The 142,190-nt window shown below is 48.2% G+C and overlaps 7 protein-coding genes, 1 long non-coding RNA gene, 1 other non-coding gene and 4 pseudogenes across 9 annotated transcripts; 5 read left to right on the top strand and 8 right to left on the bottom strand.

The window, feature by feature from the left end:
* Positions 1 to 5,190: 5,190 nt before the first annotated feature.
* On the bottom strand, positions 5,191 to 13,211 carry LOC136521192 (carboxypeptidase SOL1-like). The gene is made up of 15 exons (XM_066514897.1): positions 12,990 to 13,211; positions 12,255 to 12,315; positions 12,044 to 12,139; positions 11,441 to 11,471; positions 11,296 to 11,352; positions 10,671 to 10,766; positions 10,196 to 10,318; positions 9,986 to 10,090; positions 9,854 to 9,900; positions 7,364 to 7,489; positions 7,159 to 7,261; positions 6,995 to 7,057; positions 6,078 to 6,161; positions 5,901 to 5,964; positions 5,191 to 5,667 (listed from the first exon to the last, which is right to left on the bottom strand). Exons 1-15 carry the CDS (start codon positions 13,090 to 13,092, stop codon positions 5,354 to 5,356), a joined length of 1,473 nt encoding a protein of 490 aa, XP_066370994.1. The 5' UTR covers positions 13,093 to 13,211; the 3' UTR covers positions 5,191 to 5,353.
* A 122-nt stretch (positions 13,212 to 13,333) lies between these two features.
* Positions 13,334 to 13,404, top strand: TRNAG-GCC (transfer RNA glycine (anticodon GCC)). Its single transcript has one exon. It is a non-coding gene; the product is annotated as a tRNA-Gly (tRNA).
* Positions 13,405 to 13,594: 190 nt separating this feature from the next.
* On the bottom strand, positions 13,595 to 15,474 carry LOC136523410 (translation factor GUF1 homolog, mitochondrial-like). Its single transcript, XM_066517099.1, has 5 exons — positions 15,455 to 15,474; positions 15,188 to 15,328; positions 14,861 to 14,920; positions 14,121 to 14,389; positions 13,595 to 14,028 (listed from the first exon to the last, which is right to left on the bottom strand). The coding sequence occupies exons 1-4, from the start codon at positions 15,472 to 15,474 to the stop codon at positions 14,215 to 14,217; spliced, it is 396 nt and encodes a 131-aa protein (XP_066373196.1). The 3' UTR covers positions 13,595 to 14,028; positions 14,121 to 14,214.
* A 353-nt stretch (positions 15,475 to 15,827) lies between these two features.
* On the bottom strand, positions 15,828 to 16,410 carry LOC136522496 (uncharacterized). The gene is made up of 4 exons (XR_010775914.1): positions 16,343 to 16,410; positions 16,165 to 16,269; positions 15,994 to 16,065; positions 15,828 to 15,902 (listed from the first exon to the last, which is right to left on the bottom strand). It is a non-coding gene; the product is annotated as an uncharacterized lncRNA (long non-coding RNA).
* A 5,590-nt stretch (positions 16,411 to 22,000) lies between these two features.
* LOC136522494 (pectate lyase-like) lies at positions 22,001 to 23,874 on the top strand. The gene has a single exon (XM_066516308.1). It carries the CDS (start codon positions 22,211 to 22,213, stop codon positions 23,582 to 23,584), a length of 1,374 nt encoding a protein of 457 aa, XP_066372405.1. The 5' UTR covers positions 22,001 to 22,210; the 3' UTR covers positions 23,585 to 23,874.
* A 1,773-nt stretch (positions 23,875 to 25,647) lies between these two features.
* On the bottom strand, positions 25,648 to 40,282 carry LOC136523067 (nucleolar complex protein 2 homolog; annotated as a pseudogene).
* Positions 40,283 to 63,375: 23,093 nt separating this feature from the next.
* On the bottom strand, positions 63,376 to 65,051 carry LOC136521311 (pectate lyase-like). The gene has a single exon (XM_066515026.1). The coding sequence runs from the start codon at positions 64,923 to 64,925 to the stop codon at positions 63,606 to 63,608; it is 1,320 nt and encodes a 439-aa protein (XP_066371123.1). The 5' UTR covers positions 64,926 to 65,051; the 3' UTR covers positions 63,376 to 63,605.
* A 1,302-nt stretch (positions 65,052 to 66,353) lies between these two features.
* LOC136521312 (BTB/POZ and MATH domain-containing protein 2-like) lies at positions 66,354 to 67,739 on the top strand (annotated as a pseudogene).
* Positions 67,740 to 67,884: 145 nt separating this feature from the next.
* LOC136523408 (DExH-box ATP-dependent RNA helicase DExH4, chloroplastic-like) lies at positions 67,885 to 73,303 on the bottom strand. Its single transcript, XM_066517098.1, has 7 exons — positions 73,250 to 73,303; positions 72,873 to 72,915; positions 72,521 to 72,720; positions 71,480 to 71,570; positions 70,884 to 71,324; positions 70,456 to 70,535; positions 67,885 to 70,345 (listed from the first exon to the last, which is right to left on the bottom strand). Exons 1-5 carry the CDS (start codon positions 73,301 to 73,303, stop codon positions 71,167 to 71,169), a joined length of 546 nt encoding a protein of 181 aa, XP_066373195.1. The 3' UTR covers positions 67,885 to 70,345; positions 70,456 to 70,535; positions 70,884 to 71,166.
* Positions 73,304 to 73,748: 445 nt separating this feature from the next.
* Positions 73,749 to 74,502, bottom strand: LOC136521177 (eukaryotic translation initiation factor 1A). The gene has a single exon (XM_066514879.1). The coding sequence runs from the start codon at positions 74,396 to 74,398 to the stop codon at positions 73,964 to 73,966; it is 435 nt and encodes a 144-aa protein (XP_066370976.1). The 5' UTR covers positions 74,399 to 74,502; the 3' UTR covers positions 73,749 to 73,963.
* Positions 74,503 to 94,328: 19,826 nt separating this feature from the next.
* LOC136523407 (anthocyanin 5-aromatic acyltransferase-like) lies at positions 94,329 to 100,004 on the top strand (annotated as a pseudogene).
* Positions 100,005 to 102,491: 2,487 nt separating this feature from the next.
* Positions 102,492 to 104,008, top strand: LOC136523406 (anthocyanidin 3-O-glucoside 6''-O-acyltransferase-like; annotated as a pseudogene).
* Positions 104,009 to 104,928: 920 nt separating this feature from the next.
* Positions 104,929 to 107,132, bottom strand: LOC136522068 (anthocyanidin 3-O-glucoside 6''-O-acyltransferase-like). The gene is made up of 2 exons (XM_066515857.1): positions 106,197 to 107,132; positions 104,929 to 106,091 (listed from the first exon to the last, which is right to left on the bottom strand). The coding sequence occupies exons 1-2, from the start codon at positions 106,944 to 106,946 to the stop codon at positions 105,357 to 105,359; spliced, it is 1,485 nt and encodes a 494-aa protein (XP_066371954.1). The 5' UTR covers positions 106,947 to 107,132; the 3' UTR covers positions 104,929 to 105,356.
* Between the last annotated feature and the right edge of the window lie 35,058 nt (positions 107,133 to 142,190).

Raw genomic sequence — 142,190 nt, 5'->3', positions numbered from 1 at the left:
ATATGTCTACACGAGTTGAATGACAGTGCTTTGTTCTTTGCAAAAGCTAGGACAAACGTTGGATCGATAAATTTCGAGATTAGCATGCATGTCGTCTACCACTGAAAGAATGACGATAAATTCTAAAATAAATTAAAAAATACAAGCACTCATATCAAATCGAGGACTTAAAAATCATGTGGGCAAATTCCACAAGGATATCAACTAACTGAGCTATACTCAATCCGCATATCTGTTTCCGAACTGAATATGTACTAAATGGATGTATGCAATCTTGGTTGTCATCATTTTCATGATTTGAATTCAGTTCTCTATCAAAAGTAAATGTTTATTGACAGGTAATCCTATATTTAGATATATTCAATTTTATGTAGAGTAAAGCATCTCATAATTGATTTAGTTTGAAAGTTATATATTTGTCGATGTAGATCATTGTAAATTAGTCTAGTTTTATGTATTTATTGTTCTAATTATTTATGTATATGTTACTTATTTATTGAAATGTATAGTAAAGTATTTATTGTTATTTTCGATGAGCTAGCCACAATGTTATGTATATACTCATACTTTGATCTTTGTTACTTGTATAATGATTTCGGTCTTCCAAAACTGCCAATAAATGGATGCTTGCTATGGCGTATCAACTAAATTGAGTTATATATATCTGGTTACGGGTTCAAATTTGAATTGAACTATTTGAAAGTATTCACATTTGAAATTATCATAACTCATATCTGTATCAAAAGATTTGTTTCCGTCTCAAGGATACAAATGTAGTATCCAATGGGTGGTAGTCCTTGAATTACTTTGCTTAGTTTATTTTAATTGGATTTCAATTTTATTTCTTTTCCAAGTACAGATTAGTTCAAGGTGATGAACCGTCATGCCAATTGATAATTTGATAGAGGTGCCCATTGATAGAGATATGCCCGGTGGGTATGTATTTATATAGGGACGAGTATGAGTGTATATACGTGAGCTAACATTTGTTTGAGTGTTGTGCTAAGAAAATAACACAAAGCTCAATCCTAAATGCACACAGCTAGTCAGTTCAGTTATTTCATTTTTGTGTTTGTTTCTCCACTACTACAAAAACTAACTAAAGAGGTGGACGTTTTCCGTTTACAGAGACGGCAAGTCGCCATCTCTGGTAAATGGATCATTTGTACGGACAACTCTTAATAAAGCATGTTCGGCTGACTGGGCTGGATCGTGGATTATTTATTGCTGGCTGGTTTAGCTGATTTGGTGTGAGAGAAAAATAATGTTCCAGCTTATAATCCACGAGCGTATACGATCGTTTAGGGTCTGCCGAACATGCTGGTTGGTGACCACAGCTAGCTGGGGGGTTATCTTTAGAAATGTCATTTTTAGCAGGTCTCTACGAAGCCTGGATGGTTGAGGGTTAAGACAGACGGAGTACTAACGAGCTAGTCTCGGTACATTTCCACGGGCGACACTAGCGCCCGCGGACGTTCGGACGGCGGCGGCCGGGAGTGAAGACTGAGATGGAGTACTAACAAGCTAGTCTCGGTACATTTTCACGGGCGACACTAGCGTCCGGACGGTGCCATCCCTCTCGACGTGGCTCCAGCGCCTGCACCCAACACAGCGCTCGTGCCCGACGCAGTGCCCGCGCCCACGCCCGCACCCATCCTTGCTCCGGACGTGGCCTCCGCCCACGCCCACACCCAACTAATAAGCTCCCTCGCCCGCGCCGGTCTGAGCCCAAAGTAGTCCACAAACCTGGCGATGGCGTAGGCGAGCAGGCCGTTGAATCAGGAGTAGCGCGATGAGGACCCACTCCAGGCTGCGTACGACAGCACGGAAGTGACCCTGCGCGTCCTCCGGTGGAGCGCTGCCGCCAGCTTAACCGTCGACGCTGCCACGGCTCCTGTGCTGCTCTTTCTTCTTGGCTCGACCACCCTACGTCCAGATCTACTGTTGCAACACTCAGTTAAAACAATTGCAACATACGTCTAAAAACAAATAAAGTATTTGGAACATACGCTTACAACATATGCAACATTTAGTTATAGCAGTTACAACATATGTCTGAAACAAATAAAACATTTAAACAAACTCTTGCAACATATTTATTTAGCCACTACAACTTGTGCAGCATCCGAATCTATCTTTACCACATCCATATAAAATATTTAAAACATTCGTTTAGAACCAGCGTTTTCAACGCAAGCGACACGGCAAACGAATCCCCGCGGATGGGCAGGGCGCTGGGCACGCGAGACGTTCGGAGCGAGCGGCGCGGGAGCGTTTTCCCGATCATATCGATGATGGTGCGGTGCAGACTGCAGGGTGCGGCAGCAGTGCAGAAAGCGAGCAGCGGTGTGGCCCCCGCGCGATGCTTACCTCCAGGTCTCAGGCAAGCAGACGCCGTGTTTGTTGCACTTATAAGTCGTACTTTTTCAATCGATGAATATTATTTTTCTCTCACAACAAATCAGCTATGATTTATTAGCCAAACGAACCAGACAAGAGCACGTACGTCCATCCGTCCACCATGCACAGCGCAAGCACGGCGTACCGTACGTAGCGAGGGCCGAGGGCACCGGCCGGCAGCGCGGCCTAAATCCACATGATCGAGGAGGATCTCGACATGTCATCTCGCATCGATCGGAACCTGGCGGCCTGCCTGCCTACATCGGCCATGAGAGCGCACTTGCGTCGTCAGTGTCTGTGCTCGCCTTCCACTACCTAGGCCTTTTCGGCGGCCGGATAGAAGAGTCAAAGGCAGGCAGGTTGCCGGGCGCTAGGTACCCCGCGTCGTATGACACCAGCAAGGAAGGAAGGCAGGAACCCGTGGGTTAATTACATGCGGAAATACATACATAATGCTACGATTAGTGGGAGGACGAAGCGGCGGCATCTATAGCGCGCGCACGTACATACGTGAGCATGGCATGCACCAAGCTAGGCGTGGCAGCAGCAGGGTCGCGTCGCCGCTCCTGTGCCCTTCCTTTCCTTCCCCGGCCGGCCAGGGCCAGCGTGCTGATCCGTCAAGTCCAAGTACGCGTGAGCGTGTGCAACCCAAGCCGGCCGCCGATCGAGGGGAGCGGATATTCGCGGCATAATCCGCGCACTTGCTCCGACATTGCATCATGCACACAATCGTCGACCCCTCCTCTTTCTTTCCCGTCCGTTTCGTCCTCACCGGCCCCTTTTAATCTCCGATCCCGCTGCGCCTTTGCCTTTTCTTTTGCCGCTCAGTCACTCCGATCCACCACGAGCGATCCACCCACTCGATCGATGACGATGACCTGCTAGGCTGCTACGTACTACATACAAAACTAGATTATTGCAATGCTAAACTAGCTTCTCCATCGCCTCCATGTTTTGACTGCCATTATATATATATATATATAGATCCATTTTGCCTTTTGACCTCTGTTAAGCAGTAATATATATGATGAAGTGGTGGTAAAAAGATGGTAATTAACTCTGCTAATGGGATCGACTGTTAGTGCTCGATTACGATTAGCGCCTGATTGACTGATCATCCTAGTTGTTACGCGTGTGTTAAGTTCCAGGCGATAACAATGTGGTGTACTGTGGCAAGCTAGGCCCAGCAGGGGCTACACACTTTTGTGACGTGTCGCTGCCTCCTCATCCTCAGGCTCAGTGGGTAAAGCACTTGCCTAGCACATAGCTGCACAACTCTCTCGAGCTAGCTTCTTCTCACTGCGAAAGAGATCGGTCGATATGATCCGCCCTGCCCTGATAATGCAGGTCGTTTTTGGATGTGCTGTTGCTAATGGCTGCCTCTGCAGTCGATCTGCATGCCCTAGCTGGATGGCTGGACGACCCCATACAGCTAGCCGTTCTAGCTATTTGGAGGCACTGTCCACGTACATATATACCCTTTGTTGCAGGGTGCAGACTAGCCAATGCATGACCGTGGTGCGTGCATATACGTGCCTACATCGACAGTAACAGTGCATGCCATGCACGGCCAGCTCAGAGATCAGCTGTTGCTCTACTTCATCATCTAGAACTGCAGATTTTTTCCCCCTCTCTGCAGGGTCGATATCGTCGTTGCAAACGTACTTTTATTTATCTGTGCTGCTTTTTTCCTTGTTATCGATGATCAGGGCGAACAAATTGATGCTGTGGGCTGACTTGTAGTTGTAGTGGTAGTAGTAGTGTCGTGACTTGTTGAAGGCCCGATCTAGTTCTTCTATTGCCGGGGAGAACTGGCCGGGCTCGTTCGTGTCCGGCTGGAGCTACCTGGGGAATATGAGAATGAAAAGGACATGGCGTTGCTTCGCGTGGTACCACCCAATCAAATTAGATTCCAAGCAAAATATCTCTTCAAGCCATGAAGATTTCAGATTTGAGGTATTGGCATATTGTAGACAAATTTCTCTTTGTATATTCCAAGCAAAATATCTCTTCAAGCCATGAAGATTTTAGACTTGAGGTATTGGCACACTGTAGATAGATTTCTCTTTGTATATTGCCAGTCGGGTATTTATGTAACTGATAAATATCTACCTCTTCAGGCCATGAAAATGAAAATTTCATGTCTCCTGTTTCAATTATAGATAGATTTATCTTTGTGTATTGTAATTTGTTAGAGGCTGCATTTTCTTGGATTAAAGAATGAATGTGGCTCCATCCATGGTATGCTACAAGCTTTGCAGATCCTACTAAGGACCGAACGCGATGTTATGCAGATCCTCGAGGACCAAATCGGAGACCAGCATGGTTTTTTTCATGTTAGCAGCCCAATAAAGTCAGTACTATGTGGTACAATAATGTAAAGGCAGAGACTGCTTACACCAACCCAATCACATATAGCTTCTGTAGTTGCCATCATGTTACGCATAAGCATGTTTGACTTAGTAACTCCTATAGATGCTTTGCAAAGTGGGAACTGACGTGTACTTCTTGTTGCTCATGATACCGCATTTTGTTGTCAACAGAAAGGGAAGAGTGCTAGCTGTACTTTCGCTGAATATCAACAATGGCCAATGAAATAGCAGCTTCCTCGTATACGATCGTGGATTATAAGCTGAAACAGTATTTCTCTCACACCAAATCAGCCAGCAGTAAATAATCCACGATTATTTACGACAAAACGAACAGGCTGCTGGAAGGTAGAGCATCGTCACATAACAACGCCCCCTCCCCGCCCCCACCCCCAAAAGAAAAACTATACAACATCCTCCCTCATCTGCACCACACAATATACCTTGAGATTGTGATAGTTTCCATCGATGCAAAACTTCCATTTCCATGGTACATTGCTCATCCTTCAACTTATACAACAACTGGGCCGTTTTAGTAAGAGCCTATGCGAGTTACAAAACTGTCCTAGGGAACAAAATTCCTCTTATACAGCAACAGGCCGTCTGAGTGATGAGTATCTATATGTCAGCAACCTTGATGCCAACCTTGACGCCGTTTTTCTCTTGAAGACCAAATAGAGGGTCAGGAGAACGGATACGATAAGAAGATACAACCAGAGGTGAGCTTCTTGAACATGGAACAGCTTGGCATTGTCACAGTGGCAGCCCCCGTCATTAGGGGGCAGCTTCATCTGCCCATCAGTTCCATCCGGGTCCAAAATGAAATCCAGGTTGACAGCTTCCTGCTCCAGCATGATGCGTGTAGATTTTTGCTGGAAGCCTTCCATTGATGCCACGACTGCCACGAATGACGGGCAGAAATGTCACTGATTTTATAGAGGGACAGTAATGGTATGCATTTCAGGCTATTGATTTCATCTGTCTATCTAATGGGTGGTCAACTTTGTCTTACTACCAAAAAAAAAGGATTTACCTTCACTCTGTGTTGCATATGGGATGATAAACTAATGAAAAGAATTTACATAAATGCTGTGTTGCATATGGGATGATAAACTAATGATAATAATTTACCTTCATATGTCTCACCAGGCACAACAATTCGATGGTAATCTCCGAAAGTACTGCTCGCGCTTACCTATAGCCAAAAAAAGTTATGTAAGTCTGAAAACCCATATCAACAATCTATATTCATTTCTCAAGTTCATCCATTCTAACATGACATAATTAGTGCAGCCAAAATGAACTAACCTTGGAATCAATGCCCTTTATCATCACTGAGCCAGGTATAGGCCTGCCAGTATCTGCTGCAAATATCCTTCCATGAACTCCTGACTAAAACTAGAGTCAATATGATGGAACAGCCAGATACACTCTGGTAACTCTTGCAGATAGAACAAAAAAGGGTAAACTCCCAGAAGCAGATAGAGGAACCACAAGGTTTCTCCAATTAATACAGGGCATAAAGTAAATCTGTGGGACTAAGAATGGATGGTGGCACCAGGGGGCACACTCAACAGAATTCCTCCAGTCCAAATAGAATTCCCTTTTTTTCGTTTAAAGACAATGATAAGGATATCTTGTAATGCAATTGGAATAACTGCAATATTACTTGATAAACTCTGTTCTTACCAAATAAGAAGAAACCCATCCCACAAAATCCTGGCTAAACAGACATGGTGAGAAGCTCTTTGGGGTATAGAACCCAAAAAACATACTGGTCAGAACTAGAGACAGTAGTGGCAAAAACATCATCCCAATGACCCAATTAGAAGAACAGCTATCCATCACGAACAGTGAAAGATTTGTTGAAAAAGGAAAGCAGGATAAGCTTCCTAGTGCTCATGCCATTGCAGTGACAGTGAATGCAATGAGAAACTCTAAGAAAAATTGGTTGGGCTTGTTCAGAACTCAGAGCAGCTTAGCCAAAATGGGGTACCCTGAACCAGCTGCTTTCCAAAAATTTGGTTGCCCTGCATTTTTAGTTATAGAAAATAAATGGATAGCTACAAACATTACTATGAACCAGTTACCAGTACATGATCCAGACCATGGTCTAAACATGAGCAACCATGTGCCTCAATTCACTAACCAACACCATTTCATTTCAATTAGTGCAAAAATCACCCTTTGCAGCGCATAAAGAGACTACTGTGGAAACATATTACCTTTATTAGGGTTGCAAGAAGATTGAGCATACTCATCCTGTTGTGTTCCCAGATGACAGGAAGCTGTGGCAAAATGATAGGATAAACAACAGAACAGAAAAATAATTATCAAATGCTCTGCGTCTGCAACAGTAGAAGTGGAACCTAACTAGATGCAAAGGTACCTCATCTGCTTTTGGCCACTTTGTGTCACTAATCTCCAGAGTTAACTCAAAGCAGCCTCCATGTATATAGTTCCAGTCCTGCATACCACCATATATTGGATACCTGAACCACAAGCAATGATGTTGTTTGATTCAAAGCCCATACATACACAACCTAGATAAAGAAAATCTCATATGCAGTATGAACTTGCTATTGTTTGTTTACCACAATGCTCCATTTGTTATCCCTCCTTCAAATTCTTTGCTCAAAGACATGTTGTAGTGGGACCGACTATACACAGATGCCATGTGCCGGAACGTCTTATCATCAGGACATCCGTAGTAGTGTTTGCTGTAAGAAGTCAAATCTTTGTTGAGAATGTTACAATGTGAAACCAAGCCACATTGGGCCCTAAAAACCAGTGGTGACAATCAGCAAATCAAAGAAAGCAACCACAGATAGAATTCAGAAAATAGGCTTATCATCACATCGTTGGATATTTTGAGAGAGGGAGACTTGATGGAGGATTAGGCGAGATACCCTGTGTGTGTGTGTAAATCCGGTTGTTTGTGGCAACACAGAATCACTCATAAACTCTACATTAATGGTTCACTTCACAGTACTTTATTAATCAGCTGCTCCAGATGGTCAGGCATGAAGTTGATGGTAATATGTCCCGACACTTGACAGTCCTTGCCTTGAACACCTCCCAACCCCCCCTGCCGCAAAATTTTGACTGCTCACCCAAACTCTTTAAATAAGTCAAACAGCCCCCACCTAATGAAACTTGAACATTGTAATTTTGTTGCTGTCGTAATGAAATTCAGTGTTACCGTGGTGGCAAAAAAATCACCACCTAATGATTTTTCTTCGCCATGTACACATTGTGTTGCTGGTGTAAATTTGCAAATTGATAGATGCCAACATACCTTATGATACAAAAGTAAATCAGTATTTGAACCAAAGTTTTAAATAGTGGGCTAAGCCCCTTAGCGGTTGCCTCTCCCAAAGGCTAAGAAAGGCTATAGCGGGCTAAGCCATTTAGCGGCTGAGCAAAAAATATGTCAAACATCAGGTAATTTTACACATAACAAACATAGAAGATGAAGACATTACAAATACCAATTACCAAGTAACTAGGGACAGATAGTTCAAAGTCTTACTAACACATTAGATCACAGCTTCATATTTCATACATGATACATCATATATCACATAGACACATACACACATGAGTTCAAAGTTCATACAAAGTTGACAGACATTACACTGCAGATCAACTAAACAGTGACAGATAGACAAACAAACATAAGGCATGGAGCCATAGGCCATAGTCTGATATATATCAGTACATCACACATGCATTTCAGCATCTGAATAGTTTGTTGTACTCACCTAATCATCTTCAGTATCAGTAAATATCATAGCATCTTGATTTTCCTCTGATTCAGAAGTAGAGGCTGCAGGCCGAGGCTTCATCAGAGATGCCACGGTCCTGAATTTATTCCTAGGGCGCACAGGCCTTTTCCTAAGCCAATCAGTTATTCAATTCACCATGAGAATGAGATGCAGCACTACGTCACTCACTACTCACTACCATTCACATCCAGCAGCCCAATACGTAAAGAACAGAGGAAAAATGAAAAGAGTTCGAAGAATCTTGCCCTTCTGGATGGGACTGGGACATGGCCGTCGCAGCAACAGCAGCAGGCGCTGCCACTTGCACTCCCGCGAGCTCGCCGCTTGCCGCTGCCCTTTGCAGTCGCTGCCACAGCAGCAGCCGGTGCCGTAGCTCGCCGCCGCCGCACTTACGACTCCCCTCGGCCGGTGCCGTAGCTCGCCGCCGCCGCACTTCCTACTCCCCTCGCCGGTATTACACCCTCGCCGCTCGCCGGTCACAGCAGCAACAGCATCCGGCAGCACCGCCGCCAGCACTCACGCGAGCTCGGGAGGAACGGTGTCGAATGGCTAGGGTTATGCGTGCGACAGCTTCCCATCGGTAGATGATGTCCCAGGGATTTGGGCCTGCGCGTGATTTGGGCCGACAAAAATGAAAGCCCGCGCAGAATAGCGGCGCTAAATGAACCTTGATTTAGCGGAGATAGCGCGCTATTAGCCGCTAATAGCGGAAAAATTAATCTAGCGCTAAAACTGCCATAGCTTAGCCTCGGACCTCCTGAACCGCTAAATAGCGCTATAGCGCCGGGGGGATTTTTCCCCACAGTTTTTGCTCAAAACAAAAAATAGCGCTATAGCGGCCGCTAAATCCCGCTATTTTGAACTTTGATTTGAACAGGGAGAAGCAAATAGAATATTTTCCTTAGTGGGTGAACTGTCCCAGTTTAAATAGTTTGGCAGAGCAAAATGAGTCAAAATTTTGTTTAGGTGTCAAGAGGACAAAGTGATAGTAAAACAGACCATTTTCATACAAAGAATGAAAATGCAACCAACAGCAGCAACATCTTATTAGAATAGATTAAGGCACCTACTTGCGATCCAAACTTCAAATAACCGTTAGCACCATGGGAAGATAGTGAAAGAAATAAAAGAAGGCAAACACAACAATCTATTGTGCATAAGCTACCACAATTTTTGGGCAATACTTCATGAAAAGCTTGTCAGACTTTCTACATATTTAAAAGTTTTAGAGAGAACACTATTAATTGAGATACTTGAAAAAATGAATGTAAGTAATTAAGTAGAAGAAGAAAACACCTTGTGTCTCTAGTTCCATCCCATGGATAGTTGGCAACAAGAGCCCCCTGAAAAACCAAATCAAATAAGAGAAAACCATAGGACCTCATTTCAACAAGTGATATTATAACCACAGTAGGTGAGAATAGTTACCCCATGCAAGCTAGCAGAAGCCGTGAAGTGTTCTTGCTTTACCCAATTCATAATGGCTCTAGTTTCAGGCTGTCTGTAGTCAATATCGTTGTTAACGGAGAAGAACTGTCAATTTCGGCTAGTGTCAATTGAATGGCTACAAGGAAAAAGGAAGTACAAAAAGGGAAGTAGATGCTTCCATAAGGAAGAGGTGCAACATAAAGTACTCACTTGGTCAGGAAAATCCCTGTTGAGATCAATATTGTTTGCATTACCACGCCATCTAAGAGCAAATCCATCAGGGTTCATTGTCGGAAGTATATGAAGGTGCATGTTCTCGACAATGAGAGTTGCCTACAGAAATTAGTTCAACTGCTGACATTTCCATATACAGTTAACCATTTTCACAGATTAGTGAAAATATGTTCTGCTATACATCATAGTTACATGGAACACTGGATCTTAATGTTGAACAATATATTGTAAACTAAGTAAAAACAGCATCCTTTAGAATTTCATCTCATACTTCATATTTTGAATAACTTTCATGTGTTATTGTATTTGTACCAAAATTATGATATCATCAGAACACCAACTCAAAAAATACTGGAAGTAGTTATCACAAAGCTAAAAATTGCAAGAGGTTCGCTATTGGTAAACTGCAGGGTGACCAAAGAGCAAGTAACAACAGAGGAACGTTGCTTACCAGTGAATCCTTCAGATAGTTATCACACAGCCAATTTGCAAGATGCATAAGAACCTCTCTTCCAACAGGCTCGTCACCATGAACATTTCCAATGAACTGCATGTGTAGCACAAATTAAATCACATATAAATTCTTGCTATCTTCAATAATCAATACTGAGATTAGGATAAACAACCTAGAGAATTCATCATCGGTTTCATTTGAATAAGAACATAAGAGGTTATTAGCTCCAGCAACAGAGCAAGTCAGCAGAATAATTGTCAATACACTTTGTTGCAGGAAAACCATGTGTTTAAGCATGGATCTAGTATAGGAATTCAGCTTAGTAATTGTCAATATGGCATTACTTGATTGCATGTTTGCCACTCAGAAAAATGTGTTAAGTGTGAGCCTACATAGGTAACATTTCTGTTCTCGAGATGTGGGGAAAAGAGTTAGTCCCCAATGAATTAACAAGAGTGAAAAAAGAAAGAAAGGGTATGGCATCATGGAAGTCGAATTCAAGAAATTGATGTAATGAGATGATCATCACAGGAAATCTCCAACCAGGAGTTTATTTCCATTCTCCAAATTACGTAAAAGGAAAGCCCCACTCAATAGCGTTAAATAAAATGGTACCACAAACCTTGAATGCTGGTTCAGCTTCTCTTTGCCTGGGCTTGTCCGATATTTCAATCACCCACTACAAGAAAAATCGGAAGTGTTCCCCAGTATGTAAACTTGACACTAAGAGAAACATACAAAAATGTACATCCATTTAAGTTACATACCAATTGAAAATGATTCACACTCTTTCCAATGCTGATAACAGGTTTGTGTTATCCCTCAAAGAGAGAAGAAACAAAAGGTAAGTGAAGTGTGAACATATGAGAATACTGGAGGGCAGGAAATAAAGGAAGAAATAAGTAATACACTTAAAAACTGTGATAATCAAGGAAAATATCGAAGTTGCATAACAAACGAACAGAATAAAGAGATTGAAACCACATTATTCTGTTATTTATGAAATGCTTAAAAAGGGCTAATCATGGACAATGAACATGGAACAATTCAACAATCTGAAGTAAAACAGAACTATACATGTATCCTATGGATATAATTATGTTTCTAAGTTGGCATTTCATGATTGATTTTCTTTTGAAAGCGACATTTTTTTATTTTAGCCTTTTGCTTTTACCTATCAAGATAACTGCATATGCATCGTTGATTCTCTCATGATTGATAATGATTTTGAATTCTACAATATACCATATATGACTACCCACCAATGATGCAGGCATTTAGATGTCTTTAAAAACTGATGGTCTTAAAAGTTTGTTTAGAAGCTCCAAATGTAATGATCACAAAGAAGTAAAACATTATACATCATGTACCTGTACACCCTGGAGATATTAGAACAACGACTTCCAAAGGCATGTACAGCAGCCTCAAGCTCTGCATTGCTCATGTATCCACGGACCATCTCTTCTCTAAATGCATTTCAAAACCATACACAGCAGAGTCAACCAATAACATCATGAGACTGAGACACACATTTTTTCTTTTTATATATAAAAAACTTAAAAGATCTAATTCTAAACATACGTGATCTGAGGCGGCTTATCTTCAAGAAGTTTACGTGAAAATGGCTCATGAGCCCCATCATCTGCACACGGTGGACAAACAAAATAATAGATTCGTCAGTAACTGCATAGTGAAAATAGGTATGTATAGGTAGAAACATACATCAGTTTATTGTGGAATATGTCTAATCAAACAGATAGACGCTGAGGTTAGTCAAGAACTCAAGATAAGAATAACTTGATCAGATCAGAGAAGGGCATGGGTATGAATCTGTTTTGGATGGAGCGTGGACAAAACAAGCTACTACAAAACTCCAGCTTGTTGATTAATCAAGCCATTACAAAAATGTATACCATTGTTTTAATAATAAGCTAAATACATAATAGGCCGTAGTCTTCATTTTTCAACAGTCAACACACACATCACGTATTGAAGAGCATGGAATTTTTATAATTCTAGCTCATCCCCGGCATCACTGTGCGTGCACCGACTCCGTTCATCCCCAATCAGCGATGGTACTACCAAAATGACTTGTATTGAATCCGAGGCACTAGAAATCCATCAAAAAAAATTCCTATAAACCCCCACCAAAACGAAACGAGCTGCCGGATCCGTAGTGCCCGAAGCTCCTAAGTGGGACACGGAACCCACCGCTTCACACGATGGGGAACGGTTATAAGTTCCAACCGGCATCATCGCCCCCATTGCAATGCATATCCAACCCCGACATCACAGAGGGGAAGAGCAGGGAGAGACCTAACGGATCGTGGCCGCCTCTCGCGGCGGCCTGCGTGGGAAGCGACGCGAAGGCGCTGAGCACGAGGAGGATGACGACGGGCTGGAGGTGCGAGATCGCCATGGGCGCGGGAGGACGCCGCCCACGGGAACAGGAGAGGTGGGGGCTGGCCGGCTGGGGAGCGACTGAGCGAGGCCGCTGGACGCCTGCGTTTGACTAGTCCGTTCGGGCCAAGCGCAGCAGTTGAGCGGCGACCCGGACACGGCCAGTAACTAACTGGTGGCCGAGAGCCCAAGGGGAAGCAGGATCCGCTTCCGACGAAGATTCAGATTTCAAAATCGTCACGCCAATCGCTAGCAAAACAGCACCAGTGGTCTAGTGGTAGAATAGTACCCTGCCACGGTACAGACCCGGGTTCGATTCCCGGCTGGTGCAAATTTTTTATTTTGTTTTTCTTAACTTGTGTGTTTGGAGCTAAACGATGCTCTCAGCCACAAGGAGCGTTCATTTCAGGATGGAAAGGGCAACCAGCCTACAAGGGGTTCATTTCAGGATGAAAAGGACAACCAAGGCAGGCACGAGCACGATCGCCCGAAACTCCAAAACCATGAGATATCTTTATTCAATTCAACTCCTTTTATTTTATTACATGTACCACATTGTTTCAGTGACCAATTGATGTGTATGATCTATTGTGTTTGCTCAAAACCATTATCTAAGACAAAATGGAGTGTAACGTGACACGGCAGATTATCAAGTCAGCAGCAGAACTGGGTTCAGCAAGGTGCTCAAGGATGCTTCTCCTCCATCAATCAATCAACAAATACAAAATGGCGGCTCTACTGGGTTGCTATGGGAAATTCGTCGGCACCAGCTGACTGAGAATCCTTGTGCATATCACCACAGTCCACAGGAGGAACAACTTCCAGCACAAGGCTCAGCACTCAGCTCATAGGCCAGCAGGACAAGGCTGCAGTGCTTCGGCCTTTTCGGTCCCTGGTAAACTTTTTAACAGGCGCAGGCACCATTATGTACTCAATGGAATAATTGTGTTAGGACCTGTGACAGGAGATAACTCATGAGATTCAACTCTAGAAACTACTGACGGTTTATAACATAATGATATGCACAACAGATAAATAACAACTCACCTGTCAGAAGACTAGAAGAGGTTGCTAGTCATCACCACACAGCTACTTTCAAAATTAGGACAGCTACAAAAACTACAATTGCAGTGGATCCCATCTATTTTGAATTGGAGACCTTCAGTAGCTCATGGAATGCTTCCTGAGGAATGTCGACAGATCCCACACGTTTCATGCGCTTTTTGCCTTCCTTTTGCTTCTCTAACAACTTCTTCTTCCGAGTAATATCACCACCATAGCACTTTGCCAGAACATTCTTCCTCATTGCTGACAGGCTGAAAATGGTTAAAGAGAGCAGATAAGCAAAACCTGTGTGACAGCAACATATTATTCAACTCTTTTACCTCCCATCTACATGGCTTTTCAGATACAGTAAGTTAACCTGATAATGAATGATGTATTTAGTTATTCATACTGTGCCTAAGAACAATGCCACTAAAACTAGGACAGCTTCCTACAGGTTGAAACCTAAACCTTTCAGATATGCTTCAACCAGATAGGGCAAGACTGGAGGTGATTTCCCAAGGCTTTCTTTTTCTCAAACGCGTGATTTCCCAAGGATGATTGGTAGTAATTTTATATTAACTGAACAGGTACATCTTTTAGGCCAACAGAATGGTTTAGTTGGAAAGTTTTTTAAACCCTTTCCACCTGTTGTAGAAATTTTGCTAGTTTATTACAGAAAATGCTCAAGACTACTGTCTTGAATGTTCTGGATGAATGGATAGCAGCTTCAAAGATCTTACGTTTCCCTTGCAATAACCTTTGAACCAATTGCTGCTTGTATGGTGATCTCAAACATTTGCCTGCATGAAAAGAATGAAATAAATTATGCTAGGCGGCACAAATATAAATCATGTCGCAATTCAACATGAGACCATAGCAAAATTCTGCAAAATTCACCAAAGAAACTGCTCTAATATTTATTCTCATTTGCAAGTCCATTCCCTTTGCAGCTAATTGCACTTTTGTAGTGTAATTAATATTGACCCAAAAGTAATGTATTCAAACAGATGCTCATATCTCAAGCACAGTACACATGTTCAAGAAAAGCAGGTTGATGTGATGAATACCTTTCTATAAATTTCTTGAGCTTCTCCAGTAATTCTTTTCCAACCCGCTGAGCCTTCTGGTTATGCACTATAGTTGTCATAGCATCAACAGGTTGACCATTAAGAAGGATGTCCAACTTAACTAGATCAGATTGTTGGTATCTGTCAAAGAGAAAAGGGGAATAAATTAATGATAAACTACATAAATTTCTGGTATATTTTTCTTCTCGTATCATCTATTATACTTTGGAACAGATTTTTGTAAGCCACTTAAAGAGTAATTTTCACAAAAATGATGATGGATGCATTACTTAATATAAGTCAAAAAATCCCAGATCTGATCAAAAGAATGTTTCCAAAACCTAGTATACACAAGACAAGTGCTCTCTGTGTATGTAATCACTAGTCATAGGCTAGATTCAAAAAAGGAAACTCAATTCAGAAAGGTGTACTAACACCTTCAGAATATAAAGGACGGCAAATAAAAAATAATGATGATGATGAAAGCATACGAGGAAGTGAAATAAAAAAACATGATATTTTTCTCATCTATAAATTCCAGAAATAAAAAAAAAAGGTGTAGCCAGACCATGCCTTGTTATTCATTCACAACAGGACTTACTCAGAATCTTCATAGTCAAAAGTAGCATAGCCAGATGTAATGCCCTTCAACTCATTGTAGAAGTCCACAATTATCTCCTTCAATGGTAACCGGTACTTCAACAGTGCCCTTTGGCTGCATAAAAAATAGCCATATGAATAAAAAGCAAAAAGAATAGACGAGCACTTAAGCAAAACTGAGAGATTTGGAAGCAAAAAAGGTTTACGCATCGATAAATGTATATTCTAGCTGTTCGCCCCTTCTTTCTGAACAAAGCATAATGACAGGCCCAACATACCTGAAAAGGTGATTGAGCATGATAACAATTTTCTACTTGTAATGCTCAAATATTGAAATAAAAATGTAGAAAACAGGTGAGAAAGGAAGCAGGTCTTACTCACTAGGGATAATGATTGTTGCAATAACTGTGGGCTCCCAACAGGCTGCTACACGCTTTCCAGGATTCGAAGCCAAAGCAGCAGGGTTCTTAACTTGCACCTTGCTGATAAAATAACCTAATAGTTTTAGTATCCTACCAGAAAACCGAGCTAGCAAATACAATTGTGAGTGCACACCTTCCATCACCATATTCAAAAATATAAGGTACGGTTGGTATGGTCGATATGACTTGAGCTCCATATTCCTAAATAAACACAGTGACAATCAGAACCTCAAGGCAATTTAAAGGTCACACAAATTATTTAGACTATATCAAATCTTATAATTTCCTCTTTTTTGCCATCATATTCCAATTTTCCCCCCTTATATGTTCAAATGAATGGAAGAGTTTCTAGGCTGACACAGGCATGGAGTACTAAATGTAGACGAAAAAAAAACTAATTGCACAGTTAGCCGAGAAATCGTGAGACGAATCTTTTAAGCCTAATTAGTCCATAATTGGATAATTTTTGCCAAATAAAAACGAAAGTGCTACAGTAGCCAAAAGCCAAAAATTTTTGGAACTAAACGGGGCCTTAGTCAAACCTGAGATTGTTTGACTTCTCAGAAAAGGAGATTTTATATGTTTTATGGAGGGAGTATTTTTTCTCTTTTTTTTAAATCACACAGTACAACGTAGACGTCCACAACACGCACGCACACTCACCCTTATGAACACACGTACATAAACCCTACCCCTATGAGCACCTCCGAAGGACTAAACCGGTAGATCTTGAAATTCACGAAGTCACCACAAGCGTCTTGCTGTCGAGGGGACGTCGCCTACCACTGAATGCATAGCGCTGTTAAATCTTAAAATAAATCCAGAAAAATACGAGCACCCGTGCCAAGTCGAGGACTTAAACCCGGGTGGACAGGTTCCAGCACAAGAAAGTTATAACCAACTAATTTATGATTAATTCGCATGGATGGAGTATTTGCTAGCATCATTTAGAAAGTAAAAACTTTTAGAGTATTGGCAGTGGCGGAGGTTGAGCGAAATCTCTTTTAAAGGCCCAAGGGTAAATTGGAGGGACCACTAACGATGCACAAATGATATTAGCCATGGTATGGTACACGATATGGTGATTAAGAATTTTGAGAAGCTAGGGGCTGTGGCCCAGTTTAGTCTATTGGGCAGAGCTCTGCTGCTGCAATTTCGTAACTACCAACCATTGTCGCATCAACAGTTAATAGTGTAGCTACGGAAAAAGTCTATTTAACCCCCACCTTTCATATATGGTCTACTTCACCCCTTAACTATAAAATCATCTGTTTTACCCCCTGAATTTTCCAAAACCGTCTATTTTACCCCTCCGGACGGTTTTTGACAGCGGTTTTGCTACAGTAACATCTGGTTTGCTACAGTGATGGTGGGTTTGAATTTCTTTTTTTATTTTCGGTGAATCTTTGAAAAATCACAGTAAATCATAGAAAAATCATAAAATAAAAAATCTAATTTTGTTGGACTCCACATGAGTAGATCTACATAGTGAATATATAATACGGTATGCTTTAGTACAAAATTTTTACTGTAGCCTTAGATTAATTGGAAAATCTAATTTTATCTGTAATTAATTCGAATAATTCATAGCTACAGCTTGTATGGTCCAATTGTAGTGAAATTTTTATGGTACGCTAATTATTGTATGCTTGAACTATAGTAAAAATTTCGTACTCATGTGGACTATGTATAACTTAGTTATAGATAAATTCTAATTAATTACAGACAAAATTGATTTTCCAATTAATCTAAAGCTATAAAAAAAATTTGTACTAAAGCATACCATATTATATATTTACTGTGTAGATCTACTCATGTGGAGTCCAATAAAATTAGATTTTTTATTTTATGATTTTTCTATGATTTACTATGATTTTTCAAAAATTCACCGAAAATAAAAAAAAAAGAAAATTCAAAACCACCGGCACTGTAGCAACACACCGTTGCTGTAGCAGACCCGCTGTTACTGTAGCAAACCGCCGCTGAAAACCGCCCAGGGGGTAAAATAGACGGTTTTAGAAAGTTCAAGGGGTAAAACAGACGGTTTCATAGTTAGGGGTGAAGTAGACCAAGTATGAAAGATGGGGAGTTAAGTAGACTTTTTCCGTGTAGCTACCTAGAAAGTATCCCCATTTCAAATTATAAGATTTAGATATACACAATGTAGATACATAGTAAAAGTATTGGATGTAGAAAAGACAAAACATCTTACAATTTGGAGTGGATGACAAAGCCTTGGTAGCCATCTTAGTGTCTCGTTGTCAGTCAGTTTGGTGTAGTTTCAACTACTAACACATTAGAAATACATATAAACCCTTTTGTATGTTTATGTGATGTCAACTGCTAGCACAACTAGAAAAAAAACATATAAACCCTTTTGTATGTTCATGTCATGACCCTCTCACCCTTTTAGGCCCAAGGTTCTCTCCAAAACTATGATATGGAGTCTTGACCAACAGAGCATGGTAGTGGCTTGTTTGAAAATTAGTTCTTTTAATCTCAACTAGGTAGCGTGACCATGTGTTGCTACGGGATAACTAATAATTTATACTAAAAACACACGGATCGCACGATAAAATAACAATACTATTAAATTAAATACCAACGTTAAAGTGACATTTAATCCAAAAAGCAAAGTTTATGAATTTAACACAGTCACGAAGTGCGCGGCGTCGTAGGCTCACAAACTCTAGAGCTTCCAGAGATTGGGTCGAATCCAACCTAGAGCCTCGGAACCCTGCATCTTTTTCTGGACGGGCTTCACTTCGGACGCGCCGGTAGCAATATCAACGATCTCCAGTCGATGATCCAAGTCGTATGGATCTCCATACAATAGCTCAGACATGTAGATTTTGTTCTCCTTGTACTTAGATACACTTGTTCCACTGAATATTTCATTGAAATGTTTAGACACGAATAGTGTCTGATCACCGATGTCCCTCACCCTGGACCACTCCGACGTACGGTCGTGGAGGTTGCACTTGTAGATCACGCTGCTATAGGTGAAGCTCTGTGTCTCGTGGAATGTGCTCACCATGGCACCCACAATGTGCAGCTCACCGTTTGATTTCAGGTAGCTGCGGTGGCAGAGCCCCGTAGGTGGCGACAGCGATGGCAGCAGCGTCGCGGTTGGAGTAGTGCCGACGACGTTGCTGCTGCAGACGGAGATTTCTCTAGTGCAGTCGATCGCCAAGAACTTGTCTTGATAGTGGACGATGGACCCCACGGAGAACTTCAGTTTGGTGTCGAGCAGCGTCCATGCGCTGTCGACTCCAACCCGGTAGAACGCGACCTTCGTGGAGCACCCAAGCATGGCCATGGCCACGCACTCGCGGCCGACGGCGTCAGGCGGCGCCGAGAGCACGATCTCACGGAAGAACACGTCCCTCATGTCTTCTAGCTTGATGGCTCTACCTGCGGCATCCGCGTCCCCGTAGCCGTTGGTGGGATGGAGGACCCACCGGTCGTGGACCCTAGACACGCATTTCGATGAGGACGCCGCCACGACGTGTTCGCCTGCTGGCGGGAGCTCAACGCGGGGGGGGGGGCACGGGCACCGACGAATGGATTCAGCAGCGTCACGGACGCCGCCTCGTCCATGAGCGCCAGCCACCCATACGAGGAGCCGCACGCCACCTTGCCGCGCACGTCGGGCAGCGTCTTGGACAAGACCTTCTTCTCCGGGACGCAGTAGAAGCCGATGCGGTCCGAGTCGGGGTCAAACGGGAGCAGCAGGAGCGGCCCGAAGGTCACGAACGGGACGGCGGCGCGCCATGGGGAGCAAGCGGATCGGAAGGACAGCGCGTCGTGGCCTGACGCGAGACGCTGCCCGATGGACTCGAGGAGATCCTCTGGCAGGCCGGATCTCCAGTCAGGGAGAGGTAGGGACCTTCTCTTGGGATTGGGAGGCTGAGCCATGAAAGACAGATGACATCAACTATGGTTCACGCAAGAAACAGCAAGCGAGGGCGATGGAACACGTGAGCGTGAAACCAAATGAAAGGAGGAAAAAGCTGTCCCTTTTGCAACTGCAAAGAGGGGAAGTAATTAAATGTAGGCAGATTTGGCAAGGTTCTCAGAAATGTAAAGAGGTTCATTTTGTCTTAATTCTCTTTCCTTCTGTGTTAATTATCTTTCCTTTTGCTCGTTGCCATGTATGCTGGTGCATACAAACATGCAATGTGTATATGAATAGCACAATAATTTTCTACTTCCTATTTTGCCGTGATTCCTCTATCACATGACAGACAATATTCAATCAAGGAGAATGTCACGATCAATCAGTAATTAAGATGTCGTGGGATCGCAGGCGTGGGCAGATGGACGAACTAAAACAAATGTCGCACCAAAAAATATTCACACTTTATTCTTTTTAGTTCTAGGAGATTGCAAAAGAAAGATGCCTTTGCAGGCCGTAACATGGACATAATTGCAAAAAGGCCACAAGATCCACATGGTTAATACTTAATAGAGTGTTTGGATTTCTTTTGAACCAAGGACATCGAACATGGTAATACATTCACACTATACTAAGGCTCTTTTTGTATATCTTTGTATTTTTTTCAAATTCTAGTTCTTTCTTTATATAAATGTTTTTAAACACTGCTCCTGTATCTCAATGTCTGATTTATTATTGTTTTTCATGCAACATACAATTTTTTCCATTGACTGGCTATAGAAAAATATGAATTGTTTCTTTTAAATGTACTAGTTGATTATGTAAGGTTGTTGTCTAAAAATTCCTAATATATCTACTCCTTTTTCTAATGGATAAAATTATACAATCGTTTCACTAGTTTGTTGTATTCGGTCTAGTGGAAGAGCCTAATTAGAGAGGAGAGATAACTCTTATACAGTACTAAGAAGCCAAACTGAAGTTATCATGTACACATGGTATTAGCAAAAACGAAAAAGATATATGTGCACCTACTGATTTCTTGCACGGATTAGAAGTCAAACTACTCCCTCACATAAAAAATATACTCTCTCCGCGTCAAAAAGTATGCAACTATGGGATTTAAACAAGTCAAACTAACATAACTTAACTTTATATTAAATAGTATTAACATTTATGTCTCTAACTAGATTTGCTACGAATATATATTTCATGATTAATTCAATAATATTTATTTTGAATCATGAATATTGATATATTTTTTTTATTATTTTGGTCAAACTTTAAATCGTTACATTTTTTATGGACGGAGGAAGCGTTATATTTCTGGCTATATGATCATGTACAACTTGGGCTATAATTGTTTATAAGAAGATAAAGTTATGATGTCTAATGAATGTATATATACGGTTGCGCAAATGTTACTCCTGACAAACAAATTATTGTCAAAGTTTTAATTTTTCTATCCTTATACCAAAAAAAGTTTTAAATTTTCTACCATGTTTCTGCCAAAGGGTTAGCGCCACATCCCCTTTCTCAGTGTCATGGGAAGGACCCAATCACCAATCAAACATTCACGCTGTCAACACCATCGTTCATCCCCAACCACTTACCAGCTCACAAGCCATTCCAAATGCTCGGCATGTGTGTCAACTGCCAGAAGCCACGCATGCGTCCATGTCCATCCATGCACGCGCAAAGGGCAACTCTCCTGTCCCACCAAGCCCGTACGTCCAGCAGCTCTCGCCTGCCAGGGTGCCAGGGACGCGGACGCTCGCCGCCAAACCCGGCGAGCGGCTGCGCGCAGCAGCCGCGCGCGGATCACGGCGAGACGCACTTCCGCCTCCCCACCGCGCGCTATAAGAGGACCGACCACAAGCGCTCCACCGCGCCGGCTCCCTCCCTCTCCTCCACCTCGCCTATGTCCGCTCACCCGGGAGGGCTCAGCATCCTTTGGAAGAAGTAACACTTCTCCCTGAGGCCTGAGCCACTCACCGCGGTGAGCCAATAAGCCGGCGCACGTCGCCCCCGGGGCTCACGCTCACCATCGATCGAGCCCCAACCCATTTAATAATTATATAGAGCAGCTAGAATCGATCATTAGAAATGGCGGGCTCCGCCGTCGTGAGGAGCCCCCTGTCCATCCTCCTCTACCTCCTCGCCGCCGTGGCTGCCACCGCCGCCGCGGAGACGCCGACGACCGACGCCGCCATCGACAAGGCGTACGCGCAGCTCGTCAACGTCACCGCCAACCAGGAGTACTGGGCGGAGCGCGCCGAGGTGGCGCACGCGTACAACCGCGCGGCGTACGTGAGCGACCCAGTCGCCGTCATGGAGCGCTTCAACGACGGCGTGCGCAGGGCGACGGCGACGTCGACGCGGTCACGGTCCCTGGCGCACAAGGCGCGGGGCCCCTGCACGGTGACCAACCCGATCGACCAGTGCTGGCGGTGCCGCGGCGACTGGGCGCGCAACCGCAAGCGCCTCGCCAGGTGCGCCATGGGCTTCGGCCACAGGGCCACGGGCGGGCTCGCCGGCAGGATCTACGTGGTGACCGACCCCCGCGACGACCCCGCCAACCTCGTCGTCCCCAGGAAGGGCACGCTCCGGTACGCCGTGATCCAGGACCGCCCGCTGTGGATCACGTTCGCGCGCGGCATGGTGATCAACCTCTGCAAGGAGCTGATCGTCAGCAGCGACAAGACCATCGACGGTCGCGGCGCGCAGGTGCACATCATGGGCGCGCAGATCACGCTGCAGAACGTGCACAACGTGATCCTCCACAACCTGCACATCCACGACGCCGTCCCGCGCGGCGGCGGCGTGATCAGGGACTCGAAGCACCACTCGGGCGTCCGCGGGGAGAGCGACGGCGACGGCATCTCCGTGATGGGGTCCAGCGACATCTGGATCGACCACGTGTCGATGCGCAGCTGCGCCGACGGGCTGGTGGACGTGGTGGACGGCTCCACCGCCGTGACCATCTCCAACGGCCACTTCACCAAGCACGACCACGTGATGCTGTTCGGGGCCAGCGACAACGCCGTCAAGGACAAGATGATGCAGGTCACCGTGGCGTTCAACCACTTCGGCAAGGGGCTGGTGCAGCGGATGCCCCGCTGCCGCTACGGCTTCTTCCACGTGGTGAACAACGACTACACGCACTGGCTCATGTACGCCATCGGCGGCAGCCAGAACCCCACCATCATCAGCCAGGGGAACCGCTTCCGCGCCGTCGACGGCGGGAACTTCAAGGAGGTGACCAAGCGGGAGTACACGCCGTACAGCCAGTACAAGGACTGGGTGTGGAAGTCGCAGGACGACCTGTTCCTCAACGGGGCCTTCTTCAACCAGTCCGGCGGCCAGAACGAGCGCCGGTTCGACAGGCTCGACCTCATCCAAGCCAAGGGCGGCCAGTACGCCGAGTCGCTCACCAGGTACGCCGGCGCGCTCAACTGCCGCGTCGGCAAGAAGTGCTAGGGCGGCCCTGTGCATGCTAGATTATTGCTTTGATTGGGGATCGACCGGGCGATCGATGCTTCGATGCAGGCACAGGGAGGCGTAACTCGAATGCAAGGTTGTGTTGTGTATAACTCTTGTATTTTGGAAATGCCATCTGTAATGGTGAACGACTTTGTGAGACCCAGTCCATTGGGCCAAGTTGGGCCGGACTGAATCCGGGTACTGTAGCACCGAGGCTGCAACTGCAGAGAACACTGTACCGTCGAAGTTAATTTATAAGTTCACCCAACCGTGAACCACCTTAAAAAGTTACGCAAAGGACGCGTAATAATCTTCGGTTAACCATTTTGCGCGAAGTGAGAACGAAAGCGTAAGTGAGTTGCTACGTAGGTGAAGCCCACCCCTTGGTAGAGTGGGGCTTGTGCCGTGCGCCTGGTCTAGGGTATTACAAATGGTATTCAGAGCACTCTCGCAGTTTCACGGACGTATGGCTCAGAAGCTCGGACAGGCTGCGCATGGCTCTGCAAGAGTATGTCACTTGGGTGGGGAGCTGGGAATACGGATGTGGGTCAAAAGAGTCGATCCTGAGCATTTGTTCCGTATGGGTAAGCTGGTTCGATAGTTCAACGAGGATCTCGAATCCATTGAGGGTGGGTGGATATGAGACCCAGCCTATTATTAGGTCAAGTTGGCCGGGCCGAATCCGGCACTGTAGTATTAAGTACTGTAGCTACGAAAACACTGTAGCACCGAAGTCTAGTACCCTGTGGATTCTTTGAATTCTGAGTCCGTCGAACCAGCTTAAATAAGTGGCCAAGAAAGCGTAATAATCTTTGGTTAACTGTTTTGCATGAAGCGAGAATAAAAACATAAACAAGTTGCTACGTAGGTGAAGCCCACCTCTCAATAGAGTGGGGTCTGTGTTGTGTGCGGGCCTGGGGAGTTACAGATATGTCAGTCACGATTCGGTCTTTCGCTTCCTGACTGGTGGCGACTTCTGAGGAGCAACCGGATGGATTTGACTATTTGAGGCAAGGACTTGCACAAACTTGAGAGGCCAGGCACCAAACCATATCCCGTCCAAACATTTCAGTGTCTTCGTTATGCTTGAGGCGTCGAAATTTTATATTATTTTTTTGAGCATCTTAACGTCCTTAAATAAAAAAACTCAAAACTACAAAGTTGTAGATCTCATTGAGAGCTACAACTTTGGTTTAAAAAGTATTTTTATTTAACTCCATACAAATAATATATTAGTGTTCTAATGCGACAAGCGCTAGTAGGCGATTATTATGGTGCTGAAATTTTATATTATTTTTTGGAGCATCTTACTGTCCTCCAATGAAAAACATTAAAGCTATAAAGTTGTAGATCTCATCGAGGTCTATAATTTACATATAAAAATTATCTTCATCCGACATCGTATTGAAGGGTTTTCTATTTTTTGAAATTTGAGTCTCGTCACGCGACAAAATAATACTGTGGCGTGACGAAACTCAAATTTTAAAAAATAGAAACCCCTTCAATACGATGTCGGATGAAGATAATTTTTATATGTAAATTGTAGACCTCGATAAGATCTACAACTTTATAGTTTTTTTTTTCATCTGAGGACAGTAAGATGCTCGAAAAAATAATATAAAATTTCAGTACTATAATAATCGTCTACTAGCGCTTGCCGCATTAGATGCCGCATTAGAGCACTAATATATTATTTGTATGGAGTTAAATGAAAATATTTTTTATACCAAAGTTGTAGCTCTCAATGACATCTACAACTTTATAGTTTTGAGTTTTTTTATTTGAGGACGTTAAGATGCTCAAAAAATAATATAAAATTTTGGCGCCTCCCGAAAATAGAAAACCGCTTTTGAAACCAGCCGATGACCAAATTTGTCCGGTTTTGATAGTTGGAGGGTGTTTCTTAACCGGTTTCATAGTTGAAGGTTGAAAATCGAACTTCGGCGCGAGTTGAGGGTTGGAAAGTGTACTTTACCAAAAAAAAAAAAAGAGAGGACTTGAAAGTTTTCTTGAAAATATAACATTTTTTTCACTCGAGACAATGTTTTTATCAGCCGGAAGCACACATCACAAAAAAAAGCAGCATCTTTGCCAAGTCTTATTAAGCATAACTAATGCCTGGTCTTCTTCTTGGGATGTGAATTCCTTTTTGTTCTCGAGGACGCCTTGCGCGACAATGGCTGGCGCTTGTTCCTCTTCTTCAGCTTCGCCTTCTTTTGTTTCTTATATTCACTGTCAGGGTCTACAAAGTCTTCATCACTATCAGCTTCAACCGGAACGAAACCATCCTCTGGTTCCTGATTGTTGCCATCCTCTTCATCTGAGCTCAAGACCAAATCCTCAACCCAATCCTCCTCAGCAGCAACATCATCATCCTCTCGGGGTCGCTTTTTATTCTCCTTTGGGGTTCTGCGCACCGAACAATGTTATGATAATGTGTTTTCCACAGCAAGTAAAAATGGGAAAAAGAGGGAAGGAAGAACATACTTGGGTTTCTTATTTTCAGCCAACCAGTTCTTACTGAAAGCAATAGTGCCTTCGTCATTGTCCTGCTTATCCTGTTGCTTCTGCGCTTCTGATAACTGTTATAACTTTAGGATCGTCTAGCAGTGATCTAGCGGGTACAACTTTGGGATCGGTAGACAGTGACAGAGAGAAGTAGAGGAAGAGTGGGAGGAGTTTACCAGAGGGTTTGACAGGGGCGGAGGAAGAGGATCCGGCGGCGGAGGAGCTGCCCTCGGCCATCGCGTCGGGGCAGAGGGGAGGTGCGTCAGTCGGTGAAGTAGTAGACGATGGTGCAGTGCAATGGCGGCGGGCGGAGGTGCTTCCCGTCACTGGCTGCGCCCCTAGGATCGGGTTAGGGTTTGTAGGTGGGTGTGGCGGCTCACGGTGAACCTCGTGTCTTGAGCCGCCGGCCCCCACCTTCTTTTTATAGCGCAGGGTGACAGGGGCCCTCCAGCCATAGTGGGCTGGGCGCCCCCGATCAGGGCGCGTGGGTCAAGGGGCCCGAGTTGGGCCGTTGGGCCCAACTCAGGATTGAGATCATTCTAACATTCTCTCCCTTGATCTCATCTTTAACTTTATCTTAAACTTTACTCTTTCACTTTAACCTTTTCATTTTACTTATTCCATCTCAGATTTGTGCATAGAACATGTTTCATCGTCACAGTCTATTGCCGTTGGATTTCACAGCTACAATACACATCTCTGGTTTGAAATAAATAAATACTTTATCTTTGGGCCCTTATTATTATCCAGGAATCATAGGCTTCTCCTTAAACCCATGCCGGCTACGTGTTCAACGAACACTTTGGGTGGTAAGCCTTTTGTAAGCGGATCCGCGAGCATCTTTTCAGTGCTTATGTGCTCAAGATTTATAACACGATCCTGGATTTTCTCTTTCACAACATAGTACTTTATGTCAATGTGTTTGGCAGCACCACTTGACCTATTGTTGTGAGCATACTCTATAGCTGGATTATTATCACAGTATAGAGTCATTGGTCCATTGATGTCATCGACCACTTTTAAACCGGGTATGAATTTCTTTAGCCAATTCACCTGCCCTGATGCCTCATAACATGCCACAAACTCGGCATACATAGTAGAGTTTGTAGTAACTGTTTGTTTTGAGCTTTTCCATGATATAGCTCCTTTTGCGAGAGTGAACACATATCCAGATGTGGACTTTCTGTCATCTCCCGCATAATCAGAATCTGAGTATCCCAAGATCTTTAGGGATTCAGATCTTCTGTATGTTAGCATCAGGTCTTTTGTACCTTGTAAATATCGCAAAACTTTCTTTACCAATTTCCAGTGTTCAACACCTGGATTACTTTGGAATCTGCCAAGCAACCCGGTTACATAAGCCAAGTCAGGGCGTGTGCATACTTGAGCATACTGTAAATGTCCAACAGCTGAAGCATATGGAACACTTTTCATTTGGTTGAGCTCATACTCATTCTTGGGACACTGAAAATCCCCATACTTATCGCCCTTGACTATAGGTGCAGGTGAAGGACTACATTTATGCATCTGGAATTTCTCCAAGACCTTTTCAATGTATGCCTTTTGAGACAGTCCTAATACCCCCTTTCTTCTATCTCGGTGAATTTCTATGCCCAAAACATAGGAAGCTTCACCAACATCTTTCATCTCAAACTTTGAGGACAAAAATCTTTTTGTCTCCTGTAGTAGACTCATATCATTACTTGCAAGTAAAATATCGTCTACGTACAGGACTAGGAAAATGTATTTCCCATTCTTAAACTTTGTATAAACATAATTGTCCTCGACATTTGCTTTAAACCCAAAATTCTTTATAGTTTTATCAAACTTCAAGTTCCACTGCCTTGAAGCTTGCTTTAACCCATAAATCGATTTCTTTAGGCGACATCCCATCTTTTCTTTGCCTTCCACGACAAAACCTTTCGGTTGTGCCATGTATACATTTTCCTCCAAATCCCCATTTAGGAATGCCGTCTTCACATCCATCTGATGCAACTCTAAATCATAGTATGCCACCAATGCCATTATTATTCTGAGAGAATCTTTACATGAGACTGGAGAAAAGGTCTCAGTGTAATCAATTCCCTCCCTTTGTGTGAAACCTTTAGCCACAAGTCGCGCTTTAAATCTCTCTATCTTCCCTTGGGAGTCATATTTTATTTTGTAGACCCATTTACAGCCTACTGTTTTGGCTCCTTTGGGAATTTCTTCCAAGTCCCAAACATCGTTGGCACTCATCGATCTCATTTCATCTTCCATGGCTTCAAACCACTTGGATGAATGATCGCTTCTCATGGCTTGTTCAAATGAGGTGGGATCACCCTCCATTTGATACTCTTCAGTGATATTATTTAACTCATATATATCACTGGAGATAGCTGGCCTTCTTTCTCTTTGAGATCTTCTAGGGGCCTCTACATTTGGCACATCTACTATTGGAGGCTGAGATTGCTCCCCTTCATTTGTGGCAACATTTTCAATGGGTTCCTGCTGAACAGGTTCCTCATTTTCCTCTGTTGTTACCACAGGAGGAACAACAATAGGTTCTTGCTCCACAGTGTCTTGCACTATTGGTGCAGGAACAATAGGTAGCTCGAAAAATGGCTCCTGAATCATAGGATTGGGTGCACACACCCGCTTCTCTTCAAGATCAATTTTCCGAGCAGCCATACTCCCCCTCAGCATTTCATCCTCTAAAAATATAGCGTGTCTCGTTTCCACAAACTTTGTGAGTCTATCGGGACAGTAGAAACGATAACCTTTTGACCTTTCAGGATAGCCAATAAAATGGCAACTCACTGTTTTGGGATCAAGTTTCCCAATATTTGGGTTAAACACTTTAGCCTCAGCAGGACACCCCCACACACGCAAGTGATCTAGTGAAGGTACCCTTCCTGTCCATAATTCATATGGTGTTTTGGGCACCGATTTACTTGGCACTCTATTGAGAATATGAATGGAGGTTTTTAATGCCTCTATCCATAAACTCAATGGTAAATCAGAGTAACTCATCATACTGCGCACCATATCCATCAGGGTACGGTTACGCCTTTCAGCTACTCCATTTTGCTGAGGTTCACCCGGCATGGAATACTGGGCAACTATACCATTTTCCTGTAAGAACCTTGCGAAAGGTCCAGGAACTTGACCATAAGGGGTATGCCGACCATAGTACTCCCCCCACGGTCGGACCGGACTAGCTTAATCTTTAAACTATGCTGATTTTCCACTTCAGCCTTAAATATTTTAAACTTATCCAATGCTTCATCTCTTCCTTTAATTGGATAAATATAGCCAAACCGGGAGTAGTCATCTGTGAATGTAATGAACGAGTCATAGCCATCCACACTCTTTATAGGAAAGGGACCACAAATGTCAGTGTGAATGATCTCTAATATTCCTGTGCTTCGTTTGGCATTCTTTTTAATTTGCTTTACATATTTTCCTTTTATGCAATCGATGCATTGCTCTAATTCAGCGAACTCCAAAGGAGGAAGAATTTCATTCTTTACTAGTCTTTCTATTCTCCCCCTCGAAATATGGCCTAAACGACAGTGCCATAATTTCGCCGTTGCGTTTGTAGTTCGCTTTCTTTTTCTTTTCTCATTTGTAGACGAGGAAACGCTATCATTCACATTACATATGGAATTCACACTTTCACATAGCGATAACATATATAATTCGTCTTGTCGGAAGGCAAGACCAACACAAATATCATTAAACCAAATGACACATTTGCCATGTCCAAAATTACAGGTAAAACCTGAATCATCCAACTTTATTACACTTATCAAATTGCGCTGCAGTGTAGGAACATAAAAAACATCTCTCAAAGTAAGACTATAGCCATTAGGTAAATCTAATGCTACATCTCCAATTGCCTCTACTGCAGCCTGTACGCCATTCGCAACGCTAATGGCCTCTTCTCTTTTTAGCGTAGTTCTCGTCGAAATGAATCCCTGTAAAGAGTTTGCAACATGAATAGTTGCACCAGAGTCAATAAACCATGTTGACTTTGAAAACTTTGCATACAGAGATTCATTTACAAATGAAATAATATTCTCACCCTTTTTCTTCATGAGCTCTCTTAACCAATCAGGGCAGTCAGTCTTCTTGTGCCCCTCCTTTCCACAGTGCCAGCACAAGTTTTCACCTGCCTGTGGCTTGCCCTGTTGCTGAAAGTGTGGTTTCTGTTGCATAGGACCTTTCTTTGCTGGGGAGCCAGGATTGAAGGGCCTTTTGCCCTTCCCTTTGACCAGGTTCGCTTGGCCACCAGGTTGGCCATTGATCCTGAGCTCCTCATCAACACACTGAGCAATGAGCTTGTCTAAGTCCCATTTCTCAGGCTGCATGTTGTAGCTTATGACAAAATTCTCATACTCTCTAGGCAAGGAAGCTAAAACAAAATGGATAAGGAGCTGTGGTTGTATCTCCAGTTCCATTCCTTTCAGCTTATTTGCCAAGTGACTCATTTTCAGGATATGGTCACGTATGCTACCTCCTTTGAACTTTTCATTTGTCAATTGCCTGAACAAATGGGTAGCATACACTTTGGAGGAACCAGTGAACTGGTTCTTGATCCTCTCAAAGTAAGCAACAGCAGTGTCACACTTTTCAATTGACCCTGTAAGAGCTAGGTCAATTGTATTCTCAATGACAGCACAACATTTCTTGTTGTCACTGACCCATCGAGTATGCTTTATGTCATAAGCCATCTTTATGGGTCCAAAATCTTTCACCCTTTTGTTCCATGCTTCATCACTTTCACTGGCCTCCCGCACCGGTTCCACAGGCACTGTGGGACACGGTTCAGTGAGCACCCAGTCAACCTCAGCTATAGTGAAAGTGAAGTCAATCTTCCTCTTCCACTCAAGGTAGTTGTCTCCCCTCAGTGGTGGAATCTCTCTCAGGGCAGACATCAGGGAGGAACTACCTGAAATTACAATTCATATGAGGTGAGAACATAATATAAAATTTACTTTGCAATAATTCTAAATCACCGTTGGGCAGAAATAGAATTAATGTAGGCAACAACTATTAATCCACATCATAATATTGCTATTAATCAACGTTGGTCAGAATAATAACAACATTATAATCACAGTAAAATTATCCATTTTCAAATATTAAACTCTCCCGTTGGTTCGAATTTAATAATGAAAACGATAACAATTTAAATACGCAGCGGAAACTTTAACTTTTGTATAATCAATTTTCTAGAAACATTTGAGAAATAACTTTACTGTTGTCTGAACAAATTATCATTGGACAAATTTGTGCAGAAAAAGTATCATCTTTCAATTCAAAATGCATTCAAATATGCATCAAATGATTCTGGAAAATAGAAAAACCATAACTGTAATTTCCAAAAGGCAAAAAACCATTTCGGCCCACAACGCGGAGCCTCGGCCCACGGCCTCCCGCACGCGCGCGCGCGCTGCTGCCTGCTGGCGGCCCAGCCCAGCTCGGCGGCCCAAGACACCGAATTCGGCCCGGCCCAGCCGGCCTTTCCCGCCAGCGCCACATGCCGATCCGGTCCCAGGCCCTAACGTGGGCCTGGGCCGGCTAATCGGCCTGCCGCCTCTGCCCGCCTGGGCCAAAAGTTGGCCCGAGCGATCTCGGCCGCCCAAACTCATCCGACGGACGAGCGCCGATTTCGGCCGGATCAAAACCAGCGAGCCGGCGCCCCGGAACCCTAACTCCTCATTTCCATCCTCTCCCTTCTTTCTCAGCCGCAGCCGCCGAGCAGCAGAGCGAGGCGAGCACCCATGGCAGCCGCCTGCGGGTCGCCGCCGCCGGCTCACCGGCGGCTCCCTGTGCTCTCCTTCCTTCTTTCTCAAGCGCCACGCGCTCTCTCTTCTTCTCTCTCTGCGCGGAGCAGCAGCAGCAGCCGGCCATGGCGGCCCGAGAGATGAAGACCGGCGCCACCGCGTGGCTCATCGCCGGCGCGCGCGTTCGCCCTAGGCGGAGCGCGCCGCCGTCGATCCGCCTCGCGACGGTGCCCAGTAGCAGGCGCATGCGCACACCGCACACAGGCGGCGGCGCTGCCCTCTGACCCGCGCGCCGGCGAACGGCGGTGGTCAGCCGCCGGACCAAGGGAGTGGTGCCGGTGGCGGTGAGCACAGGTAGGCCTAGGTAGGACCTCCCGTCTCCTTTCTTTTCCTTTCCCATTCCCAGATCCGTTAGGGTTAGGGTTCAACTTTCTTGATCCGATTGAAATCGGGTCAACAACTTTGATTTGATTCTTGTATACCCAAACTCGAGATCCACTGACTAGGTAGGCCACTGATACCATTGTTATAACTTTAGGATCGTCTAGCAGTGATCTAGCGGGTACAACTTTGGGATCGGTAGACAGTGACAGAGAGAAGTAGAGGAAGAGTGGGAGGAGTTTACCAGAGGGTTTGACAGGGGCGGAGGAAGAGGATCCGGCGGCGGAGGAGCTGCCCTCGGCCATCGCGTCGGGGCAGAGGGGAGGTGCGTCAGTCGGTGAAGTAGTAGACGATGGTGCAGTGCAGTGGCGGCGGGCGGAGGTGCTTCCCGTCACTGGCTGCGCCCCTAGGATCGGGTTAGGGTTTGTAGGTGGGTGTGGCGGCTCACGGTGAACCTCGTGTCTTGAGCCGCCGGCCCCCACCTTCTTTTTATAGCGCAGGGTGACAGGGGCCCTCCAGCCATAGTGGGCTGGGCGCCCCCGATCAGGGCGCGTGGGTCAAGGGGCCCGAGTTGGGCCGTTGGGCCCAACTCAGGATTGAGATCAGTCTAACAATAACCTCCGTGAGAAGGTTGAGGACTCAGCCCCCCCCCCCACACACACACTGGTTGGCAACAAGGAATTAGTGAACCCAATGCCATTGATCAGTATGCACTTCTGTCCTTACAAGATAATCATGATACATATGTTGTTGTGGTTTGTACAGACTACAAAAATGTATAGCGTGCGGCTAGATAATATAACACAAGTCGCACCTAACTAAATCGCAGAGGATGCTTGTTTGTGATATGAACTTAGCTGATAGATGGAACTAACCTGTGGCATGTTCGCTTGTTGGTTTCAGCCAGCCCAAACCAGCCAGCCAACAGTATTTTTCTCTCACAAAAAACCAGCACCAGCCAGCTCAAATCAGCACCAGCATCAATCAGCGAACAGGCCACTGGTCTCGTCCAGAGCATCCATTCTATCCTGCGCTCTCTGGTGTAGAGTAGCAACATATTTTGAGAGAGGACTGCAACGTTCTTCCTTTTCGGTCTGTTGGGGAATGATTGCTAAAGTTCATTAAATGACACAAGTAAGGGTGTTTAGTTGGGTGAATTTTGGACTACTATAGCACTTTCGTTTTTATTTGGCAATTAGTGTTCAATCATGGTCTAATTAGGCTTAAAACGTTTGTCTCGTGATTTCCAACCAAACTGTGCAATTAGTTTTTTTTCGCCTACATTTAACGCTCCATGCACGTATCGCAAGATTCGATGTGATGGATACTGTAGCACTTTTTTTTGGAATTTGACCTGGCAACTAAACAAGATTCGATGTGCATGGAGCTACAGTGTATTTGGCGGCGCCTATTCGGCCGAACTAAGGCCCCGTTTAGATGCGATTTTTTTTTTGGCTTTTGGCTACTGTAGCACTTTCGTTTATATTTGGCAAAAATTGTCCAATTATGAACTGTTTAGGCTTAAAAGATTCGTCTCGCCAATTACAGGCAAACTATGTAATTAGTTATTCTTTTTACCTACATTTAATGCTCCATGCATGTGCCGCAAGATTTGATATGACGGGAAATCTTAAAAAATTTTGGATTTTGGGTGGGATCTAAACAGGGCCTAAACGTGGCCCAAATACTGTAATTCAAACTACACGTGCTTGGCAAACCTGATTGATAAGATCCTTCATCTCTTTCCCAAATCTGTCAGCTTTAATGGTTTTGCAAAAGTTTCGGAGCCGAACAAGTGGAATAAAGGACATCTCAAAGAAGGCAATGGAGTAGCTCTATTGGGCCAAATGTTTAGCCAGCTCATCGACCACAGAATAAATGCAAGCTTCCTGAAAGGCACGTGTCTTTACTGATTTCTTGTCGATCTGCCAAGAAAAGAGAACTGCCGTCCAAACTAGCAGTTTCTATAACATAACCGCACTAAAAAAAAGTACTATTTTTCAATCCATGGTCCCATGGTTTCTATGAGTAATAATTATTTTCTCTTTCTCTCTCCTAACTCTATCTTCTTTCTTCAATGGGAGTACGGCATGAGCCCCCTAGAAACTGGTGGTTTCTCCCCGATGGCGATTTCATGGTTTCTTGGTGCATTGGGTCAAGAGAAGACCTGATTTCTTCATGAGAAAATTATTTCTAAGATTTTTGCTCTCTTTCTTCATTAATTATGTTGCCATGTCAGCGTTTTGCCTACATGACAAGTCATTTAATGAGGATAAAAACCATCATCAATACACCATTGGGACTGCCCTTATAAGCTTCTCCAGAAGGCGTGTTCCATAGCAAAATGATCTATTGAAAGAAAACAAACATGTTTAACACTGAACAAATTCACGGCTTTGCCTACACCTCCGTCTGGACGTCCTCTAAGTGCGTGTTTAGTTCGCGAATTTTGGGAATTCGGCTACTGTAGCACTTTTGTTTTTATTTGGCAATTAGTGTTCAATCATGGACTAATTAGGCTTAAAACGTTCATCTCGTAATTTTCAACCAAACTGTGCAATTAGTTTTTTTTCGTCTATATTTAATGCTCCATGCATATATCGCAAGATTCGATGTAATAGTTACTGTAACACTTTTTGAGAAACTTTTTGGAAACTAAACAAGCACTGAGTTCTTTCATTTCAAGCATATCAAGCAGCAGGGAGGACACAGGAATGAAGGTACTAGTGGCTTCAGCAATACGATTAAGCATTCTGACACACCTAAGGCGCACAGGGAAGTAACGTGCGCTAGATACAAGGCATGCCACACCATGTATTATTTGGGTCAACGGATAAGCTAGAGGTCGGAATTCTTCCTCAGAACTACATCCGCACACAACACTGGTCCAAGGCTGTTTGGTTGGCAAATTTTTTGGCGAAATGCTATTGTAGCATTTTTGTTGTTATTTGGCAATTAGTGTCTAATTATAGTCTAATTAGGCTTAAAAGATTCGTCTCGTGGATTTCGTCTAAACTGTATAATTAGTTTTATTTTTTATTTATATTTAATGCTTCGTGCATGCGTCCAAAGATTCGATGTGATGGGGAATCTTGAAAAATTTGGCAAAACGAAGTGGAACTAAACTGGCTCCAAAGCTCAAAGCAGAATATGTATTGCCAATCATAAATTTTCTGGTAAGATTTCTGCAGAAGAAAAATGCCAACTCTTTAGCAGCCAGCAACAGAAAACTGCAAGTGTTGGACAACAAAAGGTATACTATTAACACTGGGGGGGGGGGGGGGGGGAGAGCATTTTGTAAAGGTGAGATTTTCTCAACAAAAGAGGTGCAAGAATAAGGGGATTTACTGTATTGGAGAAGAATAAGGGAGTTACTTAAGGTCTGAATGTATTTCAAAGCTTATACAGTACCAGTGTAGGTATTTGAGTGGCAGTGTGAATAATACCTCCACTTGTTTTTTCGACGATTTGCTACTTTCTTTCTGCCTTTTGTCCTTTGCTGACTTTCAAAACAAAACAAGGCCTCGTTCACTTTGCAAAAAAAGTGAACCCGATGAATAGTATCACTTTCGTCTTATTTGGCAAATATTGTCCAATCGTGGACCAACTAGGCTTAAAAGATTCATCTCGTGATTTCCAACTAAACTGTGTAATTAGTTATTTTTTTACCTACATTTAATACTCCATACAAACAGCTAAAAATTGATGTGATAGAGAGAGTGAAAAAACTTAGAATTTAGATGGCATCTAAACAAGGCCCAAGAGGCAAATATCTCACTGTCAGGTCATAGGTAGACAACAAAGTTCCAGTACATGGCAATGAGTTCAATGGATACCTTTGGCCCCCTTTCAGTAAGAACTCCTCTTAGGATAACCCCCGGCCTTGTTTAGATTGCCTCAAAATTCCAAGTTTTTTCACTCTTTTTCCATCACATCAATTTTTGGACGCATGCATGGAGCATTGAATGTAGGTAAAAAAAATAACTAATTGTACAGTTTGGTTGTAAATCACGAGACGAATCTTTTGAGCCTAGTTAGTCCATAATCAAACAAAGGTTGTCAAATACAAACGAAACGTGCTACAATGTCCAGATTACAAAAATTTACCATCTAAACAAGGCCCCAGTTGACGGATGAAAACAAAAGCATGCTGATACGCACTTTGTGGATCCAGACTATACAATTCTCTGACACAATTTCCAAGGAATTGAATGTGTCGCAGTTTTGATCCACTGATAGATTTGGACAGTTTGCAGTTCACCAAATAAGGGTGTGTTTAGTTGTGGAGGTGAAATTTTTTGAATGTTACATCAGATGTGTCGGAAAGATGTCGGGAGGGGTTTTTGATATTAATAAAAAAATAAATTACAGAACCCATCAGGAAACTGCGAGACGAATCTAATGATACTAATTAATCGGGCATTAGCACATGTGGGTTACTGTAGCACCTAGGCTTTTCATGGACTAATTAGGCTTAAAAGATTCGTCTCGCGATTTTGTCGAGAACTGTGCAATTAGTTTTTTTTTCGTCTATATTTAGTACTTTATGCATGTGTCCAAACATGCTCTTTTACTATAGGAGACAAAATTTTTTGAAAACTAAACAGAACCTGAGCCTTATAGATACCCTTGAGGCACGTATCAAGGCAATCTGAACCTACTTGAATGCACAAGTCTCGAAGGAACGTAAAAGAAACAAGAGGCATTGCACCTCGTCCTCTAGCCCAGATATGGAGCAGAGCCTACAATTGAAGCATGCAAACAGAAGTAAATAACAGTACGTGTTTAGTTTTAGGAATTTGGCTACTGTAGCACTTTCGTTTTTATTTGGTAATTAGTGTTCAATCATGGACTAATTAGGCTCAAAACGTTCGTCTCGTAATTTCCAATCAAACTGTACAATTAGTTTTTTTCGTCTACATTTAATGCTCCATGCACGTATCGCAAGATTCGATGTGATGGTTACTGTAGCACTTTTTAGAAAACTTTTTGGGAACTAAACAAGCACCTCAAAGGTGGAGCAGAAATTGTAACCTACGCACCCTAACATACTCCATCCGTCCAATAATATTTGCACGTCTAGCCCTGGACACACAAACCAATATGTATGCGAAATTACAGAAATGCCCTTCGAATATCAGCCCCAATACACCCTCCCGTGACCCGTCCCACACTCCCACCACACCACTCCCTCGCGCTCTCGCACAGCTCTCTGTTTCTCTGGCTGCCGCCGCCGCGTCGGCTCCGCCCCCTGGCCACCGTGGGCGTCCAGGCCGCGTGCCACCATCAACGTCAGGCGTTGCCTCCGTCTTCCGTGCCGACGAGGACGAGCTCTTTCCGCCCGCGCGCGCCCGCGTTGCCGTGGCTCTCGCCGGCCGGAGCCGAGCCCCTGCATCAAACGCCAGTCGCATTGCCGTGGCAGTCGGGCCGGGGCTCCATAGGCCGGAGCTGAGCCCATGTGGTGGTGTTGCGAGGTCCAGCCACTGTGCGACGACGGCGCGGAACCCGTGCACAGTGGCGGCCTGGCGAGGTCCAGCCGCTGCGCCTACGCGATGGCGGCGTGAAACTCCTGCGTGGTGACGCCGTGGCGATGCCCAGCCTCTGCGCGACAGCGTAGCAGAGCCCGTCCGTGGCGGTGGCGTCGGGAAGCCCCTGCACAGCGGTGGCGTCGCGCCGACGGGGCCCAGCCCCTACGCAGCGGCACGGAACTGATCGAATGGGAGGGAAAGGGGGACGAGTGGACGATGCGGCGGAGGAAGAGATGCGCATGCGAACGAGTGGATGGTGGAAGGAGCGCTCTCACACCAGTGCTGTAGACGGGGAAGGGATGAGCAAGAAGCCACGGAGTGGGTTCTGGAGGCCTGGTGAACGAGTGGACGAGAGAGTTTTCCTATTTTTTATGTCGATTTTTTATTTCATCAGTTTGGTCCACAGGCAGTTGCAGCTGCCAGCTACTGCTCTCTGCCAGTTCTGAGACCCTATAGTGACCGTTTATTTTGGGAAAAAAATTTGAACGGTAAAGGTGCGTTTAATGTGGGACGGAGGGAGTACTTCCTCAGGAGCGATGGGAAAGCTGCCAGAAAAACAGCTGATGCTCTGACACGGTGTATAGTAAATGCTATCATTTGCTCATCGGTCATCTCTGTTATCATATGAAGCGCATTGGCAAGATAGATCCTCATAAGATTACCATGTCTCTTCCATGGCTTACTCAGCATCAGCTCACTGATTGCCTCTTTCTTCCCTCCAAAGCTTGGGGCACCAAGTAACTGACGGAGGACACTATCCATGTGTTTGAAAACAAAGTGCATAACTTTATCAAGTACGCTACCAGACATGACACTGAACTTCGGAGTTGAATTGTCCCCATGATCTTCACCATAATGGCAGGCTCTGCGAAAAGCTTGAAGAATAAAACGGATAGAACCTATCTTCTCATTCTCTACTCCATCGCACCAGGAATCAACCATTTCCATTGTAATAGGTTTCACATGCTTCAGTTCCTCTTTAGATACAGATTCCTCCTCGCCATCAACCCCAGTTTCCTGGTCATCCTAAATGTAATATTGAACAATGACTCCACTCTCATCATTGTAGTATAGAAAACTCACAAAAAGGGACCAACTTACCTCGATTTCATCATCATCATCATCAAATCCCAACAAATCTTTATCAAACTGTTCTAAATATTTATAGAACTCAGGATCCTACATCAAATCAAAGAAGTACATAAGCCTAAAAACAACCAACATTGATATGGTGGCATGCAGCACAGGAGCAGACAGACAGAAACTAGAAAGGGGAGGAATACTTATTTCTAAGAACAAAGTATAGCACCTTGTGGGCCTTAGGCTAAACTGTGCAACCATAGTTCACATAGTTCAGGAATTAAGCAACAAATATCATAAGCGGAACACCATTACTAGACAAAAAAAAAATCTACCAGCGAATATGTTTCTAACCAATGAATGTAAATTGAGCAAGTAAGAGCAAGGAAAGTTATACCAGGGAATAAGAGTAACCAAATGTTATGAGCCTATGATGCTATGACAATGCCATTTCCACAATCTTTGAGTGGTGCAGGCGAAAATTCAAGCCATAAAGTAGAGTGTAAGTTCAAGGGATCACTTATTGGAGGATGCATGAGGTTAAATCTAATGCAACAGCAGTATAGGTCAAAACAGTTATTATGTGGCATTCCTTACTCAAATTTGCAGCATAACTACCATTACAGTATGGTTAAATTGGGAATGAAACAAACATAGAAAAACATCATTGCTCTACACAACTGTCCACCTCTCAACTTATCTCAACTTATCTCTATAACACAGTAGGCGAAAAACATCATTACACTAATACTCTTTTGCAACCAGTCACTTTATAGCCTACTCTGAAATACCTACTAGCTGCAGTTTCAAATACTACATTAACTCAGCAGATTGCAGCCAATTTCGGAATCTGAATCAATTAAACTAGTTACTGTCCACAATGGCAACCGCACAATTTACGCTCAATAACAACGGATTACAAAACTTATATTCCACTCAATTGACAGCGAAGAGAAACCGGAGGCGACAGGGACGAACCTTTTTTGCTGCAGCCGCTTGAGCTGCTCCACGTGCTGCTTGGCCTTTTTCTTCGAGCTTCCACCACCACCCTCCTCCTCACTATCATCCATGAACTCCTCGTCATCCTCGTCCGAGACGGGCAAGTCCACTGATCCCCCGCCAAAACCACAGCGGGAGGAGAAGAGAACCAATCAAAATCCATCCCGAGTAAAACAAGCGCAAGAGAATAGAGTAGTAGCCCATAGAAATGCGGCTGGATGAGGAGCCCACCGTATTCGTCGGACATGGCGACAACCGCCGCCGGCGCTCTAGTTCAAGGGGAGACGGCGGCGGCAGAGGGCGGAATCGCGGAGAGGACGGTCGTTCGGTGGCGTTTCGCGTTGGGGGTTCGCCGCCAGTTCGGGAGTCGCTCGCCAGGAAGCGGCCTGCGGGCACTGACTGGGCTGGACGACGCTGGGCATCGGGGAGGCTACCTGGGCTGCTCCCAAAGAATTCTTTTTTTGTTTTTATCATTGCTCCAAGAATTCTGGGCGGCGCCACGGGCTGCGCTGCATGCAAGACCGGGTGCGGTGGACGGGAACTACGAGGTACCAAACACGTACGGGCTTGAGAATGAGAGGGCAGACGGAGCGAAACGTGTCGACCATGGGGCGATCGAGCATGCATGCACGCGGCAGCGAGTCACTCGTGATTCGTGAAGGTTAGTTTTGAAAATAAAACAGTGTTAAATTTAAAATTAGTTTTTAAGAAATGTTAAAATTAAAAAAAACACAGCACACCTGTAATTTCATTGGCTACAGAGGAGCCAGAGCAGCGCGCTAGCGCTACGCATCTAGCTAGTCTCGCACGGACCTCAAGAAAGCTCCCTGGCTCTCAGCTCTGATGATCTGCCTGCACTCGCTGTTTTTTATTGCTTTTAAGGGCCCGTTTGGAATGGAGTATTTTCATAGAAAAAGTAGAGGAAACAAAAATAGAGAAAAGTTTTATGAGAATAGCGTTTGGATTAAAGGATTCTCTGGTTCCTTTCCTATAGAACACTGTTGTAGGCTTCTTATTTCAAAGGAAAACAAAAATCCAATCAGAACTTAGGTTTTCTCTTCCTTCACGAAGTACGAGACAACCACGCTGCTTAGACGTTGGGCTAGCTTGTGCACGTCACTGTCCAATCTCTGCTACTTTGAAGCTTGCACTGATAAGTACCCATATTTGCCTAATATGTTACAATTCCTGTGTTCCAAACAGCCTAAAGTTTATGTTCCTGTGTTTTGAAATCCCGTAGTTTTTTACTTTTCATCATACCTTATTCCTACGTTTTTTCCTATTCCTGTATTTTGGATTCCTTCGTTCCAAACATGCCCTAACTTCCACCTCAGCTAGCGATTTAGAATTCTCGTTGAGGACGCCCTAAGGGCAGTCCTAATGGTGTATTGATGATGGTTTCTATCCTCATTAAATGACTTGCTACGTAGGCAAAACGCTGACATGGCAACGTAATTAATGAAGAAAGAGAGCAAAAATCCTAGAAATGGTTTCCTCATGAAGAAATCAGGTCTTCTCTTGACCCAATGCACCAAGAAACCATGAAATCACCATTGGGGAGAAACCACCAGTTTCTAGCGGGCTCGTGTCGCACTCCCATTGGAGAAAGAAGATAGAGTTGGGAGAGAGAAAGAGAAAATAATTATTACTCATAGAAACCATGGGTTGGAAAGCAGTACTTTTTTAGTGCGGTATCCTATTTTATACAAACTACTAGTTTCTTTCATTGGGACTGCCCTAAGGTAATTTCTGTCCAGTGTAACGGATAGTGGCGGAGACGCCACCCCCAATAAAACACCCCATTAATTAGCTACTTAATGTTCCAATTAACTAGTTAATGGTGTTATTTGTATTCAAAATTTCTTCTCCAATAGCATCTTATATAATTAAAATTTGCCTTTTTATTATTTTCTTCATCTCTTTTGTTCCTTTTATTTATTATTTTTCTATCAAACATCTAATTCGTCCTGACAGTGCACTCTCTAATTAGTTTGTTAAATGTAATTAGTGCTTTCTTGTTTGCTCTCCAATCAAACTCTAATAGCATTTTGGCCCCTTCGCTTCGCTGAAAAAACAAGCCGAAACATTGATCCGGTTGATTTGTTATGAGAGAAAAACACTGTTCCGACTGAAAAAAAACAAGCTGAAAAGTACGAATTATAAGACAAGCGAACATGGCCTTTATATTATTTAGAATTAGTCTTCCTGATATCTTTCTTATCTTCTTTGTTCATGTTATTACTATGATTCTTTTTTCTAGTCTAAAAATTAGATTGATCGAGTGAACGTTAAAGAAATAGGGCTAATTTATTTTATTCGTTTTTTCTCTGAAATATTTAGTGTTCGTTTTTATTTTTAGATTTCTTTTGTTACCGTGACACAACCATTTATTTGGTTGTCATGTATACTCAGTACGGGCTAAACCACCGCTTAGCGGCCCCGAGTAGGCGTCAGGCTCATTAGTGAAGTGCAAAGTTTTTTAATTTGTATAAAAGAGAAACACTAAAAAAATTTAGACAAATATTTCTACATAATCAGATTCGTCTAGGCATGTAAAAATTTCTAGCTCCACTACTATATATATATTTTTGGTCGTGTATGTATCTTCTCACACATGATCGTTGGTCGTCGGTTTGATCCCCCCCCCCCCCACCCCACCCCCCCACACACACACACCACACACACATAGGTAACATACGTGATCAAGATTTTCAAAGAATTCAGACATGCATGCATGTAGTGCTAACTTTTATTGTCAACGTAATCCCTTCCCTTTGACATGTATGTGAATCAAGGTTATATTTAGCAATCCCAAAACAAATCGCTCTCTGTGGCCAATGCGGATCCTTTGCTAATAACTTGGCCAGCGCACAGACTCATTATGATGTATCAAATGAAATCATGTGCGACATCTCTACCAAAATTAGTCTACACACCTCCACCACCCTCCTGGAAAATTCGTCTATATATAAAGTTGTAGGCGCACTACATAGAAGCACAAGGATTAAAGGAAAAAAGCTACTAAGACCAGCAACAATGGCTACTAGGCAAAAGAGCATTACTTCTTTGGCTTTCGTGTCATTTCTCCTTACCTTATTGCTTACAGGGTCGTCACTCCTGCTACAAGCAGCAGCGGTGGCACATCCAAAGCGTGGAGGTTGGGAAAATCCCGTTCCTCCGGGATATGCTCGTCCACCTAGGACACCTAAGCCTCCACCGAGCAACACATACACCTCTTTTGGCTCTCAAGCTGTTGGTTCCTCTGTTGACCAAGCAACCAAGGATTAGGACTAGGCATAGTCCACCGGCATTAGAGTACCATTTGCAGCCACACAACTTTGGACCAAATGAGGATGTAAAATGGCATGGGTACGGTATTACATATTTGTTGGAATAAGATTAGCAATTTCTACAGTCCTGAGTTTTCAGTCGCATGTTTCATATGCACCCATTGTATGTTGGTTATGCATTCGAATAAGAATACATCAAGTGAAAACTGGACCCTTTACCATGTCTTCATATATTTTTATTTTTATTTGTTCACATTCAGGAGCTCCGTCATTCATCAAATTTGAAAATAATCCCTTAAGTTCGTAATAACCATCACTACCGCCAAGGAAATACCTAAAACCGCCAAGGAATCCTTGACCACCGACTGTCAATCAGCTACCAATGTAAGAATATCCATGGCCCTACACTTTCCTTGGCGGTTTCATTTTAGCACGCTCAAGATAGTCCATGGCCCTCAAGGTAATTCCAGATTCTGTTAGTGCAAGATTTTCAAAAAAACACAGACACGTATGTAACGCTAACTTTTATTGTCAACATTACCAATGAAAGAATAAGTCTACGTAATCCCTCAAGTATTGAGGTTCGCCTTCTTAACCCGCAATATTAAAACCCGGTATTGAGCACCATGATGAACTATCCCAAGTTGTCTAAATAACTCGTCCCTAGGCGTGGTTTTGCTAATGTGTGCCAAAATGACCCATGTGGCATTGCCATGTCGTCACTGTATACTTGCACATGCATATCAATGTATTTCTACCTATCTCTCTACTCCCCTGAGTGCCCATCACTATCTCTCTCCATCACCCCCATAATCATCGCAACGAAGTAGATGTAGTCATAAGGGATGCATGGCCCATATGTGATTCATTTATTTAAGTTATTGACACTTCATGGCCATCTATATAATGTGCCACATCAACAAAATTAAAGCACCCTCCACAACACGACTCACTGGTGGATGCGAAAGGAAAAGCTTCGTGCTGGACCCCGACCCGTGCTCCTGTGTCAGCTCCTACGAGTAGGGAGAAATGGGAGCCTCCGCCAGAGGGCTAGATGAGTTGAATGTGAATGGATCATTTGTCGCGCAGATTGCGGAGGCACGGTGGCAGAGTGGTGATTAGGAACATCGCAGGGGAGGTCGTGTTGATGGCTTGGCGATCCTTGTTTCGGTGTGCATCAGCGAACAAAGTAGAACCTCAGGCTTGCGCTGAAGGGCTTAGGTTGGCTTCCCAGTGGTGCCCGGGCCCAATTATGGTGGAGTCGGACCCTCTAGAGTAATGACTGCACTGGAATCCGTCCGCATGGACCGATCAGAGCTCTAATATATCATCCTGGAGGGCAAAGAATATCTATAGACGCTGGTGGAATGGAAATTCCAAAAGGTAAAGAGAGAGTGCAACAAGATGGCTCACAAGCTAGGTCATTTAGCTAGGCGTAATATTCATAGTTGTCGGTGTTTTGTAAACCGGACTAGTAAATTTATATGATTGTCGTGCTGCTCTAGGAAGACGATGGTAGCATTCAAAAGATACGAGGATTTATACTAGTTCAGGCCAGAGCCCTACGTCCAGTCTTAGAGATGATCGGGTACGTGTTCCTCGCTTGAATGCTCTGAAATTCTTATAATGGGGGGTGCAAGAATGGTGGAAGAGGTTGGAGAACTAGAGTTAGGAGATGGACTGCCTGAAGGGGAGCTCTAGGAGCCCTACTACGATGGAGAATGAGCAAAATGGTAGAGGATGTCTGAAGATGGTGCCCTGGCTGCCCTTATATAGAGTTTGGGGCTAGGGCAAATACAAAGAAGGAGGTTCTCTCGACCGAAGGGCCGTGAGCCTGAGGGAGGTACTAACTAACTTAGCTTGCAAGCTACACCATCCTATGGAGCACGTCTGGATGTGGTTGTCATCATGGTCTTGTGGCCACATCGCGGCATGGTGTGACGTGGTGCTACTGTGCCGGCCGTGGCGGCACTGTAGGCACGGTGGTGGTTCGCCAACCATCCTGTGTGATGTGGTCTCCGCCATGATCTTTGTCATCGCCTCTTGGTTTTTGGAGACATCGTACAGGAGTTGGTAGTCGCCCCAGGCCGTTGATCGCCCTATGGGCTTGAGGAGCTAAGGGCCACGATTCTGACTATTGGGGTCGTGGCTCCCACCGGGTTGGATGGCTTCTAAGACAAGGTCCTCATCGTGGATCCCATCCCGTAGTGGGTAGAATCGTACAGGCATCTTGTTGGGCTGTATCTGGATGGTGGGCTCTGTACCAGCCATCATCGCCTTGGGCGGTGTTGTCTTGTCCGCGCTACGTGGCGCAAGGGTGGCGTCTGACCGAACCGAGGTGACCGCTGTCCCCTCGGTCCTTGCAGGATCAGTGCGGCGTGCCTACTCTTATCAGAGCGGGCAGGTTTGGCTAGGTGTGACCTCTCCCCGTTCCTCCCAGGGGTCATGACGGTGAGGAGGTCATGAGTCTTCTGTTGGTTATGTGGCTGAGACAGAAGGAAGGGGTCATGGTTGACCCTGGCCTTAGCGTCTGGCCTAGTTCGCTTGGCTCAGTTGGGCCTCGGTTGTTCGGGCTTTTGCTAACTGATTTGTTATGGGCCACGTGGCCCGCCAACTAGTCGGTGCCTTGAGACACCCTAGGGTTACAACCCCGACAGTAACCCCTAAGCGTTTTTGTGATCACGAAGTGATAGTAAAAACGTTGAGTAGCATGTGCGCTTGAGCGCGGGTTCGTAGTCGTGGCTTATTCGAGCTTCGTCGCTCGACCCCTTGCAGGTTGGTGTGTTCAATGCAGTGGGTGGCCATTACATTCGGCCCTATCAGGATGCCCTGATGACGTGGTACATGATTGCTAAGCCTTGCCAAGCCAGTGTGCCGTGTTTTGGGGTTCATGACCCAGGCGGGGCCGAGTGGTCTCGTCGATGCTGTACTGGTCCTGCCTTTGGGAGGGTCTCAGTTTCTTGACCTCACACCAGCATCTGACTTTGGCTATGGCCTCCCATGGTTCGCCACATGGCATGGGGGTTTTAGGTTGCTCAGTCCGACCCGGGCCTATAAATGAAGGCCTTTCTACTGTTTGAGGCACCCATGGCTATAACTACAAATTGCTCATCTACTTTCCTACTGAGAGAGTGAAGGAATGGGAGAGAAAAGTTCAAGGAGAACCGTGTGGTCTCCATCATGTGTTTCTTTGGTGGTCAATAGTGGTGGCAGGAGCCAGTGTCGCCTCTTCAACAGCTGGTGCTAGAAGGGATCTTGTGAGCAGAGGAGGAAGGGATGGCTTGGCTGCCGTGTAGGGGGTAGTGTAGCCTTTGTGACATGGCTACACTTTGGCCTCCCTTTTGCTCCATCTTGGCACCGGAGTGGTTGCTAAGGTGCTTGTTGGAGCTAGGCAGTCTTGCCGCTCTCTTCTTCCCCGTGCTCTGTTCCCTAGGGGTTGCGACACTGCAGGAGGGCTTGCGAGCTCGTTTTTTGTTTTGTCTCACCTCTCCCTGCGGTGTTGCTCCCTAAGGTTTTTTTCAGTGTGGTGGTATCAGTTTTGCATTCCTTATGTGCGGATCGACCGCACATCACTTTGTAATCATGAGATATGAATAAAAGCTCAAAGAATCCTCCTTCTGGAGTTGTTGTGGCTCTTTGCGAGGCCATGGTGAGCCCCTAGGCCATTTGGCCGGATTTGGGCTTGTTGGTAACGAACCAAGGTTTTCTGAGTGGGTCGTAGACCTTTCACCATGTAGGGTGGCGAGGTTGTGAGGCAACCTTGGGCCTTTCCACTCGAGTCCCTTGGTTGAGGCTGGTTGGGTACTTGGTCCTATTTTGTGTTCATGAGCTCAAGGATGCAGGTTTTGGGTGACTCATTGGCCTCTCGCCGCACGGGGCGGCGAGGTCATCAAGCGACCTTGGACCTCTCCTCCTGAGTGTTGGTGAGCTCGAGGACGTAGGCTTTGAGTGAGTCATTGGCCTCTCGCTGCGTAGGGCGGCGAGGTCATCGAGCGACCTTGGACATCTCCTCCCGAGTGTCTGCGAGCTTAAGAATGTAGGTTTCAGGTGAGTCATTGGCCTCTCACCGCATAGGGCGGTGAGGTCATCAAGTGCCCTTGGACCTCTTCTCCTAAGGTTGGTGAGCTCGAGGACGCAGGCTTTGAGTGAGTCATTGGCCTCTCACCACACAGGGCGGCGAGGTCATCGAGCGACCTTGGACCTATCCTCCTGAATGTTTGCGAGCTCGAGAGTGTAGGTTTTGGGTGAGTCATTGGCCTCTCACTGCATAGGGTGGCAAGGTCATCAAGCGCCCTTGGACCTCTCCTCCCGAGTGTTAGTGAGCTAAAGGACGCAGGCTTCGAGTGAGTCATTAGCCTCTCGCTGCGTAGGGTGGCAAGGTCGTTGAGCGACCTTGGACCTCTCCTCTTGAGTGTCTATGAGCTCGAGAGTGTAGGTTTTGGGTGAGTCAATGGCCTCTCACCGCACAGGGCGGTGAGGTCATCATGCGACCTTGGACCTCTTCTCCCGAGTGTTGGTGACCTCAAGGGTTGCTTCATGAGGAAGGTGCTGTTGTGCTACTTTTAGCCACCCGTGGCGATGATCCCTCCTGAGCGGGTTGCCCGTCCTCATGGGTGTACGAGGTTGGTTTCAAGTCATGGTTTTTGAGACGTGGGAAGGAGCTAGCCGCAGCTTGGTCCTAGCTATCAAGATTGCTTGGGCTCGGCTTTGGCTTCCTTCCGCTATCCTTCCTGACCCTGAGGGGTCGAACTACCATGTCACAAGTAGGTTTTAGTTTTTTCCCACATGGGGAGAGGCTTGTCCACCATAACCACTTGGTCGGAGTGGTGCGCCTTGTCGGGGTCGATGGGTAATTCAAGTGGGACCCGATATCCTCCCCAATCAACGTGGAGTTCGGTTGTGCATCGTTGAGAGACGTCCCATAGATCATTGGCCGTCAAGCCCGTTGGTCCTCATCCGCCTTCGTAGCGGTTAGAGGGCAAGATGCCTCCCCCCCAAAGAGGGTCAACATGGGTGACTTTGAAGCAGACGACTCAAACATAGGGTGAGATGATCATGTGGCTCCACACCACCGATAAGAGCTACAGGGGTCCATCTCATCCTGCCCCTATCCCTTTGTGGCCTTGAGCCCATCTAAGGACCAGCCCAAGAGCAAATTTCCTAAGTGCGACTCGGGGTTGCGTCCATGGCGGGTCGCTCTTATGCGCAGATTTAGGGGCGTGAGGCCTCCTCGATCGTGTTGCACTAATGGCGCCATTCGCGAGCAGTGAAGCATCTTCTGAACAAATGCGCATAAACCGAAATGATATGAAAAAAATGAAAACATGCATGGCCTACCTAGCCTGGATTATCGCGTGGGAGGTCGCCGCTCTGCCTTTCGCTCGGTCACTGCCCCTGATCTGTGGCATTATTAAGGTGGTTAGTAATGGTCATGGGCCTAGTTTGCTTTTCGAGGTTATCTTTGCGGCTATAAATATGCTAAGGTGATGCGTAGTGGGAGGTATCGTTCTCCTATCCTCCACATCGCCTACTTTTCCTTCATGCTCACGCGCTTGTAGTTGTTCCTTCTGATGATGGATCATGGGAAGTGCCTTTGTAAGGATTCACCTGTGGTCGACGGGTCGCCATTGCTCCTTCTGTCTTCCCTGTGAGAACAAGGGTAGGTGATTTTCGCGTTGCTATTCAGATTTGAATGTGCTCGTTGTTAATTGTGGATGTGCTCAGGATCATTTCTTTGGTAATGGCGTTGAAGACCGGAGGTCCTTCTGGCACCACCTGTCCCTTACCATTAGGCGGCAATGGATATGGAGCTTTGTGCTCAAAAGGGACGAGGCTCGTCGGTTGCACTCAAGCTCTGTCTGTGAGGTGGCCCAACTGAAGGCCCGCGTGGACTATCTCTAGGTAGCTCTCTAGGTGGCGGAGGTAGAGGTCGCCATGGCATGGGCGCTGGCTACCGCCACGTGGGTGCGAGCATATGGTGAGCTCTTATTATCACTAGTTCCTATTCGCTAGGTTTTTGTTCTTAGGTTTTGATGAGACTCTTCGGATTGCAGTGCTGGAGGAGCAGCTCGTGACGTATCACCGTGAGGTGGAGGGGCCCATGAAATGATCCTGATTTCCATGAAGGGAAATCCATAGATTTGAAGCATAACGTGATAGGCTCAGGTGATCATTCCATCATATTATCGAATTAACAGTCCATATCACAAGTCATACATTAAATATCTGTTCTACAGGGAGTACAAATAGCAAGGTTTACTCATTATTACATCACCACTTGGTGGAATCACTCAGAGCTTACAGCATCTAGAACAACATCAGGTAGAACAGCAGCGAATGTCAACTCTATCTTCACGAACCAAACTTGAGCGCAGGAATGAGACCGACTAATCCTTCAATCCTCCGTTGTCGTTGACATACAAACCTACCAAATATCTTTTAGTATGATTTGTATTGGCCACTAGCTCCCACCCTATGCTTTGCGTTTGCTTTGTGGTAGTGGAATGCAAGGGTAGAGCAAAAGACCTAATTGTGGATGTAGTTTTCCTATGCGAGTATGTCAAGTTTTAATAATAATTCATCATGTTTTAACCCATATCATCAACACGTTCACCCATCCCATCACACACATCTCACCACACTATCACTCTCTAGGCGGCAAGGACGACTCCCTCTCGTACCTTGCCTTATCGGCTAACAGCCAAAGTCCAACAAACCCAGGGGGGAGAGAAGAAATGACTCCACTCACTAATCAAGGGAAGCGTAGGTCATAGGAATGTCCATATCCCAGGACTCGGCTATACGTATAGATCGATAACTCTGTAGAGCTTGTACACCTGGAACCACAAGATCACCATCATCGGCGGTGCCCTGCCTAGGCTGATACCAGGCTACCTTCCAACCGGTGTGATGCCACCCTACCACTTAGCCCTGGGCCACCCTGGAGTCCACCAAAATGCTGAGACTATGAGACATAGTACCAGGCCCAAGAGGTAACTACGTTGTCTTAGGAGGGTGTGGGCCATACGCCCGTACCTCCCTACACTATCCACTTCCAACCTAGCAGTAGTGGCACCGTCCTAGCTGGTCAGCATCCATCCCCCACCCATTCAGGAACGAGTGGTGTGCACGTAGGGTCCTATGATTCGATTCTCTCAACATACCAGTCCTTAGGGGGACTGGACATGATATCTTCTCAAAGGGGATAACCAACACCCTATGCCTCGACGACACCTCCATCCTAGGGCTTCATCCCACAAAGACACTCCACCCCAGGATCTCCTCATCTCACATGTACCCACCATAGGTACCTCTCGTAGGGGATGCCTAGGTCGCACCCCCTGGCAAGACTCATTCAACGACCCATCGTAAGATCCTGCCCAATCGACTCAACCCTCACCACACACCCAAGACGCACGCCAAGATCTCCCCGGTTGTTACCACATTATCAGCACCAAGTGCCTTAACCACTCACAAACAATCCTCCACCAAGCATCGCATCACAGATATAATGCGTAGTAGAAGCAGTAGCAAGTAAGTAAGCGAGCATCTAGCCTAACAGCGGGTGTGCAGGGGTATAGGTTGCGACATGGTAATGTCTCACAAGCAATTCTACCATGCAACCTATCATAGATCATTTGCATAAAAGTAAAGCACTAGCATCTACGTTATAGCATTTCTAATAGGATTCTACAAGGTTGGATGGGACGTGGCACCTAGCAGGTCATCTCCAAGCTCCTCAGTGTAGTCGGGGTCATGCTCCTCAGTCTGTGGCTCCTCCAAAAATGTCAAACGAGACACATAGCCATGATAAGCGACTCATATAGATGATCACAAAGAAGCAACATAAATTTGAAAGATCCAAATGCACTCAAACATAAGCCTATGACGTAGAGCTCATTTTTTTTAAAAAATTGGACTCTGGTTTCATATTTTTCTAAAGTCCAATGAATTTTCTTTGAATTTCCTAAGTTTAAATCATATTTTGAAGAAGAAAAAGAAATGAAAAAAACATAGGCTGACACATGGCAGGCGGTGATTGGCTAAGGCAAATGAGTCACTGACAGGTGGGGTCGGTCAACGGTCAGCGTTGATCGGTCAATGGTCAACGTTAACTAGGCTCAGACTGGGCCTAGCAGGTCGGGTCTTGGGCCGAGTTGGGCTGGTCCGGCCTGGACACATGTCACCCAGGCAGGCGGCCACGTGGCGCAGCTAGGCTCCTATTAGTCTTGGTCTACATGCGCGTCTCACGGTGGTCCAGGCGGCACGGGTCTATGGACCTTAGGCACGGTCCATGGTGGACCATGTCCACTCCTCTCCTTCCTTCTCTTGGCTCACGGTGCGCCGGGTGTAGGGAAGGACGTCGGGAAGGGGCTCGTCTTCCCGCTCACGCTCACCGGCGATGAAGTCGCCCGGTGGGGCTCGGTGGTGACTCGATGGGGTCGCTACGGCCTCATAGGGCCTCTATGGGCTAGTGCGGGCACGATGGGGTGATAAAGGCAGCACCTTGGCCACCGATGAGGTCCAACAGTGGCGCACGACAGCGGCACGAGCTCGGTGGTGCAGTAATGGTGCGGCGAGCACGCGAGACGCGCTCGGCATAGCCGTTGGGGTTTCTATGGGCTCCGCAGGGTCAAAAAGGGCTCAGGCGGCGGCCACGGTCTCCTCGACACTGGCCGTGATGGCGGCGGGGGCGGTGCACAGGGTCCAGCAAAATTGGCCGCTCGAGGTTAAAAAGGGGCGGGTTTTTACCTAATTGGGGTCACCGGGGTGCTATAGGAGGCGGCACCGGTGACCAGAGTCCACAGTGGAGTCCGCAGCGAGGTGGCGAACACGACGGAGCTCCAGCAAGTTCTCAGCTCTGAGGAATCTAGGGTTAGGGTAGGTCCTAGGCTCATCCACCTACATGGCTACGTTTGTGGGGTGATGGCAAACATCATCGGCCCCTCCTCGTGTCATGAGGCGATTGGGATATGTGAGAACACGACGGCGGTATGGGAGGCGTGCAGCTCTGGTGAGGCAGAACATGGCCAGCAGCTCCCGGAGGTCTCCTTCCCCTTCTACCTAGCGCACGTTGTGTCCCTTGGCAAGGCGAATCCCACCGAGGTGGTTGTTTTACCTCTACCGGCTCGAGGTGGCCGGAATGGGGTGGCGACGCGGCAGACGCCAGCCATGGTGACCATGGCGGGTGTGACATGTAGGCGCTGGCATTAGCAAGCACTAGTGGCTCAATAGGGCCAGCCCTTGGCTCATGTGCGCGTGTGCGGTGCATCACGGCGGCAAAAAGGCTGGCCTTTGGCCCTCCCAAGGGGGAGAACACGACAGCGCAGCCATGGCGTGTCCATGGCGGTGAGCAAGGGGGCTTCGGGTGCTCACCGGTGGTGGCAGGGTAGATAGGCTGGTTGTACGGTGGTGAGGCGAGGCCGTGGCGAGAGGTAGTAGTGTAGTGCCGAACCACTACTGTGAGGAAGACGATAGGGGTGCCGTCTTCTTCTCTGGCAAGCTCAGGCAACTCCGACGGGCTTGGCTCCTTCCTTCCCTCCATCTCCTTCCTCATTCTCCTCCTCTAGGGCGTTTGTGGTGGTCGTGGGTTGCCACCAGGTGGCGGTGGGGCGAGGCGCTAGGGCACGGGGGGTGCCCTCTTATAGGGAGGTTGTGGTCATGGTGGAGCAGCAGGCGGTGGGGAAGGGTAGAGGGGGTACGTGTAGGGCTGATACAGCCTCTAGGCTAGGGGTTTGGGAGCATGGGGTGGTCGCGCGGGCGCTGGCGCTCCCAATTCGGGCGACGTCCGGTCAAAAAGGCGAACAGGGTGGCGTCAACCATCGGGGCCACGACGACAACGTTAGCTCGGCGCGGCCGTTGCTGGGGGAGGGGTCTGGGGTGCCATAGATCATCGATGTGGTGTCCATCCATGGGAGCGCGTCCAACGGCTCGACGGTGAACGACGGGGATGTGAGGACACGGCCTCGGATGCTCTCGCTGGTGAGGTACTCTCCTCATTGGGGGGAAAAGCAGAGGAGGGGGAGAGCGAGGGGGATGACAAGGGGGTCCCAAAGGGCCTGCCTGTCGGTCACCCGACGAGAGGGGAAGTAGGGGCACAGGCGAGCGGGAGCGGGCGTGGAGCTGGGCCGCGTCAGCTAGGCTGCTTTGGCCTTTCTATTTCTTTCCCCTTTTCTAATTCCTTTTCTATTTCCTATTTCCATTCTATGCTATAGCTTGGGCTCCTATGCATGTATACATGTGTTGCCAAGCATGTACACATCCTTATGGGGTCAACTAGGGGTCAACTAGGGTATTAGGGTCAAAGCCAAGGGTTGGCAACACACACACAACAAGTTATTTAAAGTTAAGTTGATTTTATTTTGGCACATAAAATCATGAAGAAGCAACTCACAAGTTGTTTAATATGCAAATGCTCATCCATGCTAACTTTGGATCTACTTGTGCAACTACAAGGTTGGTTTCCTAGTATGCACACTCACCATGCATGGGTTGTGTTAGAAAAAATTTTAAGTTCAGATTTTTAGTTATTGGAAAAAACTCGGGTTGTTACAGCCTGTCCCTGGGAACGTCCCTCGGACAAGAACCGCCGCCAGGGTGCAACCCCCGAAGCCCGACAGGGGGTAGGTTTTGAAGGGTGACTCGATCGCCGCTGCGTAAGCCGCTGCGACGATCGTGAAGACGAGGGGTAGTCTTCGTGAATGTAGCTAGGTTTCCTAAGTGGCGTCGGGTGTTCCCGGTTCGCCCATGTGCTTCGCCGACGGGCAACGTTGTAACACCCAAACTATTTGTGCATGTGATTTATCGATGGTTTTTACTTCTTGATCACTTTTGCTATCGCCCTGCCCTTGTTGTTTTTACATTATTTTTGTCTTAGCTCGGCGTAAGCGGGTCCACATTCTCTATCTATGGATGATTACTCGCAGCATGCAGACTTTGGTTAGGGGTTGTGTGGCGTAGGCGATGAGAGTGTGCACTGGCGGCGGGGGGGGGGGGGGGCTCACGTAAGCTCCCCACATGGGCCGTGATATTTGACCACTCATGAGAAGCCGGTCGGGACGTCTTGAAGGTGGAATGCCTTCGAGATGAAACGCGTGGGTTCCGTGTCCTTAAGTTTATTCTACGCTTCAGTTTAACTAGTCGGGTTTGTTATTGCATCTATGCGCTTATGTGAATGTGATCAAATAACAAAGAAAGGGACATGATTGATATCACCGATGCTTGTTCAGGGAGTGGGTGCTTGCCCTATCGCTGCTGCTCGTGCTTAGGCAAACTTTCATACGCTCGCTTGTGGCAGGGTTGTCGTGGTTCCTGGGCTTCGGGCTAGTGATGATGCTTCTTTGCCGCTCAAAGGGGTTGTAGCTAGTGCGGATTATCCTCCCGGTCTTCCAGGGGTCGGTCCTTGCCGGTTCGACACCCTCGGTGGGTTCGTAAGCCCCCGAGGATGGCTTCTTCGAGTTTAGACCGCTGTAGCTTCTGGCCGGGAGGGCTCGTGTGTTCTGGCGCTCGAGCCTTCATGGCGTAACAATGTCGCGGTCTTCGTGTCCCCGCCTCTAGGTGCAGTTGTTGCTCTTGACGAAGAGCTAGCATGTCCTATCGCTGTGGAAGTGGGTTCTGAGTGCAACGTGGTTTGGTCCGCTCGGCGCGGTGCATGGTGTGCTTAGGGAGCCCGCTTCCTCGGTTGCACATGCCTCCGAGTGATAGCTGACAGCATGATGGGCGGTTTGCCCTCCATATAGGATTGGATCCTAGTTCCGAGCTTGGCCTTACGAGGCACGGTGACGGGTAGCCACCTAACCATTAATGATGTCGCCGCACGGCGGCAGGTAGTTTTGTCATCCGTGTGTGCCCTGACACGCGGTGTCCCGCTGGTTGCGGAGGCGCTATTCCGGGTGTGGTTCTACCGCTGGATCTAGGCTCCCCCTGCAGTTGAACTGGATGGGGGTAGAAGCTGGTGATGGGTGCTGACCCATTAGTATGGATAACCTTGTGGTTCCCCAAAGGGATGTGGTTGGTTGAGGCCATTCTCTGGGCGGGTTCGTAATGAGCCATGGACCTCCGGCTTCCTAGGTGAAAGACTTGGCCGCGGCCAGTGACGAGAAAGGGTACTGACCCCCTACATAGGTGAACTTAGGGATGCTGCCGTCGGGGGCAGTTCCGAGAGTGTGTCCACCACGGGCCATGGGACCCAGATCTCCATGGCGGAGGTTTGGGTCGTGGCTATAGGCGGATGCGGGTGCTAGCCCTTTGACGTCGGTGAACTAGTAGTTTTCATGGTGGATGTGGCCACCATGGGCCATTCCGCCAGCGAGTCACCAATGGTGCGAGGAGCCATCACTTCCTGCTCAACAATCGAGAGTGCGCGACAGTCCCCTACCTAGCGCGCCAACTGTTGGTGTTTTATAAACCGGATTAGTAAATTTATAAGATTGTCGTGCTGCTCTAGGAAGACGATGGTAGCATCCAAAAGATACGAAGATTTATACTGGTTCAGGCCAGAGCCCTATGTCTAATCTCAAATATGATCGAGTATGTGTTCCTCGCTTGAATGCTTTGAAGTTCTTACATTGGGGGGGTGCAAGAATGGTGGAAGAGGTTGGAGAACTAGAGCTAGGAGATGGACTACTTGAAGGGAAGCTCTAGGAGCCCTACTACGATGGAGAATGAGTAAAATTGTAGAGTGAAGGGACCGTGACGCCTAAGAGTGGGGGGGGGTGAATTAGGCAACTTAAAAATTCTACTTCAAAACTATGGCCTCTTTTCCTAACTCTAGCAAAACATATGCAATAGATGAACTATCTAAATATGTAACTATGGTTTTGCTAGTGAGTTGCTATCTCTACCACAAAACAAGTAATGTAAACAATGTAAATGCGGAAGCTAAAGAGCAAGGTAGAGATATGCAAACTCCCATCGACGACTCCGGTATTTTTACCGACGTATCGAGAAGCGCGCAAGCTTCCCCCTAGTCCTTGTTGGAGCCCCTCGCAAGGAATCCCTCGCAAGGGCCAAGCTCCTAGTCAGATAACTCCGTGGATAGCCTCGGGCCTTCCCCATGCGTAAGTGGGTCTCCGATGTGCCTTCCGGCAAGCCTCTCCCAGATGCTCCCCGCTGTCTTCACTATCAAGCTTTTGGCTGAAACGCCGCGGGCCTTGTTCCCTCCGGTACACGGTGGCAGCCACACCACAAATGCGGTTGGTGTGATCTCACAAGACTTCAAGCCCCTCCGATGTACAACAATGGTGCTCGCAAGCACCGAGTGGTAAGAGGTATACAAACCTCACTAAACACTAGGCCTAAACCTAGAGCAAGCGCATAATCAGTGGTCTAATCAACCTAAGCACTTCGCAAAGCACCTACGCTAATCACCTAATGAATCACTAAGCTCTATGCAAGTGGAGATCACTAAAATGGTGTATCAACACCCTTGGTATGTTTCCTCAGCTCCACACTACTCAAATGGCCGGTTGGGGGTTATATTTATAAGCCCCACTGAGAAAGTAGCCGTTGGGGTCGAACTCCCGCAATTCTGCTACTGACCGGACGCTGAATCGTCCTGACCGAACGCGTCCGGTCGTCCCAACCATTGAACCGCGAACCACTGATCGGACGTTGCCAGCGTCCGGTCACCTGCCACCGGACGCGTCCGGTCGTAGTTTCGCCGTTCTAGAACCTCTCTGTACTCGATCGGACGTTGCTTCCCTGTGTCCGGTCGGTTTCGCCGCCCACGTCTAGTCGTCCCGACTGCAGAGCCACCGGTCCAGCGTCTGGTTGTCCCGACTGTAGAGCCACCGGTCCAGCATCCGGTTGTCCCGACTGCTGAGCCACCGGTCCAGCGTTCGGTCGTCCCGACTACCGAGCCACCAGCGTCCGGTCCAGTGTACGGCTTGGTTCCAATCTTCATGCTTGGACTTTGATTGATCTCTTGGGTCTTTTCTTGTGCTCCTAAGGTCTTGCTTAAGGTGTTGATCATCAGATCATCACGTCGCCTTTGTCCAAGTTACGTCTTACACCCTATTGAACTACAAAACAAACACTTGCAAATTCATTAGTCCAATTTGGTTGTGTTAGTCATCAAACACCAAAATCCAAAGTAAATGGGCCAAGGGTCCATTTTCCTTACAATCTCCCCCTTTTTGGTGATTGATGCTAACACGACCAAAGCAAGCAAATAATAAGAATTTGGAAGTTAAAAACTACCTACTTGCTAGGATGCAATGCAAAGGGCAAGTTTATTTGATACTTAAAGATACCAATTGAAATCATATATGATATTAAGGGATACCAATTGAAATCAATTGTAAGATACCAATTAAAACTAAATGAAAGGTTATCTTGCCCTTGCAAAAATCCCCATGTGGCATTATGGATTCCTACAAATTTTACCATTACTTAGACTAATCCATAATCCACTTTCCTCCCTGTCTCAGACCATTACCACTTGTAGACATCAACTTGATGCTTGCCTTTGGTCCTTCAAATTCTCCCCCTTTGGCATCAAACACCGAAAATGAAGACATTAGTAGCACAAGGAAGGGTCAAATTTCGTGATCCTTTGTGTATAGAGTGAAATGAATCATAAAATTTGACTCTCACATTATATAGACTAAGCTCCCCCTAAATGTATGCATACATATGGTAGAAAGCAAAGCATATGCATAATTAGCAATTTATTGCACAAGAGAGTTTAATCTATATAATGCATGGAGAAAGCATATAAATATGAAATGAAATCAACATGATGATGCCAATTGAAGAATGATGCTTAACTCCGGGGACTCCAATTTCCTTACAATGAGACTACTACACATGTGATAGGTTTGAAAAATTGATACCATTTGAAAAAGTATTAGTCTCAAAGCATCCAAGTTGTAGAATTACTCCCCTAAATATGTGCACACAAATGTAGAATACTTTGTAGAAATCATGCACATTGATTTTAGGATCAAAAATACCACTTGAAAGATGACATCTCATGAATGTGAGAATCATTTTCAAAATAGATATTTGGGAGAGATTATCTACAATTTGGACTTTGGCACATATTAGATGAACAATGGTAAGACAAGCTATGTGCCATGCTCCTAAACAATTTTGAACCATGTAGGTTTGCTCCAAGGGTTAAAAAAGAGACCGAGCAAGCCTACCATAAGATATACCTAGTGTATGCATGACAAAAGATATAAGCATGCAAATGCAAACCTAGGCATAAAGAGTAACTAGATGCTTAAGATATCAATTTGTAAGAAATACCAATTGAAAGATATACCAATTAAAAAATAATAACATCTAGTTACCTAACATGGGAAGGGGAATTTGGGTCCATAGTATTCACTAACCCACTTGGTAATGATTTTGTCCATCATGATGCACCCCATGAAATGCACCCAAACTTTGCCAAGTCTCCAAATTCCCCGAAGTCCGATGGACTTCTCACTTCCCTTTTGGGATCCAAACCTTCTTGGTGCTCTTCATGTTTAAAATGATTTCCTTTGGCACCCAAAAGCGTTTGACCCCATTGTTGGCTTGCTTGTTCACCTTGATGGCCACCACCTTGTCATTTTTCTTCTTCGAGAGAGATAAGGTGTGGAGGCCTTCTTGTCCACCTTGTTGGTGTAGGTGTTGGAGAGCTTGTTTGTTTACTTTTTCTCCTTCTTCTTTGCTCCTCCCCCATTCTTCACCTTGCACTCATAGGACTTGTGACCTTCCTTGTGGCACACGTAACAAACCACGGTTTGTCCTTCATCAAGCTTCTTCACTCCCTTGACGGTGTTATCTTGATGAAGTTGGGTTTGCTTCGACTTGCCTTTCACTTGAGTCAAGTCCTTGGTGAGGTGAGCTACTTCTTGCTTGAGTTGCTCATTCTCCTTTGCAACCTCTTGTGTGCATGTATCTACAACAACTTTCTCAACACAAACTTGGTTGCACAAAGGTGAGTCTAAACATAAACCATTACAAGAAGTAGAGGCATCCTTTTTAGACATGTTAATGATAGAACTTTTCTTTTTAGATACCTTGGTGGGGGTTGTGCTAACGGCTTCAAGATTAGCAACTTTATTAGTTAGCTCATCACAATGTTTGCACATGGTTTCTATTTTAGCAAGCAAACTATTATATGCTTCTTGTGAGCTAGCTAACTTTTCTTTTAATTTTTCATTTTTCTTTAAGAGTTGCTCATCATTGATTGTGCATGCATTTGTTGTTGCACTAGTATCAAGTTTCTCAATTTTAGTAGATAGTTCAACATTGAGATTAGCAAAGTTCTCATATTGTTCAAGCAAGGTTTTGTATGCTTTTCGTGAACTATCTAGCTTTTCTTTTAAACTTTTGAGCTTCTTTTGTTGACTAGTGCAAGCTTTAGCATAATTAAGATTTTCTTGCACAAGTTCATGATAAGAAGGCATATCATCATCACTATCACTCTCACTAGAGGAAGAGCTTTCGTTACCTCGTGCCATAAGGCACACATGAGAAGAGCTTGATGATGAGTGCTTGCGGCCTCGCCTCTTGTGATGGGGTTCTTCTTCACTTGAAGAATCATCCCATGATCTTATTAATGTGAGGGCTTGGTTCTTGCATGCCTTCTTCTTTGTCTTGGGTGTGGGCTTGTTTGGACAAACTTCCACAAAGTGCCCCAACTCGCCGCATCCATAGCATCCTCTCTTTCTTTGCTCATTTCTTTGATTTGTGAAAATAAAATCTTGAATTTGGATGGGCACACCCTTGACATTGAGCCTTTGGATCATCTTCTCCACCTTGTTGATCACTTTGATTGATTCTTCATTAAGATCGGAGGTGGAGGAGAAAGATTGATCATCACTTGAATCTTCATCATCATCATCATCATCGTCCTCATCTTCTTCTTTAACTTCACTTGAGGAACTTGAGCTTGAGCTTGTCTCAACTTGCTTGCCCTTCATCTTCTTTTTCTCGCTACAAGCGAGAGCTTTGCCTTTGCTTGATGAAGAAGCTTCTTCTTGACCCATCTTATGTGACATTTCAAATGCCACTAACTTACCAATGGCTATGCCTAGGGTCATGTTGCTCAAGTCCTCCATGTTGCGAAGGATGGTGATGATGCTTGCATATTTCTTTTGTGGTAGCACGGAGATGATCTTGCTCATGATGTCCGCATCATCTAGCTTTAATAATCCTATAGAATGGAGCTCATTGATAATTAGATTCAAACGAGAATACATATCACGAACAAGCTCATCATCATTCATAGTAAAGGAATCATAGTTTTGCTTTGCTAGACAATGTTTTTGCTCATGGACATTGCTTGTGCCATCATGGAGCTCTTGGAGTTTTAACCAAATTTCATGTGCCGTATTTAAAGTGAATACTTGGTTAAAAACATCCATACTAAGTGATTCAAATAAGCAATTTTTAGCTCTAGCGTTGAAGTGCATTTCTTTTTCATCACTCTTTGTGGGTTTTTTGGAATTCTTGATGGGTTTCATCCCGTCACGAGTGACTCTCCATACACCCAAATCAACCGCCTCAAGGTGGCAAGCCATTCTAGCTTTATAGTATGGGAAGTTAGTGCCGTCAAAGTGCGGAGGCCTAGCGGTATCCATCCCAACCATTCTAAATAGCGTCGGCTCAACGGCGGTTAAGCCAAAGGTCCAAAATGAGTCAACCGGCTCTGATACCAATTGAAGGAACCGTGACGCCTAAGAGGGGGGGGGGTGAATTAGGCAACTTAAAAATTCTACTTCAAAACTATGGCCTCTTTTCCTAACTCTAGCAAAACCTATGCAATAGATGAACTATCTAAATGTGCAACTACGGTTTTGCTAGTGAGTTGCTATCTCTACCGCAAAACAAGTAATGTAAACAATGTAAATGCGGAAGCTAAAGAGCAAGGTAGAGATATGCAAACTCCAGTCGATGACTCCGGTATTTTTACTGAGGTATCGAGAAGCGCGCAAGCTTCCCCCTAGTCCTTGTTGGAGCCCCTCGCAAGGAATCCCTCGCAAGGGCCAAGCTCCCGACTGGGTAACTCCGTGGATAGCCTCGGGCCTTCCCCACACGCAAGTGGGTCTCCGACGTGCCTTCCGGCAAGCCTCTCCCGGATGCTCCCCGCCATCTTCACTATTAAGCTTTCAGCCGAAACACCGCGGGCCTTGTTCCCTCCGGTATACGGTGGCGGCCACACCACAAATGCGGTTGGTGTGATCTCGCAAGACTTCAAGCCCCTTCGATGTACAACAATGGTGCTCACAAGCACTGAGTGGTAAGAGGTATGCAAACATCACTAAACACTAGGCCTAAACCTAGAGCAAGCGCATGAGCGGTGGTCTAATCAACCTAAGCACTTCGCAAAGCACCTACGCTAATCACCTAATGAATCACTAAGCTCTATGCAAGTGGAGATCACTAAAATGGTGTATCAACACCCTTGGTATGTTTTCTCAGCTCCACACTACTCAAATGGCCGGTTGGGGGTTGTATTTATAAGCCCCACTGAGAAAGTAGCCGTTGGGGTCAAACTTCCGCAATTCTGCTACTGACTGGACGCTGAATCGTCCTGACCGGACGCGTCCGGTCGTCCCGACCGTTGAACCGCGAACCACTGATCGGACGCTGCCAGCGTCCGGTCACCTGCCACCGGACATGTCCGGTCGTAGTTTCGTGGTTCTGGAACCTCTCTGTACTCGATCGGACGCTGCTTCCCTGCGTTCGGTCGGTTTCGCCACCCGCGTCCGATCGTCCCGACTGCAGAGCCACCGGTCCAGCGTCCGGTTGTCCCGACTGCAGAGCCACCGGTCTAGCGTCCGGTTGTCCCGACTACCGAGCCACCAGTCCAGCGTTCGGTCGTCCCGACTACCGAGCCACCAGCGTCCGGTCTAGTGTCCGGTCGCCTCTGCGAGCTCGTTTCTTCGCGATCTTGCGTACGGCTTGGTTCTAATCTTTATGCTTGGACTTTGCTTGATCTCTTGGGTCTTTTCTTGTGCTCCTAAGGTCTTGCTTAAGGTGTTGATCATCGGATCATCACGTCGCCTTCGTCCAAGTTACGTCTTGCACCCTATTGAACTACAAAACAAACACTTGCAAAATCATTAGTCCAATTTGGTTGTGTTAGTCATCAAACACCAAAATCCAAAGTAAATGAGCCAAGGGTTCATTTTCCTTGCATAGAGGATGTCTGAAGATGGTGCCATGGCTGCCCTTATATAGAGTTTGGGGTCAGGGCGTATACAAAGAAGGATGTTCTCCTGACCGAAGGGTCGTGAGCCTGAGGGAGGTCCTAACTAACTTGGCTTGCAAGCTACGCCGTCCTGTGAAGCACGTTTGGACGTGGTTGTCGTCATGGTCTTGTGGCCACGTCGCGGCATGGTGTGGCGTGGTGCTATTGTGCCGGCCGTGGCGGCACTGTAGGCACGGTGGTGGTTCGCCAGCCATCATGTGTGACGCGGTCTCCGCCGTGATCTTCGTCATCGCCTCTTGGTTTCCGAGGACATCGTACAGGAGTTGGTAGCCGCCCCCGGGTCGTCGATCGCCCTGTTGGCTTGAGGAGCTGAGGGCCACGATCCCGACCGTTGGGGTCGTGGCTCCCACCGGGTTGGATGGCTTCTAAGTCAAGGCCCTCGTCGTAGATCCCATCCCGTAGTGGGTAGAATCGTACAGGCGTCTTGTCGGGCCGTATCTGGACGGTGGGCTCTGTACCGGCCATCATCGCCTTGGGCGGTGTTGTCTTGTCCGTGCTGCGTGGTGCAAGGGTGGCGTCTGATCGGACCGAGGTGACCGATGTCCCCTCGGTCCTTGCGGGATCAGTGCGGCGTGCCTACTCTTGTTAGAGCGGGCAGGTTTGTCTGGGTGTGACCTCTCCCCGTTCCTCCCAGGGGCCGTGACGGTGAGGAGGTCGTGAGTCTTCTGTTCGTTATGCGGCTGAGACAGAAGGAAGGGGTCGTGGCTAACCCTGACCTTGGCGTCTGGCCTGGTTCGCTTGGCTCAGCTGGGCCTCAGTCGTTCGGGCCTTTTGCTAGCTGATTTGTTGTGGGCCACGTGGCCCGCCAACTAGTCGGGTGCATTGAGACACCCCGGGGTTACAACCCCGACAATACTGCTACTTGGTTGAGGTAGGCACCTGCGTGTGTCATAAACCTCTTAAACGATTATTGTACTTAGGGATGATTCGATCAAGCAATACAAATGTAATTACACATACATGCACGAGATTAATTATAACACCAAAATGTACCAATGGATGTACCAAAATGTACACACACATGTTCGTGCTGCACAACTTTGCATTGCCCTGTCTGAGTTGATATATAGCAGTAGTGGTATTAACTTGTTGCACGCATTACATCCTTGCATGCATAATTGCTTGCCAGAAACAGCAAATATACACACACACATGCCCATCCTATACAGGAAGGAGTATGATGGTTTGGTTTCTCTTCTGTGCCGCCCTCGATCCCACAGCACAAAAAAATGGCAGCCCGATCGACCGCTAGCACGGCTGGCCGACGATGCACTTGAGTGGTCCGGCGAAGCGAGTGAGCTGGCCGACGTAGCGGCCGTGCTTGGCCGGGATGAAGTCGAACTTGTCGTACTTGCGCTCGTTCTGGCCGCCGGACTCGTTGAAGAAGGCGCCGTTCATCATGACGTCGCCCTGCGACTTCCACACCCACTCCTTGTAGTCCTTGTACGGCGTGTACTCCCGCTTGGTCACCTCCTTGGCGTTGGGGTCGTCGGGGGCGATGAAGCGGTTCCCCTGGCTGATGATGGTGGGGTTCTTGTTCCCGCCGATGGCGTACATGATCCAGTGCGTGTAGTCGTTGTTCACCACGTGGAAGAAGCCGTAGCGGCACCTCGGCATCCGCTGCACCAGCCCCCTGCCGAAGTGGTTGAACGCCACCGTGATCTGCATCACCTCGTCCTGCGGGTTGTCGTTGCTGGCGCCGAACAGCATCACGTGGTCGTGGCGCGTGAAGTGGCTGTTGGACACGGTGATGGCCGTGGACCCGTTCACGACGTCGATGAGCCCGTCGGAGCAGGACGACATGGACACGTGGTCGATCCACACGTTGCTGGACGAGAGCACGGAGATGCCGTCGCCGTCGCTGCGCGTGCGCAGGCCGTAGTGGCGCTTGGAGTCGCGGATCATGCCGCCCGAGTGCGCCTTGGCGTCGTGGATGTGGAGGTTGTGGAGGATCACGTCGTGCACGTTCTGCAGCGTGATCTGCGCGTACACGATGTGCACCTGCGCGCCGCGCCCGTCGATGGTCTTGTTGCTGCTCACGATCAGCTCCTGCCGCAGCCGGATCACCATGTCGCGCGCGAACACGATCCACAGCGGGCGGTCCTGGATCACGGCGTGCCGGAGCGTGCCCTTCCGCGGGATGATCATCTCGTCGTCGCTCGGGTCCCTCACCACGTACAGCTTCCCGGCCGCGCCGCCGACGGTCTTGTGCCCGAACCCGCGCGCGCACTGCGCCAGGCGCTTTCGGTCCGTCGCCCAGTCGGCGCGGCAGCGCCAGCACCGGTCGATGGGGTTCGTCGCCATGCACGGGCCGTTGTACCTCGCCAGGGCGCGCCGCGTCGTCGCCCTCAGCACGTCCACGTTGAAGCGGTTCATGGCGGCCACGGGGTCGCTGACGTAGGCGGCGCGGTTGCGCGACCGGGCCGCCTCGGCGCGCGCCGCCCAGTACTCCTCGTCGGAGGTGACGTTATTATTGGATGCCTGCGCCGCGGCTGCAACCGCGGCGAGGACGACGACGCAGAAGAGAACGGACAGGGGGCGGCTCCTTATTACGGCCGCCATCGACATTGTGTGTGTGCGCGCCTCACCGCGGGAAAAGGGTTCAGAGATGTATGTATGGGGTCCAAGGTTTCTGAGCCCTCCCCGGCCGGTGAGCGTGCGGGCGGCGTGCGGCACCTCTGGGCGCAGGAGCGAGCGAGGTGCGCACGGTGCGGTTTGCGGTGGTGGCCCGGCGCAGGTATATATAGCGCCTGCGACGGTGCGACCGCGACCCCATGCATGGGCTTTGGCTGGACGTCGTTGCTGCTCTGTTTTGGAGCCGGGGGCGCGAGGAGGAAGGCGGGCCGCTACCTCTGTTTCTGGCTGCCAAGCATGAAGAAACACCTAATCAAAAGGCCCTGCCTTGCCAGTGCCAGCAGGTAATCAAAAGGCCAAAACTCTGTCGTCCCGATTGGAACGTGAGTTTTTGCTAGTTTTGAAACTTGGTAAGCGGCCGGGCACTACCCATTCTCCGGTGGGACAGCACTACCCATTTTAAAAAGGTACTTTGGTCATTCAAAAAGTTTTGAAACTTGGTACATCTATAATTCATGCACTCGCGTGCAAACATTGAGGTGCAAACTCGAATTAGAAAAATTCATACGAAAATAATAAATTTCAGGTGCATGTGCACTATATGACAGAAATCCTGAGACTTTGTCATGTAGTGCAAATACATATGGAATTTGTTATTTTTGTATGATTTTTTCTTGTTTGAGTTTGTATCTCAACTTTTGCATGTGAGTACATATATGTATGCACTATAAACGTAACAAGTTTCCAAATATTTTAAATGACCCGAGTACATTTTTTTGGAATAGTTTGCATGTTTATACCTAGTACCTATACGTTACATACTTTCGGGACCTAGGTGGCACCAAAGCCAAAATCAATGATTGAAGGTACGTGTCATTAGACTTTGTTTGGATGTACTCGTATCCATCTCAACTCATGTGTATTGGAGTAAATTGGAATGAGTACATTCAAACAAGCCCTTAGATGGATCAATTCAACTCACTTCTTTTCCAAAAAAAAAACTACCAGCAAAATACTTCATCCGTCCCAAAATAAATCTACATATCACTTTTTGAGGAAGTTTGACTCAGTATATAGAAAATAATGTCAATATTTATAATTTCAAATAAGTTTTATTATAAAAATAGATTCCACAAACAATCCAACGATACTTTTATACCTCATAAATATTACTCCATCGGTTCTAAATTATAAGATGTTTTTACATTGTTTTCTTTATTAATCTATACATAAATTGTAATAATACATTCTAAATTGGAATTTGAGGGAGTAGTATTTTTCATATATCTAATCAAACTTATAGTAAAATTATTTTGGGATGGAGGTACTAGCATTTGAGCTCGTCACTCAAATTAGAAACTAAAATAAATTGTAAAGTTCTCGGGCCAAGAAAATATGCACAATTTTTTATAGGGCTAAGAATCTAATTTTGCAGCCGCCCTGGCTGCATCTCCCTTCGTCGCCGTCTGCTTTGGCGCCGCCGCCGCCGCCCGATTCTTCGGCCACCTCTGCCCGATTCTTTGGCCACCTCTGCAAAAGGTTCGATCCACTCCTCTTCTATCCCTCCGGCTTCCAATTTTGATGTCTGCATCCAAACTGCGGAGTTTAGGGTACGCACTTAACATCTTCGCCGTCCTATTGCATCTGGCCCCCATCAGGCGATCCTCGTCGGCGGCGCCGCAAAAATGTCGGTCTCGAAGACGGTGTCGACGAGCGCCGCGAAGACGGAGATAGGCATGCATGTGTTTCGCATCGTCGGGTACAGCCAGCACCCTCGCCGTCACGAGGATTCTCCCATAGTGTCCGGCCGTTTCTCCGTCGGCGGCCATGACTGGGCCATGCTTATTGTGGCTGATGGGTTAAAAAGCGAAGACCACACTGATTGCATCCCAATTTCGCTCATGCTCTTGAACCCTGTTGCCGCGGGGGTACTGGCGTCCTGGGAGGTGAGGTTGGTCAACCAGAGCACTGGGTTATCCTTCACGGTGCACAAGGAGACACCGAAGGTATTCGATGGTGATGATAACATGGTAGCTGTTTGCTCGATAAAAAGGAGCCTGTTAGAATCGCCAGCATACCTCCAGAATGATCGCCTCACAGTCGAGTGCATTGTCACTGTTATAAAAAAACCAACGGTATCTAAAGCCAAATCATTTCCCAGAATCGGCGTGCCACCATCCAACATGGCTGAGCATTTTGGTAGTCTGTTGGAAACAGACGTGGGAGCATTGTGGGTGCTGAGGCTTTCACGGTACACAAGATTGTCCTTGCCGCACGGTCGTCTGTATTCAAAGCTGAGCTCTACGGGCCTATGAAAGAGGAAGGAATGGGGCCTATAACCATCAAAGATATGCAACCAGATGTTTTCAGGACCTTGCTGCATTTCGTCTATACTGACTCTTTGCCTCCCTTGGATGATCTTGAGGCAGATGATCACAGTGAAATGATCCATCACTTGCTTGTGGCTGCGGATCGATATGCCATTGAGAGGCTAAAGCTCATTTGCCAAAGCATTCTTTGTGAAAATCTTAATGTGCAGACTGTGGCAACAACTCTGGCTTTAGCTGACCAACATAATTGTGACTTGCTGAAGAATGCTTGCATTGATTTTATCACCTGTTCAAATGAGATGGATGATTTATTGTCAACTCAAGGTTACAAGAATCTGAAAAGAACCTGTCCTGCTGTTGTAATGGATGCACTTGAGAAGAGAAGCAAGTTCCGTAAGGCGTGAGCAGTTTATCTTAAGCTGAATCTATCTGTTCAAAGTTGTTTCACTAAAAATGATTAGCTTTATCTTAAGTTGAATCTATCTGTTCAAAGTTGTTTCACTAAAAATGATTAGCTTGCCAGCTTTTAGCAGTGCAGCTCATCCTAACTTGAACCTATGGATGAATAGCTCACTGTTAAATGAGTCTAAGAGAGGTTAGCATAGTTTTATGTAGAAATAGCGTGCTAGTGTTAATGTGTCCTCTCACCATTTGTTGGTGAAGTCTTAAGACTCTGCAAACAAAACGCTGATTGTATCTCCTGTTGCCTGAAGTATGATTGTGCGCTTCTCTGCAAGGCTGATGTTCCCAATATTACCATTAGACTTCTACAGATGTTTCCTTGCCATCTGCGACATTTGTTGCATATTTAAATTTCCATGTACTTTAAACTTTTGATGCTATCACAATTTTAGTTGTGCTTCCATGGAAATTAAGTTTAACCATTTATGCAACAATGGAAGTACAATTTTGCATAAGTTTTTAGGCTCATGTGCTTTGACTGTTTCCTCAAATAAAACATTATCATGCTGAATTCTTGTTTTGTGTAAATGAAAGTGACTTGTAATGGTGCCAAAGGTAATTCTGAAGACTGGGTTCTTGTAGTTGATCAACAGCTACAGTCATAGTGTCTAAGCCCTTTGTTGCAGGTGTGTCTTTGGGGTGTTGTTTCAAAGGGCTTAGGCACTATATTTTGGAATGACTTGAGCCTCAGAAGTAAGTATTTGACCTTCAGGAATTTGTCTTTTTGACGCTTAGGATTTCAATAGACAATTACACTTAGATTTACAGATTGGATTGACTGCAATTAGACTATTGGCTTCAATCGTAATTAATGAATATTAGGTTCTTTGTCAATTGTTCTACTGGCATATCCATGTTAAAATTAAGAATATTGTTGCAATAGTCAAGCAGTCTCGATGAATGAAGAAACAATAAAATTATTTAGTTCTAGAAGAATTATCTACACTGGCCTGCATATATTGGAGTTTATGACGTTAATGGAAATGCTAAGTTTCATGGCATTTTTGCATAGTGTCAAAGTTAGACAGCACCAAGTTCATTCTGTCGTAACTCCATTGTTCAGACAACACCAAGTTGATTCTGTCTTAACTCTTTAGTTGGCAAATTGTTCCTTCTATGTTTAAATAATTGACGGCAACATTATCTCGACGAGGACAAGTCGTCTAGTTCGATGGTGGTAGGTAACTTCAGCGTTGGGATGCAGTTACAGACCGTGCTCATAGCGTCTTCACTCTTCAGGGCTTGCTTTTGTTTGTTTGATTACCTTGCATGCCTGCTCCATTGATTCCAGCGTACACTGATGAGGAAAGGGGAGATGGCAAGGGAACCGAATGATGTTGCGGCTGTTGCCTATGCTTTAATTGAGTTAATCTTGCCGTTATAGCATCTCCTGAATTTTTAGCGACACAGGTAAATCCTCTTTTTTTCCCGACCAAGGTAAATCCATTTTCTGAAGCTTCAACTAGGCCCTTTTCGCTTGAACTTATTAGCCCGGATTATCAGTCATGGTACAATGTTTTTCTCTCGTAACAGATCAGCATCAGCCGACTTATCAGCCACATGTTTCTATTTTGCTGTCTTCCAATGGCAGCAAGGTACAAATACTCATAAGTATTTATCTCCTTTCGAAAGTCTGTCATACTTGTTAGGATCTGGTTTTTCATAGCAAATTTGCATGCAATATTTCGTTTTAGAGTTGCGTACTATGAGGAAAGCCCAATTTTCTGGTGGGAAGCTCAGGGTGAGAATGGATTGATGCTGAAGTTAGGGGGGTTTATCCAGAAAGAGGCCGTCATGCACACTAGATTTATCGATTGGCAATGGGATTGATTGAGTCGATCTCTTTAATTCATTGGAATTGGTATATATAAATGATTAATTTTTATATGCCAGATCTGTAACTATCATGACCATTTTTTGTATGTACAAGGTCTGTAATTAGTTGAAAACCAACAAGCCATTACCATGTGAGAGGTCTTCAATATGCCCTAATCTAACTACGAGATTGATTTGCAGCAAGGCTATTTATGTCCTTTCATTCTTTTTTTTTCTCATCTCAAATAAACAGAAAAGATGCATATCGTTGCATTAAAGAAGAGAATCCAAATGACACGCCACACGACACCCACACTTTACATTGAACATATGCGCCCATGAGAAATAAAAGAATTAGACGACCCAGTCTCAACCATCGGACCTCAGGATTTGCCTTGTTTGTGCGCTAGTCCGACATCGTCACTCTCTGCTCCACGCAACATTAACACTTCTGGGCGAAGAGTGGTACGTACTACGGGTTTTTGATCAACGATTTTAAATTTTCAAGCAATTAGTATGTCCATTCACACGCGTGAAACTAGACCACCTTCCGATCATATATCACACTGTAGACCAAAGACTAGATTGTTGACGACCGGTTAGCACAATAAAAAAAAAACATGGCAACGTTTCAACGATCCTAGCGTCTCTGCAGAGATATTTTATTAGGTGCAGACCAGCGGTTTGGTGAACCACTTCCATGCAAGGACACCAGATCGTCCTGTTTATACTTTCCAACCTAGACTCCCTTTTACCCAGCTGGTGATGCATCATAGTTTACCTCGCAGCTACGTTTTCCAGCATTTTCTAAATTCAAGGTGAAACAAAAAAGCATTAGTAACAATACAAAAATAAAACAGCGCCTAATTCTGAACAAAAAAAAAAATCTGTTATTAGATTGCAAATCCATTGCTTACCAAGTAATTTGATAGCTTCCTTTTATCTTCCAACTGCTTTTTCAAAATTGCACTCTCTGCATGCTCTACGGATTTCAATCCTAATTGTGGAAGAAAAACAAATCACACTTTAATTTTTAGCAGATAGAAGAAACAACTATACAAAAATGACAGGAGGCTGACAAACGGTAGACAAATTCACAATTCCATATTATTCATCCTGAAAAGTGTCAAGGAAACAGATTCCATATGATAGCAACCTTATCGATGCCCACTGCCCACAGAGTGCAAGGAAATGAAGGTGAATGTAATTGTTCAATACGTACAAGGAAGTGATATGTCTATCATACAACCTAGCATTGTCTTGGAAGCGGAAAACGATAATCATCCACAAGCAAGATTTCTTGTGACGTTATTCTGAAATATGTATAAATGGTTTGAAAGCTTACCCAATACCCATACAACTCATCATGGTAGTCTGTCTTTTCTCATTCACAGATTTGCTGCTTTCAGTATTCCCAGAATCTACAGATATGCCACCAGCAGAATAATCTTCTATTTCAGACCAAGGAATTGTATCTGCATATATATTCAATAATAATAACATATCTACAAAGCCAGATCTTCGGCTATCCTCAGCATCCAGCACCCTTGATGGTGACGACAATTCACCTGTTTTATGAAAACATGCAATTTGTAGCCCAAAAAAGACCCATTATGATGCTCAAGTCATCACATAAGAAAACCTAAACCAATATTGCCTAGACTCAGATTTTTTTTCTCATTTTGAACATCCTCGACATTTGCAGTTTCAGAATTTGAAGAAACAGAATTGGCAGAATGGCTTATCTGTTCCTTCAGGCTTCCATGCTTGGAATTCTTTTTTGCGGCTGTGAAGTGTGGGAGGGGATCATAAGATAGATCAGTGTAAACTATCAACTATGTAAAACTTCCAAAAACTTGTCAGGACCATGTATTAAAAACTAGTAGACGACATATGTCATAGTTACAACATGAATGCCAGTAATACAATAAGCAAAGTTACCCTTGCTCTTCCGCCTATTTGACTTTGCTTCGACAACTTCAAAACTTTGCTCTTCCCATGTAGTGGAATCATTGGAATTTGCATCATCCTCCTAAAATCAGTACATCCAAAAGAAAAATTATATCAATGAACATGATATTAAAAGGCTATGTTGTTGTTGTTGTTGTTGTTGTAACATGATATTAAAAGAAAGGAAAAGGAATAACAGTTAACAGAAAGACTTGATAAAGGAAGAAAGAAAGTGGTAGAGGAATCACAATTGATTGTGAAATTGTATGCATAGGATATTCCGATGTTGGTACATGCAATGCCAGTATCAGCCGTATATTTATAATATATTGATATAGTGAATGGTGTCATGCTTTCATAATTTCCCCATTCATAAAAAAAATCGCTTAGATTGACCAGAAGAAAATAAAATTAGTAGATGTGTCATCACAAGGACTTATGTTCTATTATTAATGTTTACTGGCATGGAGTAATTATAGGTAATAATCAAAGCTACACATTGGAGTTATCGCTCGCTGGTGTCCCCAGCTTGGAACATGGAAAAACTCATATGCTTTCTTTATAAGCTGGGTATTACCTCGCTCTACAAAAAACTACACAATGGAGACCATGTCAACATCTGAAACTGCGGTGAGGATAGTTAACAGATTGAAGCAAAAGATAAACCATGAGCGAAAGAGATAAGAAAAGACGTGAATTGTTGTGAAACAGATTTCCCAGTGAACAATAGTTACCATATTGTATAACCATTTTGAGTTTTTCTTTTCAAACAGTAAAACATTGGGCTACTTAGATTAGCACAACAAATCAATTTTTGTCTTCTAAACTGCAAGCTCAAGCTCATGATGTCAGCTCTTTGTATCCATGGGAAGTTCAGTACAACCTCAGAGAAGTATGAAACAGAACAATACAATTACAGAATAAGCAAGCAGACAAAAAACATAAGATTAATGCAGTCCAACGTTTGTTCAAAAAGAGTGCCAAGAGATGACTCAATTCAAGTGATAAATTTACTTGTTCATTCATCTATACCTCCTCTTGATGTTCCATGTATTGGCGAATCCATGCAGCCTGCAACGACCGCCCATCATCCAGTGACACATTCTCTTCTCTCCGCCCACCGATTCTAACTTCCAACCTCTCAGTGCTCACCTTCACCTCCTCAGGTTCACGACTCTGTGGCACCCAATTGTCCTTGGCTGTGGACAGTACTTCAACAGAACCTTCAGCTCCTACATCACATACCAACAATGTAATCATCACATGATTCTAGCATGAAAGAGTAACGCCTAATTAATCAACCAATCAGCGCCTATATAAGTAGATTAGAAGAGACAAACACACACTTCAACATTTGTATGATATTGGAAAACAAGAGAGAAACCAGCGAGTTCATGGACCATCAAGAATATTGGCCCAAATAACATCTGAAGAGGAAGAAGCATCAAACAGAACAGAAATATAAAGGAAGCAAATCTTCCTGCTCCATATCAAGTTCCTCTTAGTTGGGTTGATCTCACTGGTGGCCACGGGTGTTAGTTACAGCTACTACACAGATATGAACAAGTAAATCACAGAATTGCAGGCAAATGATAAATGATGTAAAATCCGTTCTATGTATACATGTAGGAGAAAAGTCATACATCGCAAATGAGCACCCTAGTAGACTGATGAGAACACAAGTACACACAGAGAGAAATGTGTGTAAGCATGTTGAACCGTTCATCGCCTCATAAACCTTAGACCCTAGAAATTTCATACCTGCAAGAGAGGTGGTGCTGGTTCCAGCGCTGATGAACTTGAGGGGGAGCTCATCGCCAGACAGATTAAAGCATAGCCAGTCCAACGCCGATTCAAACGTCGCCGAATCCTACCTCATAAAAAACAAGACACACAAAAGGACACAACAAGAAGCTGGACCAAACCAAAAAAAAAAAACCAGATTTCTACACAAACAAGGGCGACAATTCCTGATCCAGTGTACCCCAAACATTTAGAAGTTCTTGTTCACATGAACAAGTGAACACAAGCAGGCCTCAGACCACAAACAGCAGCCCCTCTTTTAGCCAACGACTAATTTTGATGCACCCCTGCAATCTGTGTATCATACAAAGAAAGGCAAATAAACCCTCCTTCTGTATGAATTCATGAATCAAAAAGTATGATTGACTGGATTTTAGATTTTTGAATGCATCAGTAATTCACTACATTTCAACTCAATGAAAACTGGGTCTACTTCAATATAAGAGAACACAATCCAGAGCAATAATAACTTAGTATAGAATATCTTGTGACAGCATGTACCCGATTAAAAACGAAATTATCCGCGATTATTTAACCACCTCGATCCTATTACAAGATCACGCAGGCAGGATTGCGAATCGACAACAGCCAGCCCAGCCTTAACCATATCACCACATACTAGAACACAAAGTCACACAATAATAAAGTAGCCCACAGGGAGAAACAGATTTCTTAGATCTTGTCGATGTCCTCGTCCTCGAACTGGATGTAGTCGCTGCCCTCCTCGCCGTCCTCGGGCCCATCGACGTCGACGCCCTCGTTGAGCCTGAGCGTCTCGGGGAGCTCCCCGTAGGCCTTGAGCAGGCGCGCCTCGTCGTTCATGTACTTGAGGATGACGTCGGCCTTGTCGTCCTGGTAGTCGCGGAGGCCGACGAGGACGATGTCCCCGGCCGCGATCCAGACCTTCTTGTGCATCTTGCCCCGGATGTGGCAGAGGCGGCGCGTGCCGTCGACGCAGATGGCCTCGCACCGCCCGTTGCCGAGCATCCGGGTCACCTGCGCGTACTCCTGCCCGTCTTCCTTGAAGACGAGCTCGCGCTTGTCGTCGTCGGCCTCGTTCTTACCACGCTTCCGGTTCTTGCCTCCCTTACCCTTGTTCTTCGGCATCTTCGAGGGGGACGAGAGCGGCGAGACGAAACCCTAGGCACGAGATCGAGGTGGGGAAAGGGTGCGGTTCGTGGGTGTGGTGTGTTGGGAGGAGGGTGCGGCGGGGCGGCGGCGAGTTTATAGGGTGAACGCGTGGGGAGGAGGGGTGGAGGCCTATGGTTCGTTGGATCTAGGGTTGGGCGGCGTGGACCGCTGGGATAGGGAGGGCGGGGTCTCTGTTTCTGGATAAGGTCTCGTTTGGTTACCAACTTACCATGTACTCCGCGCTCCGCGTGCCTTTTCAACAGGTCCGTCTCCCCACCCCTCTCTCTCTAAAAAAAAGAGTAGGAGTACACGTTAGGCTTTCTGAGGAGTCAATTTTTTTTACAAAAATAATTAACTAACTATATATAAAAATACATATATTTATGATGTGCAACAATTAGCTTTAAATGGATAGCGATATATATTTTCATAATAAATTTATTCAGAAATGTAATGGATATTACTTTCTACATTTGGTTAAAATTTAAAAATATTTGTCTCCTCAAAAAGTGAGACGTCCACTTATTTTAAGACTGAAGGAGTATACAAAGCGGTGGGGCGTATCATGTCCAAAAACACGCTACACGTGCGATGTGGTTCACTTTCGAGTGAGCTTCCATGTTAGGTCTAAATCCGCGTTTGTCAATCGTGTGTGGGAGTGGATCGTGGCATGATCCACATCGACCTACTGGGGAGAGAAAAATCCCCACTTGTAGCGTGGAACGGTCGGACGCCCGTGAGTTACGACCTCGCGTCGGATGCTTCTCCTCACGTGTCGCCACCTTCGAGAGTCGAGACATTTGTCGTCTTCTCGTCGACGTCATCCAACAGCTCCTCGGTGGATTCAGGTGTTAGGTCCCCTCCACTCAGGGTGGGCGTTCGGTTCTCGGTTCGGTTTCGGTTCGGTTCCTTCGGTTATCGAAGAAATTCGGTTCCTAGAAAACGGGAACCGATCGGTTCCAAAAAATTTTAGGAACCGAGCATTTCGGTTCTCGGTTATTTCGGTTCGGTTTCGGTTCTAACCGAACTAACCGAATTTTTTCAGAAGACCACAAGACAATAATAGATATACTTGTTCTAAGGCAAATTTATGCAACACTATATTCATTTTTAATAATAATAATATATAAGAAAACAATAGCAATATAGCAACATAAATATATAGCAGTTGAAATATAAAACACTACACATAATCCTACAAAATACAAGTAAGTGAAGTATAATTCATGTAATTCGGTTCTTTCGGTTAATTCGGTTAACCGAGAGTAGGAACCGAATTTTCTTCGGTTATTTCGGTTCTTCAATATCAGGAACCGAATAAGGAACCAAAATTTTCGGTTCCGGTTCTTTCGGTTTCGGTTCCGGTTCTTTCGGTTCGGTTCTCGGTTCTTGGTTATTTTTGCCCAGCCTTACCCTCCACGATCTTCATCTCATCTTGTCTCCCTTCCCCTCCCCCTTCCTCTTCTCCTCCTCATTGATGGATGGATGCAGGCAAGGAATAAAAGAATTCTGAGTTTTTTTTTAAGTTTGGATTGGAACCTGAGTGTTAGAAACTTTTCAAATGAGAGCAGCATATTGACAATTGAAGCATTTTCCGGAAATGTGTGCTGCCTTTTGGTAATTAAATGGGGTAACCATATAACCAACCGTACATGGAAAACAGACAAGCCATTAGCCTCAAATACTGTACATTTCCTTTAGATTTGATATAACAAGGTTCGTGCCCGTGCATTGGTACGGGACAACTAAACTTTTATACTAAAAACACAGGAATCGCACAATAAGATAACAATACTCTAAAATTAAATACCGACGTTAAAGTGACATTTAATCCAAAAGACAAACTTCGTGATATTAACAGTCACAGGGAGCGAGGCGTCGCAGGCTCACAAGCTCTACTGTATTGTCCTTTTCCGTGATGCGGCTAAGGTAACGTTTTATATCGGCAGGAAGAAATCTTCGATATCCATTTCTTTCGTGCGCCAATAAATCCACGAATAAGTTTCGCCGCATCTACATTGCACATGCTAATGCTACGGGATATTTCGTAGTGCAAATCAAACAAGCAAAAGGCAATACATATCTTGGTATTCAAGCATAGAATGAGATATATTAAGGTACATGTAGAGAGAGAGCTATTATATTTAAGTCCCCCAAAAAAGCACCGAAGTCCCTTCAAATATCATGAAAGCTAGCAGGCCATTGATCTGACCAATTTCATGAACAATCACTGATGGGGGACCAACTGGTTGTCGGCTTCAGATTTCATGGAATGTATGTTACTCTAATGCTCTGTAGTATTTTTCCAAAAGTAAAATGGTGCTAAACACAGAAGAAACCAGCAAATAGGTTGAGGTATTCCATCGTAGAATCTGTTTTCTTTACTCCAAGTCCAGCACCACGCTGTCCACTGCCAGCCTCCATCCCCTCAATCCTCTCAAAGGTGCCACGTTGGTAGCATCCCCTTCCATAAATTCAAAATTTGGATTTAGCACAATACAAGAATGGAAGTACTATTATAAAAATTGAATCCACAGTATCATGATTTTTTTGAAGACATGGCAAACAATCATGAAGGAACCTAAGCCAGCAAACAAAGGAAATTAGCGCATGTGACGAGGGGTTATCACAGACGTGGATTGTCTAAATGCGTCTGTGATGATGAACTGAAAAATTAAAAAAATATATATCAATGCCAGGCCGCACATGATACTATACAATTTATTTCATCATCATCATATAGACAAAATGCGAGGAATGTACCTTGCGCTAGAGACTCCAGAAATGTATATTGACAGGCATTGGCACGGTGCAAACGTTATTGAGTTGCAAATGGTCCTAGACTCCTAATGACGTTTCCTTTACACTCGATTGCAGAATGAGTGAAATGGAATTTGCTGTAGCAGTGGCTAGTGAAAGTCTGAAAGATACATTTGCTTCCACAAGTTTCTATCAGACAGTTTCGCTCATGACATCATTCATATCAGCTTAGGATGAACATTTGATTTCTTAAACTAAATTCTTCCCGGGCAAGCTAAGCAACTATGGTATACTGAAACTACAATAAACAAAATGTAAACAGCGTAAATCTTGTCTAACTCTAGGAATACCTAGTTGTGATGCTGCCATGAATGGAAGCTCGCTTCGTGAGCAAATGCACTCTTGGCGATAAGCCACCGGTGGCCTAGCTAGGATTCAGACTTGGTAAGATCATTGGATTATGTTGCTTATTTTTATTAGTTAAAATATTGTAAAAAGAAAAGGTGAGGGTGGTTGATTGGTTGGTTAGGGGAATGGCACAGCCTTAGTGGCCTGCAGACCTCCGTTTCTCTTCTTCTCCTCTCTTGTCGCTTGTTTCATCATGTAGGACTTCTTGCCAGCTGAATAGTATGTGATTTGACTATTTGAGCATTACCAAAATAATCATGGAATATTAGTTCTGGTGTGAAAACTATTTGAAAATGATACCAGCCTGAAAGGTCCTAATGGCTAGAGGGGGGTGAATAGCCTAATAAAAAATTTCTACAACAACACTTAACAAAAGATTAGACAATTATGAGGCGAAGCAAGTGTTGCGCTAGCCTACTCAAAATGCAAGCCACCTACCACAATTCTAGTTTAAATAGTGTCGATTCACACAAGAGGTATGACACTACCCTATGTTAGTGTGCTCTCAAAGACTAACTAAAGAGCCACACCAACCAAGCATGCAAGCTCTCACAACTAGCTACACTAAAGAGCTTGTCAACTAGTTTGCGGTAAAGTAAAGAGAGTGATCAAGAGGGTTATACCGCCGTGTAGATGAAGAACCAATCAATCACAAAGATGAATAACAATGAAGACCAATCACATCGGAATCAATGATGAACACAATGATTTTTACCGAGGTTCACTTGCTTGCCGGCAAGCTAGTCCTCGTTGTGGCGATTCACTCACTTAGAGGTTCACGCGCTAATTGGCATCACACGCCAAACCCTCAATAGGGTGCCGCACAACCAATACAAGATGAGGATCACACAAGCCACAAGCAATCCACTAGAGTACCTTTTGGCGCTCCGCCGGGGAAAAGTCAAGAACCTCTCACAATCACCACGATCGAAGCCAGAGACAATTACCACCCTCCGCTCAATGATCCTTGCTACTCCAAGCCATCTAGGTGGAGGCACCACCAAGAGTAACAAGCAAAATCCGCAGTGAAACACGAACACCAAGTGCCTCTAGATACAATCACTCAAGCAATGCACTTGGATCACTCCCAATCTCACTATGATGATGATTCAATGATGGAGATGAGTGGGAGGACTTTGGAAATGGCCAAAGATATGAGCTACAGCCGGCCATGGGGCTTAAATAGAAGCCCCCACGAAATAGAGCCGTTATACCCCTTCACTGGGCATAACACGGGCTGACCGGACGCTCCGGTCCAACTGACCGGACGCTGCTCCTCAGCGTCCGGTCGCCCGATGGCAGCCACGTGTCTCTTGCGTTCAACAGTGAACGTTTGATCTCAACGATCGACAAGTTGACCGGACGCGTCAGTTAGAAAGTGACCAGACGCTGGACCTTAGCGTCCGGTCGTTTCTAGTAAGGTTCCAAACGTGATTTTTCCCGACCGGACACAGCCAGCGTTCGGTCACACAATGTCTCCTCTGTATGCCCTACGTCAGCGTACGTCAGCACTGACCGGACGCACCCTGCCAGCGTCTGGTCGCTGAGCGACTCAGCGTCTGGTCATGAGACCGAAATGCACGTCCTCTGCTACCACTGACCGGACGCTCCGATCCAACCGAGTCCAGCGTCCGGTCACTCACAGTGACCTCCGTCTTTTCTGTCTAGGGTACCGGTGGAGTTTCTTACCCTTGCACCCAAACTTCACCACCCTTGATCAAATGTGTCAATCACCAAGTGTATCACCTTGTGCACATGTGTTAGCGTATTTTCACAAATATTTTCAAGGGTGTTAGCACTCCACTAGATCCTAAATACATATGCAATGAGTTAGAGCATCTAGTGGCACTTTGATAACCGCATTCCGATACGAGTTTCACCCCTCTTAATAGTACGGCTATCAAACCTAAATGTGATCACACTCTCTAAGTGTCTTGATCACCAAAACAAAATAGCTCCTATGGTTTATACCTTTGCCTTGAGCTTTTTGTTTTTCTCTTTCTTCTTTCCAAGTCGAAGCACTTGATCATCACCATGCCATCATCATCATCATGCTATGATCTTCATTTGCTTCACCACTTGGAGTGTGCTACCTATCTCATGATCACTTGATAAACTAGGTTAGCACTTAGGGTTTCATCAATTTACCAAAACCAAACTAGAGGTTTCAATCTCCCCCTTTTGGTAATTGATGATAACCCTTATACAAAGATATGAATTAAAATTCAATTGAATCCATGTTGCTTATCCAAGCATATTTGCCATGTGTAAAAAAGTATGGACAAGTTTCATCAACCTCAAATGGTAGCAATTGCTCCCCCTACATATGTGCAAAGAGTTTGGATTGTAGCTTGCATATATGCTTAGATAGGAAATATAGGAGACAATGTCTACCATATGATGCTAAGGTATAAAAGATGGACCTTTAAAGCGTGATATCAATCGGAGTGCACCATTATACCATCCTTAGCACCATGGTTAGTTTAATACTACTTGGAAAACATTTGGAAGTGAAATCACTAGATATCCTATGTATGCTAGTTTTCATTTTATCATTCAAACCGACAACTAGCATACACCTCACAAGCATGGATATTGAATTTTCAAACTTGTGCCATGCAAGCAAACATATGAAATGCACATTCAAATGCACCATACAAGTTCATGAGCTTGCTCCCCCTACTTGTGTGTTCAAAATTTTAATTTATCCCTTCCCTTTTTCATATCTTTGTTTCTCTCCCTATCTTTGTTTCTCTCCCCCATATCTTTGTTTCTCTCCCCCATATTTTTGTTTCTCTCCCCCTTTGTCATCAATGACCACAAATGTTCTAAATGTAGATAGTATTACTTGTAGGGTCGAGATTATCAATGTCAATCAATGGGGTGAGGATTATTTTCCTAAATTTGGTCTAATCTAGAATATATGCCAAAGATATTTAACTCGGTTTGATCCAAGGACAAGCTTCTTCACACCTCCAAATAAGGGTTATCTTGTACCATGTTGAGTTAAACACTTAGAGCTCATTTTCTAGATTAAACACTAGGTTTACAAGCCCATAAACATGTCATATGCTATCACTAGATCATGTCAAGCATAGACGCAATAGTGATACCATATAAACATCAAATTCATTTGATTTTCATGAATGAGCCTAATAAAATAGAATCACTTGAAAGGTTCTAATAAGATTGAAAATATGACTAGATGCACTAAACATGTCCTTAGCAAGGATGTATTCCATGCCAATCAACTTTTACCTTAAATTGCTCGAAGGAGAGGCATATTATATGAGTGAGGGGTGCATCAACACATATTTGAGAAATCCAATATATTCAACTCATTCCTTAGCTTGCAAAACCTTTTCTCATCCAATGGCTTGGTGAATATGTCGGCAAGTTGATCTTCGATGCCTACACTCTCAATACAAATGTCTCCTTTTTGTTGGTGATCTCTTATGAAATGGTGGCGGACATCAATATGCTTTGTTCTTGCATGTTGCACCGGATTGTTGGTTAACTTGATTGCACTCTCATTGTCACATAGCAATGGCACTTTTTTGAACTTGATTCCAAAATCACTTAAAGTGGCCTTCATCCAAAGTATTTGTGCACAACAACTACCGGTGGATATGTATTCGGCTTCGGCGGTTGATAATGCAACACTATTTTGCTTCTTTGATGACCATGAAACAAGTGATCTTCCCAACAATTGACATGTGCCCGAGGTGCTCTTCCTTTCAACCTTGCATCCCGCATAATCCGAGTCAGAGTAACCAACTAGCTCAAACTTTGCTCCTTTGGGATACCACAAACCAACATTTGGTGTATGCTTCAAGTACCTCAATATCCTCTTTGTAGCTTTCAAATGACTTTCTCTTGGTGAGGCTTGAAATCTTGCACACATGCATACACTAAACATGATATCCGGTCTTGATGCGGTCACATAGAGTAGGCTTCTAATCATGGACCGATACAACTTTTGATTCACCATATTTCCACTTGCATCACTATCCAAGTTGCCATTGGTTCCTATTGGTGTGCTAATGACTTTGCTATCAATCATGCCAAATTTCTTGATCATGTCCTTGATGTACTTGCCTTGACTCACAAAAGTACCATTCTTCAATTGCTTGATTTGAAGACCAAGGAAGTAACTCAATTCTCCAATCATGGACATCTCAAACTCATTAGCCATCATCTTCCCAAACTCATCACAAAATTCCTGATTTGTTGATCTAAATATGATATCATCCACATAGATTTGCAACACAAATAGATCTTTTCCAATCTTCTTGATAAATAGAGTGGTGTCAACCTTGCCCATTGTGAACTCTTTAGAGAGGAGGAAGTCCCTCAATCTCTCATACCATGCTCTAGGTGCTTGCTTCAAGCCATACAATGCTTTCTTCAACTTGTATACATGGTTGGGCTTCTTGTCATCTTCAAAACCGGGAGGTTGCTCAACATATACTTCTTCATTGATATAACCATTGAGAAATGCACTCTTGACATCCATTTGATAGAGTTTGATGTTGTGGGCACAAGCATAGGCTAGCAAGATTCTTATTGCTTCCAATCTAGCAACCGGGGCATATGTTTCTCCAAAGTCAAGACCTTCAACTTGTGTATAGCCTTGTGCTACCAATCTTGTTTTGTTCCTTACTACTATCCCATCTTGATCTTGCTTATTTCTAAAGACCCATTTGGTTCCAATCACATTGTGTCCCTTTGGTCATTCTATCAACTCCCATACTTGATTTCTTGTGAAGTTATTCAATTCTTCATGCATAGCATTCACCCAATCAACATCCTTCAAAGTTTCATCTATCTTCTTTGGTTTAATGGATGACACAAATAAGAAGTGTTCACAAAATGATGCCAATCTTGATCTTGTTTGTACACCTCTAGAAATATCACCAATGATAGTGTCCAACGGATGATCCCTTGCAACATTGGTTGGTTGGAGTATTGGAACTTGATTGCTTGCACTTGCTTGATCATTGGGTTAAGATGATGTACTAGCCACTTGATCTTGTTCATTGTCATGAGATCCACTTGCACTAACTTGATTTATATCATCTTGCTCATTTGAGTTGGAGAGCACTTGCACTTGATCATCTTCATCATCATTCACTTGCCTAGGCCTTAATTCACCAATATCCATGTTCATCATGGCATTTGAAAGTTGAATGCCTCTAACATCTTCTAAGTTCTCATCTTCTTCTTGTGAACCCTTGGTTTCATCAAATTCAACATCATGAACTTCCTCAAGAGTACCACTATCCAAATTCCAAACTCTATATGCTTTGCTTGTAGTGGAATAACCAAGTAGGAATCCTTCATCACATTTCTTATCAAACTTGCCCAATCTTGTACCTTTCTTCAAGATATAGCATTTGCAACCAAAGACCCAAAAATATGCAATGTTGGGCTTTCTACCATTCAAGAGCTCATATGGTGTCTTCTCTTTCAATCGGTGATAATAGAGGCGGTTGCTACAATAGCAAGCCGTGTTGATAGCTTTGGCCCAAAAAGATTGACTCACATTGTACTCACTAAGCATAGACCTTGCCATATCAATGAGTGTTCTATTCTTTCTCTCAACAAGGCCATTTGATTGAGGTGTGTACTTGGCCGAGAATTGATGTCTAATTCCAAATTCATCACATAACTCATCAATTCTAGTATTCTTGAACTCACTACCATTGTCACTTCTAACTCTCTTGATGGTTGTTTCAAACTCATTGTGAATGCCCTTGACAAATGATTTGAATGTTGCAAACACATCACTTTTGTCCACTAGAAAGAATACCCATGTGTATCTAGTGTAGTCATCCACTATCACAAAGCCATATTTATTTCCACCAATGCTAGTGTATTGAGTTGGCCCAAATAAATCCATGTGCAATAACTTAAATGCTTTACTAGTGCTCATCATGCTTTTCTTAGGATGTGTGTTTCCAACTTGTTTGCCGGCTTGACAAGAGCTACAAAGCTTATCCTTTTCAAACACAACATCTTTCAAGCCTTTAACTAAGTCATGCTTAATCAATCTATTCAATTGTTTCATTCCAATGTGACCAAGCCTTCTATGCCATAACCAACCCATGCTAGACTTAGTGAACAAGCATGTGGACAATCTAGCTTCACTAGCATTGAAATCAACCAAGTATAGATTCTCATATCTAAAGCCTTTGAAGATCAAGTTAGAGCCATCTACACTTATGATCTCTACATCATCTACTCCAAATATGCATTTGAATCCAAGATCACATAATTGAGCCACGGATAGCAAGTTGAAATTCAAGCTCTCTACTAGCAATACATTGGATATGCTCAAGTCATTGGATATTACAATCTTACCAAGCCCTTTGACCTTGCCTTTGCCATTGTCACCAAATGTGATACTATCATAACCATCATTGCCATTGGTGTTGATTGAGTTGAACATTCTTGCATCACCGGTCATGTGTTGAGTGCACCCACTATCAAGAACTCAATGCCTTCCTTCGGCTTTGTAATTGACCTATAAAAGAAGATCAATTCCTTTTAGGTACCCAAACTTGCTTGGGTCCTTGAAGGTTAGTAACCAAGCTCTTTGGCACCCAAATGGCTTTCTTCTTTGAGCCCATCCATGGTTTGCCAATAAACTTAGCTTTCACACCATTTGTACCCTTAACAAGCATATAGGAAGAATTAAGCTTAATGGAGGATACATTAGCATTTTTGCTTTTGTTGGTGCATTCATGCTCTCTATGACCAACTTGCTTGCAACTAGTGCAAAACCGACCATTGTTCTTTACAAAACTTGTCTTGTAAGGAGCAAAGGCCGCCTTGTCTTTCTTGGGGGTATAGCCCAATCCCTCTTTGTAGAGAGAAGCTCTTTGGCCACCTAAGCACATAAGCAAGCGGTTCTCACCACCATAAGACTTAGCTAAGGTGTAAGTGAGCTTAGTGACCTCCTTCTTGAGGTTCTCATTCTCAACCACTAGTGAGGCATCACAAGTGAGACCATCACTACTAGATGAGGTAGAAGTGGAAGTGCTACAAGAAGAGTTAGTAGTAGCAACAATGATAGGCATAGATAGTGATGTATCAATTAAATCACAAGTTACACCTATATCACAAGTTTCAACATGCTTCTTTTTATCTTGTTCATTAAGCAAAGTGGAATGAGCTTTTTCAAGCTTTTTGTGAGCCTTGCCAAGCTTCTCATGGGCTACCTCTAGCTTCTCATGAGTTGTTTTGAGCTCATCAAGGGCTTGCTTAAGGGCTTTTACCTCCTTATTCAAGTTCTTGCATTCCCTTCTCTTAATATCAAAGTGTTCTTTAGCATCTTCTAGCATGTCAAATAATTCATCTTTAGTAGATTCATCATCATCACTATCACTATCATTTTCACTTTCATGTTCATTATCATCAACATGTTCTTCATCACTTTCATCATCACAAGATTGTACCTTAGTGGCTTTAGCCATGAAGCATGATGAAGATTCAAAGAGAGAAGGCTTCTCATTGATGGCAATACTTGCAAGAACCTTCTTCTTGGTGGTCTTGTGATCATCACTATCATCATCATCATCACTTAAGGAAGCATCACTATCCCAAGTGACTACATATGAACCACTCTTTTTCTTCTTGAAGGCCATCTTGTCCTTCTTCTCTTTCTTTTCCTTCTTATCCTTCTTTTTGTTCTTCTTGTTGTCATCATCATTTTCACTATTGTATGGGCATTGAGCAACAAGATGATCTTTGCTTCCACATTTGAAGCATCTTCTTGACTCTTCTTTGTTCTTGGATGAAGACTTCTTTCTTCTAGCATGGTAGCCCTTCTTCACCATGAACTTGCCAAATCTCTTGACAAATAGAGCCATCTTCTCATCATCATCATCATCCCATGATTCATCTTCTTCACTTGATGTTTCTTGCTTTGCTTTGCCCTTGGATGATGTGGCTTTGAATGCCACGCTCTTCTTCTTCTCATCTTTCTTCTCCTTCTTTTCTTCCTTCTTATCATCATCTCTATAGGTATCATCGATCATTATATCTCCCAATACTTGGTTTGGTGTCATGGTGTCCAAACCGCTTCTCACTAGAATGGTGACCAATGTACCAAATCTTGAAGGCAAGCATCTCAAGAACTTGTGGGAGAAGTCCTTGTCCTTCACCTCTTCTCCAAGTGCTTTGAGATCATTGATAAGCACTTGAAGCCTATGGAACATCTCTGGCACACTTTCATCCTCCTTCATCTTAAAGCTTGCAAACTTTTCTTTGAGGATGTATGCCTTTGCACCCTTCACGGCTTAAGTGCCCTCAAATGATTCTTCCAACTTCTTTCAAGCTTCATGTGCCATCTCAATATTCTTGATTTGCTCAAATGTTCTTTCATCGATTGCATCATGAATGGCACTTAGAGCAATGTCATTGTTTTGGAGAAGCACTTCTTCGACGGCGGTGGGATTCTCTGGATCACCAATCTCAATTTTGGTTTCTACCACCTTCCATACCTTTCTATTGATTGACTTGATATGTGTGGTCATCTTTGACTTCCAATAAGGATAATTTGTGCCATCAAATTGGGGTGGCTTCTTGGTATTGTTGATTTGAGCCATTTTAACACCGAAGGTTGTTAAGCCTCAAATAACAGTGACCTCAGCTCCGATACCACTTGAAAGGTCCTAATGGCTAGAGGGGGGGGTGAATAGCCTAATAAAAATTTTCTACAACAACACTTAACAAAAGATTAGACAATTATGGGGCGAAGCAAGTGTTGCGCTAGCCTACTCAAAATGCAAGCCACCTACCACAATTCTAGTTTAAATAGTGTCGATTCACACAAGAGGTATGCCACTACCCTATGTTAGTGTGCTCTCAAAGGCTAACTAAAGAGCCACACCAACCAAGCATGCAAGCTCTCACAACTAGCTACACTAAAGAGCTTGTTAACTAGTTTGCGGTAAAGTAAAGAGAGTGATCAAGAGGGTTATACCGCCGTGTAGATGAAGAACCAATCAATCACAAAGACGAATAACAATGAAGACCAATCACCTCGGAATCAATGATGAACACAATGATTTTTACCGAGGTTCACTTGCTTGCCGGCAAGCTAGTCCTCATTGTGGCAATTCACTCACTTGGAGGTTCACGCGCTAATTGGCATCACACGCCAAACCCTCAATAGGGTGCCGCACAACCAACACAAGATGAGGATCACACAAGCCACAAGCAATCCACTAGAGTACCTTTTGGCGCTCCACCGGGGAAAAGGTCAAGAACCCCTCACAATCACCACGATCGGAGCCAGAGACAATCACCACCCTCCGCTCAACGATCCTTGCTACTCCAAGCCGTCTAGGTGGCGGCAACCACCAAGAGTAACAAGCGAAATCCGCAGCGAAACACGAACACCAAGTGCCTCTAGATGCAATCACTCAAGCAATGCACTTGGATCACTCCCAATCTCACTATGATGATGATTTAATGATGGAGATGAGTGGGAGGACTTTGGCTAGGCTCACAAGGTTTCTATGTCAATGGAAATGGCCAAAGATATGAGCTATAGCCAGCCATGGGGCTTAAATAGAAGCCCCCACGAAATAGAGCCATTATACCCTTTCACTGGGCATAACACGGGCTGACCGAACGCTCCGGTCCAACTGACCGAACGCTGCTCCTCAGCGTTCGGTCGCCGGATGGCGGCCACGTGTCTCTTGCGTTCAACAGTGAACGTTTGATCTCAACGGTCGACAAGTTGACCGGACGCGTCAGTTAGAAAGTGACCGGACGCTGGACCTTAGCATCTGGTCGTTTCCAGTAAGGTTCCAAACGCGATTTTCCCGACCAGACGTGTCCGATCATGCTTGACCGGACACAGCCAGCATTCGGTCACACAATGTCTCCTCTACATGCCCTACGTCAGCGTACGTCAGCACTGACCGGACGCACCCTGCCAGCATCCAGCCGCTGAGCGACTCAGTGTCCGGTCATGAGACCGAAATGCACGTCCTCTGCTGCCACTGACCGGACGCTCCGGTCCAACCGAGTCCAGCGTCCGGTCACTCATAGTGACCTCCGTCTTTTCTGTCTAGGGTGCTGATGGAGTTTCTTACCCTTGCACCCAAACGTCACCACCCTTGATCAAATGTGCCAACCACCAAGTGTATCACCTTGTGCACATGTGTTAGCGTATTTTCACAAATATTTTCAAGGGTGTTAGCACTCCACTAGATCCTAAATGCATATGCAATGAGTTAGAGCATCTAGTGGCACTTTGATAACCGCATTCCGATACGAGTTTCACCCCTCTTAATAGTACGGCTATCAAACCTAAATGTGATCACACTCTCTAAGTGTCTTGATCACCAAAACAAAATAGCTCCTATGGTTTATACCTTTGCCTTGAGCTTTTTGTTTTTCTCTTTCTTCTTTCCAAGTCGAAGCACTTGATCATCACCATGCCATCATCATCATGCTATGATCTTCATTTGCTTCACCACTTGGAGTGTGCTACCTATCTCATGATCACTTGATAAACTAGGTTAGCACTTAGGGTTTCATCAATTTACCAAAACCAAACTAGAGCTTTCACAGCCGCCAGCACACATTGTCAACAAGCATTCTGAAAATACACATGGCTACAATTTGTATTGTTTGATTGTTTAAATTTTATTTATGCAAGACCACTCTTTCAGTGCTATGACAAGTTGTCACTATTGTCAGGTTGAGTAAATCACCCTCTATCCCACAAACAAACATAGAGTTATTTAGAGTTAGAATGAACTGATTGAGCCTATAGCATGTAAATTTTTGCATGATCTCTAGGAACAGGAACATGACTTTGGTTTGTGTAGAAAGTAAATGAACCTGCGTGAAGATCAAGGTACGGGGAGCTTGAGATGAGATGCATTGGGCCTGCTACTGCATAGCTCTCGTCGATGCGTCGGGCCTACTACTGTAGTTCTAGTCAGCTTGGAATAGAGATCACCAACATGAATTTTAGCAAAGAGATCAAAGAGCAGGAAAAGAAAAACAGAACACTCTTTATATTTATGGATGGTTGATAATTCAAGTGCTAGCAATATATTTTTGGGAAAAAAGACACATTAAAGCACACCATTCGAACTAAACTATTGAGGAGGCTAACCCACATTCTAACTTGTAAAATCAATATCCCAATTATAATAACTCCAAATCATTGATTGTTCATCATAAAATCATCTTTAATCAAACCCTATCTATCCATACCAGTTCCATAATCTTTTGGGCTCATTTGAATATACCAAAATACAACCAGACCATGAGCATTGTAAGGTATCATACCAAAATACACCCAGACCAGGAAGCATTGTAAGGCATCATACCTTGGATGGAATTCATTTTGGTATAGTAGAATTCTGGTCAACTTTCTTCTCTAGTGTTTTGAATAAAGCCTCTACATCTATTTTCCCTGCCTCAGAAGCATCTGCAACGTGTTTTTTCCAAAAATGGGAAAGAAATATATCACTGGATCCTCTGTCGATAGAATACATAATTCACTGTATGTGTACCCATGTCTTATCTCAAGTACTTAGCTAACATTAACATAAAAGATCTACAGTAAACGAACCAGTCATGCTTCTCCCAAACATTAAGCAACCTTTCTCCTCCAGGGTTACAATAACAAATTCAATGTTTGGTAACCTTGAAAGCATGGATACTAAAGCAACATATATTGATGAGGCTACTGTCCAAGCCTACAAATATAGATCGTGTGGAAAGAATGTAATCACTAATCAACAAGATACCAAAGAACTGAAAGTGCTAAACATATGCCAAAGGCCAAAGGCCAAAGGCTTTAGTGTACCAAAAGTCCAAAATAGCACAAGGAAATTTTGTTGGCAACCACCTGATTTGATTATGCTAATCCAACTACAGTTACCACTCTAAGCTAGATTACAGTAAAACAAAGGTAGCACACTTTTGCATCACAAACAATATGACAACGGGCCTTACACCATGAGAAGTATATAAAGAAAATTCTTGCCTCAGCCATAGGGAATGTAAGCGGTTTACATTGCTACAAGGAGAAACTGGTACTGGGGGTGTCTTGGGCAGGATTATGCAGTTATGCACTTATGCTCTTTTGCAATCCAAACAGGTTACCAATGGAAACTTTGCAGAGCATACAATGTAAGATGCAAAATTGAGAATCTCGTCTAGCCCCTCCCTCTTCTTTCAACATCTATCAAAATAGGGACTTTTCTTTGACTTGCCCACACTGGATTGTTCTATAAACACAGGTCAGTCTTAGTAGCAGTGCAAAAAAGGAGAAAAATAACCATAAAAAGGCTTATGTGTCGCATTAATGCAACATAAGTTGTAGGATGCTGACAACATGAACAAAATTAAAAAAACTTTCCTATTGGGAGCCATATTTGGAAGAAATTACCCCGTCTACAATAAACAAAGCAGTGTCGTGCCGTCACACATCAAAGTAGAAGATGTCCGCACCATCTAAAGCGGACGACAAGTTTGCCTTTGTGAGCTCTTCTGGTAACATGGGCGGAGAACCAGGAGTGTGTATACATGTACGAGATTTCCTGAAAGTGAAAAGGGGATGTCGAATCTAATTCAGTAAGACAATTGGGCTAAACAATCCTTTAACAAGAATGCCTACTTGTAGACATCAGGTATTTATGCCACCCACTCTATTATGCGGTCCATTGCAGCCTAGATCACCACTACCTCAATCTTAATTTTGTGCAGGTTTTATCACTAAAACAAGATATAGATCCTAACCATATATTTATGCAGCAAATTGACTGTCCATCGAGCTATATGCAAATTATGCATGCCGACAGTAGTAGGCTGTCATATTCAAGGAGCACAAAAATCTTTTAAGTTGTATTAAGTTCATTTGCAAATTAATACATAACTTACTTGCATCCTCCTATTAATAATTAGTAGAACACAAGTATGGACTGTCATGAAAAAAAACTTAAAAAGGAGGCTGCAAACTATAACGCATCAATTCTCCAACAAAACGTTATGCATTCTTGACTTCTTGTGTGATCTTACCTGGCACCGAAAATTTGCCTCCTTGCTGGGCAGGTCTTTCCCTGGATCCCTGACAGGAGGACGAGCTGTGTTCGCCAGGAGAAGGATCCACGCAGCCGACCCCAACGCCATCGTTAATCAGAGTGGAAGGTGGCATTGGCGAGGGAGAGGAAGCGGTTGCAAGGCAAGGCAGGGCATAAAAGGACAAATTGCCCACTGAGCATATCACGTACCTTTGCACAACATCAGACGGGACATCCAATCCTTGGCCGGAGTGCCTAAGATCCCGCCGCCCTTGGCCACCACGGCCACCTCGCCCAGAGCGCGCCCAGACGGAGGAGCACGGCCGCACGGAGGACGACGACCAGGCCAAGAAACATATAAGAATCCCTATCTAGGTATCTCAAATCAAATTCATCCAACCATAAATCCACAAGATAGAGAGGTTGTAGTCACTGAGAGGAGAGGTATACATGAAGATCTAGGCCAAGAAACAAGAACAGAGAGAGATCGGGCCAAGAAACAAGAATAGAGAGGAGAGGAATACCTGGATTGGAGGAAGGGGGTGCGACGTCCAGTGAGGCCGGCGGGCGAGGGCGACGTCGGAGGAAGGCTAAATCCACCGCGTGAGGAGCGAGTGCAGGTGTGACCGATCAGTCAAGGGCGAGGTAGGATTGTAGGAAAGCAAAATTCATTGCGGTGATTGTGTTGGCTTTCCGTTTTCACCTCACACGTCGTGGTCGTGGGCGAGAGGTAGGCAGGTATCGCAGGGGAGGCAGACCGAAGACGACCCGATAGATTGTCGCACAAAAAATTGTCCACCTTTTTACTCTTTTTAGTTGTGAGAGATACCGCTTGGCATGTTCTGTGAGATGGAGTACTCAGATTTATTAATTTGGCAGTCGATTGATTGAGTTGGGTCGACCTGTTTAATAATTTATTAAATATAAAATATATAAATATTTGAGAAAAATAATAATAAATAATATATATGAGAAAAATAAAGAAAAATATATAAATGTTTGAGGTTAGGAGTACCTGCATATGGGCCGGTTCCGATCCTATTTCCTATCCGACACGGAGAAGGAAACGTGTACACCTTCCGGCCCCATGACCATAAATCCCCCCACGAACGGATCCTGATGGGCCAACCCAAAATAACACCAGAATCAATCACCCCGACCGGCCTTTTCGTTCGCCGGCCGCACTCTCTCGCTCGCTCCTGCATCAATGGAGCCGGTGGACGGCGAGGACGACGATTTCCTCGACCAGCAACCATCCCAAGGTGACGACTTCATGTCCGACGATGACGATTTCGTTCACCAGCAGCCGGGGCAAGGGGAGGAGGAGGACTACTTTATGTCCGACGACGACGACGATTACTGGTCGACCGACGACGATGACGATTACTGGTTGACGCAAGGTGACGACGACGACTTCATGTCCGACTACGACGACGAGGAGGAGGAGGAGTACCCCTTCCCCGTGCACGCGCCGGCAGCAGCGGCGTCCGAGGCGGCGATCGCGGCGCTGGAGGCGGCCGAGGCGCCGGTCGACGACTGCTGCCCCGTCTGCCTGCAGGACGGCGGGGAGGCGCCGGAGCCGGAGCCGGCGTCGCGGCCGTGGAGCCGAGTCGCGCCGTGCGGGCACCGGTTCCACGCCGCGTGCGTGAAGAAGTGGCTGAGGGTGAAGCTAGCCTGCCCCGTGTGCCGGTTCCCGGCTGCACCCGCCGCCGCGTGCCGCCGTGACGCTGCGCCGGAGCCCCCGCCCCCGCGCCCGATCCCGGACATCGTGGAGGAGTTCTTGGCGCTGGGTTACGAGGAGTCTCTCGTGTTCGACAAGAGCCCGCGATGGATGGAATACATGGCCGACCTTCACCAGGAATTCTTCCCTTCGGCCGGTGCAGCATGAGACTGGATTAGGGATCTTTCTTGCTTGAACAAAGTGCTGCTGCAAAACTCTGCAAACCAATCATGGCGGAAGATCTCCAACAAACACCCCGGCCCCTTCCTTTTCTCTCTCTCTCTCTCTCTCTCTCTCTCTCTCTCTTTGAGCAACACCCCTTCCTTTTCTCTTGACTGAAATTGTTGGAGCGTAGTAGCGTTAGGTGGTCACGTGGGCTGGTTTTGACTCTCTTCTATTGGGCTCCGTATGGTGTGCAGCCCATGTACATAGTTTTGCTAATTGCTGTTCTAGGTAGAGTGGTGCACTGTGTTTTCATTGACTATTTTGTTCATCTGCAGCTTAATAATAATCTATTATTTGTCACATGCATGGCCCACAAGTGCTTTTCTTAACCAGGCAAGTTTAATTTCGGCCCAGGCTATAATATTCTACTCCCCCTCCCTTTTTTATGTTACATCTGTTTCCTCTTATTTGCTTGGTTTTTTTAATTTAAATACGGTGCTATCTTGTCTTACTTTATTTGATTTTATCATAATGTTTTCATTTCTAGTATATTCTTAGCTACTATCCTTACGGTCTTTCAAATATACTATTGTTTATTTCAAATTCTATAACCACAATTTTTTTTGTTCTAATAACATTATTTCACTTTTTCATAGAATTTTAAATATGTTTAATGGTACAACTTTGGTTATATTTTTATTATACCGAAACATGTTTTATTTATTGATACATTGGGTCTGACTGCCGCTGTGAAGCTAGTACATATTCTCATATAAAGCTGGAACATTTTTATATTCCTAATATTTTTCTCATGAAGCTAGCACAAATTCCTCTTTGAAGCTAGAACATTTTTCCTTCAAGCTGAAACAATTTACATGTGACGATGGAATATTTTAATTATTGCTAATCTAGAATGTTTTAAACGAAAATATAGTTACACAACAGTATTCTTCATGAGAAGAAAATTATGTGATGCTGGAACAATAATCTTCATGAAAAAATGTTTTCAACAAAATGTAATCCCAATATACTCGGTGGGTGTTGTTTTAAAGCTTTCAATACGGGAAACACACAATACTATGGTTAGAATTTAATCTGAATGCCTAGCATGAAAAGAATAGTTTTTTTTTTCTTCTGAATTTCAAAGTTGGTAACATTGCTTGTTTCTTAGCGCTACCGCATGGCCAAGTAGTTGCATGTGCTGCAGACATCCTGGGCCATGTTCTATATATAGACCAAAATCAAGACATCCCGGTGATATTTAAGTAGCAAAATAATAATATACAAATGTTAATTTTGTAGCATCTGAAAAGCTATATCATCACATCAGAAAAGACTACCCAAATGCCAACTCTTAAATTTTGTTACCCGAACCCGTTTTACTTCATGTAAAATTCAAAGCATATACTATTGTGTTAGGTAATTTTACATGAAAGTCCTCAATGTTGTTAATTATAAATTTAGTGAGCAGACTGTCTGTACAATTATATTTACACAAATAAATGATTTTTACTTATTTTTAATACAATTCCAATGTACAAGGATTTATTTTTCCTGTTGCAACGTTTGCTAGTTCTATAATGAATTGGCAAAACACCTGCCGAATTTGCTAAAGAAAACTCACCATATTAATACTAGCTGTCTCTTTTGCTGGAAGTTTAAATAAAAAACAGTTCAACCCTCTCTACTCTTTTGCGGAAAACAGCATGTTCATCCACCTCTACTCAGAAGTCAGAACCACAAGCACACTGACGCACTGCTTCAGTGCTTCTCGCGGCACCACCAGTCCACCCGCATGGGCTCCCGCGTCCGAGTTCTCAGTGTCACCCATGTCCGACCCTCTGAAACCTCCAACCCTTTGACAGACAACGACGACCACGGCATCAAGGTTTCGCTCTTTGACACCATGTTCCTCCCCTACCAGCCGATGCAGCGCCTCTTATTCTACGAGGGCGACGACCTGCCGCCCGTCCCTGCCCTGCTCGGCACGCTGCAGTCCTCCCTGGCCGCCACGCTCGCCATTCACCCCGCTCGCCGGCAACCTCGCGGTCTCCAAGTCGGGGGACGTCGTCATCGACTGCTCCCCGGGCTAGGGTTTACAATACCGGTAAGAAAAAAATTTCGGTCCCCAAGAATAAATACGAAATTTCGAAAATTTCGGAAATATCGGTTCAAATTTAAATAAATTTAAATTGAGTTTTAAACAAATTTGGCATCATTTCACTAGAAAAACTCTATAATCCATCATCCGTCATAAATTTATATAACATCGACGAAATAACATAATATATCACAGAAGTAGAGCCGCGGTAATACAGTGTGCTGACGGTGGGCGAGCTGCATATACTAGTGCCGTCCAATGTGTGAGTGAGAAAATTAAATAAATTTGAAGAAATTTAGGGCTTTGATAAGACTAGATGATATGGAGGGTCATTTTAGTGTGGTTTGGTGTAATTTTAGAGTGAAAGATGAATTTAACCGAAAAATTTTGACCGATACAAAAAAAATTTCGGACCTCAGCGAAAAAGACGGTATTTTAGAAATTTCGGTGATATTTCGCCGAAATTGTAAACCCTGCCCCGGGCGCCGTCTCCCAGGCCGTCAGGTTCGTCGAGGCCGAGTACGCCGGCAGCACCGACGACATGCGCCGCCTTGCCAGCGACGCCGAGCACGACGCCGAGGCGTACGCGCAGCTCGTGCCCACTGTCGTCGTCAGCGCGCTGCCGGTCCCCGCGCTGGCCGTGCAAGTGACGAGGCCCGCGGACACGGACGACGGAGGCGGGACTGGAGCCGTGGTGGTCGGCGTGTCCATGTGTCATGGAGTGGGCGACGGCCAGGCGCTGTGGGAGTTCATCCGAGCTTGGGCTGCCGCGGCGCGGGACGGCTCGCCGGCCTTGCCGGGATTCCTGCCGCCGGTGTTCGACCGCGCGGTGATCAACCGCCACCCCAAGGCAGAGGCCGTGTCGCGCACGTTCCTGCGAATCTTCGCGCCGGCATTGCCAATGGTGAGTTCGTTCGTTATGTCAGCCGTCAATTCAGCGTGTTTGACTGCCAGTGTTGCGGTACCGAGCTAGAGCAGTTTTTTTATTAATGGCCGTGGAAAATTAGGACACCGGACAAACATTTCTCAATCATTGTGATCGAATCAAGTTGGCACAGTGAAGTCTTCTCAAATCTCAATCACTGTTCCTGATCACTCGCTGCCGCAGCAGAAGACAACGAGGATCAAGTTGCTTGAGAGTTGATATGACCCTGAAAAAAAGGAAAAGAAAGAAATTTGTGTGTACCAGGATATCCCAAGATTATTCTCCGTTGAATTACTCCGTACTTTTTAAGATGTCAAATTTGGCTGCCTTGGAATCTCAGTTCACTTCAATTTTCCTACTTACTAGTTTGAAAAATGGGCATGGGATAATTCGCGTTGCAATCACATCATCGTCTGAACAGGTGAACGCATTCCCAAAACCGGACACGACACTCCAAGGGAGAAGAACCTACCTGCTCAGCGCCAGCCAGATCCGGTAGCTGAAGCAGCGCATTTCATCGCAGAGCAATGGCAATCTCGCCGACGGCGAGCGCGCACCACCGGCCGCCGTAGCGAAGCCCCCGACCACCTACGCCGCCGTGGCGTCCCTGGTCTGGACGTCCGGCCAGGCCCAGTCCTGTCAATTTATAGACCTAGAGCGAAGCCTTGGAGATGGGCCCTTCATTATAATTATAATAATATACATAAAAATTCTATCCATCTCTATTTTTTCTTTTTTCACTTCTATATAAATGCGTGCCTTTTGTCAACACGAGTACGCTGGAATTTTAGAAATAGTAGATTCAGTTTAACGTTAAAATAAAAATGAGTGTTAGTAAATTACCCAGTATTTTTTTGGCGTGGAGAACAGGGATAATAATTATTCGCTGCCCTGCACCATTAGGAATTCTCCAATCCCAAATTAGATCTGAGTCTTATATTCTGAAGAATAACGACAGGGGCAAAGGCAATTAGGCAAATTAAACATAGATTAAACAATCAACAAAGGGGCTTAGGGAATAGGGGCAATCGGGCACGGCACTTTACCTGAACACGTCTGGACGCAAGGACGTCTCGTATAGTCGTAGTGTCGTACTCGCTTGGCTGGGAACGGAGTTATGGAGCGAGCAAGCGGAGTAGCCAGCGCGTTGCGCACGGCCGATCGGCGACGGTGACGTCGGACGGCAGACGCGAAGGCGCGCCGCGATAAAACCACGAAGGAGAGCGGCCGCGACGGAAGGGAAATCGACAGACTCTTTCTTACGCGCCTGGTATTTCGTATGGGCCATATATATATTTCCTATTGCACCAAAGTATTGTCAACTAGCTTACATACTTGAGATTGGGCCCCAAGGCTTCAAGGGCCCTGTGCGTGGGCACAGCTCGAACCCCCCAAGGGCCGGACCTGGAGGCTTTTACCTGTGTACCCTTAAAAAAGATGCCACACTCCTGCGTACCCCTCAAAAGTTGGTCGTCACCTACATGCCCTCGCTCGAACTTTTCTTTTCCCTCACGCCATTCCGTCGGCATTTGCTCCTAACGTTGGGTAACGGCTCTGAAAAATGACTCAGTTGCCCTTGAGCTTATACGGGTCGTCTGAACTTTTTTTGTTTCACCTGTGCCATTGCCAGACCGCTTTCGCCACGAGCCGGGAGTTTGACCATTCGCCGCGTTTGTTTCCTACTGTACTCGTACTATCCTAGCGTCTCGATGGCTGATCCCGATGCCCGCTGGCATCAATCATGCATGCATGCGTGCGCCCGTCCCATCCCCACTGCACTTTGGTTGCTTCCAGCTTCCTGCACAAAATTGTACGTACTCCGCTGGCTCGATCAAAATTGTACGTACGTACAGTACTCCAGTAACTGTACTGTACTCCGCCTGGCGTGACGGCTGCACTTTAGCTTCTGTACATGCTTGGTGGGAGTACTTGCTTTTCCAACCTGAAAAATCTTTCCGAGAACAAGGAGTCCAGGAGATTAGGGACTGTCGTTTTCTGGTACGACGACGTCACGACGATGGGATAAAAACGTACTCGTAAACCAAGTTGCATGCCGGTTCTGGCAATGTGCCTGTTCGAATTAGCTGTGGTAAGCAACCCACGCTTTGCTAAACTTCTGCATAGCTGAAGTAGGCAAAAGCTGGAAAGAAACCTAATGTCGTCTATGGCTAACGTGGCAGTTCCAAAATCACCATTTGGTAATGAAATACTAAATCCGTTCCAAATTATAATTCGTTTGACTTTTTTTACTCTAAGCTTAACCACTCGTCTTATTCAAAAATTTATACAAAATATCACTTCTTTTGCTGTGGCTTGCTTTATTAACAAAAAGTTCTTCAAGAATAACTTAAATTTGACTATGTTTGCGCAATTTTTTTAATAAGACGAGTGGTTAACTTGGGGTCAAAAAAAAATCAAACGAATTATAATTTGAAACGGAGGGAGTAAGATTCTTCTCGGTTCCATTTTGTAAAATCACCATTTGGTAATGAACTAGTAAGATTCTTCTCAGTTCCAAATTCTTCTCTGGCGCATGCACGACCGACGGCCGAAAAGTTCGGCGGTGCAAGGTGGACAAAAATAAACAAACCGACCGCGACCTGGACAGGAATTCCATCGCGTGTACTACTCGCTACTGCTACTCACTGTCCCAAGTCCTTACCAAACCAATGATGCAAACATGCCTAACACACTTGTGTCCCAAGTCCTTACCAAAGCCAAGACGAGATAACAATGCAGTTGGCAGGTTACTGAGCAATTAACAAGCTAACTCAGCACAAACCCTAGCTCAAAAGGCAAGAAACAAAACAATGTAAGCCGAACAAAATATGGAGAGTGAACAATCAATAACAAGAGTTGATTGGGGGCCTTCGGAATACATAAAAACTAAGGAAGAGTCTAGTACCGGAGTTGTATATTAACGCTGAAAGTTCCGTTACATAGCTCTAACCAGTAACCAGCAGTTTCCTTGTGTACCAAGTACCTGGCAAGCAGTGAAGCGAAACCTGCAACTGTACATACGCGGATCTTCTTGCTCGATCTTGTGCATTGTCGGTCGATGGGTGCGTGCGTACGTGCTGCATGCATGCGTCCAATGCATGGTCCGTTGCAGGCCGGGCTCCTCGCCTGCACGTACGTGCGCGCGTCCGGTCCGGTCCGGTCCATGCATGCAGTGCGCCGTGCGCGCGTGGCGCGTGCAGCCTAGCTCGCGTATCCGGGCGCGCGCGGACCGACGCCGATCGACGCGACCGGGGGTGACGTGCGCGAGCCGCAGAGGGGCGGGAGAGGGGCATACGGCTAGTTGGCCGGGTTAGTTTTGTCGCTTGTTCGCGCGCACTGTTGTTTCGTCGTCTCTGTCTCTCTGTCTCGGCTTGCATGCATGCTAGCTGCTGGTGTCTCGTCTCTCGTGTGACTGTGTGAGTAACGCTAGCTGTGCGTAACGCTAGCTGCTGCATGCATGCGGTGTCTCTGTCTCGTTTTCAAGCAACAGAGAGTGTGGCACCCCATTACCAGCAGCTGCATGCAAGCCCGGGTTAGTTTCCTCGTTTTCAAAATTTCAAAGCGTAACGCGTCAGCCCGGAAAGGAACGGGGCACAAAAGGCGTGACGTCACGGTGCCGGTTGGTCTGGCAATGGCACAGGGGAAACGAAAAAGTTCAGACGCCTATACAAGCCCAAGGGCAACTGAGTCATTCTCCAGAACCGTTACCCACCGTTAGGAGCAAATGCCGACGGAATGGCGTGAGGGAAAAGAAAAGTTCGAGCGAGGGCATATAGGTGACGACCAACTTTTGAGGGGTACGCAGGAGTGTGGCATCTTTTTTAAGGGTACACAGGTAAAAGCCTGCCGGACCTGCGTCCGGCGTCCGCGCCAAGAACGCGCTGAGCCGCGCCGACGACGACGCCTACCTCCTGTTCGCCGCGGACTGCCGCGCGCGCCTGCGCCCGCCCATGCCCGCCGCGTTCTTCGGCAACTGCGTCAAGCTGTGCTACGCGAGGGCCACGGTCGGCGAGCTCAGGGACGGCGGCGAGGGCGCGCTGGCGCGCGCCGCGTCGGCGGTGCGGGAGGCGGTCCGTGAGCAGCTGGAGGACCCGCTAGGCAACGTCGACCGGTGGCTGGAGCGCTACCAGGCGGTCCCGCCGGACAGGTTCGTGCAGATAGGGTCGTCCAACCGGTTCGCCGCGTACGAGATCGACTTTGGCTGGGGCAAGCCGAGCCGGGTGGAGCTCGCGGCGGTGTTCGTCAGAGAGTTCGTGGCGGTGGTCGGGGCGCCGGACGGCGCAGTGCAGGTGTCCGTGGTGCTTGACCGGGGACGCATGGACGGCTTCGAGGCCAACTTCTTGTCGCAGTTGGATGGTTTGGAATGACTCTTCTCATTGGTAGACTGATACTCCTATGGGATTGCCAAATGAACTCCTCTTATCGAAACATCTGAATTACTTGTTTCCCTTTTTCTCCCCTTGTGTACTACTCTAACATTAGTGTATCCTAAAAATTTAAGGACATTAAGAGAGAATACAAAAAAAAAAAACATACGTGCCCACACTTTATTTCCTATTCAAACATTATTATTATCCAGATTAATGGAGATTGGTTGATAAACGGTATAGAATTTAGATGCTAGAATACACTATATATTATAGGGCGGAGGAAGTAGATTTATAGTGATTTTCTAAAATTGTGGGTACAATCTGTATAACTAAATTTGGTTGATGAACAACTCCTAAAATCATAATTTTATACTCCCTTTATTCTAAATTATAAGATGTTTTTGGCATTCTCTAGATATATTATGTAGATAATGTATATCTAAGTGTATAGTAAAAACTATGTATCTAGAAAAAAACAAAATGTCTTACAATTTGGGAGGGAGTAATATAGTACTTTTAATCGGTGCTAAACATTAAAAAGAAAGTTGCATGCATGTTCATAAAAATTCAAATGGGCCTAGTAGATTGTCTCCATTTATGCCTTAGATCTAGTAAACGCGGTTGGTCTGTGTATGTCATGGATGGCACCATGATGGATTGTGGTGTCCGTGTGTTAATTTTCTAGTGGCACTATAATAAATTAAAAGAGATTGGGGTTTGCTGAGATAAGTGAAGAATTAAGGAAATTTGTGTACCACTGTCTTTTAGTAAGCCCTTGTTTAGTTCCACCCCAACTTCCAAAAAGTTGCTACAGTACCTGTCACATCGAATGTTTGCGGCCCGTGCATGGAGCATTAAATGTAGACGAAAAGAAAAACTAATTGTACAGTTTGGTGGGAAATTGCGAGACGAACGTTTTGAGCCTAATTAGTCCATGTTTGAACACTATTTGCCAAATAAAAACGAACGTGCTACAGTAGCCCCAAAATCCAAATTCCTACAACTAAACAAGGCCTAAAGTGGCTCGTCGAGTTAGATTGCTTTTTGAATGTTGCCGAGGATGCTTGTGAAGTTTGATACCTAGTAGGTTTGATACTTCGATGCCAATGAGAAAATGACTCACTATGTGCTGATGCGAATTAAGTCACAGGGTGACTTGAACTTTTATAAGGATTTAGTGAAGGGATCTCAAATGACTTGTAGGTTGTAATTGACAATACGCTAAGGGTTGAGGGCGATAGTTCCATTGCGATGGAGCATTGATGTTGTTAAGGATCCACTTGAGCAAGTGAAACAAGAAGGCCCATCATCACAACAAGAACTAAGCTTCATATCGGACTTATCTTGTGTATCGGTTCGTGAGATGGCCCAAGATTGTCCTGGTTATGACGAGGCTCATGTTAATAACGACTACGATGTAGAGACCTTTGAGGAGTAAGACAATGAACAAAGGGTTGTCGATGATCACGATGGTGACAATGAGCGAAATGAAGAAAGGGTAGATGATAATGTCCATGAGTTTAAGTGGCATGGGGGTGATGGGGTGGTAGAGGCTAGTCAAAGACGTGAACAAGTGATTGAGGAAAGACAGGCATTGCCCATCATGATGAAGTCATTACATGGTCGTACCCATCAGCCAATGACTATGTCGGGCATAATGATTCCACCATTGACATCGAAGGAGAGGAGGTAGCTTGACACTACAAGTGTAGTGGTTCTCGATGTCGGTATCTTTGTTCGAGGACATTCATTTAACAAAGCTTGTGTTTCGTAAGGGTGGATAGAGGTCCACGGAGTTGAAAGCAAATAGTGAGAAGGTGTTCATCCATAAGGGTATGGTTTTTGAGAGGCTTGAGGACCTCAAGTTCTGGCTTAAGGATGATTTGGTGCAACATCACTGTCCATAAGATGTGGTTCATTCGTCAACTAAGCTTAGGTAAATGGTTCGTTGCCAACAAGGCTGTGTATGGGGTGTATGGACATGTCCCGTTGACGATGAGGTTCAGAAGTGGAGGGTCACTAGAGTGAATCAACCACACACCTGTGGTATCTTAAGTCGGTCCCAAGAACACTCTCACGACAAGGCACATTGCTTGCTAGATAAATGGTATTGCCGACCCGAACGCTTGTGTCTCCGTGTTAATTGGATCCATTGTAGGGTTCACCAATTACCATGTAAAATTCATAAAGAATTTTTTTATGCAGTATGGAATCTTGATTTGTCAACTATGATTTGATCTATTAGATTTCAATGAAGCATGGTAACCTACCATGTTCATTTTTTAATCCCCACATCCTAAAATATAAGCGAGTTTGCCCCAAAATTAAACTATTTCAAGTTTGTCTAAGTTTATAAAGAAGAGTATCATCGTCTATTTAGTTACATCAAGACGCAAAGGAATAGCAACCAAATTGACTGGAATTTGGAGGCACTGCTTCCATTTGTCTTTGTTAGGCCACAAAAGGGTTGATATAATGTGTCTTCTTGGAGCGATCGATCAGTGTTTCGCAGTGAGCCCAACCATGCTTGCCAAATGGTAGGTAGTATTCTAGCCTCCACGGTTTATATTTTACACATTAGAAAATTGCCAACTTCGATATCATCTAGGAACCGTAGGATAATAAATTGTTTGCAACTCAAAAGCAGCAGGCAGTGATCAACAAGCTACCAGCACCATGAGGTCCCGGGTGCGAATTCTCGCCGTCACCCATGTGCTTCCAGCCCCAGATCATCAGACTGCCATCTGGTCACCACCAGATGCCCTCTCCGACGACGGCCATGTCAAGCTCTCGTTCGTGGACGCCTTATTCGTCGACAGGGTGCCAATGCAGCGGCTCTTCTTCTACGAGGGCCCCGACGTCCCGCCCTTCCAGTCCCTCGTCCGCTCCCTGAAGTCCTCCCTCGCCACCGTGCTCACCGTCTTCCAACCCCTCGCCGGCAAGCTCACCCACCAAGCCTCGACGGGCGACGTCGTCGTGGACTGCTCCCCGGCCGCGGTCTCGCCAGGCGTCAGGTTCGTCGAGGCCGAGTACGCCGGCAGCATCGACGACATGCGCCGTCTCGCCGTCGGCGACGAGCACCACATGGAGGCGCTGATGCTGCTCGGGCCGGAGCTGAACGCGGGGCGCCTGCCGGCCCCGGTGCTCGCCGTGCAGGTCACCAGGCCAGCCATCGGAGCTGCGCGCGCCGACGTGGTGGTCGGGGTTTCCATCCACCACGCCGTCGCCGACGGCCACTCCGAGTGGCAGTTCATGAGGGCGTGGTCCGCAGCGTCTCGTGACCCCGCGTCGGACTCGGACGGCGATCCCGTACCCCAAAGCCGAGGAGGTGGCTCGCAAGTTCTTGCGCACGGTCGCTCCGGTGCTGCCTGTGGCAAGATCGCTGTCCTTGTACACGCCAGTGGACCAGCGGAGGAGAAGCTTCCTGCTCCGCGCCGACGACATCAGGTCGCTGAAGCAGAGCATACTGACACAAAGCCAAGCCATCAGGCATCAGCAGACACCTGGGCACATTCCCAAGCACCTACGTCGCGGTGTCGTCGCTGGTGTGGACGTCCATCGTCCGCGCAAAGTCCATAAACGACCCCGCCGGCGGCGACGCCTACTTCCTGGTGCCAGTGGACCTCCGGCGCCGCCTCGGCCCGGCGCCGGCGGTCGACGAGCGCTACTTCGGGAACTGCGTGGCGCCGTGCTTCGCGAGGGCCGCCGTGCGCCACCTACGCGACGGCGGCGCCGGGCTAGGACACGCCGCGGCGGCTATCAGCGACGCGGTCCGCGCGCAGCTCAAGGACCCGCTGGGCGGCGCGGATCACTGGCTCGAGGACTTCCTCGCGGTGCCCAAGGAGAGGCTCACGTTCACGGGGTCGTCGAACAGGTTCATGGCGTACGAGACGGACTTCGGGTGGGGAGCGCGGAGCCGGGTGGAGCTCGTGTCGCTCTTCACCAGGGAGCTGGTGCTGCTGCTGGGCGCGGAGGACGGCGGCGTGCAGGTCACCGTAGCGCTGGACCATGCCCACATGGAGGGCTTCGCAGCCAACTTCATGCAGGTGTCACGACGAGGGGACGGAGCCAAACATTAGGAGTAATCTATGACGACGCAGGTGGTTGATAAAAAATCAAAACTCGATCATTTGCTTGGGTGTACTGCAGTGTGCCAGTGTCTAAAACTCATGTGTCTGTAATAACTAATAAGCCAAACAAACAAGAGCAGTTTCGCAAAAAATAAAAATAAAAAATAAAAAAAATAGATAGACAGGGTTGGGTGGTTGTTGCTACATAATTTTCGTATCCATCTAAATCCACATGAACCCTAATCCACTCCAAGTCTCCAACACATGTCGTGAAAACCCCAATCCAATCAACACACATGGATTGAGGTGGATACAAGCGCAGCCAAACAAGCCCTGATTTGTTTCCCAATAATTGACGATTATTGTATTTTAAGTAGGGCACATTTACTTTCAATAAAAAACAACTATACCATAAGTCTCATATTAAATCCTAAGTTCGGGTCCTATGTAGGATTATGACTAAATTAAAGGTTGGCCCAACTTAAATATCATTAACTTAGGCCTTGTTTAGTTCATCCCCCTAAAGATTACTCCCTATCACATCAGATGTTTGGACACATTTATGGAGTATTAAATATAGACTAAAAAATAACTAATTACATATATTGAGACTAATTTGCGAGATGAATTTTTTAAGCCTAATTAGTCCATGATTTGAGAACGTGATGCTACAGTAACATGTGCTAATGATGGATTAATTAGGTTTAATAAATTCATCTCGTGAATTACTAAGGACTTCTGTAATTTGTTTTATTATTACTATCCGAACACTCCCATGTGACACCCGATGTGACATCCCTAAACTTTACTCCCTGGATTTAAACACCACCTTAAGCTGGTTGTGTCCACCATGGAGAAGGGCCAGAGGAAGCCTGTGAGATGGCAGTGTGGGGGTCGGGGAGGTGGAAGAGGCGGGCTAGGACGGATGCGGCGGGCGGTGGTGGCGGCGGCAGGGAAGATGGGAAGTCACGCGGGCAGAGACGAAGGAGGGTTAACAGTGGCGGCGGACCTCCCGATCTAGCCGATGGGAGGTCTAGCGGTAGATGAGGTGCTGGCACTGGTGGGGAAGAAGGCCGGCGACGGGCTCCCTGCGGGTGGCCGTGTCGGGAAGTTTCCAATCGCGTGGTGAAATAGCTAGAACAAAAAATTGGGTAGCCACCTATTGGCCCAACAGGAATTGAGGGGGAATTTGGAGGCCAACAAAATTAGGAGACCTAGGAGAGCTTGTTGGAGCTGTTTAGCAGTGTTGCTGGAGATACTCTAAAGTTAAGAAGCCGAGTTGGTATTCTTCTACACAGTATTGAAAGAAGTAAAGTGCTGATGCAAATATCAATCAGCATTCAGCACTACTCAGCAGTCAAGGACCCCCAACTATGCCTCGTTCCCTCGCCCTGCTACCCGCAGGCCGCAGCCGCAGGAGGTTGGCCGCGAAGCCCTCCATATGCTCTGGATCGAGCGTCACGGTGACCTGCACGCCGCCGTCCTCCGCGCCCAGCAGCAGCACCAGCTCCGTGGCGAACAGCGACACGAGCTCCACTCGGCTCGGCGCGCCCCACCCGAAGTCCGTCTCGTACGCCATGAACCTGTTGGACGACCCCGCCAACGTGAACCTCTCCTTCGGGAGCGCGAGCGTGGAGTCCAGCCAGCTCTCCATGGCGCGCACCGGGTCCTCCGGCTGCGCGCGGATGGCGTCACGGATGGCAGTGGCCGCCCGCGCGAGCCCGAGCCCGGCGTCGCCGCACAGGTCGCGCGCGGCGGCTGTGGCCACGCACGGCACGACGCAGTTGCCGAAGTACCGCTCGTTGACCTGAGGGCCGAGGCGGCGCCGGCGGTAGTCCACGGCCACGAAAAAGTAGCAGTAGGCGTCGCCGGCGACGGCGAGGTGCGGGGCTCGGGACTTGGCTCGCACGATGGACGTCCACACCAGGGACGACACCGCGACGTAGGTGCTTGGAGGTGTGTCCAGCTGCTCCGCGACGGCGGTCTCTGTTTGTGTCCGTATGTGCTGCTTCACCGACTGGATCTCGTCGGCGTGGATCAGAAAGCTTCTCCTCGACCGGTCCGGCGGCGAGCACGAGGAAGGCGATCTGACCTGCTCGATTGTCACTCAAAATCTGCTTCAGAAAATTGTTCATATACAAACCATGTAATGTAACGAAGAGGATCGATATCGAATAGGTGCAGTGGCAGCGATTACCACAGGCAGCGCCGGCGCAATCGCGCGCAAGATCTTGGAGGCGAGTTTGTCTGCTTCGGGGTACCGAATCACCGTCCGGTCAAACGTCGGCGGCACGAGGCGCTCCATGGCCTCCGAGCCCTCCTCCGCCCGCGCCACGGCTGTCCACGCCCTCATGAACTGCCACACGGAGTGGCCGTCAGCCACGGCGTGGTGGATGGCCACCGCGACCACCACGGCGCGCCCGCTGCCGACGGCCGGCCTCGTCACCTGCACCGCTATCACCGGGGCCGGCAGCTGCCTCGCGTCGAGCTCGGGCCCGAGCTCCATCAGCGCGTCCCTGTCTCCCTCGTCGCCGCCGCCACTGGCCACGCTGCGCATGTCGTCGATGCTGCCGGCGTACTCGGCCTCCACGAACTTGACGCCAGGCGACACCGCGGCCGGCGAGCAGTCCACGACGACGTCACCGGCTGATGGGCGGTAGGTGAGCTTCCCTGCAAGAGGGAAGAAGATGGCGAGCACGGTGGCGAGGGAGGACCGCAGGGAGCCGACGAGGTACGGGAAGGGCGGGACGCCGGGGCCCTCGTACAAGAACAGTCGCCGCATCGGCATGACCATACCGACGAACTGGGAGTCCATGAACGTCAGCTTCATGATGCCGTCGTCGTCGGGGAGGGGCAGCTGCGGCGACGGCGAGTAGAGCGCAGCTCGATTTTGATCCGGGAGGACATGGGTGACGTTGAGAACTCGCACGCTGGAGCTCATGCTCATCGTACGGATAATCTGGCGATGCAAGAACCAGCCAGCCAGCAGGAGTATGGTCAAAGCACATTACACATCGGTCTCACCTGCTGCCGGCGACTTCTCGCCCACCATTGTATCGATTGGAGACAAAGGCCAGGGTAGTTGGGAACTTGGATGGTGCAGTCCGTGTCGGTCGCTTGTGTTGCCTACTGCTTCTTCCCAGGAATATTTTTTTGTAAACCTTCTCTTGTTGTCTGGTTTAATAAATTTCAGTAGGGTCCCAACCCCTCCGGTTCTCTCTCTCTAAAAAAAAATTACGTACAAGTCAAATATAATTATATTTAACTAGGTTTATAAATTCTATATTTATTATGAAATTATGTTCCATGATTATAATAATCTAATATACTTGTCGGTGCAAAAAGTGACCAACACGTAAATATTTGTAGTTTTGCCGTACGTTGTGATCGGAGGTGGCCTAGCACTCAATAACATAGGGTTTATACTGGTTCAGGCAACGTGCGCTACGTCTAGTTTGAGTCGGTCGGTGACTTTATTCCTGAGCCTAGGTGCTTGAAGTTTGCAGTGGGGTTACAAACGAGAAGTAGAAAGATGAGGGTACAAGAGGTCCGGTCGGACTCTGGTCAGAGGGGCCGAGAGTGACGGGAGCTCTGCTATGTGCTATGTGTTCGAGCGTGTGCTCGAGGTTTAAACCTGGTGGTTCTATTGTTGTGTACTAGTGAACTTGATCGATCTGAATCAACCGAGTCTTATGGAAGAGAACACATCCCCTTTTATAGATGTAGGGGATGGCCTTACAGGAGAGAGAAAGAAAGTGTACTTGTGCTAAGTCTTGTTGCCCATGCCGTCGGGTACAAGATGATGGTAGACGCTCATATTACTGTTTAATGTCAGATGCATATGTGAGGTTGCGTCGTCTTCTTTTGGTATGGCAGACATCGGTGCCTGCCATACTGTTGATGCCCAGAGACACGTAGGGGGTTTTACCATGTTCGCCTGGTGTGGTAAATGCCGACGCCTACAACATTGTTGATGCCCAGAGGCATGTGGGGGGAGCCTTACCGTATTTGTCCGGTATGGGAGTTGATGGCGCCCACAACACTGTAGGAGAAAATGTTGGCGCCTACAACACTGCTTGGGTACTGTCCTGTAGGTGCACAGGGTACGGTCCCTGGTATTGCGGTTGACTTGAGTGCCCTGCCTTGCTTTCTCAGTCCGTTTCCTAGTCCTTACGGTGCGGGCATCCCCGGTCGGTTGGTCCCAGTCGTCTCTGATTGCGCCAGTCAGAGAGGAGCTGTAAGTAGGGGTTCGATGCATTTCCGGTCGGAGAAGCGGGTCGGAGTCGGAAGTGGTGTTCCGGTCAAGCCTTCCGGACGAAGAGGCCATCCAGAGGCAGGCTGGAGATCGAAGCGAGCTCTCCGGTCAGAGTGGCGGGCCGGAGTCAGAAGCGGGCGCCGTTCCTGCTCTGCCAGGCCTTCCAGTTGGAGATAGGATCGCCCTTTTGGCCCGTTGTTTAGATGTTTAGGCCGGCCCATGAGCCGCGCGTTGTTCGCAACGTTGTTCTGCTGGACCGAGCCTTTGCTGGGAAGCCGATCCCTGAGGGACCTTGGCTTTATGAACCCAACAGGAGCCCCCAAGCTCCTAGGCGATTTGGGTAGAATCATCTGTGGGATTTTTGTCTTGACGGCGGGTGCGCGCGAGTGCACCCACGAGTGTAACCCCCGGACCCCCGGGCAATCAGGTAGAATCGTCTAGGTTTTTTTGTCAGTGGACGTGTGTGTGCATTTTAGTCGAGACAGCTAGTTTAGAGATCGGGTAAGATGGAGCTCGCGGATCCTGGCGTTGGTGCGGTCCCGCGTAGCCAAGACAGTTAGTTTAGGGATCGGGCGAGACGGGGCTCACAGATCCTTGCATCGGTGCAGTCCCGCGCAACCGAGGAGCCGAGGCGTAGTCCCAGGGATGGGGCGAGTTCGGGGTCATAGACCCGTGTGTTGGTGTGCAGTCGAGGCGTAGCCGAGGGTTGGGCCGAGTTTGGGGTCGTAGACCCATGTGTTGGTGTGCAGCCGAGGCCTAGTCCGAGGGATGGGGCGAGTTCGGGGTCGTAGACCCTTGCGTTTTTGGTGTCTTGAGCCCCTGAGCTCTGTTGGGCTTGGTAGGGGTCGGTTTGAGTTTTGTGCGTTACCTCGTCCTCGGTTTCTCACAATCGGAGGGGCTGAGCTTTGTCGCTTGCCCGATGGCTCGGGCTTGAGTGACGCACTCGGTGAGCTCGCTAACGGGTATGATCGAGTGAAATCTGGGTCCATCATTCGTGATGGGGATGGCGTAGCCCTCTTATGACATTTCACTGCTCCTTTACCTGCAACCCGATAGATGTCTGGGATGTTTCGGGGACCGACCCAGGTGGCCCGCTGGCCTCCCCTCGATGGAGATTCTGTGGGTTTGGCAGAGGTTTAGGATCGAACGAGAAGGTTGAGATGACCCTGTCCGCTTCGGGGCAGACTAGGCGAGGGCTACATGGGGATCATCAGCATTTTCTCCCCTGGCTCTATTTGACGTGGGGTGGCCTTGAGCCCTTTGTGGGCCGGCCTTCGAACCCCGGTCGGTCGTTGCTCATGTTGAATGAGGCAACTGCCGCTTCGTGATGCAACACGGAGCGTTGTGATGTATTTACGCGCATGTGCGATGCCTTAGTTCCCGAGCCCCTGGGCGATTTGGGTACAATCGTCCGGGGGCACGGGCGTATGGAATGAATGTGTGTATGGATGTATGAATGATTTATATAAAGAAATAGTGGGGTTTGGTAATGTTACCTTGATGACTCGAGTGATAGGGTTTGAAGAGCTCCATTCGGAAATGTCCGACCGGGACCCATGCTCATCGTTCATGACAGAGTCTGCGTGGCCTACATAGGGCATCCCTTTGCTCCTTACCTGTCTCTCAGCGTTTTCCAAAGCCGTTCAATCAACTTAGGAAGCCCGATGGTCTCTCCTGGCGGAGATCCCGTTGTTTTGGGTTTTTCCAAGTCTCGCCTGGGAAGGCAGAGAGCCGCCTGAGCGTGGTGGCACTTTGTTTCTCACACCTGGTCATGCGGTAGTGGTGGGCCATACCCAGGCCATGTCTGTTTGACCAGGCGTCATTCCGTCGGTCAGTGTGCATCCCATCGATCAAGGTGCGTCCCGTCATTTCCCATCCGCATTGAATGGGGGAAGGGAGAGGGTTTCTCGCCTTAATCCTTTCGCCTTTTCTCAACTGCTCCACCTTTTCTTTAAATAGGGGAAGGGAGAAGGAAAGGAGAACTCATGGACCTATTCGTGATTCTGGAGCATGATGTCAAGTTGGAGGTCCCCTAATGTAGATGAGATGGTCCTGGCCGCCTTCGCCGAGAAGGGGCTAGTTCCGCCGAAGGAGGTGGTGCACTTGAGGGAGCCGTACATCGCTGACTTTGTCACTGTTTGCGAGGCTTTCATCGGGATGGAGCCATACGCGGACTCCTTCCAGCGAGTCTTCTTCGGGCGAGCCTTGTCGGAGAGGAAGACGCTCGGGACTACGCCGGTGGGAGGTTTTGCCCTTGCAGCTGCTCAAGTTGGCAAGTTCATAAAGTTTGATGAGATATCTTCCAGCCACGGCGGCCATACCTTGGCAGGCAACATCCCTGCCCAGGAGCTGCCTTGACTGCATGAGAAGGTCAGGAGCTCCATGCTTGTCGGTGTTTTGGACCGGCGGGCCCTCAACCAACTAGTGAAAATGTACTGTGTGCTCCTAATTCCAGATGGTGATGCAAAGAGACACAAGGTTTATACTGGTTCAGGCAAGAGGTGTGAAACAACCTGATTTCCACGAAGGGAAAACCACAGAGTCGAAGTGTAATAATACCGTTGTAGATCATATTACCCAAATTTCCAGTCGAATACCACATCCATACAACGATAATATCAGAGTACAAATAGTGCGGAATTACATAATTTATTACATCGCCGCATTGGCGGAATCAAAAGTAGCATTCATTTAGAATAGCTTGAAGATAAGATCGCCAAACTCGAGCGTAGGAATGAACCCCTCAACCGTCAAACTCCTCGGAGCTATACTCCTCAGCAGAACCTGTGTGCCAAAATTTATCAGTACGATTTGTACTGGCCACTCCCACCCTATGAGCTATGCTTTGTGGAAATTGGATGTAAGTTGGATATAATCAAAAGGAACCTATAAGTCTAGAGTTTCCTATGTATTAGCATATCAAGTGTATAATAATATAGTCAAGTTTTAAGACCATTCCCACACACATTCCACCCCATTCCCTTTCTAGAGCCAGGTTTCGATCCTGGGATCGATATACCTCCATCTCCACACCATCACCATACCATCGCTTAGTCGATAGGCCGACTCCCTCTCGGCACTGCCTCAAGGCCTGTAGCCCCTGGCTACGACCGACACTCTCTCACGGGGGAAGAAGAGAAGGACTCATCTCACTATCTAGTTTAAGCGAAACCTAGGAAAGATCCATAGCCGACAAGTCGGCACATGTATCGATCGATCAACCATACACTCTGCAGAGGTTTTACATAACCACAAGATCTGCCTTCTTCGCTGACCGTCATCAACTAGGCTGATTCTGGCCGCTTGCTAGCCTAGGATAATGCCACTCTACCATTTAGCCCTGGTACACCCCAAGTCTGGTCTGGGGTGGCTAAAACTGTGAGTCATGAGCCGGGTCCACAAGGTCTCCATGAAGTCTCGGAAGGGTGTGGGGGAAATCCTCCGCGCCCCATACCTCCTTACACTGTCCGCTATCAACCTAGCAGTAGTGGCAATATCCTACCAAGTAGTCCGGTCGTCCCGCACCATATAGGGCGAGTGGTACGTAAGGCTTCCCGGTGAATCTGAGTACTAGTAAGTCCTTAGGGATGACCAAGCCAGAATGTCTCCATCAGGGTTTCCATTTACCGTGCCACCACAGCACCTCCATCTCGGGCTCCTCCCATCACAGGTTCACACCCAGGACCACCTTATATACCATTTACCCACCATAGGTATCCATTTCTAGGGGTGCCTAGGTAGCACTCCATGGCAAGACTTACCCCAGGCTCGTCGTATACTCTAACTTGGTCGACACAACCCTCACCCTCCACACACCCAAGTCACACACACAACACTCTCCCCATAGTCCAGATAACACCAGTTTCCACCATGCATTAATGTAGTATAGGCGTAGTAGAAGTATAAGCAATGAAATATAGCAGTAAGCGTGTGTCTAGCCTAATAGCAGGGTATGCAGGGGTAAGGTTGCGTCAAGGTAAAGGCCATCAAGTAAGCATACTACCATGCAAGTCCTATCATAGTATGATTATAACAGTAAAGTAAAGCAATAACAGTCCTATATTAGCCATGCGTAATAGGTGCTACGAGATTGGGTGGGATGTGGCACCTTCAGTGTAGTCCTCTCCATTCTCCTCACGGTACTCACGATCCTCGTCCGTCTAGTTCTCCTCCGAGTCTGCATACGTTCGAATTATAGTCGCGTTAGCGACGTCTATAGAATAGCACAAGAAGCATTGAAAATTCAAAAGAGCCAAATGCACTCAAACATGGGTTCATTGCGTAAAGCTCGATTTTAGATGAATTCTGGTCCTAGTTTCGTATTTTTCTGAGGTCGTATGAATTAGTTATGAATTTCCGAAGTTTAAATCATCTCTAAAAATGGAAAAGACTGAATTAATCCTGGGCTGACATGTGTCACGCTGTGACTGGTCCACGTGGCATGCTGATGTCAGCGTGACGTCAGCATGACGTCATCGGCTCAGCTCTGAGCTGACAAGTGGGGGGTCCTGCTGACATCATCTTGACGTCACATGACGTCATTAACGTCATCGTTTCCGACAGGTGGGGCCAGAGGCTCTTGGGTCACTGACTTGTGGGTCCGGTCAAAGTCAACATCGAGTCAACGGTCAACAGGTCATGGTCACTGACATGTGGGGCCAGAGCTGCTGACGTCAGTAGCTGATGTCACCGTGACATCATCATGACGTCACATCGGCTGTGTTTGTTACTGACAGGTGGGACCCGCGTGATGTTGTCATGACGTTAGCATGATGTCACTTACTGTCAAGTGGGTCTAGAGTCTCTGTGTCGCTGACATGTGGGTTCGGTCAACAGTCAATGTTGACCGGTCAACGGTCAACCAGGTTGGGTCTCGACTGGGCTTTGGTGGGCCTGGACGGGGCTGGATTTGGGCCAGGCCGGCCCGGACACGTGGCATGCTGTGGCGCTGCCACGTCGTAGCCAAGGGCCTCCACTAGGCTTCGTCCACCGTTCGGCCCACACCGCGTGGCTCACGGTGAACTCGTGTTCACGGTCCATGGACCGTTGGCTGGGTCTTCGGTGGACCGAGTCCACCCTTCGTCCCTCTGGCCTGGTTTATGTGCACCGGGTGCAGGCGCGTGCGACTGGTGAGGGGAGTCCTCTGCTTCCATCCCCGGCGTGCTCCCGCCGGTGGTGTGCTCACCGGCGAGCTCCTACGGCGGTGCTGGTGTCCAATTAAGGTGGGGAAAAGCTTCGTCAGGTCTCGACGAATATGGTGGTGGGGTCAAGGTGGCGGCCAGGGATTCCCAGGGCGTTGGCCACGGTGGTCGGCGGCTTGGTCATGGCGGTGCTCGCCGGCGGGGCATCTAGGGGCAATTCTGGGGGTCCTGGTGCCCTGTTCCCTTTCAGACGGCTAGCGGGCGACAGGGTAAAGTGTCGACGATGGCCAAAGGGTGTGGCGAAGTCCGCGCGCGGTGGTGGTGCACGGCAGAGCTCCGGCCGGTGATCTGGTGCTCATGGCCAAGGCGCTGCGGCCTGCTAACGGGGTCTCGGTCTACGCGGCTATCTTCCAGGCGTCACAGTGGTGCTACGACCACTTCCTAGTCTGGCGAGGTGGCCGGGTGCGCAAGTGGTGGCCGCGCCATGATGGCGGTGTCGTGAGCGCGGCGTGCGCGTGCTCTGTTATGGCATCCAAGGGCTAGGAGGAGGTCTCAGCAAAAGGTCTCACCGAGTGGTGCTGGCGGCGTTCGGTGGTGGTGCAGTGGCGAGGCGCGTTGTCGGGGTAGGCGCTTAGGGTGGCGCTCCGGCTCCGATGATCAGTGTTTTCGAGCTCACTGCTCGCCTCTCCTCCTCCGAATTCCTTCTCGGCCCTCTTTTCTCGGTGCGGTGCGGGCTGTTGGGCCACCGAGCGGTGGCGTGGTGGGCTGAGGAACCCCTAGGGCACCCTGGCGTCGCTTTATAGCCCCGATGCCCGAGCTCCATCCATGGTGGATGGGGCGGACAGCTGGCGATGCGTTGAGGGCATCGAACGATATCGCGGGCGCGGGTGGTTGGCGCAGAGGTTGCGTGGGCGCGGCGCCAAGGGGACAGGGCTAGGTGATTCGCTTGACCCGGAGCCCGCGCCTGTCATTTTGGTCAGGACTTGGTCAGAGGCGGTGCCGGCGTGGGGAGGAAGACAACACTGTGGCGGGGGGGGGGGTGGCTGACATGTGGGGTCAGGTTGGCAGCGGCAGCAGGCGAAGCAGGAAGGCGCATGGGCGTGAGCAGCGCGCTGGGCTGGCTTGCTGGGCCGGTCGCGCGAGTTGGGCCGGCCTGCGCGTGAAGCAGGGCTGCTTGCGGGGCTGGGTGCTGCCGCGTGCAAGCTGGGCTGGCTTGCTGGGCCGGGTGCTGCTGTGTGCTAGTGGGCCGAGCAGGCCGAGCCAGCTGCGGGTCTTCTCCCTTTCTTTCCTTTTTCTGTTTTTATTTTTCTTCTCCTTTGTTTAAATTCAAATTTGATTTTGGAATTTGAATTCAAAATTGGTGTACCTTATTCATTGGAGTTTTAGGTATGAGGCCCACAACACTCTTATGTATATATTAGGAAATTTATTTAGCTATTTTGTATAACAGAAATAGGTGTAGGTTTGTTATACAAAAATAGAAATAGTTTTCTCTTTAAGCATTTATTCTTTGGTTTGATTAATAATTACTTTATGGTTTATTTCTGTAAAGGAGTTGTTAGGCATTACATAAAGCAAATAGAAATCCAAATCACCATTTGAATCAACAATGTATGCTACATTTTACTTGTCAGGATTTTAAATAAACATAATTAACAAATGACATGCCATGCTCATGAAGTTGTCTAGTTGGGTTACAACTAATGCAACACCTAGGGTTGGCTCCTACAGATGTCACTCAACATTGCATGGGGTAACAACAAAAATTTTGTAGTTGTGATTTTTGGTGTGTGGATTTTTGGGTTGTTATAAGGTGCCCTACATCCAGTCTGAGAGATCGATCTTGTATTCCTTACACCGAAGTGCTTGCAGTAGGGGGTTACAAGCAGGGCGAGAGAGGGAGCTAGTCCCAAGTCTCTACGTGGAGTGGTGTGAATTGCTTGAGATGTTGATCTCAGGTGACGGGGAAGCGTGGGTATTACAGAGTGTCGCTTGCGCGAGTGAGTGAGTCTGTGCCTGCCTACGTCTATCCGTGTTCGTGCTTGTTCATCCTTCTCTAAAAACGGCCCCGGTCTCTCCCTTTTATAGTTGAAGGGGGGACAGGGGTGATACATGGGGTTGCTACGTAGCGTCGTGCGAACAGAGGCGGCATGTCCGAGCCTAGTAGCCTGTCACTGTGGCGGCATGGTTGACGGAGTGGTCCTGTCCTTAATGTGCTGGTGCAACGCGCTGGTCACACCCGATCCTGTGCGACATGGGAGCTCCAGTGATAGGATGACGCAGGGTATGGCGGACGACATGCCGGTTGCTGTGCGTTGATAGTGTGAAGAGCCGAGGCTCAGTTGGTGCCGAGGCCAAGCCATCGTGGGGGCTCGAAGGGCGCGAATCCCGAGGCTACCGAGACCCTGAAGTGGATTGCCAAAGCTTGGAGGGAGCAGTTGGTCCTGTACGCTGATTCCGAGGCTACAGTGTCTCGGACTTGACTCCCCACGTCGCGTTGTTCGTGAAGTAGGGGTTAGGTAGCACAGTGCAGTGCGAGCGTCAGTTGTGGGCACAATACCGAGCACAGTGGTCGGTAACCCCTGCCTCGTCCCATCCCAGATGGCCTGGTGTTGATGCGACTTCTCGTCTCGTCAGCCACTCCGTTGTGTCGAGCCATTGTCCGGCTGATGTCGCGGGAGTGGTTGGTCACATTAATTGGACATGATGCTCTGTCAGGGAGATTGGTCGAGGCGGAGGCGGCGGGGCTGTTCACCGAGCCGGCCTCGGGCGAGACGGAGAATCGGTTACTCGTGCAGGGCCTCGAACGAGAAGGCGAATTGGTAGCTTGTCCGAGGCCTTTCGTGCGAGGCCTCGAGCGAGGCAGAGAATCGGCAGGCCATCCGAGGCCTTTTGTGTGAGGCCTCGAGCGAGGCAGAGAGTCGGTGGCCTCAGACAAGGCCGAGGGTTAGCCAATAGTTGTCTGTTGGCTTTGATTTTGGCAGGGTCTAAGCAATTTTTTTGGTTTTCGCTTAGGGGACCCCTTTTTATGGTACCCGAAAGTAGCCCCCGAGCCTCAGGGAGAGTGTGAGCACTCTCCCTGAGGTTTTGATGAGACTCAGCTCACAGCAGCTCCTGGTGGGATGGTGTTTTGTACTCGAGGCCTCGGTGGGTGCGCACGAGCGCACCCGCCGGGTGTAGCCCTCGAGGCCCTGGAGGAGTGGATTTATTCCTCCAGGGGCTTTTCTCACGTCGTGCGAGGGGTTTCATAGCGTTTGCCGAGCCCCTAAATGCAAGTTTGGGTCGCTGGGTCTCCGGCTTGGTTGCAGGAAGGGCCCCCAAGCCTTTGCGCGGAGCAAGAGGGCGATCAGGAGTTTTCCTGTCTTTTTTGTGAGGCCCTCGCGCATCCTTTTCGTTTGGAAGGAGGGGTGGAGCATGCCAGGCTACCCTTGGTGGGCGCGAGCTATGACACCTCCGGTGAGCTGTTATCGGATAAGTCCGAGTGGAGGCCCATGCCCCATTCGATAGGGGTCGGCTAGCGTTCTAGAGACGCACTCCAAAAGTACCAGAGGGCTTCTCTAGTGGGTCCTAGAGCCGTTCGATTGGCCCCGGGGGCTCGATGCCTCCCTACGGTGGGATCCCATTCGGAGACCTCCCTGCTGGTCTCGGACACGACTTAGGGCATCCCAAGCATTTGATTGCTTGGGCCTTGGGCATGTACGGGCTCGCCCATAGTCATCCCTGACTCTGTTTGTCCTGGGGCGGCTGTCGAAACCTTCGGGGGCCCAGCCTTCGAACCCCTAGACCGTAACAGGCTTGGTGCCCTTTATCGCATTTTTCCGAGATTCCGAGTGCGAGCTTGGGTTGCATGTCTTCGTCCTAGGTGCAGGAAGAGCCCCTGAGCCTCCACATGGAGCGAGAGGGCAGTCATGAGTTCCCCTGGCTTTTTGTGCGACCCTCACGCATCCTTTTTGTTCGGACGGAGGGGTTGTTTGCCAAGCCCTCAGGTGCGAGCCTAGGTCGCTGGGTCTCGGCAAGGTTGCAAGAAGAGTCCTCAAGCCTCTGCATGGAGCGAGAGGGCGATCAGGAGTTCCCCTAGCTTTTTGTGCGACCCTCGCGCATCCTTTTCGTTCGGAAGGAGGGGTTGTTTGCTGAGCCCTCGAGTGTGAGCCTGGGTCGCTGGGTCTCAGCAAGGTTGCAGGAAGAGCCCTCGAGCCTCTGTATGGAGTGAGAGGGCGATCAGGAGTTCCCCTGACTTTTTGTGCGACCCTCGCGCATCATTTTTGTTCGGAAGGAGGGGTTGTTTGCTGAGCCCTCGGGTGCGAGCCTGGGTCACTGGGTCTCAGCAAGGTTGCAGGAAGAGCCCCCGAGCCTCTGCACGGAGCGAGAGGGCAATCAGGAGTTCCCCTGGCTTTTTATGCGACCCTCGCACATCCTTTTCGTTCAAAAGGTGGGGTGAAATATGCCAGGCTACCCTCGGTGGGCGCGAGCGGTGACACTTCCGGTGAGCTATTATCGGGTAAGTCCGAGTGGAGGCCCGTGCCCCGTTCGACAAGGGTCGGCTAGTGGTCCAGAGACGCACTCCAAAAGTACCAGAGGGCTTCTCTAGTGGGTCCTAGGGCCGTTCGATGGGCCCCGGGGGCTCGGCACCTCCCTACGGTGGGATCCCATTCGGAGACCTCCCTGCCGGTCTCGGACACGACTTAGGGCATCCCGAGCGTTCCCTTGCTCAGGCCTCGGCCATGTACGGGCTCGCCCATAGTTGTCCCTGACTCTGTTGTCCTAGGGCGGCTGTCGAAACTCTTAGGGGCCCAGCCTTCGAACCCCTAGACTGTAACGGGCTCGGTGTCCAGTTCCTTCATTTGAAAGGAATCGGGTGGAGGATATTCCCCTCCCGTCGGCTGATAATGGCAGGTGCGCCTTTTGAGGTGGTTTTCTTGGGGAGGCGGAATGGCACCTGCCACTGCTGCGGTCGGACGCGACGCTGTGTCAGCGGATGGGACATAACTATTCGTGCGATTAATAAGGAAAAGGTGGGCACATGGGCAGTAAAATCGGATCTGGATTAACTGTATCAGATTTGAGGGAAACTTCCCCGATTTCATCGCCCGTCCGCTTCACCCCCTTCCTGCATAAATACGCAACGAGCCTCGCCCCTCCCCTCCTTACCTTACTTATATTCGCCTTTGCTGCCCTTGAGCCGTTGCTAGGAACAGAGAGCGCCGAGGAGAAGAAGGGAGAAGGGCGAGAGAGAGGGAGTGGGAGAGGTAGAGCGAGGTTTACCGTCGTAGCCGCATTTCCCACCGTGCAATGGCCGATGGCCTTGTCATCCTCCCGGTGGATCCTTGGGGTCCGTCCAATGTGTCCATGGAGACGCTATAGTCGCTCATCGACGACGGCCTTCTCCGCCCGGTTACCGACCCCAACAGGCCGGAGTGGATTGCTTTGTCAGGCGAGCCAGAGCCGAGGCCACGTGATGGGTACATCATGAGCTTCATGTCTTTTCACAAGCGCGGTATCGGCCTCCCGGTGGACCAGTTCATGCGGGTGCTCCTGCATTACTATGGCGTGGAGCTTCACAACTTCAACCCCAACTCCATCACGTAGGCGGCCATCTTCATCGCCATCTATGAAGGGTACTTGGGCATTGCCCCCCATTGGGAGCTGTGGCTCCACCTCTTCCGGGCGGGGCATACCACCAAGCCGACGAGCACGACGGGCACGAGGAAGGCGATGAGGGCTGGTGGCTACACTCTCTAAGTGCGCCAAGACCGTCAGCACCTTTACATCCCGGCCCAACTCACATCATCCAATCGCCACTGGTATACCAGCTGGTTCTACCTCCGTAATGATGACGATGGACTTCCCCTCTACACCGGGTGGATCGTGGAGAGCCAACCGGAGAAGTGAAGGTACGGCGTCCTACTGGCCGACCAGCCCAAGCTGCAGCTGCTCCTAGAGGGGCTGGAGAGGCTGTGCAGCCACGGCCTCACGGCGGCTATGGTCGTGGTGGCCTTCCACCGTCGGAGGGTGCTACCGCTGATGGCTCGGCGGCGGCGCATGTTTGATATGAGACCGGATGAGCCGATCGAGGGCATCCGGATGTCCGCTGTCACCCTCTCCAGCGAGGAGATTCTATGGTGGGTGAGGGAGACGGTGGAGGGGCGGCTGAAGAGCGGTGGTCTAACCCCTATCACGATGCACCCGTCGCGAGGGTACCTCTCTCTGGTAAGTCACGCGCTGCCGCGGCCCCCAAGGCCTCCTTGTTCCTCACCGTTTTCCAATCCCTTATTTGTGTTTGCCATCCCCACAAGGGATGAGGGACGTGCGAGCCTCCCCGCCACCCATTCCCGAGGACACAGAGCGGCGAGCGGTGAACCGGGCGCTCGCCGAGGCACAGAAGAGGCGGAAGGACGCCAAGGAGGCAAAGCGCAAGAGGAAGATCCTTGAGCGTGAGGAGCTAGAGAAGCGCCGCCAGCAGCAGAGGTAGGACGGTCTCCCGGTGGAGGCTTCTCCATCGCCGTCACTGTCGACGGACTCTTCGAGCGAAGGTGATGAGAGCGAGGTGGGGTGGGGTCCCCTGGACCATCTCCCTGACGTCAGGGGATGGCGCTCGGGGCGTCGACGAGCGGCTCGGTGCTTCCAGGAGGAGGAGGAGAGGACGCCTCGGGGCCGGTGATCGCCCGCCCTAAGGCCGAGGCCGACATGCCCGAGGCACGGGAGTTGGGGAAGCGCGTCGTCAGCCCAGTGGGTTCGATGGTGGAGGTGGAGCAGGTGGCGGCGGGGCGACGCAACTGCCCCCGTGGAGGGTAGAGGGGGCGCCAGAGTCCGGCAAGGACCGGCCGGCACTGGTGGATACAGAGGCCATGCCACCACCACCACCACCACCGTTGCAGAGGAGGGTCGTAGTGCTAAAGCGGTTGCATCCCCGCTCGAGGTGAGTGTTTTTTCAGCAGAGTTTGTATCGTCTCCCGCTGGCTTTATGGTCATATGCTGACCAAGTGGGTGTTCTGCCTTCAGCCGGAAGTGTCAGGCGGAGGTGCCTGCCCTAGCGCCGCATAAGTGGCTCAAGGTGAGCACGGGCTCCACCGCTCAACAGGTGGTGGAGGCATAGGCTGCCGTACAGCGTGGCATGGCGGCGGCGAGGGCCAACCCGAAGGAGCTGGTCACCTAGGGAGAGGCTACCGGGGTGGCCACGGAGCGAGCGGGGGAGGAAACACCTACGCCCCACCAAGCCTAGGCCCACGAGTTAGATGGGGCTGAGGTGCCCTCAGTTGCCGAGGCCACGGAGGGTGAGACAGAGGCCTCCCGGACTTCTGAGGGTGAGGCGAAGGAGGCCGAGGTGCCTAGGACCACCAAGGCCGAAGTGGTGGGGACCGGAGCCCCTGAGACCACCAAGGCCGGGGTGGTGGGGGCCGGCGTGAGCGCGGCGAAGCCGGCGGCCCAGGAAGTGGAGGCAGAGGCGGGGCAAGCCTCAATACCGCTGCCGGTCCAAGGCCCACCGCCGTTACAGGAGAGCGCCCGGGAAGTGGAGGTCCATTCGATCTCCTCTGACAATACTTCCTAGGGGAAGGAGGTGGTGGATGCAGAGGCGGCCGGCACCATGGAGCAGCCGGCTCCGACCTCTGGCGAGGGAAACTCGGCCCTCGTGTGGGTACAACCCGAGCCCCACGGGTGGGATCACCCGCGCGTCTTGTGGCGGAGCCGGGACGACCATGAGGGGGAGCCTCTGTTCGCCATTGAGGACGTGGCCGAGGGGGGGTGCTGGGACACCTTCGAGCAATATCGCCGTATGGTGGAGCAGTCGTTGCGGACAGCGTTGTCTGTCGTGGCCGATGATCTGCTTGGGGTCGCCTAGGTTCGCACCTTCTTTTCTCGTGCGGTGTTGTCTTTTTTCGAGTTTTCTTGCAGTGCATGACCCCTGTTTTGCCTATCAGGAGCTCGAGGCCCGGTCCCTCGAGAAGTTGTTGTTCCTTCGGTGGGAGAGGGACATCTGGGACCAGCTTCGGTAGCAGAAGGACCTGCTTGCCAATGCCAACGAGCTTCTATCGGCACGGAGCGCGGAGGTGGAGGACCTCCGCCTTCGCTGTGCTGATATGAAGGCCGAGGTAGCCATGGCTCGGGAGCAGGCCACCCCTCTAGCGGCGTGGATCAAGGAGTTGGAGGAGGAGCTGACCCGGGCGGCCAACGATCGGGACACCTTCAGGTCCCAGGCTGAAGAAGCGACGGCCTCTGCCAAGGCCCTTGCTGGGCAGCTGGGGCCGGAGCAGGGTGCGCACCTGCTGACAAAAGGCGCCCTGGCAGAGACCCTCAAGGTGGCCGAGGCGTCCCAGACCGAGGCTCTGGTCTGGAAAAGAAAGGCCGAGTGTGTGTCCTGTTTCCCTCGTTTTACTTGTTTTTCTTATGTTCGACCCCTAACTCCCTGGTGTGATGCAGAGCTAGGGAAGGAGGCTTCCAGGGCGGCGGAGGCTTCTCGGGTCGAGGTCTAGGGCTGGAAGGAGAAAGCCGAGGCCTCCCTGGTCGAGGTCCAGCACTGGAAAGAGAAAGCCGAGGGTGAGTCTCGTAGGGCTTCACCCCTGTTTGGCTTATCTTCTTTTGCACTTAACCCCATCCTGCTTGTTTTGGCGCAGGGTTGGAGAAGGAGGTCTCCCGGGCAGCTGAGGCCTCTGTCACAGTACAGGCGATGCTCAAGGCTAAGATCGGGGAGCACGACGTGCTGCAGAGCGCCGCCCGTGCTATCTGCGAGGCCTTAGATGTTGAGGGGGTCGGGTTGGGCAGCTCCCTTAGGAGCCGCTTGACCGTGTTGAACGGCCAGGTGCGTGAGCGACTCTAGGGAGCGCTGCACATGGGCGTCAAGCGCGCCCTGGCCGTCGTCTCCTCGCACAACGCCGGCATCGACCTCGAGGCCGTTAGTGACGGCTATGTCTTGGCCAAGGACGACGAGGAGGTCACGAAGCTGATGGAGGTGGCTGAGGGCCCCGACACGGCGCTGGCCAAGCTATTCAAAGAGGAGGTGGTTCCTCCTACGCCGTCCACCGACGCAGGAGATCCTGAGCCTTGACCTGGGCCAAAGAGGCCGTGTAAATAAATTAGGATTATTATCGCGGCATTTGTGGCCGTCGAGGCCTTTTTTGAAGTACTTGTGCGTCTACGCTTTCTAATCGTTTCTTTTTATGGTATTTCTGAGCCTCTGCCCTCTGTCTTGTTTCTGAACATATCACTTGCAAAAAACTTCCTCGGAGCCTAAGCTGTCCCTAGGGCAAAAAGGTGGTGAGGGAGTGCCGTAGCCTAGAGGCGTAGGCCGTCTCACGACTCGACCGGCCTTTTGGCCCTAGGATAGACTTTCAGTCCTTAGGTCTTTTACAATTGATTTGTTAGAGCATGCTAGAGAGTTTGGCATAGAAAATTTTTCAAAAAATGACTAAAAATGGTGCGTGGGACTTAGGGGGGGAGTCCCCCTTTCTAGCCCCCGAGGGAGGCTCGGTTCTACAGAGGCAGAGCCGAGTCTCCCTTATGGTGTTATCATAACGCTGAGGCCCACGATGGGCTCAGGGGGTTTCTAAAAAATTAGAACAATTAAAGAACGCTTCTTTATTGTATTTCGAGAAACAATGTATACAATGCTTGGAAATTTAAGGGTAAAAGCGACATAGCTGTTCTATGTTCCAAGCGTTGGTGAGGATTTCGCCCTTCTCGTTGGCTAGCTTGTAGGTCCCGGGCTTCAGCACTTGGGCGACGATGTACGACCCTTCCCATGGCGGGGTCAGCTTATGGTGGCCCTTGTTGCTCTACCTCAGTCTCAGCACCAGGTCGCCCACCTTCAGGTCTCGGCTTTGAATGTGTCGGGCTTGATAGCGTCGTAGGGCTTGCTGGTACTTGGCCGAATATAGTAGCGCAACATCTTGGGCTTCCTCTAGTTGGTCGAGGGCGTCCTCACGGGTAGTGCGGTTGTTTTGCTCGTTGTAGGCCTATAGCCTTGGGGAACCGTACTCCAAGTCAGTGGGGAGGATGGCCTCGGCTCCATAGACCAGGAAGAACGGTGTAAACCCCATGGCTCAGCTCGGGGTGTTCCTCAGGCTCTAGATGACCGACGGGAGTTCAGCAAGCCATTTCTTGCCAAACTTCTTCAACCGGTTGTATATTCTCGGCTTAAGGCCCTTTAGGATCATGCCATTGGCACGCTCTACTTGGCTGTTTGTCCTAGGATGTCCCACGGCTGACCAGGCCACACGGATGTGGTGGTCGTCGTAGAACGTCAGGAATTTGTGGCCGGTGAACTGCGTCCCATTGTCGGTGATAATAGTGTTTGGAACCCCGAACCTGTGGATGATATCAGTGAAGAACAGCACCACTTGCTCGGACTTGATTTGATTGATCGGACGAGCCTCGATCCACTTGGAGAACTTATCGATTGCCACTAGCAGATGGGTGTAGCCCTCGGGGGCCTTCTGCAGAGGCCCAACCATGTCGAGCCCCCACACGGTGAATGGCCATGTGATGGGGATGGTTTGGAGGGCTTGGGCCGGGAGATGCGTCTGCCGTGTGTAGTACTGGCATCCCTCGCAGGAGCGTACGAGCTTGGTGGCGTCAGCAATAGCCGTTGGCTAGTAGAACCCTTGGCAAAAAGCATTTCTGACGAGCGTCTGAGGCGCTGCATGGTGCCCGCAGGCTCCCACATGCAAGTCCCAAAGTAGGGCTCGATCTGCCTCGGTGGTGATGCATCATTGGAGGACGCCAGATGGGCTTCGCCTGTACAACTCACTGTTGCTGAGGACGTAAGTCTTGGCTCGCCGAGCAAGCCATCAGGCTTTGGTCTTGTCTACGGGAAGCTCTCCTCGGACGAGTCAATCAAGGAACGGGACTCGCCAGTCTATGCCCTGGTTGGCCTCAGGAGGCCCCGCGTTGACTTCCATGACCTCGGGCTCAGCCGAAAGAGTCTCGGCGACAGAGGGGGCCTCGAGCCCTGCGGTGGGCTCAACTGGTGGGCCCTCTTCTGCTGCTGAGGCATAATCGATGGAAGGCTTGTGGAGGTCTCTAGTGAAGACATTCGGGGGGACCGGGGCCCGTGCCGATGCCATCTTTGCTAGTTCATCCGCGGCCTCGTTGAATTTATGCGTGACGTGGTTGAGCTCGAGACCGTCGAACTTGTCCTCAAGGCGACATACCAGTTTGTGGTACGCCTCCATCTTGGGGTTATGGCAGTTTGACTTCTTCATCACTTGATCGACAACAAGCTGCGAATCGCCCCGTACGTCGAGACACCGTACTCCAAGTTCGATGGCGATCTACAAGCCATTGATGAGGGCTTCATACTCGGCTGCGTTGTTGGAGGCAGCGAAGTGGAGCCGAATCATGTAGCGCATGTGCACTCTGAGGGGAGAGATGAAGAGCAGACCCGCGCCTGCCTCGGTCTTCAGTAGGGACCCGTCGAAGTACATGGTCCAGCATTCCGCCTGGACTTGAGCAGGTGACAGTTGGGTGTCGGTCCACTCAGCCACGAAATCGGCCAAGACCTGAGATTTGATTGCTTTCCGAGGCACGAAAGACAGGGCTTCCCCCATGAGTTTGACAGCCCACTTGGCTATCCTACCCGAGGCCTCCCGGTTATGGTTTATCTCTCCTAGGGGGAAAGACGACACCACGGTCACCGGGTGGGACTCGAAGTAGTGACGCAGCTTGCGTCGAGCCAAGACTATGGCATAGATCAACTTTTGGATGTGGGGGTAGCGTGTCTTGGTCTCGGAGAGCACTTCGCTAATGAAGTAAATAGGTCGTTGGATGGGTAGGGCATGCCCCTCTTCCTGCCTCTCGACCACCACGGCAGCGCTAGCCACTTGGGTCGTTGCGGCAACATAGAGTAAGAGGGCCTCACCCTTGGCCGGCGATACCAGGACGGGAGGATTGGTGAGTAATGCCTTGAGCTTGGTGAGGGCTTCTTCGGCTTTGGGGGTCCAAGAAAAGCATTCTGATTTCCTCAAGAGGCGGTACAGAGGTAAGCCTTTTTCTCCAAGGCGCGAGATGAAGCGGCTCAGGGCCGCAAGGCATCCCATAACCCTTTGTACTCCCTTGAGGTCTCGGATTGGTCCCATGTTGGTCACGACCGAGACCTTCTATGGGTTGGCCTCGATGCCATGCTCTGAGACTATGAATCCCAAGAGCATGCCTCGGGGGACCCCGAAGACACACTTCTCAGGGTTGAGCTTGATGCCCTTTTCTCTAAGGCATCTGAAGGCTATTTCTAAGTCACCGACGAGATCACTGGCCTTCCTGGACTTGACCACGATGTCGTCCACATAGGCTTTGATGGTTCACCCGATGTGCTTGCCAAAGACATGGGTCATGCACCGCTGGTTTATGGCCCCTGCGTTTCTAAGGCGGCATAGTCACATAGTAGTACATGCCGAATGGTGTGATGAAAGAAGTCGCGAGCTGGCCGGACTCTTTCATCTTGATTTGATGGTAACCGGAATACGCATCAAGGAAAGATAGGGTTTCGCATCCCGCAGTGGAATCGATGATTTGGTTGATTCGAGGTAATGGGAAAGGGACTTTTGGACATGCTTTATTCAAACCAGTGTAGTCCACACACATCCTCCACTTCCCATTTTTCTTCTTAACTAATACAGGACTAGCTAACCACTCCAGATGGGATACTTCCTTGATGAATCCGGCCGCCAAAAGCTTCTGCACCTCCTCGCCAATGGCCCTACGCTTTTCCTCGTCGAATCGGCACAGGCGCTGCTTCACCGGTCTGGAGCTGGCCCGGATGTCCAAGGCATGCTCGGCGACCTCCCTCGTTATGCCCGCATGTCCGAGGGACTCCATGTGAATACATCGGCATTCACGTGAAGAAAGTCGACGAGCACGGCTTCCTATTTGATGTCGAGGGTGGCGCTGATCCTCAGCGCCCGGTCGTCGAAACCATTGGGGTCGACCAGGATGAGCTTGATGGCCTCCGCAGGCTCGTAAGTTCCGGCGCGACGCTTGGAGTCAGGTGCCTCGCTACCGAGTCGGTCGAGGTTGACGATGAGGGTCTCGGCCTCTACGAGAGCCTCGGCGTACTCGATGCACTCGACGTCGTAGTCGTATGCATGTTCGTACGTGGACTCGATAGTGGTGACGCCGTTGGGGCCCGTCATCTTGAGCTTGAGGTAGGTGTAGTTGGGGACCGCCATGAACTTAGCGTAGCACGGCCGCCCCAGGATGGCGTGGTAGGTTCCCTTGAATCCAACCACCTCGAAGGTGAGGACCTCCTTGCGGTAGTTGGAGGGAGTACCAAAGTAAACGGGTAGGTTGATGCGCCCGAGGGGACGCATGTGTTTCCCCGGCATAATGCCATGAAAAGGCGTGGCATCACCCCGGAGCTGCAACTGGTCGAGCTCCAGGAGCTGCAGGGTATTGGCGTAGAGGATGTTGAGGCCGCTACCTCCGTCCATCAACACCTTAGTGAGCTGGGTGTTGTCGATGATGGGGTCAACGACAAGTGGGTACTGCCCGGGGTTCGGGACATAATCGGGGTGGTCATCCTGATCGAAGGTGATCACCTCCTGAGACCAGTTGAGGTACCGGGGAGCGGCCACCTTCACCAAGAAGACCTCTCGGCACTCCCTCTTTCGCTGGCGTGCCGTGAGGCACGCTGAAGGCCCGTCGAAGATCATGAAGGCATTATGTACCTCAGGGAACCCGTTGTCCTTGTTGTCATCCCTGTCGCCAATGCCCCTCTTCTTGGCATCGTCGTCGGGGAGCCCGAGCCTGTCGTAGTAACGCCGGAGCATGGTGCACTCCTCGAGGGTGTGCTTCACCAGGCCCTGGTGGTATGGGCAGGGTCTCTTAAGCATATCGTCAAAGAGCACGGGGCCTCTAGGGCCTCAGGGATTCTTGCGCTCTATGACCGTGACTAGGCCGGCCTCGAGGACTTCTTGTTTCCCCTGGCGACCCTTCTTCTTTTTCTTGGAGAGGTGGGGAGCCGAGGCCATGGGGGCCTCGTCCCTCCGCTTCCCCTTGGCGTCGTTGTCGGGGAAGATGGCCCCGATGGCCTCTTCGCCCAAGGCAAAGTTGGTGGCGATGTCAAGGAGCGCGGCCAACGAGGTCGGCACGTTCCGGCCTAACTCTCGGACCAGGTCTCGGCAGGTGGTGCCGGAGAGGAAAGCCTGGACAATTTCTGAGTCGCCGACACTTGGAAACTCGGTGCATTTCTTGGAGAAGCATCGGATGAAATCTCAGAGAGACTCGTCCGGTCCCTGGCGACAACTCTTGAGGTCCCAGGAGTTCCTAGGGTGCACGTATGTGCCCTGAAAATTCCCAACGAAGACCCTTACCAAGTCACGCTAGTTGTGGATTTGGAAGGGAGAGGGAGGGAGGTGTTCAAGCCAGGCTCGCGCCGAGTCTGATAGGAACAACGGGAGGTTGCGGATGATGAGTAGGTCATCGTTCGCACTGCCTAGCTAACAAGCCAGGCGGTAATCGGCCAGCCAAAGTTCGGGATTGGTCTCGCTGCTGTACTTCATGAGGTTGGCCGGCTGCCGAAACCGGGCCGGGAAATGAGCAGCGTGAATAGCTCTGCTAAAGACTCGAGGGCCAGGCGGCTCAGGAGAAGGACTGCGGTCCTCCCCACTATCGTAGCGGCCACCTCGGTGCAGATGGTAGCCCTGGGCGGGCCCCTCATTGTCGTGGCACCGTCGCCTGCTGACCACATCGTGGTCGCCTTGCGCCTCGCGTCAGTCGCCGAGGCGGTCGTGCATCGAGGGGACCCTATTGGCCGTTGGTGCCTGAGCAGGCTCGGGACGAACCGAGGCCTCCCTATCCTGCCGGGGCGGTGCCCTGGGAAGTTCCAAGGCGCCTCCGCGCCGTCGAGAGGTGGAACTTTCGGCCTGCTGCACCGTGGCAGTCTCAAGGAGGTCTCGGAGCTCGCCATGGGCTCATTGCCCCTCCGTGGTAGAGGGCTCGGGCATTGTTTGGAGCAGCATTGCTGCTGCCGTGATGTTTTGGCTAGCGCGATGGAAGATAGGGGGTTGATCATCCCCTTCGTCGTTGTTGATGCGGCGGTGGACGTCGTGGGCCCTCCGCTGGGCTGCTCCGCCATCACCGCGACCCCGCTGCTCTTGGTCGAGAGTGTCTCGGAGCTGCTGCAGAAGGAGTCGGTCTTGTTCGACCTTGGCCTGAAGCTCATGGAGCTGCTCTAGGTCTGGGCATTGAAGTTGCTCGGGGGCAAGGTTCTCATTCCGCGCTGCTCGAGGCTCGTTGCGTGGTCGTGTGGCGCCACTTGCCTCCTTGGGGGGCGGGGAGCGAGAACCTGCCCCTTCGTCCTCATCGCCCGCGCATGGCATCCCGAGCTCGATGTGGAAGCACTCACGAGTGGGGTCGTAAGCGCCTTCATCATCAGAGTTGAAGTGGCCAAAGTAGTAGTCGCTCACGGCCAGGAAGCGGCACATGGCTTTAGGGTCGTGGAGCCCAAAGAAGTCCGCCCCGGCCCATGCCTCGTCCTCCTCCGAGGAGTCAGCATGGGTGTGGGTTGAGGTCGTGGCGTCGAGGTCGAGGGCGAAGCATTGGTGGCGTCCTGAGGGTTCCATGTGAGCGGAAGCGTAGGCAGAAGCATAGGTGGCGGTGGCATTCCTTAACCCAAAGGGGTACGGGGATGGTGGCATCGCTAGGCTTTGCTCCGCCAGAGTCGACTCCTCAGGAGGTGGCAGGGCAGAGCTTGATGACGGGGCATCGCTGTGCACCACCGGCGCCTTTCCCTTGTCCAAGCTTAGGCTAGACAGGTCCCTAACCAGGGACCTTGTGCCAACAGCTAGGCAGGGGATACCGGCGGAGCGCGGCGCGTCGCCCTGAGCTTGCGCGGGGTCGGGGTCATCCCGCCCACACCGTACCTAGCGAGCGCGATGAGAGCGGCGGCCTGGGTGTTGCCTACGCCTAGGCTACTGGGGCATGACGTCATCGATGGTCGGTGGGACTCTGGGCGAGAGGAGTACCATATCGTACTCATATCCTAGAGACATGAACTCTAGGCTCCCAAACTAGATTATCGTGCCGAGACGCAGTGGTCGCACAGGGTCTGCCATCCGGAACTTGTCGGGATGACGAAGATGACACGTAGTAGCACCCCTACCTGGCGCGCCAACTGTCGGTGTTTTGGACCGGCGGGCCCTCAACCAACTAGTGAAAATGTACTGCGTGCTCCTAATTTGGATGGTGATGCAAAGAGATACAATGTTTATACTGGTTCAGGCAAGAGGTGCCCTACGTCCAGTCTGAGAGATCGATCTTGTATTCCTTGCACCGAAGTGCGTGCAGTAGGGGGTTACAAGCAGGGCAAGAGAGGGAGCTAGTCCCAAGTCTCTACGTGGAGTGGTGTGAATTGCTTGAGATGTTGATCTTAGGCGACGGGGAAGCATGGGTGTTACAGAGTGTCGCTTGCGCGAGTGAGTGAGTCTGTGCCTGCCTGCGTCTATCCGTGTTCGTGCTTGTTCGTCCTTCTCTAAAAATAGCCCCGGTCTCTCCCTTTTATAGTTGAAGGGGGGACAGGGGTGATACATGGGGTTGCTACGTAGCGTCGTGCGAACAGAGGTGGCATGTTCGAGCCCTATAGCCTGTCACTGTGGCGGCATGGTTGACGGAGTGGTCCTGTCCTTAATGCCCTGGTGCAACGCGCCGGTCACACCCGATCCTGTGCGACGTGGGAGCTCCAGTGATAGCTTGACGCAGGGCATGGCGGACGACATGCTGGTTGCTGTGCGTTGACAGTGTGAAGAGCCGAGGCTCAGTTGGTGCCGAGGCCGAGCCATCGTGGGGCTCGGTGGGCACGAATCCTGAGGCTACCGAGACCCTGAAGTGGATTGCCGAAGCTTGGAGGGAGCAGTTGGTCCTGTACGCTGATTCCGAGGCTACAATGTCTCGGACTTGACTCCCCACGCCGCGTTGTTCCTGAAGCAGGGGTTTAGGTAGCACAGTTTAGTGCAGGCGTTAGTCGTGGGAACAGTACCAAGCACAGCGGTCGGTAACCCCTACCCCGTCCTGTCCCAGATGGCCTGGTGTTGATGCGACTTCCTGTCTCGTCGGCCACTCCGTTGTGTTGAGCCGTCGTCCGGCTAATGTCACGGGAGTGGTTGGTCGTGTTAATTGGACGTGACACTCTGTTAGGGAGATCGGTCGAGGTGGAGGCGGCGGGGCTGTTCGCTGAGCCGGCCTCGGGCGAGACAGAGAATCGGTTACTCGTCCGAGGCCTTACGTGCGGGGCCTCGAGCGAGACGGCGAATTGGTAGCCTATCCGAGGCCTTTCGTGCGAGGCCTCGAGCGAGGCGGAGTGTCGGTGGCCTCGGACAAGGCCGGGGGTTAGCCAATAGTTGTCTGTTGGCTTTGATTTTGGTAGGGTCTAAGCGATTTTTTTGGTTTTCGCTTAGGGGACCCCTTTTTATGGTACCCGACAATGCTCTTCTGCTGAGCATCTATGGGTGCAATGCCATTGAGGTACCCATTGCGCTTAACCAAAGTCGAGGGAGTGGAGCTGGGTGGGTCCTTTGAGGTACCCGTTGCGCTCGCCAAAGTCGAGGGAGCGGAACCGGGTGGGGCCCTTGCAGCGGTGGTTATGTCTGGCGGTGTGTGTCGTGGCCTCTCCTTGGGCGTCAGTCGATGTCGTCGAGCGGCCGTAGTAGTATTTGGAGTAGAAGTAGTCAGTAAATGTAATCGTTAAGTTTATGGGGAGCCCCTGTGTGAATTGTTTTTGTATCAATGAATACATCAGTTCTGTTTTTGTGATAGAATCACTATCCGTTCCTTGTTTTTTTATCCTAGCATAGCTTTATTTTTATCCTTTCTTTTTTTGCACCTGCCCGTTCATTCCGTAGGCTGCAACTTTTAAGAACCTGGGCATGGCCCGCGGGGCTCGGCTGCTTGTAACTGTAGGTCGTGGCAGGGTGCGTTCGGTTGGGAGTAAGAACAAAGTTATGTAGGGTAATCAAAGGAATGGAATGCACTTTTGTCCGGGGACAAAGTTTTTACCATGTGATAGTAAAAAAGAGAGGTAGTTGTAGTATTTAGTATTGTACCCTCATGGAGCCCCCGAGCGACCCGAGCTAAAAGTGTTCGGGCTGGGGTGCTTTACAGGATTAAGTGTTGAATAAAAAGCGGTAAGACCGAATTTAGGAGGAAAAACGATGTAGCTGTTTGATGGTCTAAGTGTTGGTGAGAATGTTGCCGTTGTCGTCCTTCAGTCAGTAGGCGCCTGGTCGGATCACTTCGGTCACCGTATAGGGTCCTTCCCATGGCAGAGAGAGTTTGTGTTTTTCCTTCATTGATTGGGTCCTCCGAAGCACGAGATCACCGACTTCGAGGATCCTCCCCCTGATCTTCCTTTCGTGGTACCTGCAGAGAGTTTATTGGTAGCGAGCGAAGCAGATGATGGTCATCTTGTGGGCCTCCTAGAGCAGGTCGACTGCGTCTTGCTAAGCCTCTGTGGCTCGATCGCGGTCGAAAGCCTTAACTCTTGGGGCACCATGGTCGAGGTCAGAGGGCATCACTGCTTCAGCTCCGTAGGCCAGGAAGAAGGGTGTGAACCCTGTGGATCGGTTTGGGGTCGTTCTTAGGCTCTAGAGGATTGCTGGGACCTCTACAACCCATCGCCCGGCGTACTTATTGAGTCGGTCGAAGATGCGCGACTTAAGTCCTTGGAGGACCATGCCGTTGGCATGCTCGACCTGACCATTAGTACGTGGATGTCCGACCGAGGCCCAGTTGATCTAGATGCCGTATCCATCATTGAAGTCTAGGAACTTCTTCCCGGTGAAGTTAGTCCTGTGGTCAGTGATGTTGCAGTTAGGAACGCCGAACTGGTAGATGATGTCAAGGAAGAATTTGACTGCCTCTTCCGAGCGGATGTTGGTGATGGGCTTGGCCTCTATCCATTTGGTGAACTTGTCGACCGCTATGAGTAGGTGAGTGAAGCCGCCCGGGCCCTTTTTGAGGGGTCCTACCATGTCGAGGCCCCAGATCATGAATGGCCAGGTGACAGGGATGGCTTGAAGCTCCTGTGCCAGTAAATGAGTTTGCCGAGCGCAGAATTGATATCCCTCACACCTGCGGATGACCTCCTCTACATCTCGTAGCGTGGTGGGTTAGTAAAAATCTTGGTGAATGGCCTTTTTGACCAGTGACCTTGGGGCCACATGATGTCCGCAGATCCTGGCATGGACCTCGAGGAGGAGCTGCTTCCCCTGGTTGGTAGGGATGCACTTCATGAGCACCCCCGATGGACTCTGTTTGTAGAGCCCATCACCGAGCGCGATGAAGGTTTTGACGCATCGAGCGATTCATTGGGCTTCAGTCCTTTCGGGTGGGAGAACCTCCTCGAGGAGATGGGCGAGTAGCGGCGCTCGCCAGTTGGTTTGATCAAGTGCCAACATGGTGACGTTGGCGGGCGATGTCATCATGGAGGTATTGGGGTCAGAGCCCCCGAGTGCTGGCTTGGCATTGGGGTCAGAGCCCCCGGGCGCTAGCTTGGCGTCGGGGTTGGAGCCCCCGGGCGTCGGTTGGGCGTCGGGGTGTGTCTGGGTTGGACCTTCCAGGATGCGGGCGGATGGCTCATGGATGTTGTGGGGGATAGACCCCCGGGTACCACAAGATGGTACATGGGCCGCACCATCCGAGGTGGCCCGGCCCGTGAGATCAAGACATTGTAATAGTACCAAATAGGATACTTTACTTGTAACCTTGTCCCTTCAGAGTATATAAGGAGGGGCAAGGGTCCCCTAGAGGACAGATCCAAACAGATCATACAGTATACATCTCAATACAATACACCAACGACACAGGACGTAGGGTATTACGTCGACCAGACGGCCTGAACCTGTCTAAATCGTTGTCTCTGCGCCTTGTGTCACCATCTGGTTCCTGATTACACGCATCCTACCGATAATCTACCACCACGGGCACCCCCCTCGGTGGACTGCCGACCATATTTCGTCGATAGTGGCGCGCCAGGTAGGGGTCCCCTTTTAGGGGTCTGTGCGTGCTGATCCATGGCGAATCAGATGGGAATTTTCTTCATCAAAGACGTCACGGTAATTCGACTCCCGCGGCGGCGTGCTTCGGAGACGAGCCGTGATTCCAGCGCTCCCACGCATCCGTGTGTCGCCGCAAGCCACCACCGATGATTCACGGAGTTTAGCGACAGCCTCGTGGATCGACAGCATGTGACGTGCGGAGCAGAAGCGGCGGGGCATCATCGTAACAAGGGCATTTGGCACCTTACTGTGAGGCCTAGATCCGATCTACAGGATCATACAACCTGGAATAAAGCAAGTCATCACCAGCAGAAAGAAAGCAATCAACGTATCATGTATATGCATGTATACATCACGGATGCATGTGCATACAAGAAAAATTCCTTTGATGATCGCCTACGTCTCCGAGATCAGATGACCACTCCAGTTAAATAAGCTAAGTCAAGTCAAGATTTACTATTTAGCAAAATACATATTTTTATATATTATAGTTCCGGCTACATCTAGGTGTCTCCCTGTCTACTATGGGCAGGAATCGGATACGGTACCCTTGCCATATGGACGTTTTTCCTTATCGACGACGGAAAAATCATCACGGATCATCACGCACATCAAGCAGCACCGCAACATGATTCCATCCCGACGGCGGACTCTGCGGCAGACAAGGATTAGAAGACGAGTTCACCTGGAGGCTGGCCACGGAGTCATGCAAGCCAACGACAACAAGCCAGCAAGCTAGATCATCATGCAAGCCAAGCCGATCAATCTGTACATGCCTCACGTACATACGAGAGGACATGCAAGCTAAACCAAGATACGACAGATCAACTTGCATATATATGCATCACATGCAAGCTTCATGTACTTGCATCTACGTACATGACCACGCAAGCGGCTACTCGACCCTGATCAAGCTGCGACAAGCAAGCAAGAGTTCCGAGTCTGACGAACACGTAACCTGCACGGCTGCACCGACTCCAGTTGAAACCTTCAACATCGTGCGCCAACCGCCGCGGCCAAGCCGGGAGCATCTCATCTCATGACCACAAGATCTCCGACGGCGACATCATCGCCGAGATGAGATTCCAAGCCATCGAACAAGCTGTCCGAGCCGTTGGCAAGACGCAGCGAGCCATCAAGCAAGCCACGCCAAGCCGCGGAGCGAGCCGCTGAGCGAGCCACGCCGAGCTCCGACCACGTCGACCACGGACCACGTCGACCACGTCTCGGGCGGCTCCGCCGAGCTCCGACCACGTCGACCACAGACCACGTCGACCACGTCCCGAGCAGCTCTGCCGAGCTCCGACCACGACCACGTCGACCACGTCCCGAGCAGCTCCGTCGAGCTCCGACCACATCGACCACCAGACCACGTCGCAATGATGATCGCCGCGAAGAACGGCGCTACGACAATCGCGACCACAGTCGTGACGATAAGTCGAAAAGCTCGAGGACCGGACAACTTCATCGCCAACGACACGTCAAGCCATCTCTCGAACATCGCAACACGCCGACTACTCCCACCGGTCGTCAATAAAGCTAAGTATTATTTTTAATTGAAAATTTCTTCGATCATCGTACACCTCCGCCGACCACCCTTAGGGTGCGCTCCACGTCGAATTTTCTCCATACATACAGTCCAAAACATGTATAAGTTTTTACAACGGTTCGCCGATACGTTTTCCTTCCTGCTTGAGAATCCCAGAGCCGGCACTGTCTCCGGCTCCACCCCACGCGTGCATGAGAGTCCGCCCTCTACGCTACGGGTAGTCGGCAGTCGCTCCCTGGTAACACTGGCACTCTACGCGCGGCAGCGTTCCGTACCTCGCGCTACGAGATGTTGGTCAGCCCAGGGCTGGCGCATTCTTCAGGACAGGTTAATACATCGCGCTACACCTCTACGTAACAAAAGGGCTAAAAACAGCTAATGTTATTTTTCGAATATTACACCAAGTATAATTCATCGCCAACCGAACACCAAGTGTTTACTTCACCTCCTACAGAGAGGTCAATATATTTGGTACATCATCATGTACTACCGCTCTCCGTGTTTATTTTTCAGGATCACAGTTCGGTCAGCGAGCTCATGCTTCAGGGTTCGCCAAGACCACTACGGTGCTCGAGGACTCTGGCCAGACCACGCTCGTGCTCGGGGGCTCTGGCCAGACCACGCTCGGGGACTCGCCAGACCACTCCGTGCTCTAGGACTTCTCGCCAGACCACTCCAAGCTCCGACCACGTCGATCACATCTCGAGCAGCTCCGCTGAGCTCCGACCACGTCAAGGGGACTTCGTCGGTCGCTCCTCGACCTGTGCTCGGGGACTGCCTCGACCACGGCTCGGGGACTTCGTCGCTCGCTCCTCGACCTATGCTCGGGGACTGCCTCGACCACTCTCCGACCACGGCTCGGGGACTTTGCGTCTCGACTACATGCAACAGGCAACTCGCATACAGTTGGGGATATTCTTTCTCATTTAGACCTTGCTACAAGGCTCATACCTCGCCTTCCAGCAAGCTCGGGGACTACATCGGTACGATGCACCTGCCGGTGCATCTTGTATCGCCTGTACGACGGTTGGATTCTCAACTTAACTGGGAATTCTTTTTAGACCCTGGCACCACGTGCCTACGTCACCTACTACCAGGCTCGGGGACTAAGTGGGCACACTTCACCTTGCGGTGAATGTGGTTGTTTTTCGACCTCTACGCCTCTGATGATCAAGGACGCTACGCTTCAGGACGCACTTACATTTCTTTTCAGAAATACAAGTGGGCACACTTCCCAGGATGGAAATCTTTTTCTTTCTTCTTAAGAGCACCATACATTCTTCGGACAACCTCCTTCTCCGGCGACAACGGTGGTCGGAGATGTCAAGAACTCAAGCCTCACTGTTCGGAGAAGGTTGAAATGGCGTGTCGCATCAGAATACATGGCGCTCGGGGACTAGCTGTGGGGGATAGACCCCCGGGTACCACAAGATGGTACATGGGCCGCACCATCCGAGGTGGCCCGGCCCGTGAGATCAAGACATTGTAATAGTACCAAATAGGATACTTTACTTGTAACCTTGTCCCTTCAGAGTATATAAGGAGGGGCAAGGGTCCCCTAGAGGACAGATCCAAACAGATCATACAGTATACATCTCAATACAATACACCAACGACACAGGACATAGGGTATTACGTCGACCAGACGGCCTGAACCTGTCTAAATCGTTGTCTCTGCGCCTTGTGTCACCATCTGGTTCCTGATTACACGCATCCTACTGATAATCTACCACCATGGGCACCCCCCTCGGTGGACTGCCGACCATATTTCGTCGACAGATGTCGTTGATGAAGACCCCACTTGGGGATGGATTCCACATGGCAGCCAATTTTGCAAGAAAATTGGCGGCATCATTGTCCTTTCGGGGGACGTGATGCAACTTGATCCCTTGGAATTTGTCCTCGAGCTTGCGCACCTCTTGGTAGTATGCTGTCATGAGGGGGCTTTTGCAGGAGGACTCCTTCATGACCTGGTCAATGACCAACTCCGAGTCACCGTGGACGTAGAGTCGCATAGCGCCGAGCTCGACGGGGATACGTAGCTTGTTGATGAGGGCCTTGTATTCTGCAGTGTTGTTTGAGGCCAAGAAATGGAGGTGGATGCGTAGCAGAGCTTACTCCCGTCTAGAGTGATCAAAACCACTCCAGCCCCCGAGCCGGGCGCCATGATGGACCCATCGAAGTACATCGTCCAGTACTCATGGGTGATGTCCGGAGTCAGTAGCTGGACCTCCGTCCATTCAGCGACAAAATCCATGAGGGCCTAAGACTTAATAGCAGTAAGGGGGATATACCTGATGTCATGGCCCACGAGTTTGAGTGCCCACTTGGAGATCCATCTCACGGCATCGCGGTTGCAGATGATGTCCCTGAGCGGTTATGAAGTGATGACCGTGACTTTGTGGTCGGTGAAGTAGTGTAGGAGCTTTCGGGTCGCCATTAGCAAGACGTATAGGAGTTTCTACACCTAGGGGTACTAGACCTTGGGGTAAGTGAGTAGTTCCCTGATGAAGTATATGGGCCGCTAGACCTTAAGGTGGTGTCCTAGCTCCTCCCTTTCAATGACCAGGGCAACACTCACCACTTGGTTGCTCGCTACGACATAGAGGAGGAGGGGTTCTCCCTGTTCCAGAGTGACGAGGATCGAGGCCAACGTCAGTGTCGCTTTGAGGCTCTCTAGAGCCTGCTGAGCTTCCTCAGTCTAGATGAAGGCGTCCGTCTTTTTGAGGAGCTTGTAGAGCGACATCCCTCGTTCATCGAGCCGGGAGATGAATCGGCTGAGGGCAGCTAGACAGCTGGTGAGCCTTTGTACACCTTTGACGTTGCGTAATGGGCCCATGTTGGAGATGGCCATGATTTTTTTGGGGTTGGCCTCGATGCTGCGCTCGGACATAATGTAACCAAGCAGCTTTCCCTTCGAAACCCCAAAAACACATTTTTTGGGATTCAGCTTGATGTTGAACCTTTAGAGGTTCGTGAATGTCATGACCAAGTTTGCGATCAGGTCATAAACCTGAGCCATTTTGACCACTATGTCATCAACATAGACGTCGATTGTTGGTTTTGGCCGCTCGGCTTGATTAGGCTGATCGAGCGGGTCGATTTGGTCGGTGAAGCATTGCTGCATGCACCTTTAGTAGGTGGCGCCAGCGTTCTTCAGGCCAAAAGGCATGGTTACGTAGTAGTACGAATCATACGGGGTAATGAACAAGGTTGCGAGCTGATCGGACTCTTTCATCATGATCTGGTGATAGCCTGAGTAGGCATCTAGAAAGGAGAGGATCTCGCAACCCGAGGTGGAGTCGACTATCTAGTCTATGCGCGGCAAAGGAAAGTGATCCTTTGGACATGCTTTGTTGAGGCCAGTATAATCAATGCACATTCTCCATTTCTTGATTTTCTTTTTGACAAGAACAGGATTGATGAGCCAGTCAGAGTGGAATACCTTACTGATGAATCCGGCTGCTAGGAGTTTGACGATCTCTTCGCCTATGGCCCTATGCCTCTCATCGTCGAAGTGACATAGGAGCTGCTTGGCGGGCTTCAAGCCTAGGATGAGGCATAGTGCGTGCTCGATAACCTCCCACAGTATGCCCAGCATGTCAGAAGGCTGCCATGCGAAGACATCGCGATTGGCGCATAGGAAGTCAACGAGCTCGCATTCCTATTTGGCTAGGAGCTGGGTCCTCATCCGCACCATCTTGGTTGGGTCAGTGGGGTCGATCCCCACCGCCTTGGTTTCCTTGAGTGGACGGAAGGCCATTGAAGAGGTTGGTTTGTTGCAGTACGGGACTGCTAGGGTCGATGACTCCTCGAGCCGTGGGAGCTCAGACAAGTTGACCACCGCGGTGGTGAGCTCAAAATGCTCGTGATCGCACGTGAAGGCATGCGAGAAGGCGCTGCTCACGGTGATGACGCTGTTCGGTCCTGGCATCTTTAGCTTAAGGTAGGCGTAGTTGGGGATTGCCATGAATTTGGCGTAGCATGGCCGCCCCAAGATGGCGTGGTAGGACCCCGGGAAGTCCACCACTTCGAAGGTGATGACCTCCAAGCGGAAGTTGGCTCGGTTGCCAAACATGATGGGCAGGTCGATCTACCCGAGCAGGTATGCCTGCACTCCCGGGATCACCCCATGAAAGGGAGAGCCCGCTGGGCAGAGTTCTGTCCGGGGGATGCGCATGGCATCGAGGGTGTCGACGTAGAGGATGTTGAGGCCGCTGCCTCCGTCCATCAGCACCTTAGTGAGGCACTTCTTGTGGACGATGGGGTCGACGATGAGCAGGTAGCGTCCCGGTCTTGCGACGTGTGAGGGGTGGTCTCTCTGATCAAGGCGATCGGAGATTCCGACCAGCTAAGGAAGGATGGGATGACCGTCTTGGCGGCGCACACCTCCCTATAGCGTACCTTGTGCTGGTGCTTTGAGTAGATGGCCTCGGATCCACTGATGATCATGATGCATTCCTCGGGGTTAGGGAAGCTGCCCCCGTCCTTGCTTGCCACGCCCCCTTTCTTGGCTGCCGCCTCCTTTCCATCTCCTTCTTTTGGCCCGCCGGCCTGTCATAGGAAATGTTTGAGGAGCTCGCAGTCCTTATAGATGTGTTTGATGGGGTAGGCATGGTTGGTGCACGGGCTATCCATGAGCTTGTTGAAGTGGTCAGGCAGGCCTTGCTAGGGCTGTTTGCCCGTGCGATCAGCTACGGCGACCAACACGGTATTGTCTAATCGGTGCTGATCCTTTTTGTTCTTCTTGCCCCTCTACATGGAGGGGCCCTCGTCTTGGTCCTCAATCTTGGCCTTGCCTTTGTCTCGGCCTCCATTGAAGACCGCTTCGATCGCCTTCTCACCAAAGGCGTGGTTCGTGGCGATGTCGAGCAGGTCGCGGGTGGTACGGGGCTTTAGGCAGCCAAGCTTATGGATCAGGGACTCGCATGTCATCCCGAAAAGGAATGCGCTGATGATGTCAGCGTCAATGACATTAGAGAGGAAGTTGCATCATTGGGAGAACCTATGGATGTAATCCTGCAGGGACTCGCTGGGCTCCTGCTGGCAGCTCTTGAGGTCCTAGGAGTTCCCAGGGTAGACATACATCCCCTGGAAATTTTAGATAAAGACCCTCTTGAGGTCCGCCTAGTCGCGGATGTTGTCATGCGGGAGGAATTCGAGCCATGCTTGAACATGTTCCCCTATGTAGATGGAGAGATACTGAATGATGAAAAGGTCATCATCCACCCATCCAGCTCGGTAGGCGAGATAAAATCTTTGAGCCATATACCGGGGTTTGTCTCCTCGGTGTACTTGGCGATGTTGGTGAGCGGTCGGATGCGCTACGGGAACGGCGCTCTCCGGATATGCCGGCCAAAGGCCTATGGTCCTGAGCCCTCAAGGCTAGGACTCCGGTCGTCTGGCCGACGACCATGCTTGGGACACGTTTCACTGCTCCCCTCGATGGTCCAGCTGGGGCCTACGTCGCCTATCCTTATCGCCGCCCGATGAGCGTCATCATCACGGTGGGCCTGATGTCGGTTGCTGATGACGCTGCAAGCATCTTGGTTCAGATCGAGCTGTTCGTGTACCGACGGTCGGTGTGAAGCAGGCGCCAGGTTGAATCATGGCGCAGTCGCTGCCCCCTGAGCCGTGCTTGGCGGCTGTAGCGGTGAGCGGATGGAGCGATCCGTCCGGTGCATCCCCACTCCCTCAGTGGGGAGAGAGCGCGCGTGTCGGAGTCGCGATGCGGAGCCTTCTACCTGTTGAATGGAGGTGGCTTCTACCAGTGCCCAGAGGTTCTGGTAGACCGCCCGCTCCTAGGGGTCGACGAGCTCGGGAACGCAGCGCAGAAGCATTGCCGCAACGGCAATGTTCTGGCTAGCCCAAACGAACTGTGGAGGGTCATTCCCCTCATTCATGATGTCGCGCTGGACCTGGCGGGTGCGACCCCAGGCGCTGCCTACTGAGTCATGCGCATGGGGCGCAACGTGCTGCACCGAGCGCACCGGCGCAGGCGGCGGCTGGTTCTACCACTGTTGTCGTAGCTCCTCGGCATGCCCATGTACAAGCGTGAGGGCCCCCGCACGCGGGTCTAGAGGGGTGTGAGTCTACCCAAACTCCGCAACCACTGGCGGCTACCCTGGAGTGTCCACCATAGCGCACTCCCAGGATGGATGGTGGCTAGGTGCCATGTTGCCGATGCTAGAACCGTCACTTTCGACCTCGTCATCCAGGAGTTCATGGAAAGTGGTGGGAGCATAGCTCGCCATTCCCATGAATTCGGATGTGAGAGGGGGCGGCGCCAGCGTCTCTCGGAGCCCCAGAGCACATGCGTCCATGGGGGAAATGGTCGTACGGTGTTTGTGGTGCGGACAATATGGTCCCTCTAGATATTCGATGAGAGATAGTAAATAGAGAGTAAATAACAGTATGTATATTACTCACAGCGGGTTTGAGCAGAGAGTTTGCTCGGAATGAAGCGTAGTCGCCTCGTTGTTGAAGTCTTTGGGTGTCCCAGAGCCAGCGGGGGACGCCCCTCCGACGGGCGCCGGGATGGTTGTCTCCTCGCGGAGGTGTAGTACGCCGAGTCGGTCGGCGACGAAGTCCAGGCTTCCGAAGATAAAGGCCTAGGACGGCTCGAAGATGGGTGGAATCCGCATCCCAATAGGTGGGAGTGCGGGAAAACCTAGTGAGCCGAAGCAAGTCGTATCGCTTGAGCCCGCCATGGCGAAGGTGGCGGTAAAATGGGCCATCCGATGACCAAAAAGTGTTGAACGTACAACGTCTTCCCCACGGACGGCGCCAACTATCGATGTAGAAAGTGACCAACACGTAAATATTTGTAGTTTTGCCATACGTTGTGATCGAAGGTGGCCTAGCACTCAATGACACAGGGTTTATACTGGTTTAGGCAACATGCCCTATGTCCAGTTTGAGTTGGTCGGTGACTTTATTCCAGAGCCCAGGTGCTCGAAGTTTGCAGTGGGGTTACAAATGAGAAGGAGAAAGATGGGGGGTACAAGAGGTCCGGTCGAACTCTAGTTAGAGGGGCCGAGAGTGACGGGAGCTCCGCTATGTGCTATGTGTTCGAGCATGTGCTCGAGGTTTGAACCTGGTGGTTCTATTGTTGTGTACTAATGAACTTGATCGATCTAAATCAACCAAGTCTTGTGGAAGAGAGCGCATCCCCTTTTATAGATGTAGGGGATGGCCTTACAGGAGAGAGAAAGAGAGTGTACGTGTGCCAAGTCTTGTTGCCTATGCCGTTGGGTACAAGATGATGGTA

This window comes from Miscanthus floridulus, chromosome 18 (genome assembly GCF_019320115.1).
Source record: "Miscanthus floridulus cultivar M001 chromosome 18, ASM1932011v1, whole genome shotgun sequence".
In the NCBI taxonomy this organism is placed as follows: Eukaryota; Viridiplantae; Streptophyta; class Magnoliopsida; order Poales; family Poaceae; genus Miscanthus; species Miscanthus floridulus.
The sequence above is the reverse complement of the archived record's forward strand: the minus strand, read 5'-3'. Positions and strand labels throughout refer to the sequence as shown.

Excerpts from the sequence above, each read along its gene's own strand:
- LOC136521177 (XM_066514879.1), bottom strand. The coding sequence starts at position 74,398 with ATGCCGAAGAACAAGGGTAAGGGAGGCAAGAACCGGAAGCGTGGTAAG.
- LOC136522494 (XM_066516308.1), top strand. The coding sequence starts at position 22,211 with ATGGCGGGCTCCGCCGTCGTGAGGAGCCCCCTGTCCATCCTCCTCTAC.
- LOC136521311 (XM_066515026.1), bottom strand. The coding sequence starts at position 64,925 with ATGTCGATGGCGGCCGTAATAAGGAGCCGCCCCCTGTCCGTTCTCTTC.
- LOC136521192 (XM_066514897.1), bottom strand. The coding sequence starts at position 13,092 with ATGGCGATCTCGCACCTCCAGCCCGTCGTCATCCTCCTCGTGCTCAGC. Across the intron at positions 7,262-7,363 it reads ATAACAAATGGAGCATTGTG|GTATCCAATATATGGTGGTA; the intron begins GTAAACAAACAA and ends CTTGTGGTTCAG. Across the intron at positions 6,162-6,994 it reads TTCTTGCAACCCTAATAAAG|TCAGGAGTTCATGGAAGGAT; the intron begins GTAATATGTTTC and ends CTCTAGTTTTAG.
- LOC136522068 (XM_066515857.1), bottom strand. The coding sequence starts at position 106,946 with ATGAGCATGAGCTCCAGCGTGCGAGTTCTCAACGTCACCCATGTCCTC. Across the intron at positions 106,092-106,196 it reads TTGCGCCGGCGCTGCCTGTG|GTCAGATCGCCTTCCTCGTG; the intron begins GTAATCGCTGCC and ends ACAATCGAGCAG.
- LOC136523408 (XM_066517098.1), bottom strand. The coding sequence starts at position 73,303 with ATGAGCTCCCCCTCAAGTTCATCAGCGCTGGAACCAGCACCACCTCTC. Across the intron at positions 72,916-73,249 it reads CAGCACCACCTCTCTTGCAG|ATGTTATTTGGGCCAATATT; the intron begins GTATGAAATTTC and ends CTTCCTCTTCAG. Across the intron at positions 72,721-72,872 it reads GATGGTCCATGAACTCGCTG|GAGCTGAAGGTTCTGTTGAA; the intron begins GTTTCTCTCTTG and ends TATGTGATGTAG.
- LOC136523410 (XM_066517099.1), bottom strand. The coding sequence starts at position 15,474 with ATGCATCCATCATCATTTTT. Across the intron at positions 15,329-15,454 it reads ATGCATCCATCATCATTTTT|ATACCAACAATCTGATCTAG; the intron begins GTGAAAATTACT and ends TCTCTTTGACAG. Across the intron at positions 14,921-15,187 it reads CTCAAGAAATTTATAGAAAG|GCAAATGTTTGAGATCACCA; the intron begins GTATTCATCACA and ends CTTTTCATGCAG.